The sequence below is a fragment of the Labeo rohita genome, chromosome 20, assembly GCF_022985175.1.
Source record: "Labeo rohita strain BAU-BD-2019 chromosome 20, IGBB_LRoh.1.0, whole genome shotgun sequence".
NCBI classification, from domain to species: domain Eukaryota; kingdom Metazoa; phylum Chordata; class Actinopteri; order Cypriniformes; family Cyprinidae; genus Labeo; species Labeo rohita.
In genome coordinates this window covers 28,771,905-28,916,083 of record NC_066888.1, presented here as the reverse complement: position 1 = coordinate 28,916,083, position 144,179 = coordinate 28,771,905, and the positions used below count along the sequence as shown (strand labels likewise).

At 35.9% G+C, this 144,179-nt stretch overlaps 4 protein-coding genes and 2 long non-coding RNA genes across 9 annotated transcripts in view; 2 read left to right on the top strand and 4 right to left on the bottom strand.

Moving 5' to 3' along the window:
- The window catches only part of LOC127182932 (uncharacterized), a 3,285-nt gene extending 2,228 nt beyond the window's left edge, over nt 1-1,057 (bottom strand). The window contains exon 1 of the long non-coding RNA XR_007829977.1: nt 901-1,057. This is a non-coding gene — a long non-coding RNA (uncharacterized LOC127182932). The remainder of the gene's footprint in view (nt 1-900) is intronic.
- An 8,061-nt stretch (nt 1,058-9,118) lies between these two features.
- Nucleotides 9,119-11,961, bottom strand: LOC127182929 (uncharacterized). Of its 2 annotated transcripts, XR_007829974.1 has the most exons (5): nt 11,925-11,961; nt 10,070-11,608; nt 9,920-9,981; nt 9,400-9,584; nt 9,119-9,283 (listed from the first exon to the last, which is right to left on the bottom strand). It is a non-coding gene; the product is annotated as an uncharacterized LOC127182929 (long non-coding RNA). The 2 variants fall into 2 exon arrangements; XR_007829973.1 differs by lacking the exon at nt 11,925-11,961 and having other exon boundaries at nt 10,070-11,918.
- Nucleotides 11,962-57,557: 45,596 nt separating this feature from the next.
- Nucleotides 57,558-62,567, bottom strand: bmp2b (bone morphogenetic protein 2b). Its single transcript, XM_051137811.1, has 3 exons — nt 62,183-62,567; nt 60,669-61,042; nt 57,558-58,747 (listed from the first exon to the last, which is right to left on the bottom strand). The coding sequence occupies exons 2-3, from the start codon at nt 61,027-61,029 to the stop codon at nt 57,873-57,875; spliced, it is 1,236 nt and encodes a 411-aa protein (XP_050993768.1). The 5' UTR covers nt 61,030-61,042; nt 62,183-62,567; the 3' UTR covers nt 57,558-57,872.
- Nucleotides 62,568-73,410: 10,843 nt separating this feature from the next.
- fermt1 (FERM domain containing kindlin 1) lies at nt 73,411-115,226 on the top strand. 3 transcript variants are annotated; one of them, XM_051092139.1, is made up of 16 exons: nt 73,411-73,531; nt 74,897-75,014; nt 96,934-97,092; nt 99,439-99,672; nt 105,116-105,241; nt 105,587-105,776; nt 106,643-106,745; nt 106,844-106,951; nt 109,582-109,713; nt 110,104-110,153; nt 111,916-112,040; nt 112,120-112,226; nt 112,337-112,561; nt 112,715-112,839; nt 114,352-114,493; nt 114,573-115,226. In XM_051092139.1, exons 2-16 carry the CDS (start codon nt 75,008-75,010, stop codon nt 114,744-114,746), a joined length of 2,007 nt encoding a protein of 668 aa, XP_050948096.1. In that variant the 5' UTR covers nt 73,411-73,531; nt 74,897-75,007; the 3' UTR covers nt 114,747-115,226. The 3 variants fall into 3 exon arrangements, with proteins under 3 accessions (XP_050948096.1, XP_050948097.1, XP_050948098.1); XM_051092140.1 differs by lacking the exons at nt 73,411-73,531; nt 74,897-75,014 and adding an exon at nt 94,363-94,408; XM_051092141.1 differs by lacking the exons at nt 73,411-73,531; nt 74,897-75,014 and adding an exon at nt 94,910-94,967.
- Nucleotides 115,227-118,765: 3,539 nt separating this feature from the next.
- On the top strand, nt 118,766-128,196 carry trmt6 (tRNA methyltransferase 6 non-catalytic subunit). The gene is made up of 11 exons (XM_051139189.1): nt 118,766-119,066; nt 119,514-119,644; nt 119,738-119,847; nt 120,237-120,328; nt 120,410-120,493; nt 121,329-121,453; nt 121,730-122,055; nt 123,632-123,717; nt 125,041-125,143; nt 125,364-125,450; nt 127,462-128,196. The coding sequence occupies exons 1-11, from the start codon at nt 118,957-118,959 to the stop codon at nt 127,639-127,641; spliced, it is 1,434 nt and encodes a 477-aa protein (XP_050995146.1). The 5' UTR covers nt 118,766-118,956; the 3' UTR covers nt 127,642-128,196.
- chgb (chromogranin B) lies at nt 127,934-132,898 on the bottom strand. Its single transcript, XM_051139188.1, has 5 exons — nt 132,714-132,898; nt 132,454-132,500; nt 132,267-132,360; nt 130,264-131,945; nt 127,934-128,470 (listed from the first exon to the last, which is right to left on the bottom strand). Exons 1-5 carry the CDS (start codon nt 132,757-132,759, stop codon nt 128,417-128,419), a joined length of 1,923 nt encoding a protein of 640 aa, XP_050995145.1. The 5' UTR covers nt 132,760-132,898; the 3' UTR covers nt 127,934-128,416.
- Between the last annotated feature and the right edge of the window lie 11,281 nt (nt 132,899-144,179).

The window sequence follows — 144,179 nt, the reverse complement described above, 5'->3', positions numbered from 1 at the left end:
ATATGAACTGACATTGGTGCTTTAGATATTACTGGTCATTCGTGTTTTTATGATAAAAATTAATGATAAGGAGATCCAATGACGAACACACTAAATACTTTTATAAAACTTTACACTGTTTTATGTACTTATCAACATTTACTTGATCCACAATTGTAGTAGTGACGGGAAGTCCGGTTCTTTTCCGTGACCCGGTTCTTCCAGCCAATCTATAAATGAAAAAAAAACAACTAAACAACAACAACAACAACAACAACAAAAAAAACAGTTCACCAGTTCTTTTAATTACTCACGTAATGATGTTTGTTGTCTCAGTGGATGATAATACGCTCAAACACATTCAAATAGAGTAATTTGTAATCATAACTTCAGTTAAATCATCATCATCATCATCGTCATCTTGGAAAAGTTTCTTACATTAGCATTTTGCAAAAGCACATCAGGCTCTGATGTGCAAACAGATGTTTTACAAGTCTAATACATATAAACTGAACTAGTCTTCAGCTTTGTACAGAAACAAGCTCATAAAACTTAACGTGCATACAAAAGTAAATAGCAAATTCCACTTACGTTTTCACTGAACAGTTGTTGCATGTTCATCGTGTTAAAAGTGCTGTTTGATATAACTAATAGCATTTGCATTTTCCAGTAGGTGTACGTTTTATTTGTTATTAACTTACATTTCGCCAAATTCTGTAAGGCGTGCTCAGTATCAGCTGTTCGTGTTCATCAGTTCTCTCAGCACAGCATGTCAGTGAACTTTCGAACTTAATGGCGTAACCTATCAGTAATCAAGCTGTACTAGTTCGCAAGATATGATTGCCTGAAATCAAAACACGGCCGGTGAGCGAAACAAGCCTAAATTAACATTAAAGAAAGCACAAATCAAGGTATACTTACTCAATTCATTATTTGCAGTCCATAAAGTCCATCTGTTTTCGTTCAAATGCAGGCTCCTTCGTCTTTTCTTGTATGATCAGCAACTTTTCGTGCAGAAAATGGCGGATAGCGCGTCTTTCTCAACTTCGTTAAAACAGTACGTCATCATGACGTTGAGATTCTGGCACATGCGCATTACACAGAAAGTTGATAGAACCTATGTTTTGTTGTTATATGAACATGTTATTTAAAGTTTTCAATTTCTCTTTAAGTTGAAGTTGTTCCAACTTGTCCTATTGTGTAGTGAGGCAGGTTGACAGGACATGATTTCACTTGTCCACCCAACTAAAACTCAGAATCATTTTTTATATTGAAAGAAAACTATGCATGGGGGCTTGCTTTGGTGTTGCCACCCCTCATAGACCCCATGCCACCCCTTTGCCACCCTAAAAATTATTTTCTAGATCCGCCCCTGTACTTTAAGTATACTACTATGTCCCTAGGTATTAATTTGTATATAATTATTTACATAATAATCTGAAGTGATAAATATAAATCAATATCAATATATGAAAGATAAGAAATGAAATCACAAGCTTCTTTTCTTGAAAATGAAAAGAGCCACTTTGTTCCTGTTCCTAACTCTTCTTCTCACAGTCATCTTTTGCTATCAGTAAAATGTTATGCTTTGGAAAAGGAAATATCAGACACAGAAGATTTTTGGCCTGCTATACAGTGATAAAAAAAAATAACAAAGATATTTTTTTTTACTATTTAGGACCTGGTTGGCATTTGTTGTGCTGAAATAAGTTAAAACATGTTTTGTTCATTGTCTGTAATTCTCCCTCCTGTTTTGGCACAATGTGTCTCATACTTTGGTGTAAAACTGTTATAGCTTGTCTCACTATTGGATTATGATGTGTAATAAAGTTTCACTGTATGCTAAGGTTTGCGGTTTTCTAGAAATGTTCTCTGTTAGAAGGCAAGTATTAAATAGTGAAAAAAGAACACAAACACATTGCAGTGTTCAAAATTTATTAAATTCAAAAAACAATATTATTCAAGGAAAGATGATCAGTTTGTGACTTGACTTAGAAGTGATGGTCTCATGACACAGAGCGATTCATTGAGCTGCAGAGGCTGTCATGCTCCTGGAAAGAGAGTGAGAAAGACCTTGATATACAGTAGATCTTAGTAGTTATTTATAATTTTGTTTCTGTAATTATGACTGAAAACTGTATTTTATTAGTCTCTGCAATGATTCTCACGATTGTGTGCCAACACTAACAAAGACACTTTAACAAAGGCTCAACAAAAAACATGCAATTACTACACAATTTAAATGATTTTATTAAAAAGTAACATTCGTGTACCTTTCAGGCAATTATAGAATAAATGCCATTTAATTAGTTATATGTAAACACTTACTATTGCATCGGCCAAGACACACTTTCTCTCCTGGCGTTGCTTAAAAGTATAATTGTTGCTTTTCTTGCTTTTCAGCAGGTATAACTTGTAATTTAACGAAGAGAGGTTGTCTGAATGTAACTTGACCCAAAAGTGACGTATGCAGTTTAAATGACATTCTGTTTCCCAGCATGAAAGAGAGAGAAGAAAAGAGAAACAGGAACAGGAATGAGAATGAGAGAAATGGTTATATCTTGAAACTCTTCACACTTATCAAACATTTTTCTGTCAATATAGATTAAAAAAATGTAAAACTTTGAAAAGAACCTCAACAAAAAGTCTTTATCTGTATTTGAAAAGGTATTATCTTGGCTCTGTAGTAATACAAGATTTCCTTAAAATCTGTTTCCACACCAAAATAACACTAACTGAATAATAACTGTTGAAGAGACCATGGTTTCAAGACCATTCCTGCATCAGCTTGATGAAGATTTCCTCAGCTTCAGACCAACATACGACACCTGCAAGTATTTCATATTTAGATAACACTTTTGTGCAGTGATAAGTTAACCAAATTTAGCAGGAAACAATTCTACAAAAAATATGTCACCAATATTTTGTTAAAGGACTTACGAGGGTTTTTTTTTTTTGTGGGAAGACACACAATCTCTCTCCGGGTAGTTGCGAACAATGGACAATATTATTTGCTATATGAGAACTGCTAGTTATGTTACAGTTCCCTCACTACCAACTGATAATAGATGTTTTAATGGGTTTCTCATTCCAACACCTGCCACCTCCACCACCAACTCTACACCTAAACATTCTAGATATTTCCCTTATTTACCACACCAGATTTAGCCCATCAGCTTTAAGGGATGTTGTAAGATGCATGAGCAATCTGAGAAAGACTGTAAATATATCTGTATTTCCAATTAGTTTTGTATAGATATATTTTTATATGTTATTATTTCATTAAAATGTTTTTATTTAACAATAGCATTATAGAAATCTTATTTAAATATTATTATTTAATATTATTTAAATCAATCTTATTATAATAGATTATTTTTTGTTATTTTGCCTATGATTTAAATCTCTAAATAATTTCTTTTTCTAAAACAATGAAGATAAATTATTAATTACATTGGGAAGAATGGAAAGGGTAGGGACAAAAGAAAAAAAATTAATAATACAATTATTTCTAAAAACATTTCTGTCAAATTTTAAAGCTCTCCCAGATTCCACTGGGTTTAATGAGTCTTCAGTGAAAACACCAAAATATAATCCAACACAAATGCCAGATCTTGAAAAAAATAGGCGTTCCACTGTCTCCTTCTTTGCCTGCTTTAGATATAACAAATTCATTTACATACATTTTCTCGCTCATTTTTGAATGTGGGCTTTTTAAAATTGTGCATTCCTCTCTTACAAAACAGCCACTCTCTAGTTTGTAAAAATATAGCTCCTCATTTTCACTTAACTCACCTATTTCTAATTTCATGTATTGTAGTAGATCTGAAGATCCTTGTAATTGAATTAATGCAATATCTTGGTTTTCAAAATGCCTGTTATAAAAGTAAGGTAAGGTATTATAACATTTAAATATTAAACACATATTTAACAATGTACAAGATGGAAAAAAAAGGGCATATATATTAAAATTGTTGTTATCCTCTATAACATGTTTGGCTGTCATTATAAAGTTGGACCCATAATAAAACCCTTGACCAAACTTTAAATCACTTTTCCCATCTTTTGGCCAAAGTAAGATATAGCAGGGAAACCTGCTTGTTAATTTTACATCTTTGTTTGTTATAATTTGATTATCTTTGATAATTAAAGGGCCAGATGTAGATTCTAATCTTTTTAAACTCTCATCTAAAGTTTTATTCGAATGAAAAGTTGAAGAAAAAAATGGTATTTTTAATTTATCCCCATAAGAATAGAGGTTTATATTAGCTAATGGTAAAGTATCAGTAGTTTGATTATTTTCAAAGCAAATAATATCGTCCATTGTTTTAATGTGTTCACTGAGAAAACAAAAAAGATACTTTATGTTGCAACTTATGTAGACGTAATTATAGTGTATAATACATATTTGGTCACAAGATTTTTCCTACAACAAATAATATGAACTGTGAAGAACTGAAGAACAAGAACTGTGTGAGATTACAAAGAGCACTCAATGTACATTATCGTCATTTAGCTTTCTATTTTTGTTCAACTTAAGAAATTAAACAATTAAGTTACCATTGAAATCACTGGACAAATGAATATTTTATATTGTTTTTAAACCATATTTTCAGAAGACATCTTTGTAGTAGCAACTACAAAGAGCACCTGGGGGTCTCTGTGATTTATACAGGATTTGAACCAATCATTACTCGTGGGTTGTACATGGGAGTTTCCTTTAGAGTGAAAGTGAAACTTATCCTACTTTTACTGGTTGAGAACATGAGGAGGTGTGCTTTAGAGAAAAAAACGATTTAGCTTTAGGAGAACAAAGAGTAAAGTGAAACTTAGTAGTAAGTAGTTGAATAGTGTTGTAATGCCAAGATTCCTGATTCCTGATTACTTACTCATTGCAACTGCCGTGCATTTCTCAATCACTCGTCTATCCTTGCATACTGCATTCTCTCTGTAACAAAGAAGGTGTTCATTTTTTAAGACCTGCAAATACTGGTGTTCATTTAGTACAGCATGTGAAATGAAACTTAAACCTGTGATTCACCTGTATGGAAGAAGTCAAATTCAAGGCCATAGTTGGTTATTTGTATTATAATGTATTAGTACTTTGACTATTTATTTATTTAATGTTGTGCTAGTTTAAATGTTTATTGTTAGTTAATTTAGGTTTCATTAGTCCTAAGGGCTATTCCACTGCAGTGCCTGTAGAAAATCATCATACCCTTTGAAATAATTACTTTATTTGTCGTACAGCCTTAAGTCAATGAAAGTACCAATGAACACAACTGTTCTGCAAATTAATAAGAAACAAAAAAAAAACTAAAATAACAGGGTTGGAAAAGTCATCATTCCCTTGATTTAATACTTAGTAGAGCCACCTTTTGCTTTAATTACAGCCATCATTCTTTTCAGATATGTCTGTACTAGCCTTTCACACCTTGATTGGGAAATATTTGCCCATTCTTCCTTGCAGAATTGCTTTATTTATTGTGCATTGTCGGCGTCACAACTTTGCAGATAGTTTATGTTCACATACAGCTACATAACACACTGCATGAAAGGTCATATTTGAAAAGGCATAATAGGAGCACTTTAACTGCTCCCGATCAAGACAAAATGTCCCCGAACACGAATCGTAAATATCAAGCATGTTTTATATTTAGGATTCTTGATCGGGCTGTCTCCGACGTGATACCCGGGTTAGCCAATGAGACCAAGCAAGTGTCACTTACCGGATGCTGCGTGCTTCTATAGCTGAAACTTGGCAGCCGCAAAAATGGCATGAAAACAGAATACATCACCGATTTTCTTTTTTATACTTTGTTTTTCACTGTGAAACAAAACGCGCACCAGGAGAACCAGCTGACAACATCGATTGTCTTCTATTTGTTTTTCTTCTCTAGTCACGTTTGATCTCATGAGCCTCCGTAAGCTCTCGTGTCACTGTGAAATCGTTCCTACAATCAGCAAGTGTGCGCAGTCTGGTCGAATCGTCTAGTGTGTGCGTTCAGAGGATTATAAGGCTAAAAATCGTCTGAAACTGTCATGTCAGTGATTTCGCATGGTTTTAAAATAGGTTAAGATTTGAAAATCATCTAGTGTGCAGCCAGCTTTAATTTATTTTATTTTCCACAGTGAAATGTGACAAATAGAAAAGGTTTTCACAGGGTATGATGATTTTCTATAGGCACTGTACAAAAAGAAACAGACGTAAAACAATATGCGTTTATGCATACATTTTCATTTAAAAAATCCTTCAAATATATTATAAAAATATAGTCGGAACTCAGTCTGAAAGTAAGTATCTATTAAATATCTCCATCTGGCAGACCATTATTTTTGTTCTGATGGATAATCAATAAAACTGAAAACACCTAAATCTTCAACTTTTTTATTGAATACATTTAAACCTGTTTGGGCAAATCAAACGATTAAGTATCAATAATTTAAATGTAACTAATGAGATAAGTTGAAGCTACAAAAGCAGCTGAATGCTCAATAGACTCAATGGAATTAGCAGATGGCAGATGAAACAAATACTTAATGGATAAAATGGATAAAAGCATTTCATATGAATTGCTTGCATATGAATGTGAAATGATATAAGCTTCTTTCCATGGGTGTGATTTACAAGAAATCAAATTTCATGTAGCACACAGGTAGGGATTGCACAGTGCTAGCTTTTCTCACTCCTTGCAAAGACATTCCTGCTGTCACAGTCATCTGCACACTTTTGCAATCAGTTAAATCAAGCTGGGAAAGTCGGTTAAGGTATATTTGTCATCAAAGTTACACCCTACTGTTGGGCATGAAGTTTTCATTGTAGTCTGAGATTTGAGTCCTTTCTAGATGTACTGCCTATTCCGGAAAATATTTCAGTTAGAATGACAGTGTAGTTTCACTGACACGGAGGCCTTAGTATGCTGGAGAACAGTAATTAACCATTAAATGCTGCCCATGTGGGGCAGTCACGGCCTAATGGTTAGAGAGTTGGGCTTGTAACCCAAAGTTTCGATTCCTGCACCAGCAGGAATTGAAGGTGGGGATTTCCACCTTCAGTACCATGACTGAAGTGCCCTTGAGCAAGGCACTGAACCCCCAGCTGCTCCCCGGGAGCCGGAGCAATGGCTGCCCACTGCTCCGGGTGTGTGTTCACAGTCTGTGTGCGTGTGTGTTCACTTCTCACTGCTGTGTGTATGCATTCGTGATGGATTAAATGCAGAGGACCAATTTCGAGTATGGGTCACCATACCTGACAATACATCGTCACTTTCACTTTTTTTTTGCACTAAACACTGTAAGGAAGAGACTGCTGATTTGTGTATGAACATGTTCAATAGCCCTCTCCCAAATCGCACTCTAAACCCTCAAGGCACTTCCTCTGAGTTCACGCTTTTGCTAAATGTACTTGTAATGTATTGCCCACATATTTTTATAGATAAAATTAATTAATTTCAAATGTATTATAATTATGTTAACATTACCTTTATATGATATACTTAACTACATGTTTATGGTGTCTTTAGTACAATTAAGTACACTATTACTTTATGCTAAAAGTATACTTACTGTTAGATTGTGAATTTTGGCACACGTCTGAAAACATAAATGAATTATCCAATCATGTGCTATTAGTGCATTTACAGTAGCCTAAGTAAACCTATAGGGTTTTTCTTAAGTAATACATTTCTACTGTGTTTTTTCATGAAAATCCAAATAGAACTTAGTTCTATTTTATATAAAAATCCACTAAAGTTAATGTAAAACCATTGTAGTACTGACACTTGAAATCAATTGAAGTGTTAGTGCTTATTTGTATTAAGTGTACTTAATATGTATACTTAATCACTGTTGGGGAAAGTTACTTTTAAAAGTAATGCATTACAATTTTGCATTACTCCCTGAAAAAAGTAACTAATTACGTCACTTAGTTACTTTATATGGAAAGTAATGCGTTACGTTAATTTTGCATTTCCTTTTAAATCTGGGCAAGGCTTGCTTCTTTGTTTTTAATATAAAACAATTCTAATGTAAAAGCCCTTTTTCACCAAAAGTGAAATAAATTAACCTCAAAAGTATTTTCAGTAGAGTTCAAAAGTACATTGATGCAGGAGATCACTCTTCAGATATAAAAAAAAAAAATGAAGCATAAATGTTAGTTTATCTAAAGTAGTTTTTTGCTTATTAGTCTGGCTGAATTGCATTATCAAAGGTCAGCAGCAAAGTCACTGGTTAATAAAATGGAATTAAATACATAAAGGATATTTGTTTTATTTAACATATTTAATTATTGCAGGGTTGTGTCTTATTCTGAGTTTGCATTTCACTGTTTTCATTCATTTTGAGGAATACTGAATCTGTTTTTTGTGAGTGAGATGAATTAATGCATGTTCACATTAATCTAGAATACAGTAACATCATGTTTACTCCCAATTTCCCGACAGGAGTCTTGTCAATCCATAAATGGGGAAAAAAGTAACTGGCGTTACTTATTTGAAAAAGTAACTCTATATTTTTTTTAGTAATGCGTTACTTTACTAGTTACTTGAAAAAAGTCATATTAAAAAAGTAATATTATTACGTAACTCGCGTTACTTGTAATGCGTTACCCCCAACACTGCACTTAATGTACTTATAACTATTACTATATAGTATAGTTATAAATATATTTTAAATAAAATCACTTTAATTTAAACTTAGGATAACTATATAAAAGTGTACTAACATTGAACTCATTTTTAAGTCATTCTAAGCACACTTTTAACAAAACCACTAATAAAAGTAAATAGCGGTAGTATACTTTATTTCAATGCACTAAAAATCGATTTAAATATCAGTGGTATTTAGTATACTTTTGCAAGTATAGAAATATACTTTTAATTAGTGTATTTATAGTGTATACATTTTGCAGTTTTATTTAGCACAATATGTAGCTACTACAAATGTACTTGCTCATTTATTATTTTTAATATTTTTTTTAGTACATTTAAGTACACTTTATTTTTACCTGGGTCACCTCAGTGAGGGCTGGGTAGAATGACTCAGGAATGACTATTTATAAACTTTAGTGGACACACCCTCAGTATGCCATTGCTAACACCATGACAACAAATTATCAGCTGGACAGTAGTCAGTAAAATGAAAACAAACCCATTGCAATGCTCACAATTTATTCAAAGGAACAAAAACATTGTTACATATTTATTTGTATATTATTCAAGGAGAGATGGTCAAATGGTTGTAGGTGGTTGTATTTTTCAACATGAGACTGACAGATAGTGTGATGTGCAGAGGGGGTGTCATGTTCCTAAAGAAAGAGAGAGAGTAAATATAAAATACAATAAATGTAAAAATAATTGATCTTTGCAAACTTTCTGATGATTTCATTTATATAGTTCTGCAGTATTTAATTCAAAGTCTTACTGTTGTGTTGGTCAAGGCACAGTTGCTCTCCTGGCTTCTGGCTTTGTTTGTAAATCAAGTTGTTCCTTTGAATTGATATTTGCTGACATTGTTTTTTTTTTTTTTTAGATCAGATGTAATTTACAAAGAGAGATCGTCTGAGTGTAACTTGACCCAAAAGTGACGTATGTGGCCTGGAGGTCATTCTAGTTGTTTTAAAGATGAAATTGAAAGGGAGAAAGAGAGAAAAATATATATCTTGAAACAGATCTTTGCATTTCTTTATATTTTTTGACAATAAAAAACAACTTCATACATCTTTGCACAGATTCTGACACTCTCAAAAATAGTTATTCATCTATACATTTCATGCATTTTGAAAAGGTTCAATCTTGGTCCTGTAGTGGTGCAATACTTTAGTGTAATCTGTTTTCACACCAAATGAACACTATCAGAACAATTAGTGAACAGTTGAAGTGGAATTAAGTAAAAAGTTCTGTCCCAAACAATGAGTAATAATTTAAATAACAATTTTCCTTACCAAAGCAATTATTGTTCCTGCACCACCTTAATGTAGATTCCACATGCTCCAGACCAGCATACCTTTAAATTACATTTAGAATGTTTCATTTTGATCATTTCATCTACTTTGTTTGACCTTTTTAAATGATTGTGCAAACAAACAACTTACAAGGTATTGTTGTGGGCAAGACACAAGATCTCTCTTCGGGTATTTGCCAAACAATGGACAATATTATTAGAAGTGCAAAAATGCCAATTATGTTTGTAAATGTTTTCAAAGTGTTTCTCAATCATGTCCCTGTCTGCCCTGTCCTGTGGTTTTGCCCACCCAACCCTGCCACCTCCACTCCCTCGCCCAAACAGTTTACATTCTAGATCTCTTCGCTGTCCAAAACCTGTGTTATTTTAGTATCATTTATATGCTCTTAAAAATAAAGGTTCCAAAAGCATGTTTTTGCATTGATGCGATTTTGGTTCCCCATTGTTAATATTTTGAATTAGATTTTATCTTTATGTTGTCACATCAGTTAAAGTTTTGTAACTTTTATTCGTTTTTTAAAATTATAGATTCCATTTACAGTAGTTAATCAGTAATTTTTATCTATTCATGTTAGTTTATTTAGTTCAACTAGTTCAAACAAAATAAGATTAATTATATAGGATTATAAGATTGTAAGATGAAGGTAAAACTTTTATTTATTTTTTTTTTTTTTTTATTTTTTGTGGTTTTAGTTTTAGGTCCAAGGAGCAAGATTGAGAAACACTTTTAACATTTATATATTTTCCCTTTTTTATATATATAAATAAAAATTTGTTATTTTGTTTTTCAGTGTTTTTTTTTTTTTTTTCATTAAAAAAATGTTAAAAAAAAATCCATTATGGTAAATATTTATATGTTTACAGTAAAATCAGAGAGGTGTTAAGTGTAAAGCTCTGCCATATTTAACTGGGTTTAATGAGTTTATTGCAGTGAAATCAGCAATATATAATCCAACACAAATGCCGGAGCTTGAAAAAATAGGTGTTCCACTGTCTCCATTTCTGCCTGCTTCAGATATAACAAATTCATTAGCTAAATTCATTTGCATTTTCATATTTGTATTGGGGATTTTGATTTTACAGTCTTTTCTTCTAAAATGCCCTGACTCTAATACATAAAAATATAGCTCCATATTTTCACCTAACTGGCCTATTTCTAGTTTCATGTTTTGTAATGGATCTAAACATCCACATAATTTAATTAAAGCAATATCACGGTTAGGTTCTGGGACGATTTCCTGGACGTTATATATTAAGCAATATTCATGAGTTGAAAAAAGGACATATATATCGTAATTTTCGTAACCTTCTATGACATGTTTGGCTGTTATTACAGTTTTAGACCTGTAATAGAACCCTAGACCTCTGCTGATCCAACCTTTCTTAATATCTGATGACCATACTAAAATGTAACAGGGAAACTGGCCTGATAAACATTTGTCATTACAAGACATAATTTTACCATTTTCGATAACTAGAGGACCAGGTGTAGATTTTAACCTTTTTAAACTGTCAGGTAATATTTCATCAGAACAAAACGATTTTCTATAAAATGGAATACTTAATTCATCCCCATTATGAGTTTTTTTTCTATCAATCATTAATAATCTAATTTCAGACATTTTTGAAAGAACACTTCTAATAATATTGTCCATTGTTTCAAACATTTCTGAGAAAACAAAACACACTTTATGTTATTAGAGCATACTGAAGTGTTGCCAATATTTATACAGACTTATTTATAATGTAAAACAAATATTTGTTTGTTGTCTGGTTAGTAATGTTGTCTTTTCCATAGAAGAACTTCATTTAATATTAAAAACCACAAATGATCAATTGTCATCTATTAGATATATATTTTTATTCCAATTTAAATAAAGTTCTTGCTTAATTCACTAAAACAGAACAAAATTAATATTCTTCAAAAGCTGTGATAGATAAGTATAAGTGTAAGTAAGGAATAAGTAATAGATTCAAAACCATACCTGATAAATCAGAATTGGTAGCAAGTACAAATATCACCTGGGAAGTTTCGGTGATTTATAGAGGACCTAAGCCAATCATTGTTCATGGGAGTTTCTTTGGGAGTGGAAATGAGTAATGTGAAACCTATGATTATGATGACATCAGAAAATGAGGAAGAATGCTGTAGTACAGAGTAAGAAGTGAAAACATTAAGAGCTATTTCTACATGACCTGACCCTTAAAATTGTATTATATGGTCTAGCATAATTAATAAGCCTGATTTAGTCTTATTAAATAACATTTATTTTAATATTTTAAATAATATTTTATAAAAAGGAAGTGGACTAATTTTGAACTTTAATTTAAATAGGGCCCTATGAAATCTGTTTTATTTTTTCCAAGATTACGTTTTATTTTTTTCTAAATTCCGTTTGAATTTTTCTGGATTCAGTTTTTTTTCCGTTTTAATTTGTATCAGCTCCTTTTTAACGGTTAAATTAAATGTTATTAACCAAAGAGCATGTCTAATTAATTAAAATCATGAAACTAATACAATTTCACATCAGTTTAATAAAAGTTTAACAAAAATTACATGTTTAGGGCCCTATGAAAAGTTTTATTTTTTTCTCACCATGTTTTATTGTTATCAAATTCTGTTTTAGCATGTCTAATTATTTGAATGCATACTTAATTTATTCAAAATTATTCTTAAAATAGCCTCATGAAAGGTTTTTTACCCTCAGAAATTCTGTGTTGTGTATTTAAAATGTTCTGGTTATCAAATGAAGGCATAAACATTCATTTAATTTATCTATTAATTATTGAAATTTAAGCAAACTTTTTTTGGCAAAAAAGGGTAATTTACTATTAAAATTAAAACATTGAAGAAATGTTGTGTGATTATATCCTAAAAAAATAATGTTTGTTTCATTTTAGTAGTAGTAGTAATAGTAGTAATATATTTCTGGCACAATGTGTTCAAGTTAAACCGGACTTGTATTTTGACGGGTCTACCATTACATTTCTGTGTGTATATGATATGACGCTAGTTTTCCTAATATGGAACGGTCAAATCCTGAAATCACCATGAGCGTCACGCGTGCTTCAGTGTGTGTAGTAAACAAAACTGCTGGTCTGCTCCATTCATTAAAACAGAGACACACAGGATGCAGGACTCACATTTAAATGGTATTTTTATGGCGTAATTTTTACAGATACTAGTCCATATTGCGGTTTGATTTAAGTGTAATGACCTACTTTTGATTAATTCATTAAAACTTTCACAAATTCCATGACATTCTGCGTTATTCAGTAAATTCCGTCCGCAGAATCATGGAGCCCTATTTAAAACATTTCTTGAAGGTTATTATTATTATTATTGTCATTTTAAGTACAGGTCTAACCTTAGCCACCATACAGGTGCATCATGAAAATCAAGTTCTCTGTTGTTAGTTGAAAACATTCATTCTAGTTCTTTTATTTCAACTGCCTGCGTAAAGAATATCATCCTTGGGGTTCCTGCCCTACACAGTCAGGGGTGGTGTGGTCGAATAGGCCTGTTGGTCTAACAAAGCTCTAATTATTTAGGTCACACAACCATAAATAACATCTAGAACTGTTAAATATTTTTTGCTCTGATTCTGGTTCCCAAAGTGTGTGAACCAGAGCCATCTATTGTTGATAATTTGACCATGCAGGACTTTCTGTCAATCTCTTCTTCGATGACAATCCTTAATACATGTGTTTCCAGCTTGCAACACGTCAAGGAATATTAGGAACACTGATGGATCAAAAGGCTGACGTGACAGCTGCTAGGCGTACGTAAAACTTTATTTATTTATGTAGAAATACTTGGGTTATTTTGTGGCGTTAAGGTACTGTGTGTTAGGAACAGAAGCTTTGTCAGGTGAGGCAAAAAGAGCCGCTAGCTAGTAGTAATGTGAAGTTCGAATCATTTTACCGACTCTGACCTTTGAGTCTCGTTCAGCAAAATGAACGAATCTTTTTTCGAGTCATTTAGTTCATTTTACCAAAATATAATTAAAATGTTACGTGTTACTTCTCTAACACATCTACTGCTTACACAAACATTGATCACCCTACAAACAAGACAAAACTATAAAGCTATAAGAAACAGAAAAGAATAATTATTTGTTTACCTGGGTCTACCTAGGGCTCACCTCACCTCTTATCTGACAAGTTTTCGGGTTTGAGTCGTTCGTTCATCACTTGATAGCCCCATAAGATCAGAATCAGAATCAGAAAGAGTTTTATTGCTAAGTGTGCTTACACACACAAGGAATTTGTCTTGGTGACAGAAGCTTCCAGTGCACAGACAGGATCACAAGTGACAAGACACAGATAACAGAAATAAACAAGTGATTAGAATAAATATATGAAAAGACACAAACAATAGACAAAAAACGAGTGATTAGAATAAATATGTAAAAAACAATACACAAGACAATATAATGTAAGTACAGATGTTCTATATACAAATTATACAAAGGAATTGAGTGTATGGAATCTATAATAAATATAAGTATGTATAGCGGTATTGCACATTTTATTGCACAGTGGGGCGAACATTTAACTGTTCATGAGGTAGATGGCCTGAGGGAAGAAGCTTTTTCTATGTCTGGCTGTTTTGGTAGTCCGTGCTCTGTAGCGCCGACCAGACGGCAACAGTTCAAAGAGGAAGTGGGCTGGGTGTGAGGGGTCCAGAATGATTTTGCTAGCCCTTTTGCTCACTCTGGATGAGTACAGATCTTGGAGGGTAGGGAGGGTTGTACCAATGATTCGCTCAGCAGTCTGGACTGTCCTCTGTAGTCTTCTAAGATCAGTTTTGGTAGCTGAGCTGAACCAGACAGTTATTGAGGTGCAGAGGATGGATTCAGAGGATGGATGAACGAACGACTCAAAAAACCTGAAGACTCAAAACAGGTGAACTAATTCGAAACACATGAAACACACATGGGACCCACATAAATTGCCCATTTTCAGCCCATGCCAACATGGAGCCCATGCTGCCCAGGTATAACCCATATAGGGCCCACAAATCAATGTTGGCTGGGTCCAGTACAGAACCTAATAGGATGTTGCGCATGTGCGACTAAACGAATCACTCTCAGAGACGACTCGTTTTTCCTGAGTCACTTAAAGATTTGTTCAAAATGAACGAATCGTTCAAGAACGACCCATCACTACTAGCTAAGCTAAGGTAAAGCAACACAATTCTACAAGCAGTGTGGTTGATGAACGCCATACATTTTTTAATTCAAAATCAAGGTTAAATTTGAGATCTACATGATCTACAGTTCTTCTACCATGAACAATGAAATTAAAACAAATCGGTAGATCAAATGTTTCTTATCAATGTTCTGTGGTGCTGTATGAGAAATCTAAAATAGCTACGATAACATTTTGTCAGCTTTATTGATAGTTTTGAATGTGAAATGTACATAGCAGGGAATAATTAGGTAAAGTAATAACGTAATATGTATGTTTTGTCTTTCTCTGTTGTGTGACTATCTTAAATTACAGTTTATGAAATTATGTAATTGTGATTTAGTTACAATTGCTGTTGATTGTCCCCTAGGTCCCACTGTTAAAACAGAGAACCCTGTTTTGAAGTGCTGGAGGTGTGCAGTTCGTGAAGTAAGCACAAGGTGGCGGTGTAAACCTGTGGGTGAGTCAGATTCTCCTTTGCAGCTGTTTCATGCACACTCTCGTGACTGTAGCATCTCTGCGTTTACTCTCCATGTGCGTGCAGCTGACGCTTATGAAAGCACCTGTTTTTTATTAGAGCGGTAATCCAACTCCAGTCCCTCTTAAGGAAGCAGAGGAGAGATAGAGGTGAAAGGTTGAGTGATGCTGGAACTGAGGGATGCAAACACTGTGGGCCAGGCGCATATTTGGTACAAGTGTGTTTTTGCTTAAAGACCAGATCGCAATCTAATTGTTTGTTATTCAAGGCAAACAAACCGGTGCACATGCACCTTGATGGCAGTGCAGGTTGAGGTTAGAAAAAAGCTAGGTTTAGAAAAAAAGGACATCATCTGGACGGAGGAATGTGTGCAGAATACAGTCAAGTCCTTGTCGTTTCACATAAGCATCATTCCTGACACGTGGTGCGCAAACCACAGATGATTCCATTGCAAAAGTCACCGTCCTCCGACCGGATTTACAGCTATTTCTGACCGATGTGAGGCGGTAAATCACTCCGACCATCCAAATGGTTGCCGGTGGCTGTTTGCAGGGCCTGTTCGCTCTTTTTGCCATCCACAGAGGGAGCAGTGTGCGTTTGTGGAAAGAGAAACCTTACGCTGACCTGTGGAACACGCTTCACCAATTAGCAGCCTTACTACAGGATCAAATGGAATTGAAAACATTCACTGACGAGACTGCCGTGCATCACAATGGTCCATTCATGAAAGCCCCGGCTGCTGCCTTTTTCCCCTTCGTTCTTTCTTTCATTCTTTCCTTTTTTATGAATGCAACTAGAACCTGACCTTTCTCTCGCACGCAGCTTAGGCCGGCTTTATGAGTCAGGCTTGGGGGTTTGGAGAGGTTTAACGCTTGGCGCTGGTACAGTCCACCCTGGTTTTGCACCTGAGATGCCGCACTCTGCCATTTGGTCAGCGATGATGTACTCTGGCCGCAAAAAACACAACGTGCCGGGTGGGTTTGAGCATATGTTTGAATAATACACAGTAAACGTCAGCCGCTTGACATTTAAAGACCCTGTGAAATCAGAATTAGAGTTTTGTGGCTGTTATTCCATGTCTGTTAGCTTTGAGGCCGTCAGCTTGAGCTTTTTACAGTCTTTGTCTTCTGGAAAAACAAACCCAAAATATTGAAGACTCATCCTGCATTTTAAAAACTGTGTCCCTCCTGCTAATACCACCAGTGCGAATTGCAAAACGTAGTCGTGTTTGTGGCGCATCTTACGTCTAATGGCGTGCTTTGTCCCTGAAGTTTGAGAATCTATAGGACATGTGTTAAGACATGCAAAACTGGGGACTTTAAAGGCGATTGACTGATTTCAGTTTTTAGTTTGTCTCTTTTTCAGAAACCCAGTCGTCAGCAAAAGCTCTTGTTTGACAGTGTTTATGATTTTTATTCTATTATTACAAATTTAGGGTGAATATGCCAAAACATCTAATGTTTGGTTATATTATATATTGGTTATCAATATTAATCATTTTATAGGCATTGTGTCACCAATATTGTATATATATTGGCCTAATTGTTCCTATTTTTATATTTATACTACTATTTAAAAGTTTGTGGTCAGTTAAACATTAAGCATTAAAAGAAATTAAAACTTTTAATCAGAAGTGACAGTAAAGACACTTAATGTTACAAAAATTTCTATTTCGAATAAATGCTGATTTTTTTTAACTTTATATCCATCAAAGAATCTTAAATACATGATTGTTTCCAAAAAAAAAAAGAAGCAGCACAACTGTTTTCAACGTTTATAATAATAATAAGAAGAAATGTTTCTTGAACAGCAAATCAGCATATTAGAGTGATTTCTGAAGGATCATGTGACACTGGAGTAATGATACTGAGAATTCAGAATTTGATCACAGGAATAAATTACATTTTAAAATATATTCAAATAGATAAGTTATTTTAAATTGTAAAAATATTACATAACATTACTGTTTTTGTTGTGTTTATTTCTTAATTTTTTTATAAATGCAGTCTTGGTGAGCATTTGTTGTCCCTAGTTTGCTGTCGGTCTGAATAATGTGATGGCATTTAAGTGCCTTGTTAAAAAATAAAAAAAAATCTAAGATTATTATTTTGTGAATAAAGTTGAACTATTTCCAGAATAAAGTCTAAATTACGAAAATAAAGTCGAAATGTTTCAGGAATAAAAACTAAATATTTTAAGAATAAAGTCAAAATTCCAATAATAAAAGTCGAAATTTTGAGAATAAAGTAGAAATGTTACAAGAATAAAGTCAAAATTGCGGGAATACAGTCTAAATATTTTGAGAATAAAGTCGAAACGTTTAGAGAATAAAATCAAAATATTTAGATAATAAAATCAAATTGTTTCGAGAATAAAGTCGAAATTATGAGAAAAAAGTCGAAATATTTTGAGAATTAAGTAGAATAAAGTAGAAAACTATCGTCATATAATGAAGGGGGGATGAAATGCTTTGCTTTAATAGATAAAAAAAAAAAAAAAAAACTATGATCCCCATTTGGATCATCTATTACTTAATTACTTTGCCTGTTGTTTTATGTTTTTTCGTAGTATCGGTTCAGTAGTAGTGTCGTGATATTTTAGTCTGGTATCTTATCAAAGTCAAAATGTTGGTATCGTGACAACACTAATATAAACTTGAAGGAACATCAGAATGAAAAAAAACAGTATACCCTTATTTAATGAAACGAATGTCTCGTTTTAATTGGAAAGGCGATTTATTCACATGCTGTTAAACTGAGGCAAATACAGCGATCTATCAAGCCACATTAAAGACCGTGAAAAACACATTATTGTAAGACATATTGTTTGTATTTCGCTATAAAACTGACAGATTTTAAAAAGTTGAGACTTTCTTCCGTTGCTCCCAATTCTGGCCGTTTGCATGCGTAATAGGCTAGAATATGCTCTCAAAATATTTAATTTTAATCTTGCAATTGCTACGAATTAATTCTCAAAATTTTGACTTTATTGTAAAAAAAAATTGACTTGATTGTCAAAATATTTCAACTTTATTCTCAAAATATTATGATTTTTTTAACGTGGCACTAAAACGCCATTGTAGAAAAGCCTTTTTTGTTTGCTGGGTTTGTTTGTTTGTTTGTTTGTTTTTAAGGAAAGCTGGGAGATTGCTTATGAAATGGTGATAGAAAATGGCTATAATGTATGTAGATAAATACGACAGTTATTGGACTGGACGGTCTCTGTGTCCGTGTGTTGACCTTCTATAAATGGGCTTTCTGTTTCCATAATTAATTGTTTATTTATGTGGGTGGGACCTTTGTCGGTTCATTAAAGAGGCAAACCCATGTCTCTGCTTGTAGATCTTTCCATCGGAGCTTATGAAACCGTTACTGAGGCCAGGTGTATCTTAAAAAAACAGAAAGTCACACAAACATACACGCATTCACACACGTCACCGTCTCCCTCCCCTACATGCTCTTACACACACAACATAAACACACACATACACACACATGCACAGATTCAGGAAAAAGAAGAAATCCAAGGGCCGCATGCATTTTCAATTAACTCCGTCCGGTCGCAGATCTTAACTTTCCATCAAAATCAGCCAAGTCCCATAGCCTCCGCTCGCATGGAACCATCTGATATAAATATAACTCTGCAGCTTGTCAGGTTAGAAAGCCATAAATACGACTTGTCGTACGCAAAGACCGGCCATACCTTTCTCATCGCCCCCTAAAGATATAGAGCGGCTCTGGAAAGGGGTATCACATGTTGAATTATCACAGCTACTGTTAAGCAGCTTACAGTACAGAATGGAGCCGCTAGTGTTTTATATCTCTGTGGCCCAGAAACGTGAACGATATGGATGAGCAGGCCCATATGTTTTGATGGAGGTAATCTGCCAGATAGATTGCGGTTTCTCCCTCCTGTAGATGTCTCCCCCCCCGTGAGCTACACACGTTTCGAGTGTGCTGAAGATAAATATAAGTAAATGTATTTTGCGATCTGACAGTAGGATCTGGCCACTTGTGAGGCGTAAAAGCCAAGCTCGTAGTTTATCAGCAGATGCGCTGTACCGGATGTCGCCTAACAACAAAAACAGTCCTGGGTGTTAACAGGGAGTGATATTATTTCAGCTGACGCAGTACATCTGTCAGAATTGTCATCAGGGGTTGTGTGATTAATTCAGACTTGGTCTCAGCCCACAGTTTGTTGTTAACTGCACAGAAAAAAAAAAAACCAGAAGTAGTTGCCGAATTTGCTAGATTTTCCCAGGTGGCGTCAAATCTTTGTTTTGAAGTTTTTAAGGCAGTTCGCAAGTAAATTACATATCAAGTAAGACATATTAGGCAGCAAATCAGCATGTTAGAATGATTTCTGAAGGATCATGTGACATTGAAAACTGGAGTAATGATGCTGAAAATTCAGCTTTGCAACACAAAAATAAATTATATCTTCAAATATATCAACATAGAAAGCAGCTATTTTAAATTATAATAATATTTCAATTATTTACTGTTCAAATAAATGCAGCTTTGGTGACTTCCTTCAAAAAAGTCAATAAATATAGCTGCAAGCACTGATTACCGGTGTTCAAGTGCTTAAGGCATTTATGTATATATGGAAAAAGACATTACATATTATTTAGCAAAGCTGTACCCACCGAAATCAATGATTAAAAAAGCATTTTTTCCAGGTAATTTACTATGGAATAGGCAATTGATCATTGTTTAACATCAACTTACCACGAGAGCAGAGCAGACAGGTCCATGATTTAAAATCGCTCTCATGGTACTTTGATGTCATACAATGATTGATTGGAGCAGCGCAAACCGCCAACACTTGGTTATTTTATGCAATTTAGAAATTCTGTGCTGAACATGTCCCCAGAAGGGGTACATCTGGTCACCTATGTTTATGACTGTTGTAGCCCCAGCTATTGTCTGATCTCCTTAAAACATTGCATGCTTGTTTAGGCCACGCTAGTGGCCGATTCCTTTTTAAATTTCTCTCAGACCTTTTGGGGCATGAGTTGAATAGGCCCACCGAGTTTCGTTCCAATCGGCCTTCGTTAACCTTGTCTAACAGATGCACAAAATTTTCAGATGCCAAATGTTATTTGATATATGCAAATGTCCTTGTAGACACTTGTCGGTTGGACCAAGACTGTGCACACCAATTTTCATGTTGATAGGACAAAAGGTTGCACAGTTATTGCCGTTTTTGTTTTTTTCCCTCATATAGTGCCACCAAGTGGCCAAGCTCTGCATTTTTTTTCCTGCACCCACAGATTGAACTCTTACATAAGTGTTTGAGTTTGGCAAAGACATCTCATTCTGTTCAGGAGTTATAGGCATTTTACTAAACGTGTCCTCCCCCTTTTGAACGTTTTTCTGCCCCTTTGCAATGGTAAGTCTAAAGTTTTTTTTTGATAATTATTAATATTCACTCTTCAGAGAATCTTTGCACTGTTTTGGTTCCGATCGAGCGAAAAACCCAGGACTAGTTCGCACAAGTAGGTTTTATAAAAAAATGCGAAATACCCCAACATTTTGCCAGGCACTTGATCAAGTGTGAGGCATGCATTTTGATCCAAGGATTCCATCGACATAAGACACTTGAGTCTGCGACTGATGGTTTAGGAGTCAATTTTGAACTTTTGATCACTGTAGCGCCCCCGTCAGGCCAATTGGGGTGAGCTTTGGTCATGCTGTAAGCAGTGTGAGTACTACCATCCCTCCAAGTTTCAAGTCTCTACAACATGGAAACCGCTGATCCGTGACCATTCTAACAAACGTTAGTTTCATCGCTATGCGCTTCAACCCCTAATAATAAAAAATAAATAAATAATAAATCTTACTGACCCCAAACTGGACTGTAGATCTCTTTTGCCATGAAACACTTGCTTATAAAACACTAAAACACATAAAAGGGAATCCCTTTTATCAAGTACATGTATATTTTGCTCGGTTTTAGAGGAATTTCTGTAAAATAATCAGTACTTTAGGTCAAATAGAACTTTCTGCTAATTTCAGTCTAAATAGATTTCTTTTTTGTTTTATTCTGTGTTTTTGACCTGCTTTAAAGGGGTCATCGGATGCCCATTTTCCACAAGTTGATATGATTCTTTAGGGTCTTAATGAAAAGTCTATAATATACTTTGGTTAAAAATTCTTAATGGTAGTGTAAAACAGCACCCTTTTTACCTTGTCAAAATCAGCTCTGCAAAAATCATCTCATTCTGGTCGAGGCTGCTTTAAATGCAAATGAGCTCTGCTCGCCCCGCCCCTCTCTTCTCTCTGTGGAGTGACGAGCATGTTTACTTTAGCCGCATTTAGCAGCGTTTAGCTGTGAAACTTGCTAACTAGCACATTATTAGGAAGGCAATCGCAAAGATTCATAAAAAACCCTTATACTCACTTCTGCTGTAAGTGAAGCTGGATCACGAATGATTCGCGCAAACATAGACGATATATGTAGATCAGGAGACGCATTCCCTTCACAAACAAACGTAATCCACTGCATCTTCAGCAGCTCAGATGTGGGGAGTAAATAACGACCACTACGTTCATTATTACATCCAGCAACACAACACCTCAATCGCTCAATTCTTGTCTAACATACATCCCTGCTCCGGTATCAAAACATGGAGGTCGGACTGCTACAACTGATCTTAGGTAAGACGCTCATGTCAATCAACTATCGTGGGAGCGGCCTCTGTGACACCACAATGACAGGCATCTGAGAATGGCTCGATTTGAAAAAGGGGATATTATTTTTACAGATTAATTAAAAACCACTGCATGGATTTTTATCATTATAGGGTAGATTTGTACATACACTGCCAACACACTTTAATGTTCAAACAACATGTAAAAGTGAACTTAGCATCCGATGACCCCTTTAAAAATGTCACAAAATGTTATACGAGATGGCAAAATCTGATTTTTGATTCTTGTAGAAAAAAAAAACAAACTTTAAAAGTCATGTTTGTACAATTCAAGTCATACAATATTATACAATGGAGCTGTCATTTTTTTAGGTTTTTGTTTAATATTTCAGTTTAATATTGTGGAATCAACTATTTCAGATCAACTCAATCTTTAAAGGCATTTAAAACAACACAAAACTGTAGTTTGTTGATTTACAGTACATGTCAACTAGACCGCCTCATCATAAGTATGCAGTTCTGGGCCAGACCAGACTTCATCCCGATAGTCTCATTAAATTCACAAACAGTGAAAATAAACAGCATGTCCCTACTCACTAAGTCCCAATGTAAAATAGCCACAATCTTTTAACCAAACAGCCCTGCCATTTACATCTTGTGGCACCTGTAATAATGCCCAGTGCATTTAGGTCCACTAAAAGGCTGCTTGGTTCGGTTTCAGGCCCCGTGCCCGTTGAGGAACCCTGGCAGCGCTGCAAGCTTGGATATTTAGGCTGTAAGAGCACCAGGTGAGTAATAGGGCAGAAAAGGCTTGACGTTTATGCCAGCGACTCGTGAAAGGATGTCATTTTGCCTCATGCAAATGTCCGCGCCGTCCACTAGTATCAGCTGAGGCATATTAGTGTTATCGTTGGCAAGCACGCAAGAGGAGAGACATATTGAAAATTTCGAAAAGGTCTCGCAAAACCCTTACGGGATTACCTTACAGACACTTTCCACGGTTGAGAGCCACTGAATGGGAGCATTGTACGGTGGGACTCAACCCAGGAAAGTAAACTTTGTCAGGACCCAGTTCATTAGCACCTAGTTTTATGTTTGAAGCATGTCGTTTAGACTGGGCTTACGGGGAAACCCCGCTTGAGCATATACGCGTTTATGTTCACGACGGCCCGGACCCTACAGGGGATTTCCAGTGCATATCGTTCCAGAGTGTACAAAACCCTCAATGGGCGTTTTGGACTCTGTATCAGTCAGTGAAACGTCATGTTTAGTGTGTGTTAAGCTCTTCCTACATGACACTGTGCTTTAATGTCTTTTTCTTTCCTTCCCCCATTTTCCCCGTTGCAAACACACATAGTTTCCTCTCTCTCAGTTTTATACAACAGTAAATCAGAAGTGTCCCGAACAAGGGATACCCCTCTGTTAGCCACGACTGGAAAAAAAGAGCGCTCTGTTTGGGACGACGGAGTGAATGAGAGATGGTCAGATTAAAGGGAAGCTTGTTTGCACCTGTTTTCCGACTTCTGAAGAGCAAATGTTTAGAGTTTCCACTTTGACTTTTCCATTCGCTTATTCATTTACATTGCGCGTTTCTAACTTTACTCGATGCTGGATTGGACAGACGTCACCGGCAACCTCGTATTTACGTGTCAATCCTATAATCTGCTTTTAAAACGAGTGTAATTATGTGTATGAGAGCTCCCTCACTGGGTGTAAGTTTCCAAAACCAATAATTCTTGGACATTAAACTGTCGTGTGGGCAGGTAGATGCATCGGGTCTCCTGAATGCTTACGAATGGCGCTGTGGAGGCCAATACTTAATTTTAAGCTTAAATTGTAGGTTTTAAAGATTCTTAGAAATAGCAAATCTGAGAAAGATTGTTTGAAATGGGAATTATGGAACGGGATGGGTAATGATGATTTGCATTAAACATAGGCCAAGATGTTTACCCATCAGATTTAGAAGATGTGTATGTGTATATATATATATATATATATATATATATAAACATATTAATTAATATATATATATATATATATATATATATATACTATATATATAAAATATATATATAAACAATATAGATTATATAATAAATATTTTTAAAAATTATACATTTTAATTTTTTATAAATTATAATTATAAAATATATATAGAAATGGTAATTATATACACTGCTGTTCAAAAGTTTGGGATCAGTTGTTTTTAAATGGAGTCTCTTCAAGGCTGTATTTATTTGATCAAAAATACAGAAAAAACAGTAATATTGTGAAAAATGATTGCAATTTCTAATATTGGCTTCCTATTTTAATATACTTTAAAACTGAATTTACTTCTGTGACACAGCGCTGAATTTTCATCAGCCATTGCTCCAGTCTTGAGTGTCACAAAACCCTTCAGAAATCATTCTAATATGCTGATTTATTGTCAGTGTTGAAACTGCTTAATTTTTTTATTTATTTATTTATTTTTTTTTTGGAACCAGTGATACTTTTTTTTTTGATTGTTTGATGAATAAAAAGCTAAAAAGAACAGCATTTATTCAATATAGAAATCTTTTTTAAAAAACAGAAATACATATATATTCTAAAAAATAATTATACATTTATAAATTATATATATAGAAATGGTAATTATATACACTGCCGTTCAAAAGTCTGGGATCAGTAAATGTTTTTACGTTAAGTCTCATCAAGATCATCTTATTAAGTCTCATCTTATGCTCATCAAGGCTGTATTTATTTGATTAAAAATACAGAAAAAACTGTAATATTGTGAAATATTATTGCAATTTCTAATATGGGTTTCCTATTTTAATATACTTTAAAATTAAAATTATTTCTGTGAAACAGCGCTGAATTTTCATCAGCCATTACTCCAGTCTTCAGTGTCACATGATCCTTCAGAAATCATTCTAATATGCTGATTTATTATCAATGTTGAAACTCTTGTGCTGCTTTTTTTTTGAACCAGTGATACTTTTTTTATTCACATTTTTTGATGTATAAAAAGTTAAAAAGAACAGCATTTATTCAAAATAGAAATCTTAAAAAAAAATCAAATATGTGTATGTGTGTGTGTGTATATATATATATATATATATATATATAATTATTATAAATTTGTGTATTATAATTATAATATATATATATATATATATATATATATATATATATAGAAATGGTAATTATATACACTGCTGTTCAAAAGGACAATTTTCTAATGGAGTCATCAAGGCTGTATTTATTTGCTTAATTTATTTATTTATTTATTTTTGAACCAGTGATACTTTTTTATTACATTTTTTGATTAATAAAATCTTCAGAGAACATTTATTCAAAATAGAAATCTTTTCTGACAAAAGTCTTTACTATCACTTTTTATCCATTTCACACATCCTTGCTGAATTAAAGTATTAATTTCTTTGAAAAGAAAGAAAAAATTTACTGACCCCAAACTTTTGAATAGTAGTGTATATTATAACCCAAAATTTCAATTTCTTTTTATTAAATAATGTAAAAAAAAAGTATGACGGGTCCCACATTTTTTTTTTATTTGTATTTTATTTTTAATTTCAACTGAAGTTGATTTTATTACAAGTAACGATTTCTTTTTATGGTTCTAGTTCGGTTAATGACAGAACCCCCTGTTACAGGGTTAGATACTGCTATCCATAAAGTTTCATAGGCACAGCTCATAGTTGGGGCCAAATCAGATTTGTCTTCTAATCCTTCCCAGGATAAAGAACATAGAACGGCTTTGTTATAAATATCTTTTCCATGACTTGAATCATTCAGCAGGACCTCTGCCTTCCTTCCAAAGATCTGCTGAAATCGAGACGATCCTTTTTGTACGCTTCAAAACATACGAGGTCTCCCAAATCCGGCTATCGTATTTCTTTTTTAACGCTGACGAATTTGGAGCGCGCGACTCGATCGTTCTGGATCGAGTTCTGAGCTGCGAGACTTTTTATATAGCTATACGACGAATCCGATGGGAACCTGCTGTAAAATCGCTCAGAATGACCAGTCCGTCTCTATCGCAGTTGATTTTTTTTTGCTCTTCTGGTCAGACAAAAATGCCATGTTGAGCAAAACCTCCTCTCACTTTTTTTTTTTGGCTCGTGTGGGACGGCCTATTTGTACATGCTTAAACAAATTAGAGGAGCAGCTGTGCAACTCTGGCCTATCCATGCTGGCGTTGTGCGATTAAAAATATGCTCTGGTAAAAGCCAGCCTCTCTTCTCCCAAAATATACGGCCGTTTCTCTGGCTCTGAGGTCCTCGCCGTATTTACAATCAGCCTTCCCTTCACTCGGACCCTAGAGAGAGGAAGAAAAAGCAGGAGTTTGGAGAGCGAAAGAGAGAGAGAGACCACCTATGCAGATGTTTTCCAGACATGCTGGAAAATGCTGGATGCCAAGAGGCACCTGTTGAATTGCAGATGTGTTTTTTCATTTCCTCAGATATAATTGGGCAACACACACTGGCTTTTACAAAACAGGGTGTATAAAGATCACATGCGTAAAGGAAATAACCTCAGACACGGTTTACGAAAATTTCGAAGACGATACGGGTCGACGTGATTTCAGCCGAGCTGTTTTTACGGCTACGAAATGGCATGCACATGTCGAGAGGTGACACGAAGTGGCGTGACGCTTTTCATGCCACGTTTATGACACAGCTGTGTGAATCAAACTCGCAGGGCGTCGACTGAGGTGTTTCCCAAACTTTCCTCAACATTTCCAGATTTACAGCGCTCGCTCGCTCTCTCTTTCTCTCCAGGAGACCCGACAAGTCTCTCAACACAGGAAGCTCTGAGTCCCGTTTTGGGTCGCGGTGAAGATACAGCAGGTCCACATCAACACGGAGACACAGGCGGCCTCTGTGACGGCCAGCTGCGTGTCTGGAATAGAAGTCATCTAATTACGTGGAAAAGATGGCCACCGACCGCCAGCAAACAAACAGAGTCCCTCTCACCTGTCGCATGACCTATTTCATGATGGAAAATACTGCTGGGTTGCTATGAAGCACCTTATTTTATGGGCCGAAGCTGGTTTATTTTAGTTATACAATTAGGGACTTAAAGGACACAGTGTCATAAATCAGCCTTCATCCTAGATATGTAGAAAACTGTCCTATGCGCAGGCCTTTGAGGCCCATCTTCTCTTGGCCTAACATACTTTTTGAAGTTAATGTGGACTTAAGGAAAGAAGGTAATGGAACTATTCAAGCACCTGTGAAAACCAACAAAGACTTTGAGCTCTGAATAAAATCAGGTCTTTGTGGATAAACATGTGGAAAAATATTCCACCCCAAAATTAAAATCTACAGTGCATCTATTGTATAAAGAAATGTGTTTTTAGATTTTGTTTGCTTTGTAACTTTTAGGCATAATGGATCTGGTCATTAAATGTATTTAATTTTTTATGGATTTAATGTTTTCTTTTGTGATTACTTTTATTATTCTCATTAATTCCAAATTCCAAATTCCAAAACCATAAGACCTTATCTCATCTTCGGAACACAAACAGATATTTTTAATAAAATCCGAGAGCTTTTCCCGCATAAACCCTGCATAGACAGCAATGTAACTACCATGTTCAAGGTCCAAAAAGGTAGTAAGGACATCGTTAAAAAGTCCATGTGACATTAGTGGCTCAATGTTAATTTCATGAAGCAACAAGAATACTTTTTGTGGACAAAGAAAAAAAAATAATTACTTTGTAATGTGTGTGTATATATATACAGTTTTGTATTTGTGTGTGCAGTGTGTGTGTGTATATACAGTTGAGGTCAAAAGTTTACATCCCCCTTTCAGAGGCATTAAAAATGTTAATTATATTACCAAAATAAGAGGGATCATACAAAATACATTATTGTTTATTTAGTAGTACTTAAAACACATAAAAGATGTTTAATAATAGTTTTAATAGAATTTTTAAAAATTACCCAGTTCAAAAGTTTACATCCCCTTGATTCTTAATACTGTGTTGTTACCTTTGTTTAGTGATAGTTGTTCATGAGTCCCTTTTTTGTCTTGAACAGTTAAACTGCCTGCTGTTCTTCAGAAAAATCCTTCAGGTCCCACAAATTCTTTGGTTTTCCTGCTTTTTTGTGTATTTCAACCATTTGTAACAATGACTGTATGATTTTGAAATCCGTCTTTTCACACTGAGGACAACTGAGGGACTCATATGCAACTATTGCAGAAGGGCCAAATGTTCACTGATTCTCCAGAAGGAAACAGGATGTGTTAAGAAGGTGAAAACTTTTTGAATTTGAAGATCAGGGTAAATTTACCTTATTTTGTCTGCTGGGAAACATGTAAGTATCTTCTGTAGCATCTGAAGGGCAGTACTAAATGAAAAAAATATATTTAGGCAAAATAAGAAAAATGTACACATCTCCATTGTTCAAAAGTTTTCAACCCCTGGCTCTTAATGTATGGTTTTTCTTTCTGGAGCATCACTGAGCGTTTGAGCCTTCTGTAATAGTTGCGTATGAGTCCCTCAGTTGTCCTCAGTGTGAAAAGATGGATCTCAAAATCATTCAGTCATTGTTGGAAAGGGTTCAAATACACAAAAATGCTGAAAAACCAAAGAATTTGAAAGAACACAGTATTAAAATAAAATTAAGGGGACGTAAACTTTTAATCCACGTCATTTGTATAAATTCAACTATTATTTTCTCTTGTGTGCATTTTTTTTAAAATTCTTTCTCCAGTTGATGTTGTTACAATAGTAGGTGTTAAAAAATGAGTTTTCATTCAAGAGGCAATTCATTCAATAACACTGATTCATTCATTTCTTTATGAGCAAGTCATTCACTTAACCATTATATTTATAGATTTTAAACTTTATATATGTATAATAAAACGGTTTGTTATTCTTTCTCCAGATTACGTTATTACACCAGTAGGTGGTGAGAAGTGACAGTTTTTACGAGTGAGTCATTTAACAACACTGATTCATGAATTGCTTTACGAGTGAGTCACTGAGTCATTCACTTGACCAATTTGTTAAAAAAGCAACTGTTACGAAAGAGTCACTAAGTCATTTCCACAAATGATATCTATCTATCTGTCTATCTATCTATCTATCTATCTATCTATCTATCTATCTATCAAAACAAATCCAGCATTTGAAGCAACATGGGAGAGTAAAATGTATGCTTTTGGGTGGACTATTTCCCTAAAAGCGTTTTTCTGTTAAATTCAGAGAGTGAATCACAAGTCATTCACAAAAACAATAGCAAGGTTTTACAAGAAGGTTACAACAGTGCGTTATCAGAGCAAGGTGTATGGCAAAGCTCAGCTGTCAGTCATCTCTTTAGCCCATAACTCTGTGTGTCAGAGGCATGCATAAGTGCCCATGCCGCCAACCTGCACGCAGCTCAGTGTGGAAATGTAGGCCACACTGCAAATATTTGGCTTGGATTGAGAAATTGAATTATACTGGCACAGAAAGCCAAGAAATAAAAAAGAGCAACCTTGGGAACCATTATGCAAAGTGAATGGAGGCTTCAAACCGAGTGCTACTGGTTTTCATTTGGACAGGAAAAAATCCCTCAGTCGCAAAACCAATCTGCCTAAATAAACGCTTCCCCAAATCTATCTTTGCTTTGGGAGTAAGCTCTTGGGTTCGGAGCGCCTCAGGTAGTTCATTCGGGTTCTTTACTCCAGACGTCTATAGATTTCATCTACATTTTGTTCAGTTTTTTTGCCAGTGGCCCATGTATGGTTACGGTGAGAACTGCAGACTGAACAAGCATGTTGTTATGCTTTTGTGATGGTCTGATACAGGTGACAAAACATAAAAGCTGTTAGAAAGGAAAAGCAATTAAGTTACAGTAGACCAGCTAGGAGCAAATTGGGAGTAAATGTGGAATAAAGTCTCGCGCTAGTCGCTTTAGCATCTCCTTTGGGTCGTTTGGCTCTTGAAACGTTTCCTGCAATGAACATAACAGATAACGTTTCTGCAGAGTTGCTGTAACATATCGCACACCGGATCTGCAAATGCACGTGTGTGGTACTCTGTTCCTGTGTTATATTTTGCCTGCAGCGTTGACGTATTTTTGCAGGCCAACCCAATTAGCTTTTGGATTACTGCAGAAAAGCTCTGTGACTAACACATTTTGTTCATCATTATAATCTTCACAAATGAAGCATACGTACCTTCGACAAAAGTAAAAAGCTAAATTTAGGCTGTAAATGAGCTAACCCAGTTTGCATGAAACATTTTCCTTGAAAGTTTGAGTATCGCATGCAAGAGTGTGGTTTTAAACACAGCGAGGCTGTAAAAGCGACTAGTGAGCAGATGAGTTTACCTGATCGGTGTGATGTTGTTTAATGTCCTCAACAACCTCTGTAGTCCCATTTAGCCACTTGTTAGCAACCGCCTTTTTCAAGACCATTAAAAGCTTTAAAAAATCCTCAAGGGTGTATTACTGATATATTTTATGTTGTAGAATAAAATGTAAAAATATCCTGAGCCTGTGTTAAACATAAATCTTATTTCAGCCATTTAACTATAAACCATTGACTTTGGAACGACTGAAGCAGAAGTGTTTAAAATACATACCTTTTTGCAGTTTTACAGCTTGAATAACACTTCCTTTTGATTTTTTTGCAAACTCATCGCCTTGTCACCCCCATGTCATCCAAGATGTTCATGTCTTTCTTTCTGCAGTCGAAATGAAATTAAGGTTTTTGAGGAAAACATTCCAGGATTTTTCTCCAATAGGGATCAGGAGGAGAAGTTCACTTCCAGAACAAAAATTTACAGATAATTTACTCACCCCTTTATCATCCAAGATGTTCGTGTCTTTCTTTCTTCAGTCGATAAGGAATTATCTCCATATAGTGGACTTCAGTGGTGCCCCCAAGTTTGAACTCTGAAACCCCCGAAATGCAGCTCTGAAAAATGATCCCAGCCAAGGAAGAACGGTCTTGTCTAGCAAAACGATAGGTCATTTTCGACAAATTAACAATTTATACACTTTTTAACCTCAAATGCTTGTCTTGTCTAAGTCTGCGTTAAAATTCTTTTTTTCCGGTTCAGTACGGTCAATACATTTAGGGTATGTTGTAAAACTCCCATCTCATTTTATTTCCTAACTTCAAAATTGTCCTCCATCGCTCCAGAAGTACCAACCCAGTGTTTACAAAAAAAACATGAAAAGAAGATCAAACGCCCTTTACGAAAAAAAGGTAAAACAGCGATGTTGGGCGATTTTGACGTTAAAGCTTTTCGACATACCCTAACTGTATTGACCCGGATTACACAGACTACACATGCGCATCATAGAGACAAGACAAGGCGAGCATTTGAGGTTAAAAAGTATATAAATTGTCAATTTGTTTAGAAAATGACCGTTCGTTTTGCTAGACAAGACCCTTCTTCCTCGACTGGGATCGTTTAGAGCCATTTGAATCTGCATTTAAACTGCATTTTTGGGCACCATTGAAGTCCACTATATGGAGAACATTCCTGAAAGTTTTCCTCAAGAAGCATAATTTCGTATCGACTGAAGAAAGAAAGACACTTTGTAAACACTGGGTCGATACTTCTGCCTACGTCACACGTAACCTTTTTTCAGCTAGACTATGCAATGTGTAAAGTCGAGCTAGTGCAAGACAACCATTTGTGGTTTAAAAGTATATAAATGTAATTTCAAAATAAGAAAATGACCGACTGTTTCAACAGATAAGACCCTTATTCCTTGGCTGGGATTGTGTAAAACCCTTTGAAGCTGCATTGAAATCCACTATATGGAGAAAAATCCTGGAATGTTTTCCTCAAAAACCTTCATTTCTTTCTGATTGAAGAAAGAAAGACATAAACATTGTGGATGACATTGCCAGGGATGCATGAATGATACAAAATCTGTATTGCTGATGTTATACAAGATATCTTGAATTTACGTTCAACACAGACCTTATTTCAGGCATTTAGCCAATTCCAAACCCATTGACTTTGAGATGATTGCACCAAAAGTGCTAAAATCCAAACTCGTTTCTGGGTTTTGGCCTACAAAAATACGTCATTCCTACAGCACTCTATTTGGCCACAAAATAACGACCTCGTCGGAATCCTTAGCAATGCACGACTTGCATTCTCGCTGCCCAAAGCGAAATAAAACCACATTGAGACAAAAATGCCAACACTTCTAGTAATTGACAGGCATTCCAACATGGCCGGCTGCGTAGAAGCGCATGGCCTTGGAGCTTGCTTTGTTTGCTCACAGCTGAGGCACAGAAGAAAGGGAGGACCATCAGGAAAGGGCCAGCTTTGACAATTCCACACAAAGGCAGCACTGTTGTCTAACAGTGTCCAGTCTGTTTCAGTGAGGTTTGCACTGTTCCACAGGCACATTTCATGGAACAGTAAGCAAGCAAGGCCAGAAACAGGCCTATTGAGTAGGGTGATACCACTCCTGACAGGGCCAAACCAGGGCCTGGTTCTCCTCCCTTTGAAAAGGTCAGAGGCCTCTAATTGCCCAACAATCTTACTGTGTTGTGCAGGTGTTCATCCACAAAGTCACATGAGGACTGGGCTGGGAGAGGTTACTGGACTGTGGGAAGAGAGCGATCTGGGCTGCTTTTGAAGGACAACGCTGAGTCTTACAAAAGATCTCAGCTGTTCGTAGTGTCTTTTATTGCTCAGGGGTTGATCTTTAAAAGCTCAGATGTAATAGCTCAGTTTTCATTTATATTCACTTATAACTGTCTCAGATGTTTTCTCTCTAGGTTCCTGTGGAAAAAGGACAATACATGTCATTTTCTATTTTATGTATTTATTTTTTTTTAAGTTGTAAATAAAGATAATTGGAATATGTTTCACAAGAAAGTACTACTTCAGTCTTTCTACCTCAAAATTTGTCTTTTAAATTAATTTGTTGCTTGCCATTTACTTACTAGCAATTCTGAGTGAAAGTTGTTTCAAAGTAAATCGTACACCATTTTTTTCATTTTAGAGATGAGCGTAGAGATGTAAATAAATGTGGATATCATAAATTAAGGTGTGGTCACATTTGCCATTGTTTTGCAGATTTTCACAGATGACATCTAGTTATTTCAATAGGAATTTAGCATGCGCAAAAGATTCCCCGATGCATGTTCATCACAAATTTATATGGAATTTCCTTTGTGCTAATACAAATGAACATAAGTTTTTAAGAAACTTACAAAAATATAAACTGAAACTGAATAAAATGTCTTTGTAATTGAAAAAACATTTTTTAAAATTCATTTTAATACACTGCATGTTTTGCTAGCTGTTTTCTCCTTTCTTTAGCTGATCTGTACTTCGTGTCGGGTGTTTCTTTGCCTCCACGTCTTCGAAATTCTTTAATGCACGGCAAACCATTGATTATCCCTTACTTAGTATGCAGTTATGCCTCAATAGACCTTCGTTTTCTCTCGCGTTTGATCGCGCTCCTAAAAGCTTATGTTCACAGATTAGTAGCAGCAGATAAATTCCCATAACATCACTAAAATGAAATAGGAAGCTGCTCACAGAAGTTCACATCCACAAAGGTGCAACACTGAACATGAAGTGTATTAAAAAAGACGCCAAAGATTTTTAAGGCTTACTTTTATTATAGATTTGAATTTGTGGAAAATCTGACTACATGCTGAGATGTTCTCTTGTAATAGTCAGCTTTTGCATTGCAACACTGCAATGTAATTAACATCTCAAAAATGTCTCTTTTTTTCCCTGTACACGTATACTGCCCCACAAAGGCAAAACGCAGTAACTACACATTCAGTCAAAACTGAGCAAAATCTAGGCTATTACAGGAATTGCACACTGAATGCGGCAGGCAGATGACAAACAGCACGCTAACATTTCAAACCATAGTTTTTCATTAGTTTCAACTTAAAACAAAACCTTCCTAACAGCACAAGCTAGAAGGTACATTTTGTATGTTTTTCACAGCTTGAAAAAAGCCTGTTATATAGAGAAATAGGTTAATTTGCGTTACCCTTTTGATTTGTGCAACTGCACAGTTAACAATTTTTTTATGCACCAGCTTGCAAATTCACAGCCTTTACTTTGTTTATTATTTAAATAGCGCAAAAAAAAATTATGTAACTTTCAGGCATTTTTGTTGCACAAACAGTAAAGCATGGCACTATCAGCTCCAATGTAATGGGTTTTATTCCCAAGGAATGCATGCACTAATTAAAAAGTGTACCTTGAATGCAATGTAAGTTGCATTGGATAAAAGTGTCTGCTTATGTATACATGTAAATGTATAGTGATTACCACTTAGTGTGTGTTAAAAGCAGTAGCTTACGCTTGTGTATTGTTAACATAATGGATGATGAAAAATTGATCAATGAAATATATGCCACACACCACAGAATAATCACTGAGGTTACTCATCATTTAGGAAAACTTCACAATCCCTTAAATAAATAATTTTTTATGTCGGTCTCTTATTTACATACATTTTTTTAACATGTACAACATTTCTGTCTCTGATAGGTCTAGAAAGTGTGATGACGTCGCCACTGGCCACCCATCGCTATAGCTGTGTGTATAGTTTTGGAAATGACTGGCAAAAGGAAACGAGCGGACAGGACCAGCGTTCCCCACATCAGTCACTCTGCCTCTGATAGGTGGTTTCCAGTTTCATAATGACAGACTGGGAGACTTGTATTAAAAGTCTCCCATGCCTCTTCGACTCTTTGGCTGACGTCAGACCTAAAAATACATGCATGACAGCATTTCGTTGGGAGACTCCGTCCTCATAACGTACATTTCCAATGAGTGGCTGAACTGGCGAGAAAAGGCTTCCCAGAGGAAAATATTATTGGTGAGATTTTCATTGCTCAGGAAACTTAATGGAGTTCTCAGTCATGTCTCATTTAAGTCTAAACTTTGTCTCAGATGTTTCTCCCAAGAAATAAAAATAGAAACAAAGAGTAGCATACTATGGAAGCCCAATTTCTGACACATTTCGCCCATTAAGCCTAGTCCCAGACTAAAATATAAGTCTGAATTGTTTCAGATGAAAGAAACTTGCACTAATATAAAAATTACTTTAATGTCCTAATTGAACTATGGCCTAATCCAGGATTAGTCTAAGCGCTGTCTGTGAAACCAGCCCATACTGTCAAAATTATGAGACTGGAATTTCATAATGTCAATTTTGACCTAAGTATGTCATAATTATAACTCAGTATGTCATAATACTGACTATGACTTTGTGACATAAAAAGTAGAAAACATGACATTAAAAACATCAAAATATTTGGAATATTTGACTTTTCATCTCATGATTATGACTGCCAATTATGACTTTTTAGGTCATAATTATGGCTTTTTATCTAATAAAAAGAAAATGGGCTTTCATAATGTAAACTGTAAAAGTAATGCAAATAGCATTAGATCTGATCATTTGGTCTTGGTAATATTTAATAAGAAATACTTAAAATATTAAAATAAATCTGAGCATAGTATGAGATCTCTTCTGAAACTCTAGCATGCAAAATTACTTTTAAATGATTTGAACTTTACTTAATGCATCTAGGAGACATAGTAGACACAATTCATTTTCGTAAGCCTGTGCACTTTTTCTCAGTTTATTATTTAACTATTTGCTATAAATATGTTATAAAATACAACTGGCACAAATTTTCATGAAGTGAAAGTTATACATGTGCCAGAATCACGTAACGATGGATTCTGTGAGATGAGAGTTTTCAATAAAAAATAAGCCTAGAAGGACGTTTTTTAACTGAATGCATCCTGTATCCCGTACTTTCGGAGCCTCAGGGAACAGAGCTCTACCTCAGAATTTAATTTAGCCCAAGCCGCAAAACAAAACCAACACATGCATATATTTAGCTTTATTTGAACAGATCTGCTTCGCTCCTGCCGGTTTCTCAAGAAGTGTCCTGGAGGAAGGTAGCACGACATCAGTTTGGCTCGACACGCCGTCATAACAAATACAACCTTGTTTCTGGAAGTTTGCAAACGGGCTGGGTCGTTGGTTTTCTCCTCACTGGCAGCCTGAGTCACAATGACCTCATGGCAGCACCTGTTGCACAGTGCGCTGCCTTAAAGGAAATGCCACGACCTTTAATGGCCCCTGACCTTTTGTAGCTAACGTAAACTCATTACGCACCCTGAGCCTGAGGGAGGTCGATTCGGAGGCTCGGAGAAAGGGAATGCATCACCTAATCAGCACTCGCCGCTCTCGATTTGGAGCATGTAATTGGGCGCCGTCCTCCAACAAAAACCACCCCTCATTATCTCACACTTTCAAACAGGTCCCGCCGCGAGGTGGGCGTGGAGACGGGCCCGTCGGGGGTCTCGCATCCCATCCGAAGGAAATCCCAACCTGCACAAAGGCAGCTTTTGTCTACCGTCACTTAGCAGCAATTACAGCCCGTCAAAATAGTTTTTTTCTGGGCCGCAGCGACGTGTTAATGGGCCCAGGGTTGGGTGTGAGGAGCAACTGGGTCCGTACACAGGGAATGGGGGTCAGAGGTTAATAGAGGCCCTATGATGAGCTTTCGGCAAGCTTTCCTTGCTGAAGGATGCAGAGAACAATGACGAGATAATGTGATACAATTAGGCGGACAGCTACTCGCTCCGATTTGATCCGAGATCAAAGCCGACACCGAGTCAGGACATGCCTGTCCGATCGGGTGTAGCGAACATCTAACAGCAGGGAGTCATTGGAACAGACCTTATAGTTCACGTCAAACGGATGTCAAGCATTTCGACAGCATTTCATTTGGGGACTTTATCCTCATAATGTATCTTTCCATTGCGTGGCTAAACAGAGGAGAAAAGGGTGTCCAGGGGGATATATTGTTGGTGATGCTTTCTTTTCCAACTTGATTTCAGGTTTTAAATGGAGTTCTCAATTATGTCTCATTTAAGTCTCAACTTTAATGTTTCTCCCAAAAAATAAACAGAGAAAAAAATAATGCTATTGTAAATCATAATCATGACGTAAAAAGTCAAAATTATGGGATATAAAGTCAAATTTTTCTCATGACATAAAATTTTGTAATAATGAATACTTTTTGTAATGATTTTGACTGTCAATTTTGACATTATCTCAGATTCTTTCTTTTTGACTTATTTTATGACTTATGTCATAATTGTGATTTTGTCATATTTGTCTAATTATCTCATAATTTTGACCTTTTATCAGTATTATGATTTAGCATGTAATAATTTAAACATTATTTCACATAGTATATCATAATTATGACTTTTTGTCATGATTATCTTATAATATTGACTTCTGTCTCAACATTATGACTTAGAATGCCAAAATTTTGACTTATTTTATGACTTAGTATGTCGTTATTGTCTCATAATTGTGACTTAGTATGTCATAATGTCGACTTATGTAACAATTAATGTACTAATTTCAACCTATATTATTCAACTTAGCATATTCAACATGTCATAATTATGACTTTTCATGTCATAATTGTCTTCTCATAATATTGACCTTTGTCAAAATTAAGACTCAGTATACCATAATTCTGATTTATTTTATTACTTATCATGTCATAATTGTGACTTTCTATGTCAATTGTCTATAGTATGTCATAATGTTGACTTAACATGACTTATGTCATAATGTGGATTTTTTTGTCATAATTGTCTTTTTATCTCATAATTTTGTCTTTTTATCTCATAATTATAATTGTCTTCTCATAATATTGAATATGTCAAAATTATAACTTAATATAGCAATGACTAAAACTGCAATTTATCGACTGGCCACTAGAGACTGGCTGCGAAAGGGAGTCAATCCCATAGACTCCCTATGTTAAAATGCCCAACTTCACAGCAAAAAAAAAAATGTTTACAGCCTGGTTGAAAAAGTGGTTTTGGTCTATATAGCTAATTTTGCCCTTCATGTCAACTGTGAGGGGGGTGAATTTTTTTTAGAACTCATCTGTTTAATTTATATTACAGCCTTAAAGTTCTGCATAATTTAGGGCGTGGCCACTTGAGTGACAGGTGGATTGCCGCTGCTGTCACCACCGTCGCGTTAGGCGGGCATGGTTTCAGCAACCAGCTCCACCCACGTCCCACCTATTTGCCCATTTTCAATTAACTGGGAGTGACGTGCAGTGACGCGATTCCAAGATGGCGATGGCCAACTCCCGCCCACTAAGAGCTTCAAAAATGCTCTTCAGAAACCTACCGGTGACGTCACGGACACTACGTCCATATTTTTTACAGTCTATGGGCATGATAGACAGTTGTAGCTTCTGTGTACTCATCTGTGTGTAATCAAACGCATAGGAAAACATTTGTGAAAGTTCCCTTTTTGTTCTGGATCCATCGCCCTGTAGCTACATTGGAGCGCACTCACCACCAACTGGACAGGGGTGGGAATTACAGCTGCAATTTTACAATAGATCACTCTCAGTGTAATCCGTCAAAATGACGGACGGCCTTCAGATTTTTCCGTCATTGATTAAAAAAATTCTGTCAATGATGGAAAATTTTCGGTTAACGTGACCTCTGGACGTATGTCACAATGCTGATTTTTTTTTTTTTAATCATATTTGTCTTTTTATCTCAGAATTTTGTCTTTTAATCTCAGAATTATATTATGCCATAATTTTAATTTATATTATTCAACTTAGTATGTCATAATTATGACCCATGTCTCATAACTATTGTTTATTGTCAAAATTTGGACTTTTACAGAATTATGACCTAGTATGTTATACCTATGACTTTTCATGTCATAATTGTCTTTTTGTCTCATAATTTTGACTTTTGGTCAGTTGGCCCAGTTTCACAGACAGGGCTGAGGTCATAGGCCATAGTTTATTTAGGACATTTAAATAGTTTTTATAAATATGCTTTAGATAAAAACTTCAGAAAGATTTCAATTTATCCTATTTAACTTAGTAAGTTATGACCTTTGGTCATAATTTTAACTTAGTGTGCCAAAAATTTTGACTTATGACTAAGTATGTCATAATTATGACTTTTTATGTCAAAATGGCCTTTTTATCCAGAATTGTGACTTATATATCATAATTTCAGTTTACTCTTATTATGACCTGGTATATCGTTATTGTGATCTTTTATCTCATTGTCTTTTTATCTCATAATTTTGATTTTGTATCTCATAATTATGGCTTAATATGTGCTAATTTTACTTTTTTTTTTTTCTTTTTTTTTTCATTTAACAGCAGGGAGTCATTTGAAGAGACCTCAAGGCATTACACGCTCCGGCACAGTTGTGCGAGTTCACATGTGGAGGAAGCGAATTAGGCCAAAGTGAAATAAAAAACATTCATCGAAAGTCTAGAAAATGCGTTTAAGCTGCCCGACTTAGGATGCACCTGAAACACAGCTCACAACAATGTTCCCTTCATGGTTGTGGCTCGTATTTCAAAGCTGTGAAACTCACAGCGTGAAGATTAATGTGGGACTGTATCCTCTATTGATATAAGCTCCACCACATTAAGGAAAAACCTGGAACCTCTCAGAGATGAAAAGATTTCTGGCTGATGTTTACAGCCCAACTGGATGCGGTTTTCACATGCAAAATGAACGCTTTATCTGATTTTTGAATAACGCGGCCCACTAATCACGCTGAGATTAAATCACTTCTGGTCCAAGTGTGGAGGTAGGTCATGGTTCATGGGAAACAACCGTTTTGTTGTTGTTGTTTCTGTTGCACGGGTGGGCGTATTAACCTTTGCGATTCATCATCGAGGCAACGTGTATGTCCTACTCAAAACCCTGAGCAAATAGGAAAACATGGATCATACGGACCATAAATACAGGCTTGGAAGTCATTACTTTCTCTAGCTACATTTACATGCAACCAACTAATCAGGTTGATGACTCCATCGGACTGAAAACCCTTCATGAAAATACCTCAGTTGATCTGAATGGATTGAATGCAACCTAAAAAAAATAAACTAATGCTGATGAATCTGGCTATTTTCTCAATTGGGTTCAAAAATGGTGTAAATGCAATTAAAACATGTATAAAAACACCTTTTACAAAACTGCAAAAGTTTTGAAAGCGTATTAAATGCTTTGAAAGGGAACCCCAGCTAAGGCTTGTGTGCAACTTTTTCACGTCATCGAAATAATAGCGCCCCCACAGTCCAAAATATGTATAAATCAATGTGGATTTTTTAAAAATGATATAGATCTTTCATGGGTTTTCTGCTTAATATCCTGTTGCATAGATGGGCGTATTAACCTTTGCGATTCATTCACGAGGCAACGTGTATGTCCTACTCAGACCCTGAGAAAATAGGAATACATGGATCATACGGACCACAAATACAGTCTTGGAAATCATAAATTGGAGAGAATAAAGTTTTATTCATCCTTTTATTCATTCATCTTCTTCTTATCGCTAGAAAAGCAGTGAAGACTTACACTGCCTTCTTGTTTCCCTTCGACTGAAAATTACAACCAAAAGCCACACAATGTGTGGTCATCGTATCAGTGTTTTATTTTCCGAGTTGTGTTGCAGTAATGTTAGCAACAGGTAGCACCAGTTGCTCAACGAGTGCAGCCATTTCACGAAATAATGGCGCCCCCTCCATAGTCCAAAATGTGTATAAAACGATGTGTATTTTTAAAATAACATAGTTCCTTAATGGGTTTTCTACTACTTCAGTAAGAGACATCATTTACGTTATATTAAGTCATATAAGACTTAATGCCTGGGGTTCCCTTTTCCAAAGCATCTAATAAAATTAAATATGAAGTGTCTGAATTAGGGCTGTAAAAACAATTAATCGTTATTAATCGCATCCAAAATAAAAGTTTCTGTTTACATACTATATGTGTGCATACTGTGTATGTTTACTAGGTATATATAAATACACACTCATATATTTTATTTATATTATAGTATATATTAAGGAAAAATATTTTAGATTTATATATAAAATATTCAGATTTATTTATAATCTAAATTATATATAGGTCTAAATATATATACATAAAAACATATTTTTTTAAATATATACATGTATGTGTGTGTATTTATATATGCATAATAAATATACAGAGTAAACTCTCCTTTTTTATAATACAAATGTGTCATTTAAAATTAAATCAAGTTAAAAATCTAAAAAAAGACCTTAGATCAGGTAAAAACCATATAAACACTAGTTCATGGATTCACGGAGATCCAAGCCACGAGCCACTGAAATTTCCACTGAAATTATGAGCCACTGAAGTTATGATGTAATGAAACTCTACTGAAATTATGTGATTTTGGAAGTTTTGTACAAGCTCCAAATCACTTTTTCGAAGGTTTTGAAGTTTCATGACGTGAAAGAATCACTATGAATTGGTCAGTAGATGAGACTAAAAATTTACTAATCATTTGAGGGTTTTTTTTTTTTTTTTTTTTTTTTTTAATGCATGTAGGGCTGTCAAACAGTTGATCGCATACAAAATAAAAGTTTGAGTTTGCCTAATATATGTGTGTGTGTACTGTGTGTAATTATTAAGTATACATAAATACAAACACATTCATGTATATATTTAAATATTTACAAGTATATGTATTATAATTTTTATATAATTTATATTATATACAAAAAAATATTTTGTACACACACTCTTTGTGTGTGTTTATATATACATAATAATTACACACAGTACACACATATATATTAGGCAAACTTTTATTTTGTATGCGATTAATCGTGATTAATCATTTGACAGCCCTAAAAATAATATAAAAATACATTTATGAATATAAAACAGAATATTTTTTAGAATTTTAGTGCATGTAAACATATCAGTTTATGCCTCCAGGATAAATTGACGGTGCAACGACCAGATCAGATTTGTTTAATCTGCGAGCGGAGATCAAGGCAAGCGACGATTCCCCTTAAAAGCAAACCTTCATTAGGCCGAAAACAAGGAGCTGCGGAAGTTACAGGCGGGGTCGCTGAGGTTAATGGCGATCCGAGTGTCCTGACAGCACATCTCCTGTGATCGAACAAGGTCATGCGTTTGCTTTCACTGGACCTAATGAGCTCGAACAGATTTTGACTTTCTCTTCCCCTCTCTGCCAATCACAGGTCGCCCCTTTTCCCGGGAGATGACATCCGTGCTTGTTTTTCGCGGTGCATCACAGTGGGTGGGTTCAGCTCTCCAGCTCTGAAGTCATGCGAGGAAGAGGTGGAGGAGATGGGCGTGGATGCGACACGGGGACGCTTTTATGACATCTTGCATCTGCGTTCTTGTTTCCCTATTTAGTTTTATACTAAACAATGTTGTTACAGGATGTTCTTACTTTGAAAGGAAGACAAATGCAGGGCAGACGGGGAAAAAGAGGGAGTTTGTTCTCCTTAAGCCGTGCCAACACACCTGCTACTATTCACTTCAGAGGAAATGGACACTCGGTGGATGAGAGGCTGCTGGCCAGGGGACAAAAACCACCGCAGCTCCAAATTAGAAACAGGAAGAAATGTGGGTAACGCTCCGATTAAAACCGTCTTCCCCACATGGACTCAATATACTCGAGCCCAGCTCCCTCTCTGGAAACCCAAAACCCCACAGCACTATTTTATATCGCAGTCAACAAACACGCTGTGTTCGAACGGCGATGGCACTGGCTTTCGCTGAGACGCTCGGCGATGTTTACAAACTCTGCAAATACGCTGCACTCTTATAGAGTGCTTCAGTCCGGCCATATGATTAATGCTCTCCTGTGCCATGCGCAGCCTCTTCACTTCTATATAAATATTTGGGGAGATGTTAGTAAAACTGTCTCGGAGAATGTTGCACAACTGTTTTACTGAAAGAATTATGGGATGTCCTGGTACGTTCCATTATGCTGGGCTAGAAAAAGGTACTGAAGTTTCCTGCCTAGAAATGATGACTAAAAGGAAGTATTTTCAGCTTTTTGTTTACTTAGTTCTTATCTCATGCCATCTATGAAGAGGCCTCTAAGGGGTGGGTAGGGTAAGATGGGCTAAGATGTTCTCCGCTTTTAAAAAGTTTTTTAAAAGTTGAAAATGAGCCAGATCTCATCTTAGAGCATCTAGCGAATGATTATGCTGTCATTAATCTTGAATTTTCAAATGAAGATGAAATTTTGTGACAGTTTATCTGAACACATTTGTGACGTTTGACCAAAAAAAGGTCATAAGGGTCATTTAAAAAATCAAAGTGTTCAGAAAATCGTCTTTAAGTTGTCCAAATGAAGTTCTTAGCAATGCATATTACTAATTAAAAATTAAGCTTTAATATTTTTATGGTAGGAAATTTACAAAATATCTTCATGGAACATGATCTTTACTTAATATCCTAATGATTTTTGGCATAAAAGAAAAATCGATAATTTTGACCCATACAACTATTATATTCATTTATTCGTTCGTTCGTTTGTTCGTCTGTCTATTCTCTAAAGTCTAACCCACTATCTATTTATTTGGTTAGTTATTTCATTTCATTTCTAAGTGAAAATGTAACTTTTTTTTTTTAATTATAATTGAATTTAATTATTTTTAATTATAATGTGTTTTATTATATATATTTTTAATATATATATTAAAAAATGAAATAAAAGAAATGAAAAAATAAATGTTAACTGAATTGAAATAAAATAAAATATATTTTTTTAAAAATCAAACAAAAAAAAATAGAAAAACATCTAAAACTTTAAAATTACAATCGAAATGACAAATATAAAATTTTAATCTGATTCAAAATATTTTTTAAAAAGTGGAAAAAAAATACTGTATTTACTGGTTCGGGAAATTCTCATGTAATTAATTATTCAATTTTTGTCAGTTTTTGTCATTTTTCAATCTTTCAATAAAATGTCAAAATGCATACATTTACTTCATTGCTTTAGTAAGCAAAATATGTTATTGATCAATTAAATATATAAAACAAATAAATAATGTATGTTTTAGCCATTATGCAGAAAATAAGTTTGGATGGATTGTTTCTACCCCATTTCATGATTTTTATGACATAACTAAATTAGCAAATGTTCCTAAATAATGCATTTTTCCCCATAAATAATCCTATTTTTCCACTTGAATAATGTTTTGGATGAAATCAAAATTCATTATCATTTATTAGCATGGATGAAATCATTAAGCATTATCATATTGTGCTAATCATCAACTTTGTGACAGTTTGGCAGTAAATACACATGACATCTTCCCTCATCTTGCTCTACCTGTGGTGTGCATTTACAGAATTCACTGCCCCTTTGTTCCTTAAAAAACCTGCTTTTGACAAACCAGCCAAACACAAAATGGCTCAAGAAGAGCTTGAGAATGTGTTCTGAGCCAGAGAGGGACTGAGAGAAAAAACCGAGAGCCAACGCTTGGCCCTAACCAAACATTCCCGTCCCGTTCTCTCACACATCTGTACGGATATGTGATCTTTCAACCATTCTGTCGAATAGATTCTGGTGTTCGTAATGCCCCGCACTAACTTTCCCACAGCAGACTATTAGTGCTGCGCTGCTGTCAACAGGCGGCCGGCGGGGACAAATGGGGCGGAACCGAATGAAAGAGGAGACATGAAAAAAGCGATGCACCGAAAGGATGAATTAGGGGGGAAATGAATGCTGAAATATGCCCATTGCCCTTTTGCTTTCACCTCCGACCTTTGACCTGCTGATACTTTCCTCCTCTTCGCCTGACGACCGCTCTTCGGCATTTCCTGCCCTCCTTGCGAACGTAGAGGTGTCGACTTGGAGACGTCGAGCCTGAGCGCAATGTGTTGGAACGAATTATGCCGTCTTTATCAAGAAGGTATGCCAAGAAGATTAATGAAAGATCCAAGTGCTAGAACGAAGCTTAAAAATGAATGTTCCAAAATGGAGTTTTCTATATAGAATGTTTTTGGTTCCATGGATGTTAAAGGTTCTTTTTGGAATCATCAATGCCAAATAAAGAACCTTTAGTTTTAAGAGTAATGAAAAGAGTGCAAGCATGAAATGTTGTACATGAAACAAGCTTTACTCTTGGTAATAAATCAGTTTTTGACTATAATGTGTTAGGATGCAGTCACTGATGGGGTGGGCTGAAGCAGAGCGCTGGCACTCGTCTCCGCTTTATGATCTTATGGCCAGATGTTTATGTTCCATAGGCTGGAGTGGAAAACTGCCATGACATCAGCCAGAGGACAGCGGGATTCTGGGCCTGGGACAGGAAGTGACTCACAGGAAGTGAGCTGAGGTGAGGCAGGCAGAAGGCAATCCATCTCTTCTAGACACACACATACACACACAAACGGTTAAGTCTACCTCATCGCAGCCACATGTAATGTAGGCGGTTGGATACAAGAACTTAAGCTGAGGAAGGAGATGGCATGCATTAAAAACAAATATTTAGGCCTAAAGTTAAGATTTATGTGCTTGAATTGCATAGTGCACTTGGATTACAGAGTTTCAACAAACACACTGATAGATATAATGTGATGCATATTTGTCAGTCATGCATAAACAGGTAAGATTTCTGTAAGCGTACTAATGAACTGACGTTTTCAATATACAATAACCAGGTCTGTATATTTATCATCAATAAATTCTAAAATTTCTTAGATTTTAACTATTTGAATATTGCTTTTTTACACATCTTACCATATTTAGCATATTCATACCGTGGAACTGAATGAATTTAACTGTTTTTAAGCTCATATTGAGCCGTTTCAGTACAATTTGGAAAATATTATTATATAAATAAAATCAAATAGATTTAAATAGTTATGCCATGCAGAAATCCTCTTGGTTCTTACTCACTTCATTTATATGTCTGACAAATGTGCATCACATTAAGTTTATTATCAGGTTGTTGATGTTAAAACAGTTTCAAATCAAAATTGACAGAAATTGTATGCAATTCAAAGGTCATAAAGGTCAAAATGGCTGTGAAGGACTGTAATCTTTAATTGAAAATTCAGCTTTTTATCACAGAAATATATTCTTTTTTAAAGTATATTAAAATAGAAAACCACTATTTTAAATTGCAATAATATTTCACAATATAACTGTATTTTTCTGTATTTTTGATCAAAAATACACAGCCTTAAAGAGCAGAAAAGCCTTCTTTAAAAAACATTACAAATCTTACTTTCAATTACATAAGTCATTTAGGCCTAAATATTTAGTGGAGAATTGAGTGGTGAACACAAATGCAAGTCGGAATCAGCGCAATTAAACTTTACAGTCACCCATTTCTCAAAGACTGGCAGTAAAGATACCTCTATTTACCCTATTTACCCTATTTACCTCTCATGTTACTCATTTCCATCCAGTCAACTTTCAGATGACGTCCGAACTAGAAGCGTCATGCTAATTGGTTGGTATGGCATGACATTACTCATTCTCTGAAGCTCATGGTAGAGCTGGGCTCAAACTGATCGACACTGACTGGTGCCATGAATCAGGCTGGGCTGGGATGCCGTGTGTCCCTGACCAGCGATGCCTGGTGCTTCATATGTAGCCTGTTACACTAATGGGAAACGTGTGAGGAGGGAATTAACGCCATACCACCCAGGGTAGCGAACCCTGCCCGCCCTCCAAGGCCCTGCAGCTGGTTGCAACCCCATGTTAATCCATTCTAAGCAGCAGGTTCAAGACTAGGCTTTGCAGTTAGGCCACCAACGGCGAGGTGGGTGCGTCTTTTTCAACACAAACTAGCCTGATTAGTCTGAGTATACACTGGACGCGTTTACTTTTGAGAGGGAATCAACATGACATTGATGCAGTCCTTGACTGTAACTCATTTGCAGAGAAAACCTGCAGCAGATGTATCCAAAAAAATCTTCAAAAACATTTTTTCAGCAGTATAGCGTATTGTATGTCAGCCGTTCCATAAGTACGGCGAAGCCACCGAATCAGCTGGGCTCGGAGCCGGAGGAGAGCTTAATGTGAAAGATCAATGCCATCTGCTGCTGGGATGCTAACATCTGTGATGGAATCGGGATCGCAAGTGTACAGCGAGCTATAGGATTACTGTAGTAATCTTATAATCCGTCAAGCTTTAGCATTTGCAGGTGAACGGTTAATGTTTTTTTCTGATTTGTTCTCAATCATCTGCTGGTTTTTCTCTGGAGCAGGTTACATTCTTATGGTCTGATTCAGATACAAGGTGCCTGTTGTTTGGCGCACTGTGCATTCTTCTCTTTAATAGTGAATCAGATGTATTAGAAATTGCAAGAAATCTGAAAATGAAATGCATGAAGCATAAATTTGCATAAAGAAAATGAGGCCTATTATAATGAAAAATAGTCTTTTACTTATTAAAAAAAAAGAGGAAACAACTGTATTAATGAAACCAATATATTAAAACATATTAATGATAATAATATAATAAATTATTATTATATGTATATAACTGATTGTAGATTTTGATCAGTATTTTTAAAAAGTCCCTTATACTCACCAAGGCCACATTTGATAAAAAATAAAGTAAAAACAGTAATCATGTGAAATATTATTACAATTTAAAATATTTTTTTTTATTTGATTATATTTTAAGATGTAATTTATTTCTGTGGTGCAAAGCTGAATTTTTAGCATCATTACTCCAGTCTTTAATGTCACATGATCCTTCAGAAATCATTCTAATATGCTGATTTGCTGTTCAGAAACAATTATTATTATTGTTAAAAACTGCTGTTTAATATAATTTTGTGGAAACCATGATGTGGAAACCAAAGTGCCTCAGAGGTACTCTTTAATAGAGGTAGAATTTTAAGAAATTCAAGAAACGCCCTTTATATTTCACCCTAAAATCAAATTAAATTTGCAGAAAGAACATGAGGTCTAATTTTAGGTGCACTAACATTATAATGGTAATGTAATGCAAAATAATCTTGTTCTCATTTATTAAAAAAGGGGGAAACAACTGAATTAATGAAAGCAATATAATAAAAAATGATGATAATAATAAAAAAATTTAAAAAGCTACATATATATATATAACTGATTGTAGATTTTGATGATTTTTTAGTGATTGTTTTAAAGTCTCTTATACTCACAAATGTGACATTTATTTGATAAAAAAATGTAGTAAAAACAGTAATAATGTGAAACATTATTACAATTTAAAATAATTGATTTCTATTTGATTATATATTAAGATTTAATTTATTCCTGTGATTCAAAGCTGAATTTTCAGCATCATTACTCCAGTCTTCAGTGTCACATGATCCTTTCAGAAATCATTCTAATATGCTAATTTGATGTTCAAAAACATTTCTTATTATTGTTTAAAACAGTTGTGCTGCTTAATGTTTTTGTGGAAACAATGATACATTTTTAGGAATCTTTGATGAATAGAACCAGCGTTAATTTGAAATGGAATTTTTTGTAACAATGCCAACTGTTACTCTTTTTAATCAACTTTATCAAAAGTATCCATTTTTTTTTAAGTGTTACTAACCCCAATTTTCGATTGGTTGTGTATATCTAATGGAAATAAATAGATTTAGAGAAAGGAAATATAACCTAAATATCTTATTCCTCTTAGTTTTGGGCTGAAATGTGACCTAGTTGTGTCTTCGTGCGATCCACTTAAACTTGTCCATTAGATGAGCCATCCAAACAGGGCCCTACCTAAGTGCATGCATCACCAAAATTCTTGTAAAGATAGAGAACAGATAGACCACCAACCGCGTTTAGCGCTGCGCTACAGCTGCCCTTCAGAAACAAACACCCCAAATATCTCCCTTGACCATCTGTTTACATGCTTGCTCACTAGAGTGTTCCAAACTGAAACATCCTCCACGCAAAGCTTTTATGAGAAACATCAAAATGCTTTCATACACCAAGTCACTGTACTGCCATGGTTACCATCAGCCAATAAATGTCAAGAAAAATGACCAAAGTTTACTACAGCGAGTCTCCGGGGAACATGAGCGATGTGGTTTACTGTGAGGGGAAAGAGGCCTGTGTCCCAACAACAAATAGTTCAAGGTATGAGTCGTAGTGTGCTGGCGCTGAATCAGAGCAAACAGTGGATCTGACATGAGGCCACGAGAGGGTTCTGACTCACTCGGTCTGAGGCACCTGTTCTGTGGGTGTATGTGTGTGTGTGTGCGCGCTTGCGTGTTTGCTTGTGGGTTTGTGTGTTGGTGCAAAGCAAAATGACTTGACTCTATTCTGAGTGGATGCCATGGTCATTAGTGTGCACAACAAATGGTGCATGAGTTTGGGACATATAAAAACTATTTTAGTAGCAATTTATTTATGCATTCTAAAGACAAACACATGTTTGTGCATTGCATCGTACTGCCAGACAGAAAACCCACTCATAAAGGGATTTTGGTTGCTTGTTCAATTTAACTCATTCAAATTTGTTCATGCAACAAATCTTGAACATTTCTTTGGGTTTAATTTGTGTCAAGCAGGGTTTCTGCAGGGCTTAAAAAGTCTTAATTCACCCCTCTGCAGTTTAAAGCTTTTAAAAAGTCATGCCGTTAAATGTCGCATGCACTGCAAAAAATTAATACCAGTGTTTTTGTTTTCCACTATAAATGTGTAAACATCCTTAAATCAGTATTTACTTGAAGTGCAGAATTAAGTGAGTTCATGATTAAAACAAGAACAAATATCTTTCAATGGGGTATGAAAACCTGTTTTCCTTTTGAATTAAGGTATTTATTTTCCTTGGTTTACTCATAAACCATAAACTCCCTTCATTTTAACAAATAAACAAATTAGAAAACAAATGTTCTAGTTGGAGGCAGCATTATTCATGCATTATTTCTTTCTCTCTCTCTCTCTTCTTTTTTTCCAAAAAAAAAAAGAAAAAAAAATCCCCCAAATATTTTATTTATTTATTTATTCTTTAAATGAATTAAAAAACACTGGAGATTGCTTGGAAGCTGTATTTGCAAACTTAGATGTTTTTCTATTACAGTGTTCCCTTCAATACTGATGTATTGTTGCTTTCAATTTGGGAACCCCTTGCAGAATCTGTGAAAATGTGAATAATTTTAACAAAATAAGAAGGATCATACAAGATACATGTTATATTTTAGTCCTGTCCCGAGTAAGATATTCTACATAAAAGATGCTTATATATAGTCCACAAGACAAAAAATAGCTGAAATTATTAAAAATAACCCCCTTCAAAAGTTACTGTGTGTACCTGGATGATCTATGACTGTTTTTTTGTTTTGTGATGGTTGTTCCTGAGTCCATTTTTTGTCCTAAACAGTTAAACTGTTCTTCTTAAACCGCTGTTCTTCAGAAAAAATCCTCAAGGTCTTGCAGATTCTTCAGTTTTCCAGCATCTTTTGCATATTTGAACCCTTTCCAACAATGACTGTATGATTTTGAGATCCGTCTTTTCACACTGAGGACAACTGAAGGGCTCATATGCAACTATTACAGAAGGTCCAAACACTCACTGATGCTCCAGAAGGAAAAAGCATGCATTAAGATGAGAGGTGAAAACTTTTCAAATTTGAAGATCAAGGTAAACTGTACTTAATTTGTCTTCCGGGAAACATGCAATTATCTTCTGTTGCTTCTGAAAGGGCAGTACTAAATGGGGGAAAAATGATATTTCAACAAAATAAGAACACTGGACATTTTCATAGTGTTCAAAAGTTTTCAACCCCTGGATCTTAATGCATGGTGTTTCCTTCTGGAGCATCAGTGAGCGTTTGAACCATCTGTAATAGTTATGTTTGAGTCCCTCAGTTGTCCTTATTGTGAAAAGATGGATCTCAAAATCATACAGTCACTGCTGGAAAGGGTTCAAATATGCAAAAGATGCTGGAAAACTGAAGAATCTGCAGGACCTGAATGATTTTTTGTGACACAGTATTAAAAACCAAGGGTTCCCAAACTTTTGAAAGGGGTTATTTTAATAATTACTTGTCTTGTGGACTATATGTAAACATCTTTTATGTAAAATATCTTACTCAAGACAGTACTAAATAAAAAATAACATGCATTTTGTATGATCTTGCTTATTTTGTTAAAATTATTAACATTTTATTAACATTTGCATGCCACTGTGTGTGTGACCCTTATAAGGGTCAGCTTTTAAATACGCTTTCCGTCGATGTGTGGTTTGTTAGGATAAGACAATATTTCGTCAAGATACAACTATTTGAAAATCTGTAATCTGAGGGTGCAGAAAAATCAAAATATTGAGAAAATCGCCTTTAAATTTGTCCAAATGAAATTCTTAGCGATGCACTATACAGTAGGAAATGTACAAAATATCTTCATGAAACATGATCTTTACTTAATATCCTAATAATTTTTGGCATAAAACAAAAATCGATAATTTTGACCCATATAATGTATCGTTGGCTATTGCTACAAATACACCCGTGCAACTTATGACTGGTTTTGTGGTCCAAGGTCACAAATGATTTATTATGTATATATTATATGACTTAAGTTCATCCTGGATTTTTACACTTTTGTGAGAAAATGTGAGTAGTTGTGGGTGCCAGATTCTTTCAATGCAAGTCTAAAAGATCTTTTTTAATACTCATTTTATCATATTCCAGGTCAATATCGTACATCAGATTGAAAGTTTGTCAATAAGCCGCACAATTTGAGGAATCATAAATGTCTGTCTTTAATCCTCAGGGTTAGGGGTTTGTTCATTTCTGACCGTAAGTATGAGCAACAGAAGTGACGCTGGCCTTAGCAAACACCACTAACTATAAAAAAATGATTTTCAAGGGTTTCTGAGGGAAAATACAGGTGGCAACAAGATTTTCCAGTGACACTTCTGGTCAGCTTAACTGAAGCAAGAAAAGCTTTGGCTCTGTTCACCCTCGGCCTGTAGCAATGAATCCATCTCAAAGATTTTGTGCCGGGTTCACCGGTTGATGTGCAAATAATCTGCTTTTCCAGGAGCCGAAGTGGAAAAAGCACAAACAAACAGAAGACTTCATAAATACAACTGAGTCATTTCCTAACATTTAGCTGGCCTGGCCTTCATATACACACATAGGGCCTCTATTCCGTGCCGTTTTCCAAAAAACCAACCCCTTCCCCGCTCTCTCTCTCACACACACACACACACACACAATAAAATCTAATAATGTAATAGAATAATGTATTCTTTAAAGGGACTTAAGAATTAGACCCATCATTTCTGGGTTTGTCGGTCATTCTGGAAAAGTCATTTCTGTGTGTTTCTTTCCTCTTTCAGCAACATGTGGATGCGTGGCTTTTTGATGTGTTTTGAGCTGCTCCGCAGACGCTCCGTTTCCAAGTTTGCTGGACGTCATCGTACGGATGCTTCACAGAAAGGCGTAGTGAACCTTCTCTCAAATTAGCCTGCCGCTGTGGGATAACAAAGGCCTTCCGATCCGCCGCAGACCCTGTCCGAACTTCAGCGTCCCTCTGGCACGCGGCCAGCACTCGTATTCCAGCTCGGTCGGGTTCCCCTCATCAAAGGTACACGCTGCATAGTTTCCAAACGCCGACCGCCAGAAATCTGGAAATCGGATTCTGATGCTGCATGAATCTGGTCAGAGGAACTACAGATACTTTCGGTGTGGTTTGCACTCAGTGAGACAAATCAAATTACTGTTCCTTGCCAAACTGAATCCCTCCCAACCGATGCCCAGACTGATGCTCACAAAGCCATATGGTTGTATTTCCCAACCTTTTTTGATGCTTTATAAAGAAAATTGGCCGAACGGACTGTTCTATTCACTAAGGTGCATCTTTACTCAATATGTCATTGTAAAGTTGAACTCGAACACTCTGACTGCAATTTTTAAAGGCAGATTTTCATTTTAGACAAATGAGTAATTAAAAACAGTGGAGCATAACTAGTAGTTTCAGCGTCGTCTGTAAAACAACTGACGAATGACAGCTTCATCTGCTGTACAGTAACTTCTGAACAATGCAATTTAAAATTCAAAGTTTACATTTAAATTTTTACATTTAAATAGTAAAAAAGGGGGGAAAAAATCATGAAATCACTAATAAAAATAATATATTAATTGTTGCATGCACATTATTTTTAATAAAATATATTATTATTTTAAATGTACAGTAATGTTTGGACTTTGTAACTTTTAAATTATTATATTATTATTATTATGCATTAACAGTTATTAAAAGTAACATAAATTGTTCCATATATATATATATATATATATATATATACATTTTTGAAATATAATATATAATATTAAAAAGGAATATTACATTTAAAATTGCTTACATATTGAATATGTATATATATAAACTTTTTAAAATATATAATTTTAAAAAGGCTGTGGAAATGAAAAGTTTCTATTTGTGAAATATTAAATTTAAAATTGTTTACATATTGAAATAGAATTTGTGGAAAATAGATAATTTAAAATGTATATATCAAGTCTTTGAAATATATACAATTTTTAAAAGGTTGTGGAAATGAAAAGTTTGTACTTGTGAAATATTAATTACAATTATACATTTTTATCATACATATATAATTTGTGAAAAAGTGATATTTTATAATATTATTTTAGTAATGTCTTTTTTAATGTATTAATTTATATATATTTAAAAGTTAAAAAAAATACATGTATATTTCTTCTGTCATTTTTTTTTTAAAGTGAAAATGTTATTTTTAACATAATTTTAGTAAATTTAGTCAGATTGAAATATATATAATTTTAAAAAGTCTGTGGAAATGAAAAGTTAATATTTGTGAAATATTAATTTTAAAATGGTTTAAATATTAAACTTAACTTAATTTGTGAATAAAATATATATTTAAATATTATTTTAGTAATGTTTTTCAGGTAAAATGCATATAAAATATATATATATATATATATATAACATTTTACATTTTATGTGCATTTTACATTAAAAACATTACTAAAATAATATTTAAAAAAAAAAAAATATATATATATATATATATATATATATATATATATATAATGTTAGTATTTAATTTATTTTAATATTAGATTTTATCTCATCTACTGGACAAATAATGGGGGCATAAAAAAAAATAATTCATAGTAGGACTGACCCGGCTGAGGTACATCCATGTGAAACCATAGCATAGTATGCCACTGATGTAGTTGTTTGGCAAATGTAAGGAATGACATGTTTTATGGCTCTCAGGAGTGACCCTGACCCTGCTCTAGTATTCCCCTGATCTCTTGGGTAGTAAGAAGTCAAAGGGTCGGAGCTCGCAGGCTGACAGAACAGGAGGGACGAGGGGAAATGCATGTTAAATGTGAAACATGGCAGGGGAGTTGTATTGCCATACAACTCAATTAAAGCTTTATGGACTCTTTAAAGACAAACCATTAAATCTAACACTCCCTGAGAATGTTTCCCTACTCTATGAGCACTCGGGATGGAGGAAGTCAGCTTTTACCGTTGCATGAAATGTAATTTTCATTAAAAGCATTCATTCTGGGGTTTTTAAAGGAAAACAGTTCCTTCTGGGGCTGAGCGAATATCTAGTGAATAGAAACCACAAAGGCTGTTGAGTTTTTCCATACCAGCGCTGCGGTTTGGTCTATACAATGACAAAGTAACGTAGCAAGAAATAGAAAACTTTTGGGTAAACTTCAGATTGGAAAGAAATAGCCAAACACACATCATTATGCTTCAAATCAAAGCGGCTCGGCCCTCAGTGAGCTCCGGGGTCATTGTGATTTATTATTTTGAAAAGACGTCTCAATGTTTCTGTATGAATATTTCAATTTAGATGAGATGTGAATCATGTCTAGAGTACCACTGCAGTAGTTTCCTACAACTGCATTACAGAATGACACTTGATCGCACGTAATTACATCTGCGCTTCTGATGTGTTCCAGATTGATCCGTCGTTGGACAAACCATCCAGTGGATGTCAATGGTAAATCTATTTAAAACTAAAATAACAACTTTGTGGAAATGTTTTGGGGTTTACTTCACCAAAGCTGACAGCGCCAAAAAATCCACTAATATGACCGTGCGTGCTTATTAAACAAAACGTAAAAAAAAAAAATTCTTGTATGTTTCTCTTGAGATTAAACAGTGCCTTCCCAGAGCTTAGAAAGACTATAAACAAAGTAGTTTTGGACAAAATCAGAATGCATTTTTTGGCATAACTTGCAATTATAGCTGAAAACCAGCAATAAGGATTTCCTATTCGATTACATCATAATGCTAATTCATACACATCACAACAGCTGCCTGTTGAATCTCATTACTGGATTCAACTCTGCCTAGGTTTCTTTTTTTGAAGATTATCAGGTCAACACATCTTCATAGCTAGCTGATTGATAGCTGATTTAAGTTTAGTACACAACAAACCAATTAAAAGCCATTTAGAGATGCAGATGCAGCATTTTCTATGCTTCTAATTCATTTTTGGTTACACTTTATTTCAGTAGTCCACTTTTGACATTCTACCACCAACCCTTATTCATTTATAACTACATGTCAACTAACTAAAGAGTTAGTAGAATATGTTGACATGTACTTGCAAAGTTACTAGTCTACTAATACTCTAATGACTGGTAGTTGACAAGTAGTTGCAAAGTTACTTATAGTCGGTAGTATGTCTAAAGTAGACTATCAAAATAAAGTGTTACCCATTATTATTTAATATTAAATATTTAATCATAGTTTGTATGGTCCATTATAAATAGAAAGTCATGCTGATATTGCCTTCAGACTTTGGAGGACATTTTATATGGCTTGCTGGTTTTCTGACATGTCTCTGATTTGTACCTACTCAGTTCTTAAAGGGATAGTTTATCCAAACATGTCCATTTTTGTCAATAATTACAAAATTTTGTCAATAATTAGTCACCCTCATGTCATTCCAAACATGTAAGACCTTCGTTCATCTTCGGAACACAAATTAAGATGTTTTTTGATGAAATCCGAGAGCTTTCTGACCCTGCATAGACAGCAACGCAACTACCACGTTCAAGACCCAGAAAGGTAGATAGGACATTGATAAAATAGTCCATGTGACATCAGTAGTTCAACCATAATTTTACAGGGAAACAAAAATAACAACTTATTCAACAATTTCTTCTCTTTCATGTAGGTCTTCACTGTGCGTTCACGAGAGTACCATGATGCTTGTTACTCACAAAATGTATTCTTGTAGCTTTATAACATTACAGTTCAACAACTGATGTCACATCGACTATTTGAAACAATGTCCTTACTACCCTTCTAGGCCTTGAACGTGGTAGTTGCGTTGCTGTCAATGCAGGGTCAGAAAGCTCTCGGCTTTCATCAGACATATCTTAATTTGAGTTCTGAGGATGAACGAAGGTCTTACTGGTTTGGAACAACATGAGGGTGAGTAATTAATGACAGAATTTTCATTTTTGGGTAAACTATCCTTTTAAGGCTACAATGATTTTTAAAACTTTATAGTCATAGTCTTTGATGTGAACGGGCCTTAAATGAATAGTTCACTTCCAGAACAAAAATGTACAGATAATGTACTCACACCGTTGAAATTGTTTTTTGAGGAAAACATTTTAGGAGTTATCTCCATATACTGGACTTCTATGGTGCCCACGAGTTTGAACTTCCAAAATGCTCTTTCAGCACAGCTTGAAAAGGCTCTAAACAATCCCAAATGATCTCCCAAATAAGGGTCTTATCTAGCGAAACGATCTGTCATTTTCTAAAAGAAATAAAAATGTATATACTTTTTAACCTCAAATGCTCGTCTTATCTAGCTCTGCCATGCGCATGCATACACTCTCATTTTCTCCTCCAATTTCAAAATCGCCATACCCCCCTTTTTTTTTTAGCAAAGGGCGTTGGACCTTCTTTGCATGTTCACTTTGTAAACACTCTGTACTTCTACAGCAATGTAGGATGATTTTAAAGCTGAAGGAAAAAATGAGATGGGATTTTTTCGACACACCCTGAATGTATTGAACCGGAATGCACAGAGTACATGCAGAGCTAGACAAGACGAGCATTTGAGGTTAAAAAGTATATACATTTTTATTCTTTTAGAAAATGACCAATCGTTTTGCTAGATAAGACACTTATTCCTCGGCTGGGATCATTTAGAGCCCTTTGAAGCTGCATTTAAACTGCATTTTGGAAGTGTACCATAGAAGTCCACTATATGGAGATAATTCCTGAAATGTTTTCCTCAAAAAACAATTTCTTTCGATTGAAGAAAGAAAGACACAAACATCTTGGACGACAACGGGGTGAGTACATCATAAATTTTTTGTTCTGGACTCTGACTATGTATCGCATAAGTAACAGTGTGTTTGTTATATCACGACTTTTAAAGAGAACTTCATCATCCATGGTTTATTTTTTGGTTTCAAATAATGTAGTCCCAGATGCACACTGAATGAAGATCATATATTTTTTCATGATAAATACACATCATTTACAAATAAAGTGGTTATGCAATAAATACATCATAAAAATCTGAGCATTATACTTCATGTGCAATTGCACTCATTTTGAAATGTACATGGGACAGAAACATCTTCAAAGCCACTGGAAAAAGCAAGCACTCTCATTAAAATATTTATTTTCCCGTTTGTTTGTTTTTTCAGTCAACATAAATATATTCATATATATTTTTTTTCTTCCTCCAAAATAGCTCTTTGAACGTTCTTTTGTATAAATAAAAGTCTTCATTGAGGAGATGTAGCTCTCATCGGCACCCGCAGCCCTCCACCACCATGTCCTGGTAGTTTTTAAGAATGACTTTCTCGTACTCGTCCAGGTACAGCAGCGAAATTGGACTGAGCTCCGTCGGGACGCAGCAAGCTTTAGGAATATTGGAATTGACAGAGTTCACCAGCGTCTGGACGATGGCATGGTTGGTGGAGTTCAGGTGGTCCGACAGCGGGAAGGGACACTCGCCGTGGCAGTAGAAAGCGTGGTAGCCGGGCGGCGCCACGATCCACTCGTTCCAGCCCACGTCGCTGAAGTCCACGTAGAGAGCGTGCCGCCTGCAGTTCGTGCGTGGGTGCTGCTTCCTGCGCTGCTTCGGCCTTTGCCGCGCCTGCCGCTTCTCTCGGTTCGAATGCAGGACGGCGGAGCCCTGTCCGTCGTGGCTGTAGGTCACCAGCAGGGGTCGGGCTTGCGCCCACGAGTCCTCGTCCGCATGAAGGGAGCGGCTGACCCTGACGTGCCTCCTACGGTTCGTCTCGACCTCCTCGGATCCTTCCGACTCCTCGGGATGGAGCACCTCCACCAGGAGCCCGTGGTTGTGCTGGGATTCGCGGGCCCAGCGAGCCACGGCCGAACCCACGTCGAAGCTCTCCCAGCGCGTGTGAGAGTCCTGCACCAAACGGGTGTCGAGAAGTCTGGTTAGAGGCTCTTTGGAGGGGGCCAATGCTGGCCTGAACACCTCGTAAATGTTAATTCGGTGGAAACCACCTGCACCGGCTTCGCCGAGAACCTGGTCCCTGAAAATGCGCAGCTCTGCGGCCGTGATGAGCTCCTCGGCGGGAACGGAGGTAAGGTTGAAGAAAAACTGCTGCGCTGTTTTTCCTTTCAGGCTGGACAGTGCCTCGAAAGCCTCTGGAAGGACAGAAGAAAGAGTGCGTTAGAATCGTGTCAACAAATTGGGCTACAACAAAAGAATACTGTTGGATTGTGAAGCACTTCAGGCTGAAACCTGACATTTTTGCTTTGACTCTGAATAGGATTTTCCACTCAGCATTTCTTGTCTGGCCTGAGTGAGAGATTATATGGTAGAACCAGGTGTTAAAATGAAAGGCTGGCTGCGAGCGCAAGGCTGTTTGTGTGGCTGTAGAGTGACAACGTTCTCTTGTTTCCAAGTCTTTATTGAATAAAGGTTGCAATCAGCGAAGGAACAGCTACTCCTACGACTCAATGCCCTAAAATAAAACGCTCTCAGACCAAAGAGCTTGCTTAATCTCTTTTGAAAAGAGACGTTTTGGAAATTCCATTCCCAATAATCCAACCTATCTGCTTCATAATCACAAAGAGCCTACAGAAGATAAGCACGCTTTATTTGATGTGGGAAAGCCCGGCTCTTTCTTTCCCTCGTTCTGTCTGTCTTTCTTCACCTTTTCCTTTTTCTCCCAGTCAATCCGTCTTGAGGGGGAGTGACTGCGAACATGTCGGGGCTTGCCGAAAGCAGTCAGCCACAGTTATGAGTGTATTGACATTCCTAATTTCTGTTTGTACGTTATGCCAAAACAGCAAATCGTACAAGTCGTACATTCGCCTTGAAAACTGACTGCGTATCTCGGCTGAGGATCTTGACGTCAAATCGGAGTTATTACGGTGGTGCCTTATTGGAGGGAACTTCAGAAACGATTACATAATATTACGTCAAAAACTCTTTGAGGGATGTAATAAAAATCCAGTCAGGTCTTCAACCACCAAGTTCACCTAATTAAAACAACAAGAGACGCCTGAGGCAGAGGAGTTGCTCAATTTACTATAGAGGGCACGAGAAAAGTCTCATTTGGAGTAAACAAGGAAGGCATTGAATGCAAATGCTTAAATTGTTTGTTTCAACACGAGCACACAAAAAGCATCCCTTGTTTGCAGTGTGTCGGCTCGACCACTGGATGTCATCCATCCGAATCTGTGCCATTTTACAGGGCCGCCTAAACAGCCTGTAATGACTCTCGTATGGATCCCTCCCCCTCTCTTTACCACAGTACAGCGAGTTAGCGTGATTTTTCCTGTGTTGCCATGAGACTAAAGTGAAATGTTTCTAAATTGTATGCTATAGTTTATGTTGACCTCTAAACAGACTCCAGCATGAAGACTTCTATGAACAAGGCCAGTGACTTTCACAGGCTCAAATCTTCCAGAGCAAGAGAGGGCATGTTTCACGATTGTTTAAATCAGATAACACGCCTAAAAGAGACTTAATTGACATGCCACCTGATCACACTCGGCTTGATTTCATTACAAGAAAAAAACAGATTCTGTTTCTAGTGAATTCAAATCTGACCATTCAACAAGGCCACCCACAATCCCCCAACTGGCTCAAACAGTTAGGCTAGAATTACTTGGGCATGTGATAAAGAGTTCAGAAAAAAGATAAACACACACGCACAATTTCTGTACGAAAGAAACAAGCCCCCCCATTGATGCCTCGAAAACATCATGGACAGAACTTGATGGAGAACAGCTAAACTACCATTCTGGATTTCCTCATAAGGCTTGTTACTGTAATCTGTGGATTCTTGGAAAATAACTAGTGCATGAACTAAACACCTTGTCTAGAAAACTACTGTAAGTGCACTCAGACACTATCAATTATTTGCAGTAAAGTCAGCGTTAGGATGCATTTTTTTGCTTCTTTAATAATAGTGAGAGCTGTTTGTGGAATGTCCATAGTTTCCAAAAGGTTGCGTCACATCATTCCTTAGAATTTTAGAATGTACTAAGAAATGCTCTTTTGAAAATTTGAATTTTCAATTTTGAACAACTCTTCACAACCAACATCTGGCCTCACCTTCGTGATGAAAACTTCGTATTGTGTTTGCTCTGCTGGCCGCCCTCTCCACGTGCTTTCCCATAGTGCTCCTCGGGCGCCGGATGTTCGGTTCATCGTTTTCAGAGTGCATATAATACAAGTCCAGCATGTACTGAGGGACCACCGCCGATTTGCTCGGCGTGGGTCTTCGCTTCAGTCCAAACATGTTGAGCAGCCGTAGCTCGAACTCTTTCAGGAAGTTAATATCGGATCTCTCCGGCGTGTGTCTCCCCGAATCACTGTATTTCCGTCGGTCGATCTCGGGAATGAGTCCAGCGGCACCTCCCAGCAACACCTGACCGAGCAACAGCACCGTGAGAGCGCGGACCACGGCGACCATGATCAGTCAGTTCCTGCGAAGAGGACATGCGAATTAGTCAAATTTGCAATTTGTTTTAAAAAATCTTAGGTTTTCATGGTTTAAAAGACAGTTTTACAGCATTATGTCAAAGGAGAACCTCTTCAGGTTCCACAATTAACTTTTTTATACTAAACCATCTGCTTTAAAGAATCTGAAGAACGTGTAATGTAGCATCACAAGAATCTTGAACAGTAAAAAAAAATATTCTATATAAGAAGAAGATTGTTTGCTGCACCTCAGGTCCTTCAAAGAACCATTAAAGAACATTGTTTTTAAAAAAATATACATTACATTTCTTGTAGCTACAGTCCCCTGGAGCAATCTGGTGTTAAGTGCTTGCTCAGTGCCACAATGGTTCATAGATCACCCGTAGATAGGTTCCAACCTCTAATCACTCGTAGAAGTTTAAGGTTTGTTTGGTTATTATGGAATACCTGTTCCTTTAAGTCCTAAAACACTTTTGAATAGCAGCCCAGAGCCCCAACCACTTATATGCATGGAAAAGATCCCTAGCCGCATTCAACCTGCGGCGGCCTCAAACCACAGACATATCTAGATCTTCTGGAGATGTCTTTGAGGCGATGAACGCACACGCATGCGAAAAGATTAAGAATAATATCCCCGCCGCAGGCTATAATAAGAGATTGATCTACAGTGAAAGCGCAAGACTCCAAAGAGGATGTCAGACAAATGGGATGAAACAGGAAAGAGTGAATCAAAAGAAATCGAAAGAAGGGAGACATGAAGACAGCAGACATGGAGTCTGCAATTAAAGAGAGATAAGAGAGCAGTGTCTGGGTGGGGGTCTGCCTTTAGATCATGAAAGGAAAGTCTTCAAAAGGACTGAATGTCTAGCAAAAGACGCTTCGCTGAGGGAGAGGCAGAGTTGTGAGGCTACAGGTGGTAGATCTTACGCAAAAACAACTCAAGCAACAAAGACGACAAAGAGATCTGATGATAAGGAAGCAGAGAAGTGTTTTCTTTTCATTTGCGCATACCTTCAGACCTCACGGACTACATGTATGCACTTTTGTGAGGTCATATACAACACCCTGAGATATAGAAATGTCAACGCTGGTTTTAAAACACCGTTTGCAAAACGTAATACTTAGGAAAGAAGTTGTAGCGTTACCGAAGGAGGAAGCGCTGTGGCCGGTCTGCGTTCCCGTCGTCTCTTAAATTCCTCATGAATTCGTGTTTTAATCCACAAGCGATTTCTTTATCCCACGACAGAGAGTCGCCGCAACGCAGGTCGCCTCTTCTTGTTCATACTTGAGCAACACTTCAAACTAGACTGTACTAAACTCTAATGAAGTGCGCAAACGCTTAGGTCAAAGAAAGCAGCAATTCCAAAAATGACAGCGCGAGTTCGCCAAGTCCTGGATTTGTCATTTTTCGCTTAGAAAAGTCTGTTCAGCAGAAGTTTTTGGAGGCTGCTTGGAGACTCATCTCTGCGTGCAGCATGCGCCGCGTCTGTGCCATTGATTGGAGCGCTTCGCTCCGCGAGTGCGAGTCTTTTTGTTGTCTGGTGATGTCACAATGACTGTCATCATTCAAGTCCATTGAAACGCGCCGCGTTCTCTCCATTCAAACGTTTGAACATGCCCACAGTTGCGTGCTGATTGATCGAATTTGTCCTTGCGCATATTTTATGTGTTCTACACTGTAAACATGTTAGTAATTTTAACGGGAAAGGAATGTAAATATGATTCAGTTCAAACGTGTAAACACAAAGTTACCTTACTAAAATATGGTGCATTACATTTTGAAATGGGGATTTTCAAACTTTATGATGCTCACAAACATGATGGTCCCGTTACTATAACATGGTATATTGTCATGTATAAAGAGCCATTTATAATGTACAGATAGGCTATAAAAATAGATAAATAAATAAATTTCTCCTTTGTCATTGCAATATATTATCTGTAAAACATTTATTTTGTTTCAAATTGACAGTGAATATTCTTTTAGATTTATAAAGCTGAAGAAAAATATCTGTTCAATTTTTATAGAATTTAATATTTATTTCATACTTCACTTCTCTCTTTTTTCCACTAAAGCCTTACAGAAAATGTTGCCTGGGGGAGATAGTGGTCACCAGTTAGAAAATGCAAGATAGCACCCCTTTATGGCCCCCTGGGAGTCCCCGGTCCCCAGATTTAAAACCCCTTTGTTATGAGAAAATGGTTTAAAAGCATACATTACTTTATCATTTACAGACATTTTGATCTATTAAACTGTATGATGCCTGTAGTTTATTCTCATCTTATTTTTCTAAGTTTTGTCTATTTATATTTACATATGTGTATTTTTTTTCTCATCTTATGTTTATTGTCTGTATGTTGTTCTCTCTGTTTACTGGAAGCTAATGACACTAAAACAAATTCCTAGTATGTGCAAGCATACTTGGCAATAAAAGATCTTCTGATTCTGATTCTGATTCAAAACATTCCCAAATACGATGATTCCTCTTGATAAAGGCATGTATATGTGTAAGCCATTTATAATATATATGCAAATATAGTAAATGTGATGAAAAAAAGTACTTTTATTTTGTTAAAAATCATAAGAATTTCTTAAAATATTGTCTGGAAAATATTATTTTCCTTTCACATTGACAAATATATTTTACTCACTAAGTACAGTTAGATATATAAACCGAAAGAGATTCTTCTTTAAAAGAAATTGCTTAAGACGACAGAAAAATACAAGATAGCACACCTTAATAAACCCCCTGGAAGTTCCTGGCCCCTCATGTTAATATAAAATGTGTAATTGTACTGTAAAATAGTGTAAAACCTTATATTTTAGTACTACGTTTTACGATATATTATTATAAATACATCTATCTGTCCAAAACAAAACTTACATCACAAACAGTTCACACCATCAAGGTGTGAATCACAGTTAGATCTTGAGCAGACGAGGCTCTGTTGAAGCGTTCTTCGCTATTTGAATAACAATGATCTGTGTGTATCGATTGGTGAGGTGTCTATTACGCAACAGTGTGTTTGTTTTGCATAAGTAAGTTTTACTTTTTCTTAAATCCACAGGTAACATGCTATATATAACATGCTAATGCCTTTTGAAGCATGACATCATATTAACCCGTACTGTGATGATGCACCATGCCATTTGCGAAGAACCCAAATCTCTGGTTATCATTGATCAAGATGTGTTAATGGCTGGATTAAATCTTGTTTTACGACTGGATTATGCTCATTAACAAGAGTTTGCAAATGCAGTGCCCTTTGCTCTCTCAGAGCAGGGGGTTTAAAAGTGACCTCCTCTCCTGAATCCAGACTCAGAACAAGAAAACACAGAGAGAAGCAGTCTTTAAAATCCTTTTAATAAGTGGATGTTTATATATTTAATCTAAGAGTTTATTTATATGCTATAAAAACAGTTTTGTGCTCCACAGAGGCAAACAAGTGGGGAATAAACATGCTGCGGATGTCAGATGTCACGACCGAGGACCGCCAGACTGAAACCGTTACTATTAGACAAATCCACGGACGTCTGCTTACTCAACAGCACGTATGTAGAAGGAATCCGCATATGAAAACCCCTCATTGGTTACAGGTATTCATTTCAATTATGTGTTGATGGCAAGTTTGTTTTGACAAAAGCAACTGGGCCATTGAGATGGGAGAGACAGCAGTAGATTAAACCCCATTGAGATCAAAAGATATCTTTGTGTGCTTCCAAGACAATAACATCTTATGAGGGATAATCCCTGGATCATCCACTTAGCAATTAAAATACACTGATGCATTCCATTCCTCAGGTGATACTGGTCTCTACCAGTCCCGGCCAGTAAAAGTGAGCTCGGTGCACAAATCAGATGATCACTTAAACGATTACAGATAGCTTTCGGGAGCGCTAGTTTAATAAGGAATATGTGGCCTGTTAAAGTTGCAGTAAAAAACCTTTACGTGCTTTTATTTCCATTTGCCGCTCCCCTAACGTTCACCTTGTTGCCTAAACAGTAGGTCATGAACATAGTGCTCTAAGCTCTCCGTTGGCCAAAGGTGCTTTAGATTCAGGGATAACACTTCACAATGCATGTTAAGTAGCCTTAATTACTCAAAACAAGAGGACCGCGGAGAGTGAAAAGAATGTTTATCTTTGCCTTATTGTCTACCGGTGTGGGCTGAACCCAGGCGAGGAGATTGTGTCCACGAGGTCTGCTGGTGTGGAGGGAGGTGTTTGTGTGCTTCAATTTTGCCCCAGTGCCCCATTAAAAAACCTAAAGTCATTATCTAATGAATTGACGGTTGATCTAATTATTCTCTGATTGGATGAAATGTTATCTTTTAAATTCCATCTCATTATTTGTTCAAAGTTATCTGCTTGGTTCCCCAAATGGCTGCAGCCCGTGGGCGAACATTCCGCTCTGATGCTTGTTTACTGGGAATAACGTCACTCATTTAAATGGCAAATGAAGAATTGACCTGTATGAAATATTGTGTTTATGCTTTCAGGGGCTTTGCAGAATCTTTGATCCGTGGCTGGGAGGAGCAACGACCTCTGACTTTTCCTGCATCAAACTTTAAAGATCATTTCTATGTTTGGAGTCATCCGCTGGATGTTGTTGCATTTGTCTGGTAAGTCAAAGATGACGTTTATTGATGCAACCCTGAAAGTTTTTTGATTAATGGGAGATTGGCAGCCAGATTATGGCTGCATTTAGTTGTTTTAAAAAACAGTAAAACACTGAAATATTATTAAAATTTAAAACAACTGTTTTCCATTGTAATATATTTTAAAATGTAATTTATTCCTGTGATGCAACGTTTAATTTTCAGCATCATTACGCCAGTCTTCAGTGTCACATGATCCTTCAGAAATCATTTTAATATGCTGATTTGCTACTCAAGAAGCATTTTATATCATTATCAATGTCAAAAACAGTTGTGCTGCTTCATATTTTTGAAAAAAATATTTGTTTTAATAATATAAAACCAGCCTTGGTGAGCGTAAGAGACATAAATCATAAAAATCCACCAGTTTATGGGTATAAATTAGGGCTGTCAAACGATTAAGTGCAATTAATCACATACAAAATAAAAGTTTGAGTTTGCCTAGCATACGTGTATATACAGTGTGTAATTATTATGTATATATAAATACACACAAACTAATGTATATATTTAAGATAAATATATTGTTTATGTACAAAATATTTTTATTTATATATAATGTAAATTATATGAAAATTATAATAAATACATATACTTGTAAATATTTCTTAAATATATGCATGAATGTGTTAATCGTTTGATAGCCCTAGCATAAATATATTTAATTAGATATATTTTATTGAACAGATGTATTTAATTAATTGATTGTTACTTTTTAAGCCACTTGGGATCACCAAATGGAATTGGAATAATTATTTTTATTCTAAAAACTTTCTTTAACACTCTTTGTCCTCTATTGGTCGGAAAACCGATAGCCCCGCCTCAAACTCACACGATTGGTTAAACCATTGTCTGGCAGCTTAGTCAAAACAAAACAATATTTTAAAAGTGCTAAAAAGCCATGGTTTTTAGACTTTTTGAGGAAATCAGACTATAAACGTCTCTCTTTGTACGCTAAAAATATTTTACCATAAAAATATGGTTTATTTGGGTTTATTTAGCAATACAAACACACTGAAAAACTAATCTGAAGCAGTTTTCACTAACAGATTACTAGTAAATTTCACAAATAATTACAAAAAATGGCAAGTAACTCGTTGAATCAAATGTAAAAGTTAGAAGTAGAAAGACTGAAATAGTATTTTCCTGTAAAGCGTACTCCAGTAATCTTTAAAAAATCACTTTTGAACAGTGTGTGCATAGGGAACATTCAGCTCTTAGACTTTTTATTTACTGCTGGTTGGTCACTTTCTTTTTGACCTTAAATAAATCCCGGGCAATTTAAGCCTGGCAACCCCAAACTCAGAACAACAGTCAAAGAATTTCGGTTTCCTAACCATCACAGCTATTTCAATATGCACAAAGCTGCATGCAGAACGAAATCTGAGAATTCCGCCCACAAATCCTCTTGACTCCATCCCAAACCTCCGTGAGTGTAGAACATGGGGTTTTGTCAGTCATCTGTCTGCATGGATGAATCAAGCAGCATGTTATTGAGCGCTCCGGCTAACCGATGAAGAGCAGCCATCATTAAGGAGCATCAAAGTGCCAGAGCGTCTCTCCTCTGTCCTCCATCGGAGCTGAGTGGAGCTTCTGTCATCACCTACATTCCATGGGTCTGTCTGGGAAAAGGCATGGAGATGACTCTGCAGATTGAGCCCCTTACATTGTGCTAACAGTTGTTTGGCAGAATGCTACGCTACACATTCCACTGGTCATCGGTCGAGCTTGTCTTTGGTTCCCTAAAAATCTGACCTGGATCACCACCATGAGCCTTAATGATGGTTAGGACCCCACTGGTCATTTCAAGCAAAGACGACAATGTGCTGTTGTGGTTTTCATCTTGTATCCCTTCAAGCTGAAAGTCTTTTTGTGAATAATTCATACATGCATGAAAGTAGTGAAAGAAAGTAAATGCTTGCATCACCTATGTTAACAATATAGTAAAATCAGCAATATTGCGAAATATTATTAGAATTTAAAATAACTATTTTCTAATTAACTATATATTAAAATGTAATTTATTCTTGTGTTGCAAAGCTGATTTTTCAGCATCATTACTCCAGTCATCAGTGTCACATGATCCTTCAGAAATCATTTTGATATGCTGGTTTGCTGCTCAAGAAACATTATTATTATTATTAATGTTGAAAACAGTTGTGCTGCTTCATTTTTTTGCTTTTTCAAGATTCTTTGACAAACTGAAAGTTCAGAAAAACAGCATTTGAAATATAAATCTTTTGTAACAAATGTCTTTACCTTTACCTTTAACTTAATGTCCCTTTGCTGAATAAAAGTATTTATTTCTTTCCAAAAAGATCCTACTGATATACATAAACAAAGCAGTGATTGTTTATTGTTCTGGGATATAAATATATATACTTTGCTTTTCAGGCTGAAGTTCTCTGAGTTATAGATACACTCTCTGTACTTATATTGATGGGTTTACTGGACTATATAGTGCTATATTTAGCACTTGAAATCCTTCTAGGACAAGACAGCAATTATAGAAATATTAAAATAGATAGTAACGGTTTATCTAAGAACAGAAGACAGGTTGTAGCAAAGTTCAAGCAAATTATTAAACAGGTGCACTCAGTTTTACTCACTTCCAAGAAAATGTATCAGGTTTAAATGTTTTATAGAGAAGGCCATTTTATAATGTTGGAGTAGCTCTCTTCACACTTAAACAGCATGAGGCGGCGCTCTTTGAAACCTTTAATGGAATTCTGTCATTATTTCATCATCATGTATTTCTAAACCTAAATGTTATTTCTTTTCATTGAAGCGCAAAACTAGAATTTTCTTGACAAATCATTATGCAGCCATTTCCATGCGTCACTTCATAGTGACCACATCTGTCAAGGCCAAAAAAGCACCATAAAAGTAATAAAAGTGGTCCATATGACTCACGTGATGCATTTGAAGTCTTTTGAAGTCATGTGGTAGTTTTGTGTGAGCAGTAGACCAGAAGCCAAGTCATTTTTTTAATGAAAAGCTTCCTTTCTGTCATTGCTTTCCAATATACTGGTAATATGATTCAGGTTGGGCAATAATGATAAATTCAGTCATCTGTGTGTTGTAACCAAACATCACTATGGAAGCCAGTTTCTGCCATTGAATAAAACAATAAAACAAGATATATTATCTCACAACTTTTTTCTCAGAATTCTGAGAATTCTAAAACTAATTTTGTGTTATAAAGTCAGAACTGACCCTTCGCAAAACCGGCCCTCCTTAGTTACTGTTGCTATGTCCGACAAACAAAAATACATTGCAGAGCAAAGAGGAAACTGACAACACGCCGACGGACAAGACAAAGCAGGTTACTTCTGGTATGAAACAAAGTCTCAGCTTCAAAATGTTGCCATTTTTTAGGAAATTCAAATACTAAATGCTGTTTTGTGGCTCTTTAATGTGTAGTGACAGATTGTATTGTCTATTTAAATCAATAAACACATGAACCAATCGTCTTTTCTTCTTTACTTAAAGGACGAAAAAAACACAAATGAACATCAGAACGTATTTTATTTCAACCGCGGAAAGACAATACACACAATTTTTGAAGTTTAAGTCCACCGAAGTTAATCTACTCCCCTGTCTTAATTATTTGTCGGACATAATGGCAGATTCAGCGTTATGATTGGTCAGTTCACCTGTCAATCAAGCTGTTTGCGAAGGGTCAATTGCAAGATGTAAACATATGACATGCAATTGCAAGTTTATATCACACAACTCTGACTTGTATCTCGCACTTTTGACTATTTTTCAGAACTGCAAGTTTATGTTCTGATGTCAGAGAAAAAACATCAGAACTGTAAGATATAAACAAGATAAATACAATTCTAGCAAAAAAGAATTGAGATTATATTTCGCAATTCTTTATTTATCAAAATTGCGTTTATATCTCGTAAATCTGACTTTATAACACGCAATTGCATGTTATATCACGCAATTCTGACTTAACTCGCAATTTTGACTTTATTTTTCAGAACTGCACATTTATATTCTGAAGTCAGAGAAAAAACATCAGAATTGTGAGATGTAAACAAGATAAACTCTGACTTTATTTCTCAGAATTGTGTTTATATTGCATAAATCGGACTTCATAATTGCAAGTTTATATCATGCAATTCTGACTTCATATCTCGCAATTTTGACTTTTTTCACAGAATTGCAAGTTTATATCACGTTTGTATTATAAAGTCATAATTGTGAGATGTAAACAAGATACAAACTTGCAATTCTAGAAAAAAAATCAGAATTGAGTTTATATCTCGCAATTCTTACTTTATCAGAACTGCATGTTTATATCTCACAAATCTGACTTTATAACACAATTGCGAGTTTATATCACACAATTCTGACTTTATTTCTCAGAATTGCAAGGTATATATATATTTACAATTCTAACTATTTCTCAGAATTGCATGTTTATGTCTCGTAAATCTGACTTTATAACTGACCTTATTTCTCATAATTGAAAGTTTGTGAAGTTATATTTCACAGCTCTGACTTTTTTCTTGTAATTCTGAGAAAAAAGTCAGAATTGAGAGATGTAAACTTGCAATAGTGAGAAAAAAGTCAGAATTGTGAGATAAAAAGTCACAATTACCTTGTTTTATTTTTCATTCATTGGCAGAAATGGGCTTCTATATTTCCTTAATGTCAAACCTGACAAAATGGCATTTTCAGTGAATAATGCAAGTTTCAGACTTGCAATATAGCGCACAAGCTGTATGGAGTTTTTAGCGTGGTCCCCCCTTCCCCTTTTTTAGAGGCTCATCCCTGGTGAAAAAACCAGCATATGCTGGTAGCTATGTTTTGATGCTGGAATGCTGGTTAGGTAGGTTTTGATGCTGGTTTAAGCTGGTCCATTGCTGGTTCATGCTGGTCCTTCACCAGCAACATGACCAGCAAAAACCAGCAAAGGACCAGCTTAAACCAGCATCAAAACCTACCTAACCAGCATTCCAGCATCAAAACATACCTACCAGCATATGCTGGTTTTTTCACCAGGGATCAACTTGGTCACATTGGAATTGACATTTAATGCAAACAACTGTGAGGTTGGAACAACATGCCGGTGAGTAAATAATGTTTTTTAATGAACAAAGTGAACATTTTTTGGCAGTCTGTTCCAAGATCTTTAGAGAGTTTCCTACCACTACAGAAAACTTAAGTAGATCTGAAGAGTTGAGATGAGAGATATAACGCGCTCGGGGTTCAGAGAGAGACTGGTAAATACAGGGATCTGCCCTTTGAATCAAACTGGTCTCGTAAAGACACCACATGTCACTGAATTATACGTTCGCATGATTAGAAGCTTGGGCTGCATAAACATCCCGTGTCAAGATTTACATTTCTCCGCTTAAGCACATGCAGCTGTTTATAGACTCCTCTGCAGACATAAGAAGCTCCGGCTATACATAGCAGCAGAAACCTTTAAAAACCCCCCATCCTGAGGGGGCTCATTTAGATTAATGGATGCAGTGGCAAATTAAATGTCAATTACGGAAAACGCGGCTACCGATCAGCCAGGCTGCGACGGAAACAACCGCCGCGTTCGGCGTTCGTCAAAGTGGCGGATGAAAGCAAACGCAACTGCATCTGCGCAGTAGCGGACGTGGCTGATGCGGGGCCCGCGCCGTTCCACAACACGTCCATTGGAGTTTCTCAGGAAAAGCCAAGTGTTCTGTTTTTTTCCTCAACAAATATAATTTGCTGCTTACAGTTTGACGTGACCTCGAAATGGGCAGCCTACTTCGTACCTATTCCACATATATCATCTGACAAGTAGAGAAAACAAGACATTAATCTTTCCTCTCGACTCTGACAAAGTCTTCAACAGACACTTGAGCTCGGCTGACTGACACCACGTCTGCACAGAGGGATATTTGGAGGCATCTGATGGTGGGTTGTGTCTCCTGGCCTGCAGGTTTACACTTGAGAGGCAACCTTAAGTGCACATACCAAAGATAGACAAACCTAAACACTGCATTTGGGTACACGTCAAACAAAATGGGGAGAGTTCATGTGAGAGGCTTGTGTTATTTCACGGAAAGATACACAATTTACATCGAATCTTTACAAGTAGGTCCCATACCTCAGATGGACTTGTTAAAGGCATGATTGTCAAGTATTTCCGAGTTTAGAACGCTCCGTTTTGTCCAAATCTATTTCTGCCCTTCCGCTCACCCCTCATGGTACAAAAACATGTCAACACTTTTGGGCTAGAGGGCTTAAATACAAAAATCAGGCTAGTGGCACTCAAAGCTGAGATCTTAAAGGGATAGTTCACCCAAAAATACACTTATGTTGTTATTTACTCACCAATTTTGTTTCTTTCTTTCCTCAGGATGTCCAAGCTGCTCTTTTCAATGAAAGGGAATGGTGACTACAGCTGTCAAGCACTTTTCAAGGCAAGTTTTTGCACTAAATAATATTATAAATAATGAAACGGTAACCCGTTTCTGCAACAAGATACAAATAACAATACTGCATTTCACAATTAAAACTTTTTTCACACATTTTTCTCACAAATCTCACAGTTTTTTTTGCTATTCTTTTTTTACATTTCACAATTCTGTTTTTGTTTGTTTCTACCCCTAAATAAAAAATAAAAAAAGTAATTTATGTCACAACTTTTTTCTCAGAATTCTGAGAATTCTAAAACTGTGTGGTTAAGTCAGAATTGTGAGTTGTAAACAGGATATAGACTCGCAATTCTAAAAAAAGTCAGAATTGATAGTTTATATCTCACAATTCTGACTTTATTTATCGGAATTGTGGTTTATATCTGGCAAATCTGACTATATAATATGCAACTGCAAGTTTATATCATGCAATTCTGACTTTATTTCAAAGAACTGCAAGTTTATATCTCGCAATTCTAACTTTATCGGAATTGCGTTTATATTTGGCAAATCTGGCTTTATTACATGCAATTGCAAGTAAGTTTATGTCATGCAATTTTGACTTTATAACTCATCATTTTTAAAGAAAGGTAATTGCAACAATCTCAGTTCTCTTTTCTTGCAATTGCAATTTTATATCTCACAATTCAGACATTTCTTCTAGAGTTGTGAGTTTATGTAATTTGTGTTTATATCTTGCAGTTCTGAGTTTATATCTTGCAATTCTTTTTTTCTCAGAATTGCAAATATATATATATATATATGTTCTGAGATAAAAAGTTGTGATTACCTTTTTTTTATACATATACATATACATACATATATATATAATATAATTTAGCGGGATACAAACTTCATGTTAGTCATATTAAGTCAAGTTTTTACACAAATGTACGTTGTTTCAAAGTAGCTTTACAGAAGATATTGCAACTAGTATTCAGTCAATCCCGTTATTCATATTGAAAATTATGCCTTATAATTATGCCATTTTATCAAATAAACTACATTTAAGATGTATTTTATGCTGCTTTTTTGTCTGTTGTAGGGCTTGACAGTCTCTAGTACCCAACCACTTTAATTTTGTGAAAGAATACAACCCAGAAAAACAACTTCTTTGGGGTTAAACAGGGCTTTTTTTAACCAGATTTCTTCATGAACTATCCCTTTAAAACCAGTGTCTCTGTACAGTTGGAGCATGCCAAGTATTTGTAGAAAGGTTAAAAAACAGAGGGCCCAGTAAGGTGCAGACGGCAGACGTTTTTCTTTCGTAAAATCAGCAACAACTTCTTTATTTATCTTTCTAAAACACGGCCGGAGACATGTGCAATATAATGGCCGAACGTTCACAGAATCTCCTATGAATCTGTCACTTTGGGCTCTACGCAGTATGGAGAGGAGTTGGAAGTGCTCAGAAGGGAGGTAAAGAGCAGACACGTCTTGGCATCCACACAGCAACATTAAAAGTGTGTGGTTTCACAATAATAATAATCTTGAGAGCAGCTGTGTAAACATTTAACTGAGCACGCCTCTTGTGGCACGGTACGGGATCCTCATGTTCGACTGTGTATTTTGCTAGATGCGATTGTGCACTTATCAACACTTATCTAAATGCCTGCGCTTGTCTTTTTCTGCATCGTAGCTGATATTGACATAACCCTGAATTGTGATGTTTTCATAACGACTGGCTGTAGGAATTTAACAGTTTCATTTAATCTGCCTTATGAAAGTGTGTCTATACTTTCAAATATTATGTAGTTGCATTCCCAGTAAAGCATGGGACTTGAAAACTTTGGCTTTTAATAATAGACCAAAATCCAGCCGTCACAATGGTCTGCCATTAAAAATAGATTACTCAAAAGAAAAAAAATACGTTTATTGAGCAAAGATGCAGGATGGATCAAAAGTGACAGTAAAGACATTTATAATGTTACAAAAGGTTTAAATGTCTAATCAAAACTTCCTGAAAAAAGTATGATGGTTTTACAAAAATATTAAAAACCACAACAGTATTTTCAGCATTGATAATAATTAGAAATGTTTCTTGAGCATCAGCATATTAGAATGATTTCTGAAGAATCATGTGACACCGAGGAGTGAATTAATGATGCTGAAAATTCAGCTTTGCATCACAGGAATAAATTATATTTTAAAATATATTAGACTAGAAAACAGTTATTTTCAAATTTTAAAAATATTTCACAGTTTTAACAGTATTTTCTTCAAATAGATACAGTCTTGATGCGCATTGGTGATTGAAAATGAAAAATAGCCAGTATTTCTAATATTATATAGTATATACTATAATAGTATAGAAACATATATAATTACATATTTATCAAATATGTATCAAATAGACATACTGGCTATTTTTGTGCATTTTTTAAAAACGTTTTTTTTTTCATGAAAAAAAAGTCCAACTCATTATTCAGAATTTCACAGAATAAATGAAGAGTTCTCATTAAGTGAGTAAGAATCAGTATGCAGCAACTTTCCAGCCCTCTCGGGTCATGTGACTTAATTGCCTGTTTGCTCTATTTATCTCTGTGAAAAACTGCTCTGGGTTCACAAAGTGTAGAGAATAATCAGCTGGATCAAACACTGCCTTAAATTACAGCAGAGAATCAAATAGCGGCTGATGTCTATTCATCCGCATGGGTAAACAGTGTGTCTGTAATTCGCTTTTTCTCTTTCCCTAACTCACTCTCTTTCTTTTTCTCTCTCTCTCTCTCGTCACACACTCCATTACCATGATGTGCCACTAACATTGTCGTAAACAAACCCCAGATGCTCAAAAACACACCTCTTTGATCCGGGTTCGAAGACCTCCCTGAATCTGCTGGTACCCCTTCCACCTGATGTTCAGAGACCACCTTACAGAGGAAACAGGAAGAGGCCATGTTCAGTAAGTAACTTGCTTTGTACTGAATTCTGAGTAGAATAATATGTACGCTATTAAAAAATAGTCAGTGAAACTGTAGGCGTGCAGCAACGTTTCAAACAGTTGTGCAACGTTGTTGTCACGACCATGTCACTTTGAAATAAATATGGTCGTTTTGCATTTTTATTAACATTTTTCATGTCTAAAAATGCAGTCAAAAACTAAGTAGTATAATAGTAAAATATAAATGTAAATATTAATCACACTGGACATAGAAAGTCAATATGAGTGCATTGCATTGTGAAGTATGTTTGTTTTTTTGCATACTTAGAGTATTCCATGTATACAGTAAATGTGCATCAACGTCTGTCTTGAAAATACAGAAAAAAGTATATTCTAGATTATTTTCAATTTAATATTTATGGATAGCATTTGTGGCATGCAAACAATGACGCTGCATTTTTAATACAATTTTAACTACTCAAATAAGTCGGTAAACTAATGTTCAGCATGACTAGAAAAGTCAATTTAAGTGCATTGTACAATATAGTATTTCAGAAGTGTGCTTTATTGTACACTTCATATTTTGGTAAATGAATATAGTCGGTCAGCTAAGAATTGCATGCGTACAGAAAATATGCATATTATGTATGCATACTGTATACTGCAAAAGTAGTATGAGTAGTATGCTATTCTGAACATAGCCACACACTCCTGCTCACCTCTGTGGAAATGTTTTGGCATCTGTCTTAAAAATATAGCAATAAAATCTTCAAAGGAATATTAAAAGCTACTTACAGCTTAATGTCTATGGATAGCAATTTTCGGTATGCAATAGATTACAATAGATGAAAATAATTGTCACTGTCCCTCAGTGGACTTGTCCTGTATTTACAGTCATACAGTTTCTTTCTTTGTTAAAGCATGCATAATATGTATGATTGAATGATATAATATGGATGATTGTCAGTTACGCAAACAAAAACTATAAATACTAGTAAACTGCTTACTGCATACTATGCAGTGACAATTTGTATTGGATATAGATTGGATATATATTGCATACTATGAGTAGTATACTAATATGCTATTCCAAACATACCCAGATTGCTACATCATGTCTTTTGTATCCTTGACCAGATATCAATTGTAAGTAACCAGGTTTATTGTTTTTAGCTGGTCATGACGTGGGTCGAAAGATTGTTTAAAACTTTGGACAGACAAGGTTGGGAAGTGATTCTGTTACACTGGTCTCAAGCAAACACATGTTATGGTTATACTGTAAAAACACTGTGATAGTCACATACTTGAAATGTTTATTCACCGTGCTGCCCTCTTGCCTGCTGTTTTACAGTTTTAATCGTCAGCTTGCCTCTAATGCTCATTTATTTGATCAAAAACACTGTAAAATCAGTAATATTGTGAAATATTATTACAATGTAAAATAACTGTTTTCTATTTTCATGCATTTTAAATTATAATGTATTCCTGTGATGCAAAGCTGTATTTTCAGTATCATTACTCCAGTCTTTAGTGTCACATGATCCTACAGAAATCATTCTAATGTGCTCAAAACAGTTGTTCTGCTTAATATTTATATGGAAAAGTGATTATTTTTTAAATTATTTAATGAATAAAAAATTATTTATGATAACGTTATGAAACACACTTGTTCGCAGTTAAGCAAGAGTCCAGTCTAGGAGAAACAATTGAGATTATTGAGTTGAGTGGACGCATAATTTTAAAAGATGGAGTGCACAATTTGCGCCTCATTTCTCTGCATTGTGCCAACCCTATTAATCAACCAGAAATCCCATGAAGCATTACAGAGCGAACTCTAGCAGCCCTTCATTCATGAAAATCTAAGTCTGGCTCAAAGTCAGCGTTCCCAACCTTAATTCAATATTCTGCACTGCAGGACTGCCTGTAGATCAGCTAACGTGGATGTGAGCCATGCAGCGTTTTCTAAAGACAGAAGAGAAACTCAATGAGAGGAGACAGAAGTCCTATTTAAAAGTAAATAAGACGGGTAATTAATTCTCAGATCGCACAGTTATCTCATATAAAGGCTGTAATTCATCTTTGATTCATTTGGCCCCTGTTCCCGCCGTCACTGAGAACCAAGGCCCTCTCGCTTGGTTTGTGTATGGATCATTGAGAAAGACTGGGCCCCCTTGTCATTATGTCAAATTCTACCTAAGAACGAAACATTCTATTTTCCTAACCTGGTTAAGTAATCATATTACCTCAGGCTCCATAAAGTGGAACAAACAGTAGCATAGAAGTTCAGCTCCTTTTTTACGTGCCTTGAGTGACAGATTGGCTTTCATCAAAGGGGCCAGAATCGAACTTATGGAGTCATTTCGCTTTGCTAAGAATACTAAATTGATCCTCACATGCGGAACATCTGGTGAAAAGCAATTTCCACCCAAGTGTTTTAGTATTTCCTCGTAATTAATTTCACATGTACATGACAAGAGCTACTGGCCTCCCAGAACAGGCTCACAAAAGCCAGCTTTGTTCCCCTCTGTCAAAAAGAACGCTGTGGTTCCTTGTTAAAACGCGCTTGTTCTTTTGACGCTCGAATTGATGAGGAAAGGTCCGCTCAGGAGACGCAAGTCACATCTTCTGCTTCAGAAGCTCCAGAAAGCTTGCTGTGTTAGCCACCAATCTTGAGCCCTGTTTACACCTGGTATTCAGATGTTTTTTGTCAATCTGATCACAAGTGGACGATCCTAGATACAGGTGTGAACGGGGTCTGAAATGTGTTGAGGTTGTCCACTTTGGAGACCTTATTGCTTTGTTTTTTTTTTTTTTTTTGAACAGCCACTAAAGATCACCTCTTCTCTGCTTTCGGACCAAATTCTTAAACATTAAACTTTGCAGACTAAAACCGTAAGTTTAGTTTTAAAGGCGATAAATGTAAAAAGCACAATGTTCTCTGACCAGTCCTGATTCTAACACAAACCCACAGTGTTCGGCGTAGTTTTGCGACTGTCAGAGCACAACTGAAAGCTGCTGCTCTCTGAATAGTTTTCTGATGTCTTCTTCTGCATTCATATGTAATTTCACATGCTTATTTAAAATGATTAGATCGAAAGATCAGAAAAAGACCATACAGTACATAAACCTGCCCATACCCAGCAAGCACACAACATCATAAGATGCTGATATTCGGTGAAATTGCCACGTTGAGTGACAAAAATTCAATGTCAGTTCAACATCTATTGTCAACGTTAATTTGAAATGTTAATCATTCAAATCGAGTTCCAGATATCAAAATTAGACTTTATTGGTGGAAGCAATAAAAAAAAGAGATGTATGCAGAATATCTGACCATCTTACTCGTAGTCTCTGGGAACATTGACCACTTTGAATGACCAAGGACCGCTAAAAGACCACATGACTGAAAGGTAAAACAACCAGTCAGTTGCCAAAAATCATTAGGATATTAAGTGAAGATCATGTTCCATGAAGATATTTTGTACATTTCCTACTATAAATATATCAAAACTTTTTTTTGATTAGTAATATGCATTGCTAAGACCTTCATTTGGACAACTTTAAAGGCGGTTTTCTCAATATTTAGATTTTTTTGCACCCTCAGATTTCAGATTTTCAAATAGTTGTATCTCAACCAAATTTTGTCCTGTTGTATGAATCTCAATTTCAAAAAAATGTACCCTTATGACTGGTTTTGTGGTCCAAGGTCACATATGCATCAGACATTCAGCCAACGGTTCGTGCGATCTCACTTGTAACTCACACTTTTATACAGTTTTGGTTAATAACTGGAAACTCCCCAATATTCCCACTGGTGGTGGTATCCTTTTAATCAGTTAAACTTATAACAAAATGTGCTGTAATTGGATTAAGGAATATACCCTCATGCAATTAGAGAAACTGGTACGCATATAAACATTGAGTGAATGGTGAACTTGCAATGTCTTGGTTTGGCCTGGTTCTTCACACCAAGAAAAAAATGGTTCTTTGAAGAACTATTGACTGAAAGGTTCCTTGAGGAACCAAAAATACTTCTCCTAAGGCGTTGCTGCGAAAACCCCCTTTTGAAACCTTTGTTTTTAAGAGTGTGAAGAAATTGCATTGAAGTGATTAGTACGCTCAAGCGCACAAGTATGATAAATTGTGTGACTGTTTTTATTTTTCAAAACATCTTCTTTGACCCCTACGATCCTCCACAGTGCTCTTGAACTGAGGAGAATAGAGGCCTACGACATGAGACATAACAGCACCTGCTCTTACTTGTCTCCAAACAGTGAAGTGTCTCTAGATAAAAGTCAGTCACCATCAGATTAATCACTAAAGCCACCAGGGAAGATGCTGTCCGATCAAACGCGTCTGTTTGTGTAGCGTGTCTGGGACCACCTGCATGTGCGTATGTACTGTAATGCTTTCTTGGCAAAACCATTTGTAAGCATATTGTTTTTTCTCCCCAAGCGGACTTCCCCCTCTTTTGAGGTCGATGTTTCATGCGCAGTCGTTTTTGTCAGACGTCTCATGTTGCCAAAGTGAGACTTGAATGGGTTGAAGTTGCCATACACAAGTGAACAAGAATGGAAAATATGTTCTTGTTCCGATACCGAGCCCAGATAAAAGCAGGTGTTTCAGGTGTTTTGGATAACTGCTGTATTTAAAGCGATGGAACATCCTGTTTGCCAAGCATACTCAAGCGTTCTTCTGGTGTTCCTCTCAAAAATCAAAGTGTCCCATTCCTCTTTATCTTCATCTTTTATGACAGCCATCTGTTTTTCTACCTTTTCAACTTCATTCTTAAGGATTAGTGCACTCAAAAATTAACATTTACTTTGTTCTTCTGTGAAACATAAAAAGGAGTATGTTTTAATAATATGCTGGCCATATCTCGGTGCAATTATAATGAATGCAGATTAGGATTTTTCAAATTCAAAAATCCAAAAGCACTATAGAAGAATCATAAGTAGTCCATAAGACTTGTGCACAATATTCCAATTTTTCTAAAGTCATACAATGCCTTTGCGTTATAAAGAGACCAGAATTTAGTCATTACTCATTATCAGTCTTGACCGTAGGTGGGTTGTTATGACCGGACTGAATCACTGAGTTGAACTTGAGAACTGAATCAGTTTGATTCATGCATCATTCAGATGGCTTTTGTGAAGAATTCATTGAGAAAATCTCATTTGAATGATTAATGATTCACTGATTCACTGATTCAGTCTTTCTTTTTGAGTGAGTAATGACAAAATTTTTAACTAAATCATGAACTTTCCAAGAACATAAAGGGGAGGAATTGATAAATAACAAATTGATAAAAAAAATGAAGCTTTCCGTTGATGTATGGTTTGTTAGGATAGAACAATATTTGGCTGAGATACAACTATTTGAAAATCTGGAATCTGAGGGTGCAACAAATCTAAATATTGAGAAAATCACTTATAAAGTTGTCCAAATGAAGTACATACATATATTATGTAAATGCAAACTATTTTTTTTTGAATGCAGTAAATTTTTGAGTGAACTATCCCTTTAAGCAGAAAGCATGACGTATTCCTATTCCTAACATGCCTGTTTGGAAGAACCATAACAAGAACTTGAAATGTTGCTTCACCATTATAATCCTCTTTAGTTCTTTTCTTGGGCAGCCAACTTTTCCCTTTGTTGCCAGACTAATCTAGTGCTAATAGTCTAGTTAGTCTGTTTCACTTCCACATTTTTAATCCCCGAACGGCAAGTCTGCTTCCATTGTTAAGGGCAGCAGAAATCGCATTGATCCTTTAACCCCGCTAACCCTGCCGATGACCCCCGGAAGGGATAGCATGACTCGCAGGTGATGAGTGGAGCGGTAGGAAGAAAAGAAGCCTTACAGTCATGGGGGAATCTCGTCCCAGAGAGGTCAAAGTCATGAGGGACCACTATTATCCAGATGAACTCTGTTGTTTGTGACTTCAAAAGCATTTAAATACAACAGTAGACTCTCTCAGAGAACCTTTTGTGACCCGGACCCTTTGTGCCGAGGTCTGGAGGGTGACTGGTTTCACTCAGAGCCGTGACAGGTCTGGTGCTCAGAGACGTTTAAGCGTCTAATGTTACCCGAGCAGCTCCGGTATTAGAGCCTGATGACGAGCGAGAAAAACAGCGAGGCCGCTTCATTTACCCCTAACAAAAACACAAATAAGAATGAGCGGAGGGACACAACGGTTAAACAGTCTTCAATCTGGACTCCTGTTATTGGAAAATAATAGCTTTGTGAAAAGGAAGTAATCTAGAGGGCCTTTAATCAATTTCTACTAGATGAGCGATCGGGATGAAAGCTCTGCGACGGGGTCGCCAGCTCCAGACATTGTGGGCTGGTTGGTGTATAGGAAGGATGGGCTTTAATTTGTCTTTTTTTAGGGTGTCCAGGCATCTTTAAAGGCTTAATTGTTACCATAGACAGCCTTGATGCCATGTGTTTGCGGAAATGGTTTCAAGGCCTGCTGTGGTAAAATCACAGTCCGAGTGACCACTGACTAAATGGCGAGCGCTGTATAGGTTAAAAGCCCATTCCAGTGCCATTACGCAAATCTTTCGCCAGTTCCGGTTTCTGTGTAACATTACCCAGGCCGAAAGCAGCAGAAGAATAAATAGTCGTGGATCGATGTGTTTAATCGCTAACTTTAAAGTTCATGTCAGCTTTAAACATTAACTCTGGTGGCTGGTGATGCAGCGAAAGCTCGCTTCGCTTTCTTTATTCAACAAAAAATGATCTGGCACGTCATACCCTGAGGACAATCATCTAATCGTTCAGTCCTCTCTCGTTGCATCCACAACTAACGAAAGTCTAAGAAGTCACTTTGTGCGCGATCCCGCAAGGTCCAGGGTCAGATAAACATGCATTGTTTGGTGAGACATCGTTTCTTTCTTGTGGTTATGATGTAAACTCCCATTGTGGGATTTGGTGCTGAGAGGGGAAACTCGGCCTGGGTTTTGTTCCGCACACAGAAGAGCGGTAATCCCTGCACCTGAGGCCATTTTCAGGGAGGTTCCTGTAAGCCGAGAGCTATCCCAGAACATCTCAGATGAGCTGCTACAATACAGACCTGCCATCTTGAGATCCATTACCAGAGCCGGCTCTGACAGGAATGTCAAGAATTCCGATGCTCTTTCACTTGAAGAAAAAAAGGAAAAGCTGATAAGTCCATTGTTGCTTAAGTTTTTATTTGCGATTCCAGTGGCGGAAACTGCATCACGTCTGCAGGCATTTCTGATGACCGGCATTTTGTGATGTGATATGTTAGCTCAAATGTTGTCAAATGCTTTGTGGTGAAGTCTCTTATGCTCATTAAGGCTGCATTTATTTGATCAAAAATAGAATAAAGCAGTAATGTTGCAAAATGTTTGCATATGTTGCAATGGTTTTTATTTTAATGTACTTTCAAATATAATTAATGCAAAGCTGAATTTTCATCAGCTGTTACTTCAGTCTTAAGTGTCACATGATCCTTCAGAAATCACGCTGATATGCTGATTTATTATCAATGTTGAAAACAGTTGTGCTGCTTAATATTTGTTTGGAACCTGTGATACTTTTTTCAGGATTCTTTGATTAATAAATGTATTTATTTAAAATAGAAAGGTTTTCTAACAATATACACTACTGTTCAAAAGTTTGGGGTCGGTACATTTTTATTCTTTCTTTTTTGAAAGAAATTAATACTTTTATTCACCAAGGATGTGTTAAATTATTAAAAAGTGGTAGCATAGATTTACACTGTTAGAAAAGATTTGTATTTTGAATAAATGCTGTTCTTTTTAACTAAAACAGCACAGCTATTTCCAACATTGATAGCTCTAATAATAAATCAGCATATTAGAATGATTTCTGAATGATCATGTGATTCAAAAAAAGCTTGTAATTCTATTATAATGCACATTTTTTTGTTCATGCAGCAGTATAAAAATATTGTAACTGCAATATTTTCATAGGTTTCTGATTAAATGCATAATGCAAAGCCACAACTTAGGGTTACTGATTTTAGAAAAGGCTTTCCAATGAGGAATTCAGCATTTATTTTAATGAAAAAGTCAACAATTCCTTATTCCAGTTGCCAAAAGTGCAAATTCCATGCAACTTTGAACATGCAACATAATAATTCAGTGTAATTGCAAAAAAAATCATTAGCAAATGATTTGTAGCAATTATTTCAACATATTTAAAGTGCAAAGCAGATAATTTTCATCTTCTGACAAAATGATTAATGCAAAGCCACAACTTAGGGTTCTTTAGAAGCCATTGTTAGAAAATTAGGAATTCAGCATGTAATTTAATTAAAAAGATAATAATTACTTATTGTCTCATTTCCAAAAGTGCGAACTCCATGCAACATATGCAACATAATAATTCAGTGCAATTGAGAACCTGGTCCACAAAACCAGTCATAAGGGTCCATATTTTTAAATTGAGATTTATACATCATCTGAAACCTGAATAAATAAGCTTACCATTGATGTATGGATTGTTAGGTTAGGGCAATATTTGGCAGAGATACAACTATTTGAATATATGGAATGTGAGGGTGCAAAAAAAAAAATCAAAATACTGAGAAAATCGTCTTTAAAGTTGTCCAAATTAAGTTCTTAATAATGCATATTACTAATCAGATGTTAAGTTTTGATATATTTACGGTAGGAATTTTACAAAATATCTTAATGGAACATGATCTTTACTAATATCCTAATGATTTTTGGCATAAAAGAAAAATCAATAATTTTGACCCATACAATGTATTTTTGGCTACTGCTACAAATATAACAAATATAACTGGTTTTGTGGTCCAGGGGCACATATTTTCTTAGGTTTCTGATGAAATGCATAATGCAAAGCCACAACTTAGGGTTACTGATTTTAGAAAAGGCTTTCCAATGAGGAATTCTAATGAAAAAGTCGACAATGACTTCCAGTTGCCAAAACTGCAAATTCCATTCAACTCTGAACATGCAACATAATAATTCAGTGTAATTGCGATAGCATCATTAGCAAATGATTTGTAGCAATCACTTCAACATATTTGAAGTGCAAAGCAGATAATTTCATATTCTGACAAAATGATTACTGCAAAGCCACAACTTCATAAACAACTATAAAGACACAACTTCATATTCAGCATATAATTTAATGAAAGTTGATAATTACTTATGTCTGCACTTCTGCACAACGTATATAAAGTGCAAAGCAGATAAATCCTGCATTGCATACGTCTTATTTGGGACTCCAGTGGCAGCAACCTTAAGCGTCCATGAGCGTTTCCGTGAAACTGGTGTAACGTCATGCGATAATTCAAAGTAATTGAGAAGCAATCATTAGCCAAAGCTTTGTAGTGAATATTTCAGCATGTAACGAAAGGGGGAAGATAAAATCATTTCCTCTCCGCCAGCCAAAGATAACATCCCATCGACGGAATATAGCGTAGCCATATTTCTTCTTAAAAGGATAGTGGAAGGGTACGTGAATAATGAAGTGAAATTGCGCCAAGAGGTGCTAAATCGTTTGCGATAGGTTCAACTAGAGGACACCTGTGAGTTTTGTTCCTCACGAGCGCACTTCAAAGTTCTCCAGGCAGGCTTTAGGCAGGCTAAATGTGTCTACCTGATGGACGTGCATTCAAGGAACAGATGAAAACAGTAGCTTCTCTGTGTATTTGAGCAGCATGTCATGATGATCCCTAATGCGACAGTAATTGCTCCTTGATGCCTGGCCTGCCAGCACAGAGAGCAAGACCTTTCTCCCATGAGTCAGAGAGAAAAGACTCCGAAATTGGAATGTCAACGGGATAATCCTCATGTTGCTGCTGATGGATCCTCTTGACCTTTGACTGCCAAATATAAGGCAGAGTGAATATTTTACAAACAACTTACGCTAACGATGCTTGCCCTAAATGAGAAATGAAACCTTTTAACATGTTTCAGGCGGTGCGTAAACACAAAGGAGGTGTTGCCGGAGGCGTTTGGCTCTTTTGAAGATGACCGCAGATGAGTTTGGCATGCCATCCGCCTGAAAAATGTGGGGAGTCTTGCTATAGGGCGGCCCGAAGCATGTGGAGAACACTTGAATATATATATCTGAGTATTTAATCTCAAAACAGTGTGGGACGGGGATCTTTCAATGGTCTGAATTCCTTCTCCATGTGTGAGAAATCTGCCCTCCGCAACCTGCAGTTCAAAACGTGCAACTGTAACAAATGTCTGTGGATTAGTTGGCTGTAACCATGGCTATAGAAACAGGAAGCAGCCGACTCCAAAAGCACTAGAAATGTCTAAACTTGCAGGGCATGGCAGAAATTCAACTGACACTCGATAAAGTGTGCGAGACATTCAAATATTTACTTTTATTCCTAGCTTGGAAACAAATTTACCATAGAAGAGTAAATTACAATCCATCAATCTCAGTTCCTGTCACTTCTTGCCTCAAGCATTGCAGCTAACTTAAACAGTTTACTGTTGACTGTTACTTCTTGTTCTATTTTTAAATATTTGTTCTTTATTTTTCTGTCCTTAAGTGCCCTTTATCATGTTTCTGGAGAATTTATGGCTCATTTCATTCCAAAAACTTCCATTGGTGTTCATTGGTTTGCTTGAATGTCTTCCCATTCAGCCATTGCATTCATTCCCCCAGTCATTGAGAGGGACATTTTGATTGGCTCTTGTAGTTTTTTTTTTTTTTTTACTTATTTTATAAATGTTTTTCAGCATCCTTCCTTATCGTTTGCTGTTCATCATAATAAATATTCTGAAGTCAAAACATCAAGCAAAAAAAAGAAACAAACTTCAAAATTGCAACACTGTAAAAAGTCATTTTAACTCATTATATTGTAGTGAGTTGAAATGACTTGTAGTTTTAAGCTGATTTAACTTAAAATTTCAAGGCAGCTGCTGAGTTTTTAAGTGGTTAAAACGTTTTACAGTGAACTGAAAATTTTTACTTTAAATATAAACATGGCATTAGTGACAGGACATTTTGTAAGCAAAATTTATTAACACGTTTAACTTTTTCAGCAAACTGAATAGATGCACTAAGCAGTATGAACAAAAATGATTTGGGGCAGGATGTGTCTCAAAGCTATAATAAATTGATTAGATTTTTATTTTTGATTAATCAGAAAAAAAATACAATTAAAAATATACAAAAAAAAAAAAAAATATTTTTATATTTATTCTTTTTTAACACCTGTTGTTGCAGGCCTACTGAATATTTTACCAAAAAAAAAAAAAAACTATTTACCACATTTCTTGAGTATCTCTGTGCTGAGAGGAGCCTTCCAAAGTGATCTACATTTCAGCATGCATGGAGGGCTCTGGAAAGCCATGCCAAAAAATGTCAGGAGCTTGTCAGTAATTCTTCTGATTTGTCATCAGCCTTATCAGATTTTGCAGTGCATCTCCTTCCTGAGTGTGAATGGAAAAATGGAATTCATTCATTCAGCATTGGAAACTGTATGGCCGCCTCACGTATGTGTGTCTTTGCCTCTGGATAAACAAAAATGGATTTTGAAAAATGCCAGATCTCTTCCAGATGGTTTCACACAACACCTCGCTTTGCCGTTTCAGCATTGGGTCTAAGATCACGACTCGGTGTGGCACTCTGTGCGTGGCGTCCCTTGAGACGTGTACAATAACAAATCATTTTTCACTGCGATCTTTTGTTTAGCGCTAACTTGCCGTTGAGATATATGCGAACTACTACAACAAACAATCACAAACCATCTGAACATTAACTCATTTGTCAAAATGTTTAAACAAATCCGGTGGCTTATTTACTGAGCTACTATAATGAGTAGTTAACCAAGAAATTTGCATTTTGTCATTTTTGGGTTGTTTGTTTGTGTTTGTCATTCCAAAGCCTTTCCTTCTTGAGTGGAATGTACTGTTTGCTTTTTTATGAAATTAATGGAGCTTGCAAACTTCAAAAGGGACATAAAAGCCATAAAATGGTGCTAAAAGTAGTTTTTATGCCTTTCATCATGAACAAATCTAGTTTTTGAGTCCAGTGTTTTTAACTGAATGATTCATTCATGAATGAAGTCCATTTCATGAACTAATGATCCATGGTTCTCAAATTAGTGAACAATGACTTTAAATTCAGTCCCTACTTGAGAATAGTTGCCATATTTACATTCATGCATTTGGCAGATGCTTATGTCCTAAGCAACATGTAATGCATTCAAAGTGTATATTTTATCAGTTCATGCATACTGGACCAATGACCTTGGCATTGCTAGCACAATGCCTGCATGCAAGCTGAATGGACCATTTTTTGTGGTGCATTTTACATCCAAGATGTAGATGAGTTTCTTCATCCATGATTTGGAGAACTTTAGCATTACATTACAAGCTCACCAATGGGTGCCATCAGATTGAGAGTCCAAACGGCTGATAAAAACATCACAGTAATCCACAAGTAATCCACACCACTCCAGTCCATCAATTAACATCTAATGGAATGAAAAGGTGCATGTTTGTAAGACAGAAATCCATCATTAAGACATTTTAAACTCCAAAACTTCTGGTCAAAATGTGTGTCCTTTGACCATAATATTGCTTTCTCCTGTGAAAAAGTCAACTTGTTTGAATCAGGAGAGAAATATGCACAGATTACAAGTAAAAACAGTCTCAAACAGTGTAGTCGTTGGATTTCGATGTGACAACAGAAGATGGATTTTTTCACTGAAGGAAGCATTATTATGGATCATGAATTAATACTTTGGCCAGAAGCAATGGTTTAAAGTTGAAAAGCCTTAATGACGGATTTATTTCTTACAAACATGCAGCTTTTCACTTCACAAGATGTTAATTGAAGGACTGGAGCGGTGTGGATCTCTTGAGGATTATTGTGATGTTTTTATCAGCTGTTTGGACTCTTATTCTGACGGCACCCATTCACTGCAAAGGATCCATTGGTGAGCAAGTGATGTAATGCTAAAGTTCTCCAAACCTTCTCCAAATCTTCGATGGTCTGAGAGGGAATACATTTTCAGCAAACTTTCATTTTGGGGTGAACCACTTCTTTAAGTCCTTTCTTTAAGGCCTCATTCATTTAGATTGCATTGTAATTGACCAAATTATCTGCTTTTGTGCTCCACAGAACATTATCGGGTTTGGAAAGACATGAGGGTGAGTAAACAATGACAGAATTCACATAAAACTGAACCGCATTTCGCATTTCAAATTTTCTCATTAGAAAAGTTTGATGCCCTGAAAGAATCCTTGCAAGTGGCTCTTGTACTGTTTGTCTCTGTATAATGTCAGAAATGTTTGCCGCAGAGCTTTGCTAAAGCTGCGGTTTGAGCCAGACTGCTGTGGGACAGGAAATGTCTGAGCATCACTGGATGAGGGCTCGAACCTGCTGGTCTAAGCAGTCCAGAAGTATGGACTGTCTTCACTGCCTTTCCTCACTATAAGAACAAGTTAAAAAGGAAAAAGGCTGTGGATATATGATTTAGCACCGTAAGAATGTGCACATGTGTAAAAACAGGATTATTTATGTTCGAGCAAAGGCGTAAAGTGATGTATGACTGCTATATAAAGGCTTTGTTCGTTCACATCTGTAGCCATGTCAAGATAACGTCACTAGTCTATGCTGTTTTTTTTTTTTTTCACTGCTGCACCACCAGTTTGTTGGACAAGCATGCAGTTGCCTCCAAAAATTGAATTTAAAGTTGAATTATGGAACTTTTAAATCAATGCAAGCAGCAGTGTTTAAAGCAAAGTATGTGTGGGACATGGGAATCGTGTGCCACCAGAGCTGCGCTCACGTGCACAGACGGCATTACACGAATTCTTTCCTAATTGTACATTTGACATCTTTCAAAGCCGAAGAAGTGGCAGTCCAGCAACAAGGAATCTGGGGATAAGGCGATATACGGACCACATCCGTCCCGCTTCTCCCGTGGGCTATTTAAAAGTACAGTAGGCTGTATTTTCCGCTGCAAAGCCAAGCACCCACCCTTCCGTCCTTGCACCATATTGGAAACAGATGCCGTTGGATGCAAGGCCCGGCTAATTTAAGTGGACAGGCCAGATGGAGGAGAATGATTGCACACTACCCCCTGTTGGCTTTCATTTCGTAAGGTTTCAGAAACATGGCAGAGGTCTGCAGAGAGGCAGTGAAGAATTGTTTTACTGTTGAACGTTTCAGCCCCGTACAGGACTGGATCCAGCGTGGGTAGCCGTTTCCTAAATTAGACTGTCACACGTACAGGCTTTTATTGCTTGAAGCACTAACATGCAGATATGCAGGAGGGAACTTTTTTTATAAGTATAACCCAGTGGTTAGTGCGTATGCCATCACAGTTGTATCCACCAAACTTAATTAAAAAAATGCACTGGTAACTAAAACATTTACAATGTGTAACATGACAAAATGCATATGAAACCATATTGCAGTAATTTGTCATCTAACTGTTCTTTTTCTTTCAGATGTGGCGTTGTTAATTTTATTCGGCAAATCAATTTATTTCAAGCAACAGGTAAAATGATGCACATATTTTTAGCCTTTTAGCCATTGATTTATCTATTCATCACAGAAATAAAAAAAAAGTATCACCTTTTAGAATTTAGAATATTAGAATGATTTCTGAAGGATCATGTGACACTGAAGGTTGGAGTCGTTATGCTGAAAAATCTGCTTTGCATCACAGAAATAAATTACATTTTAAAATATATTAAAATAGAAAATCATTATTTTGAATTGTAAATATACTTCACATTATTACTGTTTTTACTATATTTTTGCTTAAATTTAATGCAGCCTAGCTGAGCATGTAATTTAAAAATCTATATTTTGAACCCCAAACATTTGAACGGCAGTTTTATATACACACACACATGTGTGAATGTATAGAAATATAATGTACAAGTATTACTGACTACTTTTGTACTTGAAAGGCCTTCCCACTTGCTTTTATGGTATAAAAAAGAACAGCTTCTGCAAAATATCTTTGTTTATATTCCACAGATGAAAGAAAGTTTTCCATTTGGGTTGAACTGTTGCTTTAAGGGCTTTGTAATCTAAATATTAAGCTTGTCTAGCTGAAATTCAGTCCAGTAACCGAGCATGTATCATCATACGCGTGGTTGTACTATGTAATTTGCGCTTGTGTGTGCGAGATAGAGTCAGTTAGCTCACTCGGTGAGGTCTGTGGAATAATTGTACGGTGTATGCACATGCCAACGTCACTACAGCAAACATTTGCTCGTTTAATTGTATCGTAACCTGAGCCGGGCTTTATTTTCACTACAGGCCAGTAATATTTACTTAGCCAAGCCTGATCCGTGCACACAAGTGATCTCAACTGTTTCCTAAGCCATGTTGACATGTTTGACTTGAATTAAATCTGTGGCTGTAAATAAGAAATCTAGAGGGTGTTCATCGCTAATCGAGAGCAGAGGCACATTGTAAAACTGAAGTTGTACACAAATAATGAGTGTGGGAACGTCGGGACGGCATAAATCAGTTTTAACTAGAAAGTACTGCACTGCTTAGAGTCTGTAAACCGTAGTTCTCAACATCAGCCCTCTGTGCACTACATTTGCACAATGCTGTCTTTACCACAGTAAATCTGTTTTAGCTTGGAGAGATTCATCTAAAGAGTTTGGTCGCTAACACAAACAGCTAACACAAACATGTTCTAAGAACATTTTGCTAACGTTCACATTAAGTTTTAAAAACGTTATTTCTCTGAATGTTTCAGTTTTTTTTTTTCTTGGATATGCAAACGTTAAGGAAACATTTAATTTTATCTTTTTGGAAACATTTTACATTACATTTACATTTAGTCATTTAGCGGATGCTTTTATCCAAAGCGACTTGCAAATGAGAAAACATTTTGGGAACGTAAATTTTCAATTTTCTCGGAACATTCTGAAACAAGTAGCAACATTTAAAAAATGTTAGACAAACGTCCAAATAAAATATTAAATAACCAGAATTTTAAATGTTTTAGAAACGTTTTTTCTTGCATATGCAAATGTTAATGGAACATTCCAGTTGATCATTTTGCAAACATTTGTAGATTGTTACTTTTAAATGTTCTTTGAACAATCTGAAACAAGAAGTAACGTTTAAAAACTGTTAGACAAACATCCAAATAAAATTTTAAATAACCAGAATTTTAAATGTTTTATAAACGTTTTTACTGGCATATGCGAACATTAATGGAACATTCCATTTTATCATTTTGCAAACATTTTTAGAATGTTACTTTTAAACGTTCTCTGAACATTCTGAAACAAGTAGTAACATTTAAACAATTTTAGACAAATGTCCAACTAACATGTTTTAAGAAAGAACAGTTCCATGAACGATGTAAAAATAATGTTTTGGTTGAGGAAATTTTTTAAAGACCAGATAACTTTGTACAAACATTACATTAGTGCTGTGAACAAATCACAACTTGATTTGAACCAGCCTAATTTTTTGTTGTTTTTATGATTTTTTTAGAAGTTTTAGTAGTTTTTTATGTCTACATGGTTTCTTGTGTTTATATATATCTATGTCTATGTATCTAAATAGTTTTTATTTCATTTAAATTTAAAATTTTGGTTAAATTTTTGTCTATTTTATTTTAAGTATCAAATTTTATTTTAATGATCTTAGTTTTAGTTAACTATCCACCTTGTTGGGCCCAGCCATTTGTAAATTTTATGGGTCTGGCTTTCGGCCTCATCCAAGTCCAGCTATTTTTTGCTGTACAAAACAGCTGGTTTTGCTGCTTACCATATTATTTTAATGTATTATTTTAATGTATTAAACTGGTTTGTATTGCAAACATTTTTACCGTTAACTGCACATTGTTTTTCTTCTCGTTATTTCCCTATTGTGGCTAATGAACCAAAAAAGTTTTGAGAACGAAACCAAAGTTTTGAGAATGTTCCCTGTTAGCTGGTAAGGTACTAAATAAGACTTCAAACAGGTTCAGAGCTTTTCTTGTCCTCTCTCGGTTTCCTGTGGCTCTGCGCTCGTGCTTCATCCCGCTGTGGAAACTTATTTAAGCGTCAAAACTCAAGTTCATACGAAAGCACCTCACCGAGAGGCCCTCCTGGCGTTCATAATTATTAAAAAAACATTTTCAAAGAATCATCCGGCGGGTTCGCAGGAAGAGGGAGCGTCTTTAAAAGGCAAGAGGAGAAAATTAAAAGGCTGATGTGCAGATGGAGTGGCATCCATCACCTCCCTGAACTCTCAGGTTAAGAAGTTGTTTTGTTATCTCCCGCTCGCCCTTCGGGTGTGATTAAGCCTTGTTTTCCCTGTCCGCCTCGTGTACTTGCGCTTAAATGTCAAAACTATGGCAGGAATGCTGGAGCGGAGAGGTCAAATGAGGTCATACGGAGGATGTAAACAACAATGTTTTCTTTTCTTTTTTCTTAATGGACTGATCCACTTAAGGAAAGAGCGCACCGCGAGCGTAGCTTGATCCCACCGGCCTCCGTCTGTGGATTCCGAGCAGGGATTTAGGTTTTAGATCGCAATCGGACCCGACCTGAGTTTTAACACTGGCAGGATCTAATCGTCCACACAATAGACTCTCTATTTGACACGCAGATACTGCTGACTGCCTGATCAAACTATAATAAAGCGTGCAATTGGTTAAGTTCAGAGAAAGGGTCACCTGTCCTCTTCTTTGTGATGAAATATTCCCGCTGGTGTTCCTTTAGAAATCTGAACATTGAAGTCTCAACGTTTTGAAATGGAAAACAAAAGATCATAAGCATTGGACATGGTTTGAATTAGCATAAATGTAAGAGGACACTTCTCCCACGGGAGTCTGCTCTAACGGCGCATATTCAGGGTCTTTAGCCTGAGCCTTGACATTTGATATTTTGGTCAAGTCCACATTCCGTGTTAGGTTTACCAAACCATAAAATAATGTCCATAGGGAGACAGAAACTATGTGAGTCTTTAGCTGAAATTGTGGCTAAACTTCTGGCAGAACACCAGCTGTACAGCGCCACCTAGTGTTGCGCTGCAGAAACGCAGCATAGAAACATTTCAGGGCATTTTTTCAAATGTCATGCCTAAGTTGTTATTGTTTAGGAATAAATAATAAGCTTTCATTTGGAAATTTTGTTAGCATCCTGTCTGTTTCTCATAAACTAATAGTTTCCTCCCACTGACAAAAGATGTGCCAATGTCTGTCTCATCAATGAGTAATGTTTACTTTAGTGCATGTTTACCGTATTCACATACCGTGGTATGTGCATGCTACTTCAAGGTACATCAAAGAATGCATTCTACAAAAACAAACAAACAAAGCATACCAGTTATTTTTAATAGTTAAATTATACTTTTCCTGTAATCCTGAAGTGTTTTATTATTTCCAGTATAGTAAGCCTGACCTCTGCTGGACAGATGAACTAACACACACAATTTCTAACAAAACACTAAGGCCTGGTTTCACAGACAAGGCTTAGACTAAACCAGGATTACTTACGTAATTTTCATAAATGCCCCTTAGAAAAAACATCACTGGTGTGCATCTTGAGACAAAACAAGGCACTGATATATTTTAAGATCAGTCAGTGCAAGTTTCTTTCAGTTGGAACAGCTCAGACTTACATTTTAGTCTGGGACTAGGCTTAAGCCTTGTCTTTAAAACCGGGGGTAAATGTTTTCATTTAAATAATTGAAAATTATTAATTTAAATTAGTTTATTGTTCATCAGCATCAAATATCTTCTTTATCATCACTGTTACATTTACCTACAAAGAAAATATGTGTACTGAAAGTACAAAAAATACCTAAATTTGAACCTCAATGTTTCATAATATGAATTCAGGCTAATTAATTCAAATAACATGTGGCTTGTGCTAAACTTAATGTACTTTTGAAGTTTGTGTATTAAACCATATAGGCACTAATCATAACGGTAAGCTAGTCTTTATTCACAGCTGTATAAACCGGTTTAAATCTTTACAGTTGGCTAGAACTGGTGTAAAAATCTCACAGTCACAACACAACGCACAAGTTAGTCATTATGTGGTCATAATAGCTTGAGCAACAATTACAACCTAGTTAGTGTTCAGGTATGTACGTTCAGGCTTGTTTAGTCACTTCCGTTACGTGCCTTTCCTGCCTTTCCTACACCGTGCGCAAATTTACAGATGGTACTATGGTGAAGACTATGTTCTTAATCTTTATAACCCAGTATCAATATTCATAAAACAAACCTTGAGTGCTGAAATCTAAGAGCGCACCGTCACTCACGTAATTAACATACGCCTTCGTCATTGGAGAGTTCACAAGGTCCGCTGCAGTACCTAATTAATTATTCATGAGCACAGCCGTAGCCGTAGTAGGATTCTGGGCGGGGTTTCCTCCAGCACGCACACCTGGACAGGAGATCTGTTTCACTTTCCAAAGGGAAAATCCTTGGGGACGCATTCAGGTGAGTGGAATAATTTAACTTTAGCTTATAGCTTTACTCAAATGAGATTATTATAGCGGTTTCCTGTTTCGGTAGCTCTACGGTATTTTTTTTTAGTTGGACAAACTTGGTTAAAATAAGTTTAAAATATGCTAAAGTTTGATAGGCTATACCTATTGAAGAAATGTTTCATACCATTGGATTATATACATTTCTGTATATACATTCTGAAATTCAGCAAAATTAAGAGATTTAAGTCTTTTCTGAGCTAAATAAGGTTTGTTATTGCTGCATTATTTATATGTACTACTATTTTTTTTTCTGCATGTTTGCAATAGTATACTCTTTCACATATGATCTTAATTGATTTAAAAGTTATTTTCTTAGGTTATTTTCTTGGCCCTTTTAAGTGTAGTGCACATAAGGAAAAAACTTAGTGCTTATTTAATTTTTGCATGTGATCTTCAAATGCAATCATGAGCTGATTTATTTCATGAATTGTTCCTCTTGTTTATATCAGAATGCAAGTATCTGGCTGGTACACTAGGGAGGTGTAAATTCTTTTTTTCTACGCCTGCGGGTATGTTAACCTACTCACGTACCAGGTTTACTCTGGGGCTGCATAAATACTTTGTCTTGTTAGTTCAGAGCATGTGTGTTATCTCTGATCTAGCCAAAAATCTCGCCCTCCCCCGCACTTCTCGGTCAGCGTGGACAGATCTGATTTTTAAATAATAATATTGAGAACTCAAATGCAGCTTAGAAATAACACTCATACTGTCCAATCTTAAGTCACACAGAAAGACCCTTAAAGTCTCAGACTGTGTAGTTTACACAGCAGAGCTCAACTGTGTTTTTGTGTTTTAAAAACCTGGGCTTTGTTGTTTATTGATGTACAACCCAGCAGACAGCAGGATGACGGGTCTGTGTGAGTCTTTCTGTTGTTTCTGCTCGTTCTGCCTCTGGTCTTGTCTCTGCTTGTCAGGAATTTTAAGCTGAAGTCTCTCTCTTGTTCTGTAATCACATCCCTCCTCCACCCTGTACCTTTAGTTCTCTGTCTGTCACTCCCTCTGCTTTAAGGAGATGTTGTCATTAGAGATATTTAAGGAATAGTTTATACAAAAAATAAACTTCTGTCATCAAGTGTGTATAGTGACCAGAGGTTCTCAACAAGCTCCAAAAAGCACAAAGCAGTCCGTACTTCACATGCGTACTTCACATATTCCAAATCTTATGAAGCCTTTCAACAAAATTCTATTGTGATTTTAAAAAGCTTAACACTCTTTTTGTTCTCCTGGATCATACTGTACACTCTTAAGAAATTGTATTTTTTTGTGACTTTGGAGTCCCCTACATTTAAGTACAGTTTAAGTCAAAAGTTTTCGTACACCTTGCAGAATCTGCAAAATGTTAACTATTTTACCAAAATAAGAGGGATCATACAAAATGCATGTTATTTTTTTGTTTAGTACTGACCTGAATAAGGTGTTTCACATAAAAGATGTGTACTTATAGTCCACAAAAGAAAATAGTAGCTGAATGTATAAAAATGACCACATTCAAAAGTTTACATAAACTTGATTCTTAATACTGTGTTGTTACCTGAATGATCAACAGCTGTGTTTTTTTGTTTAGTGATAGTTATTCGTGAGTCGCTTGTTAGTCCTAAACAGTTAAACTGCCTGCTGTTCATCAGAAAAATCCTTCAGGTCCCACAAATTCTTTGGTTTTTCAGCATTTTTGTGTATTTGAACCCTTTCCAACAATGACTGAAGATTGGAATGAATTTGTGGGACCTGAATGATTTTCAAAGTGGGCAGTTTAACTGTTCAGGACAAACAATGGACTCATGAACAACTATCACTAAACAAAAACAAAAAACAGCTGTGGATTATTCAGGTAACAACACAGTATTGAGAATCAAGTGGATGTAAACTTTTGAATGTGGTCATTTTAGTAAATTCAACTATTATTTTCTCAAGTGGACTATATGTAAGCATCTTTTATGTGAAATGTCTTATTCAGGTCAGTACTAAATAAAAAAAAAACATTTTGTATGATCCCTCTTATTTTGGTAAAATAATTAACATTTTGCAAGATGTATGTACACTTTTGACTCCAACTGTAAGTGGAATTTGCTGTCATAAAACAGTGTACAGCTGTACACGTGCATTTGTTTCTGCCGTAAATCCGCTCTTTTCACAGGATTTCGTAGACAGTTTTGCCAAATTCACGTTTTTTCCACTGACTTGGCTAATTTTATACTTTTGCCTTAAGTTTTCGATTAATGAAGTATCTTATGCGCATGGAAAAGGTTCCATGGATGTTAAATGTTCTTTATTAAACCATAGATACTGGTAAAGAACTTTTAGTAAGAGTGTGTAATGCAAGTGCAGCCTGGGCCTGTTGTATAAAATGCTTAGACTTGTCTTACAAGCAATCATCTGTTTTGTTTGGACATATTTTTTTTCTTCAAGTCAGTTACATAAAATCATAAAATGGACTAACCTTATGTAACTAAAGTAACTGTTTGAATTTGATTTCAGGGAGAATCATGGCCACTGCTACTGAGTTGGCACACAATTCCTGGGAGCTCAGCATCCAGGTGGACCAGCGTGAGGGAGATGAGGGCATGAAGTTCAAATTGCGGGTCAAGGGAGATCTTCACGTCGGGGGTCTCATGCTCAAACTTGTGGAGAAGATCAGTGAGTAATTTACAGAGTTCTGTGTTGAAGAACCAGTACTGATCATGAATTTAAAAGGATAGTTCACCCAAAAAGGAAAATTCTGTCATTAATTTCTCACCCTTATGTCGTCCTAAATCCGTAAGACCTTTGTTTGTCTTTGAAACACAAATTAAGATTAACACAAATTAAGAATTGTTAAATAAAATTATTTAAGTTTTTTTTCTGCAACAAAAATGCTCATAGCTTCATAAAACTGCAGTTGAACCAATGTCACATGGACTCGGATTTTATCAAAAAGATCTTAATCTGCGTTCTGAAGACAAACAAAGGTCTTACGGATTTGGAACGACATGAGAGAGAATAATTAATGACAGTTTTTTCATTTTTTGGTGAACCCTTTAAAGATCAGCACCCTTTCATTTTTATGAGTATGAATTTTATTGGCACGAAGGTTGTTGAATTGTGAACTGGAATGACAGGAAGAAGAAATTTGCTAAATTGCAGTAAATTGACGTGTAGCATGTCAGAGGACTTTTATTTACAGGTTTATGATCACAGAAGCATTTGTTTTTATTTTTTATTTTATTATTTTTTATACCTTGGTAAAGTATGTACAGTACATTTTCTCAGCTAATGAAGACATTTATTTAAACTGATTTCAGTAGTATAAAAACAGTTAAAAAATTTTGACACATTCAATTTTGCCATATACCGTATAAAACAAATATTTCTCAAAGTTGTAAAAAAAACCCCAGATGATTCAACTTCAAAATTTAAAGTTTCAGAATTAAATTCAAAATTGAAAATTAAATTGAATTCAAAAACTCTTCAGAGTGAATCCCACACCAAATATTATTTTTCTTGTATTATATTTTTAGTCTATAAATGAAAGTTAATTTATGAAATATATAAATTACATACATTTTGAACATTTATTATTTATATTTAAAGTTTCTGGAAATACTTAATATGTTATAAAATAACTTATTGGCAATTCATACTAAAATGATGTATTATTATTACTGTACTTACAGCATTCAATTCATTTACATTTCATTCCATTTTATATGCAGTTCTGTAGCAGATTCCTTTGCAGATTCTCTAGTACAGTTCTGAAAAATGCACTAAACAAATCCACAGCTCTTCAAAGTAAGGTTTTGTAAGAATTAAATGGGTTAAAAAAGAAAAACAGCAGTCAGAGTTTATGGAAACCCCTGTTTAAAAAGAACAACAACAACAAAATCTACCCAAGTAACAGAAAACATTCAACTTTGGTAACATTATAGCATGGTTGCGTGTTTCAAAGCACTTCAGTGGACCTTTAAATGTTAATACTTATTTAGAATGTTCAGAGAACAATGTTTGCAAACTGATACAATGGAACATTTAAAAAATATATATATTTAGAATCTTTAGAGACATGACATTTTCAGAACTTAATGGAAACATTCGAAAAACATTCTTAGAACATATTTAGGATAAAAGCTAAAACCCAGTGCGGTTGTAGAGTGTAAACACTGGTTGAAATGCCCAGGTACACCCATGTTTGCCTTACGAATCTTTATATAGCCTTGTGCTCAGAGCTATTGTTCTTTGACTCAGGTGTTGTTTGCAGACGTAGGGTCTGAAGTTCACTGTGTGACTGTGTCAGCCCGACAGAGACGTTAGCAAAACATTCTGCTTCCCTCTACACACTCATCTGATGACCCACTTGCTAAATATTATGGTTCGCCATGAAGGTCTTTTATAGGCTGTGGCCGTTCATTAATTTGGTTAAACACAATGTGTTTATAGTCAACTTAATAGGTGTATTTCAGTACAGACAGCCTAGGATTTCTTTAGTAGGTAATTACAGGTGTGAGTCAGATGATGATCACAGCGGAAGGATGAAGGAAATGTGAGTAAAAGAGGAATCATCAAGGTTTATACGGAATTGTGATGTCATCAGACATGTTTGTATTACTCAAGGACAACTGGTTTAAACTGATTTATTCAGATGTAACGTCATGGTTGTAGTTTAACTACACATTAAACCACTCCACAAATATATGTTCCTGTTCACTTTTTTAATATAATAATAAACTTCATCTATAAAGCAGTGGCTCAAAGTTCTATAGTGCCATGGGCAAAGTAAAATTGAAGAGTGCAGTTAACAGTGTTCTTTTAGTATATTTTAATAATTTTTGAAATTATTCTTTTTTATATTTTCAGTTTTAGTTTTTTTTTTTTTTTTTTTTTTTGGTAAATTTTTAAAAATGTTTTTGCCTTTTTTTTCAGAACTTTACACTTAATTTCTGTGTTCATGTAGGCCTAGATGAATTGTCCCAGTTCTCACAGTACTATATGTGGTTGTCTGTGTGTCAGAGGCTCCTCAGGACTGGTCCGATCATGCCATCTGGTGGGAGAAGAAGAGCTGCTGGCTGCTAAAGACACACTGGACTCTGGATAAGTATGGAGTCCAGGCAGACGCTGACCTGCGCTACACTCCACAGCACAAACCCCTCTGCATCCAGCTGCCCAACATGAAGACCATCCGGCTCCCAGTTAGCTTCTCTGGTGTGGTCTTCAGAGCCGTGGCTGAGATTTGCAAAGCACTCAGTAAGAACAAGAGCAAAGGAACATATTTGTTATACTATACATTTGTATTAATATAATATTTTTGTAGCAAATGAAACACAAATGCTAACATGAAAATATTATAAATATTATACACTACCAGTCAAAAGATTTTTAATGTTTTTTAAAGAAGTCTCTTCTGCTCACCAAGCCTACACAAGCCAAGCAGTAATACTGTGAAATATTTTTACTGTTTAAAATAGCTGTTTTCTATTTGCATATATTTTAAAATGCAATTTATTCTTGTGATCAAAGCTAAATTTTCAGCATCATTACTCCAGACTTTAGTGTCACATGATCCCTCAGAAATCATTCTAATATGTTGATTTGCTGCTTAATAAACATTTTTTTATTATTATTATCAATATTTAAAACAGTTGGGTACATTTTTTTGTTTTGTTTTGTTGTTTGATAACTATAGAAAGATCTAAAGATCAACTGAATTATCAACTGATTTATCTGAAATAAAAAGCTTTTGTAATATTATACACTCTACCATTCAAAAGCTTAGAGTCAGTATATACTTTTTGTATATATATTTTTTTGTATATTTTATTTAATAATAATAATAAGAAATATAGCTGCAAGCAGCAATTGCGGGGCCAAGCACAACAGAGGCAGAATGAGGACTTAAGCACGGCAAGGAGCAGCAGACCGACTACAACAGTGAGTAACTTAAGCCATTTTAGGATAATATCAGTTGAAATGGCTGAAAAATCATAAATACAACCAATCGTAATAAAATTTAATGGCTTATCACTTTTGACCAACAGGTGGTGCTGTTTTCAAATTGATGTGACGTGTTCTGTGTGAAATGACAATGACACACACAAAGTTTGCCGTCATTATGTCAAAGCTTTGCAGAGATACAGCCTCAGATGTAGTTTGGCATCTTTCCAGCAAATTTGTTGATGCGCTAAACGAAAACGGTTTCGTATATCGACACGAAATTCATAACTTTTTGCCAGCATAGTCTGAAGATGATCTGAGTCAAATTTGGTGAAGATCGGACTAACAGTCTGGGAGGAGTTCGAAAAAGTAGGTTTTGTACATTCATCAAAATGGCGGACAGGAAGTTTGGCCAATTTCGGCATAATGGGTATCAATGTTCTCGACTTGACCCAAGGAATCTATTGGCATCAGTTTCATTCCAATAGGCTAATGTAAACAGAAGTTATTAGCATTTTTGTAAATTTCATTATTAATGTTTAGTGAATGGCGTATTACTTCTGACCCATAGGTGGCACTGTTACCAAATTGATGTGGCTTGGTCAGAGTGTGGTGACAATAGCACATATAAAATTTGGTGTCAATATGTCAAAGCTTTGCAGAGATACAGACTCGGATGCAATTTGGCATCTTTCCAGTAAATTCGTTGATGCGCTAAACGAAAACGGTTTCGTGTATCGACACAAAATCCATAACTTTTTGTCAGCATGGTCTGAAGATGATCTGAGTCAAATTTGGTGAAAATTGGGCTAACGGTCTAGGAGGAGTTTGAAAAAGTAGGTTTTTAACATGAATCAAAATGGCGGACAGGAAGTTCAGCCAAAATGGGCAAAATTGGTATCGGTGTTCTCAGCATGACCGAAGGAATCTATCAAAATCAGTTTCATTTCAATAGGCTAATGTACGCAAAAGTTATTAGCATTTTTTGAAATTTCGTCATAACTTTTGACCACAAGGTGGCGCTGGCCCCAAAATTTTTATGTACATTCAGGGCATGGTGCCGAACATTTTTGTAATTAATGTCGAAACGATACGCTAATCCGTTCTCAAGATACAGCATTTTAAAGCTAAATTCAAAATGGCCGACACCCAAAATGGCTGACATGGGAAAATTGGATATGGTTCGACTCGGTATGACACACTGAATCTAAAGAGACCAGTTTTGTGATTTTTGGACAAATCATTCAGATGTTATAAAGAAAAATAGCCATTTTTCGTATCTCCTGACCACTAGGGGGCACTGCACCGAAACACTGCAGGTAGGTTCAGGTCATGCTTGTTATAACACACACCAAGTTTGGTGTCAATATGACAAATTGTTACGGAGATATAGCCTCACATTGATTTTTACTAGCTTTTCGTAGAATTCTTTTGCGTGTTATTCGTGAACGGCTGGACGAATCGACTTGAATTCCATAACTTTTTGCCAGCATGGTCTGAAGATGATCTGGATCAATTTTTGTGACAATCGGTGCAACGGCCTAGGACGAGTTCGAAAAAGTAGGTTTTACGAACAATTGAGAATAGCGAAAAAAACTAAACCTTACGATTTTTGAATTTTGGTGTCCATTCAACTCGGCATAAGCCAAGGAATCAGAGGAAAAAAGAATTTTTGTTGTGTGGCTTACGGTTCAAAAGTTATTAGCATAAATTTTTTGAAAGTTTGGACAAGTGGTGGCGCTAGAGAGTTTGAGTTAGAGACTCCAAACTTGCTATGGTTAATGTTGAGACTGTCCTCTATCAGTGTGCAAAATTATACAACTTTCCCGCAAGCGGTTCTATGGGCTGCCATAGACTTGCGGCGGAAGAGGAAGAAGAAGAAGAAGAAGAAGAAGAAGAAGAAGAAGCGGAATAATAATAACGCCAACGGATACAATAGGTGCCACCGCACCTCCGGTGCTTGGCCCCTAATAACATTAGAATGATCACAGAAGGATCATGTGACTGGAGTAATGATGTTAAAAATTCAGCTTTAAAACCACAGGAATAAATTACATTTGAAAATAAACTAAAATAGAAAACAGTTGTTTTAAATAGTAAAAATATTTCAAAATGTTAATGTTTTTGCTGTGCATTGGATCAAATAAATGCAGGCTTGGTGAGCAGATGGGACTCCTTTAAAAAAAAATGTAAAAAATCTTTTGACTGGTAGTGTATATATTTATAAATATTTAATGGTATTTCTTTACAATTTCAATTCAGCAAAACAGTCGGGTGTTTTCATTAAAAAATACAATTTAAATACTTTTTAATCTCAAACACTCGTCTTCAATTAATTAGTCTTTTGGGGGGTTTTTTTTCGTTTTTGTTCATTAAATGCAATTTTTCATGTTTCTTTTCGCACATCACACAGTCGATTCTTTGCTAAACTATGTATCTTTTCTGTCTCTGTTAACAGACATCAGAAGATCAGAAGAACTTTCTCTTCTGAAACCACCAGATGATCAAAAGAAGAAAAAGAAAAAAAAGACAAGGGCACAGAATCAGCCTTCGATGAGATATTAAACGTGGATATGGCAGGAGGAGGTATGAAACATGCGTTTTTACCGTTCATTATTTTCTTTGCACAAATAAACTAATTTATAAATACCAAGTAAATAAAAAAAGCTACATAAGTAAATAAAGGTCATTTTAGACTCATTCAGACTAAAGGCACATAAGCATTATGCATTAGGCAAAACTTATAATAAAATTAAAAAAAAATGCATGAATAAGTATTGCATGTTTTAAACACTTCATTTAATATAATTCATATAAAATATTTTTTTAAGACAATATTGTTGATTGTTTCTGGATAACAGAAGCAGCTGTGTTTAGATAAACATTTAAGTCTTAAACAATAAATTACAAGTACATTCATGCTTTGTACAGGAGCCTTGGGTCTGTACAGTAAAACTATGACTCCGACCTATGACCCGGACAGCGGGTCGCCTGCATCTTCCACCAGTCTGTGGTTCGGCGAGAATCCTCTGATGGCCTGCCAACCCAACCTTCCACCGGAGGAACTGGCCAAACTCTTCAAGCCTCTTACAATGGAGGATAAAGCAGTCATTAATGCTGGGTAAGAATGTACAGAGCTTTTCAAAAGAATTCTCTTAGGCTCACCAAATTTTCATTTAATTGACCACAAAAATACAGTAAAAACAGCAAAAATGTGAAATATTATTACAATTTTAAAAAAACTGTGTTTTATTCAAATATATTTTGAAATGTAGTTTATTTCTATGATCCAAGGCTGAATTTTCAGCATTATTATTCCAGTCTCGAGTGTCACATGATCCTTCACAAAGGATTATAATATGCTGATTTTCTGCTCAAAAAATCATTCTTTCATGATTAGATTCAAAGAACAGCAATTATTTGAAATGGAAATATTTTGTAACATTATAAATGTCACTTTAATACATCTTTGCTGAATTAAAGTATTAATTTCTTTGAACTTTTGAATTGTAGTATATGATCGTTTTAATAGATCTTATATTCATATCATATCATATCATTTTATATGGTAGTTGTGGTTGTAAAATCTGATTGGACATTCATTCGAAACCATTTAAAGCCATTACAATAGCTACACACCTGTGACCAGGTGCACGATTTGTATTGTTACACCTTTGATTGTTACATTATTGACGTAGTTAGGCCAACAGACTGTTACTATTTTTAAATGTACACAGAGAAAACAAAACAAAACAGTAACTGGGGTGGTGTTTTTTGAAAAGGTACTTTCCTTTTTTTCCTCCTTTTTATGTACACTTTAGTTAATAATACATAGTTTTAAGTACTAATATGTACCTTTATAGAGGTAAATAAGGTACAATTTTTATACCTCCCCAGCGACAGCTTTGTACCTTTTTTGAGAGTACATACAATATTTAATTTATTAAAGATGTGTTTTGGTATTTTAACTGCGACGTTGCTCTGCAGGTGGCTGGATTCCTCTCGCTCACTGATGGAGCAAGGAATTCAGGAAAACGACAGACTCCTGCTGCGATTCAAGTACCACTGCTTCTTTGACCTCAACCCAAAGGTGAGAAATCAGCTATTCCTACATACAACATTATATGTTTGTAAACATTAGATGGCTCGATGTCTAAATTACTGTGCGTGTGTTTTTTCTTCTCATAGTATGATGCTGTGAGAATCACGCAGTTGTATGAACAGGCCAGATGGGCGATACTGCTGGAGGAGATCGACTGCACTGAAGAAGAGATGCTCATGTTTGCTTCCCTGCAGGTACAGGATGCTTGTTCACAAAATAAACTGAATTTATTCCATGCTTTTTTGTTCGGTAGTATAATCCAAAGCTTAGAGCAAGAAAAGTTTTTCAGATTTATTTTATGTCAAATGATGTTTTTTGAGGAAAACATTTCAGCATTTTTCTCCATATAATGGACTGATATGATGCGCCGATTACCAAAATGTATTTTAAATGCGGCTTCAAATGATCCCAAATGCAGTTGTAAATGATCCCAGCTGAGGAAGAAGGGTCTTATCTAGCGAAACAATCGGGTGTTTTCATTAAAAAATACAATTTAAATACTTTTTAATCTCAAACACTCGTCTTCAATTAATTAGTCTTTTGGGGGGTTTTTTTTCGTTTTTGTTCATTAAATGCAATTTTTCATGTTTCTTTTCGCACATCACACAGTCGATTCTTTGCTAAACTATGTATCTTTTCTGTCTCTGTTAACAGACATCAGAAGATCAGAAGAACTTTCTCTTCTGAAACCACCAGATGATCAAAAGAAGAAAAAGAAAAAAGACAAGGGCACAGAATCAGCCTTCGATGAGATATTAAACGTGGATATGGCAGGAGGAGGTATGAAACATGCGTTTTTACCGTTCATTATTTTCTTTGCACAAATAAACTAATTTATAAATACCAAGTAAATAAAAAAAGCTACATAAGTAAATAAAGGTCATTTTAGACTCATTCAGACTAAAGGCACATAAGCATTATGCATTAGGCAAAACTTATAATAAAATAAAAAAAAAATGCATGAATAAGTATTGCATGTTTTAAACACTTCATTTAATATAATTCATATAAAATATTTTTTTAAGACAATATTGTTGATTGTTTCTGGATAACAGAAGCAGCTGTGTTTAGATAAACATTTAAGTCTTAAACAATAAATTACAAGTACATTCATGCTTTGTACAGGAGCCTTGGGTCTGTACAGTAAAACTATGACTCCGACCTATGACCCGGACAGCGGGTCGCCTGCATCTTCCACCAGTCTGTGGTTCGGCGAGAATCCTCTGATGGCCTGCCAACCCAACCTTCCACCGGAGGAACTGGCCAAACTCTTCAAGCCTCTTACAATGGAGGATAAAGCAGTCATTAATGCTGGGTAAGAATGTACAGAGCTTTTCAAAAGAATTCTCTTAGGCTCACCAAATTTTCATTTAATTGACCACAAAAATACAGTAAAAACAGCAAAAATGTGAAATATTATTACAATTTTAAAAAAACTGTGTTTTATTCAAATATATTTTGAAATGTAGTTTATTTCTATGATCCAAGGCTGAATTTTCAGCATTATTATTCCAGTCTCGAGTGTCACATGATCCTTCACAAAGGATTATAATATGCTGATTTTCTGCTCAAAAAATCATTCTTTCATGATTAGATTCAAAGAACAGCAATTATTTGAAATGGAAATATTTTGTAACATTATAAATGTCACTTTAATACATCTTTGCTGAATTAAAGTATTAATTTCTTTGAACTTTTGAATTGTAGTATATGATCGTTTTAATAGATCTTATATTCATATCATATCATATCATTTTATATGGTAGTTGTGGTTGTAAAATCTGATTGGACATTCATTCGAAACCATTTAAAGCCATTACAATAGCTACACACCTGTGACCAGGTGCACGATTTGTATTGTTACACCTTTGATTGTTACATTATTGACGTAGTTAGGCCAACAGACTGTTACTATTTTTAAATGTACACAGAGAAAACAAAACAAAACAGTAACTGGGGTGGTGTTTTTTGAAAAGGTACTTTCCTTTTTTTCCTCCTTTTTATGTACACTTTAGTTAATAATACATAGTTTTAAGTACTAATATGTACCTTTATAGAGGTAAATAAGGTACAATTTTTATACCTCCCCAGCGACAGCTTTGTACCTTTTTTGAGAGTACATACAATATTTAATTTATTAAAGATGTGTTTTGGTATTTTAACTGCGACGTTGCTCTGCAGGTGGCTGGATTCCTCTCGCTCACTGATGGAGCAAGGAATTCAGGAAAACGACAGACTCCTGCTGCGATTCAAGTACCACTGCTTCTTTGACCTCAACCCAAAGGTGAGAAATCAGCTATTCCTACATACAACATTATATGTTTGTAAACATTAGATGGCTCGATGTCTAAATTACTGTGCGTGTGTTTTTTCTTCTCATAGTATGATGCTGTGAGAATCACGCAGTTGTATGAACAGGCCAGATGGGCGATACTGCTGGAGGAGATCGACTGCACTGAAGAAGAGATGCTCATGTTTGCTTCCCTGCAGGTACAGGATGCTTGTTCACAAAATAAACTGAATTTATTCCATGCTTTTTTGTTCGGTAGTATAATCCAAAGCTTAGAGCAAGAAAAGTTTTTCAGATTTATTTTATGTCAAATGATGTTTTTTGAGGAAAACATTTCAGCATTTTTCTCCATATAATGGACTGATATGATGCGCCGATTACCAAAATGTATTTTAAATGCGGCTTCAAATGATCCCAAATGCAGTTGTAAATGATCCCAGCTGAGGAAGAAGGGTCTTATCTAGCGAAACAATCGGGTGTTTTCATTAAAAAATACAATTTAAATACTTTTTAATCTCAAACGCTTGTCTTGCCTTTCTCTCCCTGAACTCTGTGTATTCTGGCTCAAGACAGCTAGGGTGTATCGAAAAACCCTGTATTTTCTCCCTCAACTTCAAAAATCATTTCAAAATCATCCTACATCACTGCAGAAGTACCAACACAGTCTTTGCAAAGTGAACATGCAAAGAAGATCAAACGCCCTTAACAAAAAAGGTAAAACAGCGATATAGGGTGATTTTGAAGTTGAGGGAGAACATGAGATGGGAGTTTTTCGACATACCCTAACTGTCATGAACCAGAAGTAAGACAAGAGGAGTGTTTGACATTAAAAAGTACATGAATTGTATTACTTTTATGAAAATAACCGATCGTTATGCTAGATAAGACCCTTCTTTCTCGACTGTAATCGTTTACAACCGCATTTGGGATCGTTTGAAGCCGCATTTAAACTGCATTTTGGAAGTTCAAAATCAGGGTACCATATCAGTCCGTTATATGGAGAAAAATGCTGAAATGTTTTCCTCAAAAAATATTCTTTCTTCAGTCGTAAAGAAATTAAGACATGAACATCTTGGATGACAAGGGGGTGAGTAAATCATATGTGAATCCTTGTTTTGGAAGTGGACTTCTCCTTTAAAGTTTTAGTAATTTTGTTGGGTGTTTTTGTCAGTAATAGTTTTTGTTGTCTGTATAGTTTTTCTTTTTTTTTTTTCTCAGTTGTAGTGAAAAATGAAAACGAGAAATGTTGCCTTGGCAGGTAGCTTAAAATAACATCTTTTTAAAAAATATTTAATTTAATTTATAGATGGTTGCATTTTCAGTTCACTGTAACCCTGATTAGCTCATCTGACAGGTATGCTTTAATGTGTCGTAGTATTTAGTGTCATGACATAGCGTAGATGGTGTTGAATTATGGTCAATTCTTTAGTGCTGAACTTTTACACCTGAAGCTATGAGATAAATTACTTTGAGGACAAAGGACGTGACATTCCATAGCTAACACAAGATAGAGTTCAATTACACAGTGAGGTAATGTGTAGGTGAAATGGTGCTAATAAACCAAACCTACAGAGAACTTCATGTGAGTGTGTGTCTGTAAATCTGTTACAAAAAACCCAGACTGAGTATTTCACAAACTGTCTCTCAGATGGGAGAGTTATGCATTGCATGGATATTTTAGTGATTTCTGACACCTGTTTTCCACATTCTTTGTGGCTCGGATCATTAATTTAAACTCCTGCCTCAAGCAGTATTAATGTAACTGCATTGAAAACCACAATGGGTGTTTGTGAGGTTAGCATATAATAAAGTTTGTAATCTAAACCTCATTATTTACTTAAAGGAGAAGTTCACTTCCAGAACAATATTTTACAGATTATGTACTCACCCCCTTGTCATCCAAGATGTTCATGTCTTTCTTTCTTCAGTCTTAAAGAAATTATGTTTTTTGAGGAAAACATTTCAGGATTTTTCTCCATAATGTGGACTTCAGTGGTGCCCCCGAGTTTGAACTTCCAAAATGCAGTTTCAGTTCAGTGTCAAAGGGGTCTAAACAATCCTAGCTGAGAAAGAAGGGTCTTATATCTAGAGAAACAATTGGTTATTTTCTGAACTCCGGTTCAAGACAGTTAGGGTATGTCGAAAAACTCCCATCTTATTTTCTCCTCCAACTTCAAAATCATCCTTCATCGCTGTTTTACCTTATTTTGTAAGGGTGTTTGATCTTTGCATGTTCACTTTGCAAACACTGGGTCAGTACTTCTCCCTCAACTTCAAAGTGATTTTTCGACAGTTTTTCGACATACCCTAACTGTCTTGAACCAGAAAAAACAGAGTTCAGAAAATAACCGATTGTTTCGCTAGATAAGACACTTATGCCTTGGCTGGGATCGTTCAGAGCCCTTTGAAACTGCATTTAAACTGTATTTTGAAAGTTCAGACTCGCGGACACCATAGAAGTCCACTATATGGAGAAAATTCCTGAAAAGTTTTCCTCAAAAAACATAATTTCTTTACGACTAAAGAAAGACATGAACATCTTGGATGACAAGGGGGTGAGTACATTATCCGTAAATTTTTGTTCTACTTTGTTCTGAAGTGAACTCCTGTAATGAGCATCATGATAATTCTTCACTAAAACTCAATTTGTTTTTACCCATATATTTAAATTCAAAAGCAAAATGTTTAATATGTCAGTATCTTTTGAGTCTTAATCACAGTTATTGACTAAACAAACGAGTTATGGGTGCTGTTTTTATGCTTTTATGCTTTTCTGTTGTTATGCATCTAAATTGACTTTTGATATGTAAAATACTTGAATCTTTTCTAGTATCACATCTGTAAATTGACCTTATCAGCGGAGCCACTGAATAATTCCAATGAACCAGAGATTGATGAAGTCGAAGCTGCGCTCTCAAACTTAGAATCCACCTTGGAAGGACGGAACGCTGATAAGATACTGGTATAAGTGACTTTATGACATTATGAATTTCTGGCTAATTTAAGCTAGTTTAGACATTATCGTTCAAAGCTTTGGGGTCAGTACTTTTTTTTTTGAAGAAATTATTACTTTATTACTAAGAATGCATTAAATTGGTCAAAAGTGACACTAGAGACATGTATAATGTTAAACAAATTTTAATTTCTAATAATGCTTTTTAATTTTACTTTTTACTTTTACTTTATTTCATGATATTACTGCTTGCACTGTATTTTTGATTAAATAAATGCAGCTGTGGTGAGCATGACAGACTTCTTTCAAAAATATTTAAAAATCTTGCTGACCCCAAATTTTGATTGGTAATGAGTATCATATCGGTGTAAGTATTAACTTTTTATTTAACTTTTTCAGGAAGACATCACTGACATTCCAAAGCTGGAGGATACACTTAAATTGTTTAGGTGAGTTTAAGATTATTAAACTTGTTAACTTGGTATAGACGATAATACCATGTTAATTTGATGCATACAATGGTACTGAATTATAGCATATTCATAAACTACACTGACCAAAAATATAAATGCAACACTTTTGTTTTTGCCCTTATTTTTCATGAGCTGAAGATCTAAGACTTTTTCCATGTACACAAAAGGCTTCTTTCTCTCAAATATTGTTCACAAATCTGTCTAAATCTGTGTTAGAGAGCACTTCTCCTTCGCCGATCCATTCACCTCACAGGTGTAGCATATCAAGATGCTGATTAGACAGCATGATTACTGCACAGGTGCTCCTTAGGCTGGCCACAATAAAAGGCCACTCTAAAATGTGCAGTTTTATCACACAGCACAATGCCACAGATGTCGCAAGTTTAGCATGCTGACTGCAGAAATGTCCACCAGAGCTGTTGCCTGTGAATTGAATGTTCATTTCTCTACCATAAGCTGTCTCCAAAGGCATTTCAGAGAATTTTGTAGTACATCCAACCGGCTGCACAACCGCAGACCACGTGTAACCACACTAGCCCAGGACCTCCACATCCAGCATCTTCACCTCCAAGATTGTCTGAGACCAGCCACCTGGACAGTTGCTGCAACAGTCGGTTTGCATAACCAAAGAATTTCTTCATTTTCTCAATATGCGACGTGCGGGACAAGGGGTGAAAATGCTGTGCGGTACAACGCAAAGCGGGACAGGTGGTCACCCTACATCCTCATCGGGCTCTCGACCTGACTGCAGTTCGTTGTCGTAACCGACTTGAGTGGGCAAATGCTCACATTCAATGGCATCTGGCACTTTGGAGAGGTGTTCTCTTCACAGATGAATCATGGTTTTCACTGTACAGGGCAGATGGCAGACAGCGTGTATGGCATCGTGTGGGTGAGCGGTTTGCTGATGTCAACGTTGTGGATCGAGTGGCCTATGGTGGCGGTGGGGTTATGGTATAGGCAGGCGTATGTTATGGACAACGAACACAGGTGCATTTTATTGATGGTATTTTGAATGCAGAGATACCGTGACGAGATCCTGAGGCCCATTGTTGTGCCATTCATCCACGACCATCACCTCATGTTTCAGCATGATAATGCACAGCCCCATGTTGTAAGGATCTGTACACAATTCCTGGAAGCTGAAAACATCCCAGTTCTTGCATGGCCAGTGTACTCACCGGACATGTCACCCATTGAGCATGTTTGGGATGCTCTGGATCGGCGTATTCGACAGCATGTTCCAGTTCCTGCCAATATCCAGCAACTTTGCACAGCCATTGAAGAAAACCTGATCAACTCTATGCAAAGGAGATGTGCTGCACTGCGTGAGGCAAATGGTGGTCACGCCAGATACTGACTGGTTTTCGGACCCCCCCAATACAGTAAAACTGCACATTTGAGAGTGGCCTTTTATTGTAGCCAGCCTAAGACACATCTGTGCAATAATCATGCTGTCTAATCAGCATCTTGATATGCCACATCTGTGAGGTGAATGGATTATCTCGGCAAAGGAGAAGTGCTCACTAACACAGATTTAGACAGATTTGTGAACAATATTTGAGAGAAATAGGCCTTTTGTGTACATAGAAAAGTCTTAGATCTTTGAGTTCAGCTCATGAAAAAAGGGGGCAAAAAAAGTGTTGCGTTTATAATTTTGGTCAGTGTATGTTTCCATGTTCAAAACAGAACTCTATAGTTTACTGTTTACTTATCTGTTAATTTCTTTGCTTTACAGGCCCAAGCGATTGACATTAAAGCCGTATAAGGAGTACTGGTTTGTTTTTAGGGACACCACCATTTCTTACTACAAAAACAAAGAGTCTGCAAATAAAGAACCCATCGAGCAACTCCATCTACGAGGTGAACGGCCAATCAGAGAGAAGATTGTTCATTTTAATAAAGCCAATGCATCAGTAATAATGCATCATTAATTGTACAGGATGTGAGGTCATTCCTGATGTCAACGTCACTGAGAAGAAGTTCGGCCTGAAGCTGTTACTGCCAGCCGCTGATGGAATGAACGAGGTTTACATCCGCTGTGAGAATGTGAGTTTTATATTTGTGTTTTATATGCAGGTTGTGGTGCACTGAATAAAAGTTGTTATTTCATGAATGTTAAAATTGAGGTGAATGCATTTTGTTTCTTTTGAAAACAGGAAACACAGTACGCCAAGTGGAAAGCTGCCTGTCTTTTGGCCTCCAAAGGAAAGACGATGGCCTACAGCTCGTACCGCACCGAGGTGAAGAACATCCAGTCCTTCCTGCAGATGAAGAGTCTAGCGCCTCCTCCTGGCCAGGCAACGCCAGACGTAGAGTCCATGGAGATGAATGCCGAGTGCTTCGTTTCTCCCCGCTATGCAAAGAAGTACAAGACCAAACAGGTGAAAATACAATCTTGCCACCCACAGAAAGGACAAGATATGGCTTGAACTGTTTTTTTTTTATTATGCTGTGTCTTCATTGGATATCTGAGATCTGTATTGGCGTTACTTTGCAACAAGGGGGAAAAATCCTATTTATTCTTCTCATTTCAGCTGACCACACGAATCTTGGAGGCCCATCACAATATTTCCCAGCTTTCCCTCATGGAGGCCAAAATGCGTTTTATCCAAGCATGGCAGTCCTTGCCTGAATTTGGCATCAAGTACTATATTGTCAGGTAATTTCACTGAACAATTTTACTTGATTCTGTGCCTAGACCAAATTTCTAAGCCTGAATGTGGTTTTTGAGCCCAATCATGAAATATAAGTTTCGTTGTGAACTAACAAAATGCTTTTCATAGTTCAGTTTTTTCAACATTACAAAAGTTTATATTAAACACATCTAGCTGCATTTGGCTTATTTTATGAGCTTTTCAGCCATGAAATATAATAACATTTTTTTTTGATTAAACACATCATCAAAATATCTAGGTGTATTTGGCCTGTTATGAAAAATTCCATTTAAAGATTCTTTTTTTTCTGTTTACTGTAATTTAGTTTTCATTGGGTATTTTGACTGAAAAATCTGAAAATAGCCTGGATAAATAGTTATTATAAGTCCATTTTTGGCTTTTTGCCAATTTCATAATCAACTGCTGACAGTTTATGATGCTTAAAATGGAATATATGGAAAATTCTCAGATGTTTCTACAAAATCAGAATACGGAATCATTCAAACACATGTTAAATATGAGTTTTCATTAATTATTTTGTCAGACTTTTTTCTTTTTTCAACCATGAAATATGATTAAAATCAAAAGATGATGATTCTGAATCAGAAGATTCACAAACCTGCTCTGATGTCCCGATCTGAATCAAATGATTCCAGAACCTGCTCCGAAGTTCCAGTCTAAATCAAATGACTCGTGATCTGTACTTCAAAATTCTAAAATGAATAGTGATTAAAGAACCCACTCAGAAGTTCCGATCCAGCCTAAAATGATTTGCAACACGTGTTCCAAAGTCTCGATCTGAATCAAATGATTTGCGAAGACGCAAACCCTCTCGGAAGTCCCGATTGAAATCAAATGATTCATGATCCATGCTCCAAAGTCCCGATCCAAATTCAAATGATTCACGATCACTGCTTCGAAGTTCTAAAATGAATAATGAATCACGAACCCACTCCGAAGTTCCGATCTAACCTAAAATAATTTGCAATACACACTTCGAAGTCTTGATCTGAATCAAATGATTTGCTATATGCACTCCGAAGTCCCAATCTGAAAAAAATGATTTGCAAAGACACAAACCCTCTCTGAAGTTCTGATCTAAATCAAATGATTTGTGATCCACACTCAGTCCCGATATGATTCAAATAATTCGTGATTTGCGATCCGCGCTCCGAAGTCCAGATCTGAATGAAAGGATTCATGAACCCACTTCAAAGTTACGATTATCACGTGATGTCATTTCTGTACTTCCACTGTACTTCATTTATAAGGGTAAAAAATGATGTGCTATTATGATTATCGTTACTAAAATATGAATATGTCCAACATAAAATTGGATGTACTGCACGTTCTTTATGTATGCATAATTCAGTTAGATAATTAATTATCATAATGTCATTTTGTCAGACAATTTTGCTGAACAACAGACTGACAGTAACATCCTTCAAAGTCAGAATGTGGTTTTTGAGCTCTTTAACTATGAAATATGATTAAAATCTTTTGACTTTGTGCCACAGATTCAGAGGAAGCAAGAAGGATGAGCTCCTGGGAATTTCTTACAACAAGCTGATCCGCATCGACATGTCAACTGGATTGCCGGTGACCACCTGGAGGTTCTCCAACATGAAACAATGGAATGTCAACTGGGAGATTAAACAGGTGAATAAAGTGCTTCAAACAACTTTAACTTGTTTGGCTGGTGTGAATTTGATTTATGAGTGTGTTATTGCTGTTACAGGTGGCCATCGAATTTGACCAGAGCGTGTCGATTGCGTTCTCCTGCCAGAGCTGCGACTGCAAAGTGGTTCACGAGTATATCGGAGGCTACATTTTCCTTTCCACGCGCTCAAAAGACCAAAATGAAACTTTAGATGAAGAACTCTTCCACAAGCTCACGGGAGGACAAGACTGACCTCAAATCAACTCCTGCCTTTAGAAAAGCAAGAATAAATTCATAGTGTTTTTTAAATTTGCCAAAGTCATTTTATAGGAGCCTCGTGCACAAGAGAGTAAACAAGTCAAATGATTCAATCCGTATTTGGGAAATGACTCTTGAGATCTGTATGGGTTGTTTTTGCATCTGAACATTGTGCATAATTTACAGCATACATTTCCATACATGAATTTGTGTAATAGATGTGGTGGAGTTTGGACTTAAATGAGTTGGTAGTTTCCCACTGCAGGGTTTTTGAAGTTTTGTACTAACAAAATGCTTTTTATAGTTCAGTTTTTCAAATGTAAATGTTTACATTAAATGCTTCACAAAAAATATAGAAGCTTTTGGCTTGTTGTCTGAAAAGATATATTTGCAGTTTAATTGTTTCTTTTAAAGTCTAAATTTTATTTAGTTTCATGTGATTTTGTTTTCGTTATGTTGACTGGAAAATCTGAAAATAGTCTAAATAAATCCAATCACTTTCGTTATGAGGTCCAATTTTGTCTGAAATTCATAATCAAGCACTGACAATTTCTGATACTTGAAATATACTTAACAGCTGTTTTCTAGGATGAAGGTTTGATTTTGACATAACAGCAGAGAACACTACCCTTCCTATCCAACTACTAACATTTCTGCATTAATAATAGACTATGATCATAGTTTCATTTCGTCTGAAGTCTTTATTTATAGCTATGGTAGCTAACATACTCATAATTCATACAGAAAGCTTTTTTTGTATTGGCATTTTCATCAGAAAATAATTACACAATTTTGACTATGTAAAACCAACAACATTACAGCAGCAGTTTTAAAGATGTTTTCTTTGGAGTGTTTGACTGCTCAAAAGAGAATATAGCTAAATCACTTCATTAACATAGATAAACAAAAATCTAGACAATATGGAAACTATCCAAAGCTCTGTTAATCCTAAAGCAGTGAGAACTGCATCTCTATATTCATCCTATGTGTCCTCTTAAGATGTAAATTTATTACCGTTTTATTTGTTAACCTGGCAACACATCCCTTATGAAAATTTAACATGGTTTTACTAAAAAAATAAAAATAAAAAAAACATGGTAACCCCAAATTAACCATGGTTTTGTTACACTAACTATAGTTTAAGCATGGTATTTGTAGTAAAACTGTGGTTATACCAATGGTAATCAAATACGCCAAAAAAAAAAAAAAAAAAAACATACTACACTTTTATACATAACCATGGTTCATTTTCTTAAGGAATTTGTATCCGTGTACACTTTCTTTCTTTATTTAATTTTTATAATTGTCTTAATGGTTTGATGTTTTGTAATGTTTAATAAAAAAATAATAAAATAAGAATAAAAGATTCGGTACGCACACGGAAGTCCGGATCTGAATCAAATGATTCACAATATTCGCTCCGAAGTCCCAATCTGAATCAAATCATTCGCGAACCCGCTCCGAGATTCCGATCTAAATCAAATGATTCGCAAACCCGCTCAGAAGTCCTGATCTGAATCAAATTGTTCTCGAACCCACTCAGAATTTCCAATCTGAATCAAATGATTCGCAAATCTAATCCACGCTCCTGATGATTCGCGAATCCGCCCCGAATTTCCAATCTAAATCAAATGATTCGCGATCCACGCTCAGAAGCCCCTATTTGAATTAAATAATTTGCGATATGCGCCCGAAGTTCTAATGTGAATCAAATGACTCTCGAATCTGCTCCGAAGTTCTGATCTAAATCAAATAATTCACAAACCTGCTCCGAAGTCCTGATCTGAATCAAATGATTCACGAACCCACTCAGAATTTCCAATCTAAATCAAATGATTCGCGAAACGAATCCACGCTCCTGATGCTTCGCGAACCCGCCCCGAATTTCCGATCTAAATCAAATGATTCACGATCCACGCTCAGAAGCCCCTATCTGAATTAAATAATTTGCGATATGCGCCCGAAGTTCTAATGTGAATCAAATGACTCTCGAATCTGCTCCGAAGTTCTGATCTAAATCAAATGATTCACAAACCTGCTCCGAAGTCCTGATCTGAATCAAATGATTCGCGAACCTGCTCAGATTTTCCAATCTGAATCAAATGATTCGCGAATCTAATCCACGCTACTGATGATTCGCGAACCCGCCCCGAATTTCCGATCTAAATCAAATGATTCGCGATACACGCTCAGAAGCCCCTATCTGAATTAAATAATTTGCAATATGCGCCCGAATTTCTAATGTGAATCAAATGACTCTCGAATCTGCTCCGAAGTTCTGATCTAAATCAAATGATTCACAAACCTGCTCCGAAGTCCTGATCTGAATCAAATGATTTGCGAACCCACTCAGAATTTCCAATCTGAATCAAATGATTCACGAACCTAATCCACGCGAACCCGCCCCGAATTTCCGATCTAAATTAAATGATTTGCGATCCACGCTCAGAAGCCCCATCTGAATTAAATGATTTGCGATATGCGCCGGAAGTTCTAATGTGAATCAAATGACTCTCGAATCTGCTCCGAAGTTCTGATCTAAATCAAATGATTCGCAAACCTGCTCCGAAGTCCTGATCTGAATCAAATGATTCACGAACCCGCTCAGAATTTCCAATCTGAATCAAATGATTCGCGAACCTAATCCACGCTGGTGATTCACAAACCCGCCCCGAATTTCCGATCTAAATTAAATGATTCGCAATCCACGCTCAGAAGCCCCTTTCTGAATTAAATGATTTGCAATATGCGCACAAAGTTCTAATGTGAATCAAATGACTCTCGAATCTGCTCCGAAGTTCTGCTCTAAATCAAATGATTCACAAACCTGCTCCGAAGTCCTGATCTGAATCAAATGATTCGTGAACCCGCTCAGAATTTCCAATCTGAATCAAATGATTCGCGAACCTAATCCACGCTCCTGATGATTCCTGAACCCGCCCCGAATTTCCAATCTAAATCAAATGATTCGCGATCCACGCTCAGAAGCCCCTATCTGAATTAAATGATTTGCGATATGCGCACGAAGTTCTAATGTGAATCAAATGACTCTCGAATCTGCTCCGAAGTTCTGATCTAAATCAAATGATTCACAAACCTGCTCAGAAGTCCTGATCTGAATCAAATGATTCGCGAACCCGCTCAGAATATCCCATTTGAATCAAATGATTCGCGAACCCAACACGCTCCTGATGATTCCTGAACCCCCCGAATTTCCAATCTAAATCAAATGATTCGCGATCCACGCTCAGAAGCCCCTATCTGAATTAAATGATTTGCGATATGCGCACGAAGTTCTAATGTGAATCAAATGACTCTCGAATCTGCTCCGAAGTTCTGATCTAAATCAAATGATTCACAAACCTGCTCAGAAGTCCTGATCTGAATCAAATGATTCGCGAACCCGCTCAGAATATCCCATTTGAATCAAATGATTCGCGAACCCAATCCACGCTCCTGATGATTCCTGAACCCGCCCCGAATTTCCAATCTAAATCAAATGATTCTCAATCCGCGCTCAGAAGCCCCATCTGAATTAAATGCGATATGAGCCCGAAGTTCCAGTGTGAATCAAATGACTCTTAAATCTGCTCCGAAGTTCTGATCTAAAGCAAATAATTCACGAACCTGCTCCGAAGTTCCGATCTAAATAATATGATTCGCGATCCAAAGTCGCGATTAATCAAATGACTCGCGATCCGCGAACCGAATATATATTAAAAAAGCGTATAAAAGTGGCAAAAACACAAGAAATGACTAAAAATGTAAAGGACACAGATAATATAAAAATAAAATATAACTATAAAAGTACATCAAAGATACTTAAATTCAAGTGCTATATAGTTTGTAGAAACGCTAATACCATGGTAGTAGTTTTTGTTAGTATAAATCTAATGTAAAGTTCACTTCAGTAAACGTGAGTACAGATTAAATACACACGTTCAGTTTTAACTGACTAAAATCGCTTTGATCTGTGACTTACTAGTCTTCCTGGCTGCCTGTGGCTCTGGAAATCAGCGCTCGATTAACTGGCCTTTCGCAACAGGAAGTGACAGAACACACGTGGGGAAGGAAGCATCGCTTGTGTGAAATTACTGTTTTGTTTGCAGTCATAGACATTACAGTTTTTGCTTTGGGTTAGATAAAGTGTAAACTAGGTTCTAAATATTCTCCGGTCCGTCTTTATCCGCGTTGATCGCAGTAAATGGCGGAGTGTGTGAATGACAGTGATGCTGAGAGCAGAATCAGTTATGGAGACTATGTTGTGCTAAAGAGAGGAGATGTCTTCAAATCAGTGCAGATCGAAAATAAAAAGTGAGTTAACCAAAAATATGTCTTATTAGTTTAGTCTAGAGAGTTTGATGTGTTGTATACAGTTGGATCTAAAATGTGAGACCACATTAAAAGTCGGGGTTTCAAAAATTAAATTAAACTTGAACCTAAAAGATTTTATGGCTTTGAAACATATAATTTAAAGAATCAGAAGACATGTATTGCATTCTGCAGTGTATCTGCAAAAGGAGAACATGGCAAATATTAAGACTTCATGTCAATTTTTAACCTCAAATTGTTCTGACTGAAAAAAAAAACTACCAAAACGTTTTACTGCATTTCAAGGTCTATGATTTTAAGGCCCACTGTAATAATATGAAGAATAATCATTAATGTAAAGGTTAATCATTAATAACCTTGTCTGTTAAATGTGGCAAAACATTCACACTTTGCTCCTGTTAAGTGCTTTTTGTGTATTTGGTGTCTCAGGAAAGTGATCTTTGAGAAGCAGTGGTTCTTCTTGGACAAAGCAGTCGGGCAGCTGTATGGGACCATGTTTGAAATCGAAGCCGGCGGTTCACTCAAACTCAAGGCAGCAAAACGCACAGGAGACTCTTTGGGTACTGATGCTGTAGATTTGTGCTGTTATCTGTAGATTTATTTAATTTCTCGGTGACATGATGAGATGATGTTTCTCATTTCTCCTGATACAGATTCTAAGGAAGCAGGCCAGGATAACAGACATATAGTGGATGATGGCAGATCTCAGAAACTGACCAGAGATGATATTGAAACACTGAAAGAGCAAGGGTTAAAGGGCCAGGTATGTACTTGAGTACATTTTTCTAGGGATGCATGTTAGCCAAAACATTTCTGAAGAACATTTTGTACTTTCCGGTCTCCAAATTTGTCTCGAGTCACTTTTAATTGATCACTGGTCAAATATTGTAAGCTCATATCTGTTCACTCTGGGCTTCTCCTATTAAAAATAAAAAGAAAGGGGAAGAAAAATGGAAGAAATACTAGAAAAAAAAAATGTCCCTATAAAAGTATGTTTATTGTATTGAATGGAAAGACATAATAACGTATAGAAAAAGCAACAGCACTCAATAGCAGGTTGAACAGTTTTTGCTGTTATTTATAAAGGTTTTTATGTGTTTATATGTGGTTGCAAATAAATTTTGCTCACATGTCCTTTTATGTGTGTTTAAGGAGATTGTTCAGCAGCTCATAGACAATAGTACAACATTCAAGGACAAAACTGAATTTGCTCAAGAGAAATACATCAAGAAGAAAAAGAAGAAGTGAGTTCAAACCGTTTTTATTTCATTTTTTATCAATCACTTGGAAAACATAACGTAGGTGGTTTGCTTTTGTGTATACAGATACGAGAGTGACATAACAATCCTGAAACCCTCCACTCGACTCCTTGCCATGATGTACCACGGCAGAGAACCAGGGAAAATATGGTAAGTGATCTTTTACCCATGAGTTAACTGACAATCAACTGACAACTGCACAATTTATTGTTTAGTTAAATATTTTTTTAATTATACTTTCATTGCTTTTAAGTATACTATGTATATATGTGTGTGTATATATATATATATATGTGTATATATACATATACATATACATATACATACACACACACACACACTAGTACTGGGATTTCCAAACTTTTTTGTCATCTGATCTTCTTTGACCTAATAATTTAGATTTTGGATTAATAAACTTAAAAACATTTGTATTGTCCCTGTTCTGCATTTATTTTTATTATTTATATATTATTATTTATTTAGTTTTTCAGTTTTCATTCTGCTTATTTCATTTTTGTTAGTTTTCATAAATGTATGCGCTTTGTCATTTTTATTAATTTTTGTTTTTTAAAATATATTTATTTGTAGCTTAAATTTATTTTTAATTCCATTTCAGTCATTTTAACACTTTAAATTAGTTATTTTATTTCTGTTTTATGTCTATTAATATATTTTTTTATTTATATATTATATTATTTCAGCTTTATTTCTATTAATTGAAAGTTTAGTTAGCATTAACAACACTGCAGAAAATCACATGCAAATAAACAAAATATATATATCTTTTTAAAGTATGTCATCATTTATGTAAAATTTTCAAAATATTTTATGTTTTTAAACGTTTTAAAAGAAAAGAGTTTTAATTTGTATAATTATGCTTTAATTATTTGTATATTTTTATGATTTACCAGTTTGGGAACCTCTGTTCTTGTACATTTGAAAATATAAATATATACTATATTGTAAATATTTTGCTCTCTTTTAGTCACCTGCGGTATGACACATTGGCCCAGATATTGACTCTGGGTAACATCCACGCTGGCAGTAAAATCATTGTTTTTGAGACTTGTGCTGGACTTGTGTTGGGTTCAGTGATGGAGAGAATGGGAGGTAATCACACTTTCCTTTAAGCATTAGTTCATGCAAAAATCATTTGCTCACTCTAAAGCTGCTCCAAACCTGTAAGAGTTTCTTTCTTCTGTTTAACATGAAAAGCTATTTTGAAGAATGTGGATAACTAAACGATTTCCATAGTGTGACATGCTATACTATGGAAGACACTAGTAACTATTAACTGATTGTTAATGGTTACCCACATTTAGAAAAACTTGTATTAGTCAACCTTTATTACACTGTACTGATGATCTAGATGTTTGTGCTTCTCAGGGTATGGCTCAGTGATTCAGATGTATCCCAGTGGAGGCCCAACGAGAGCCGGCATGGAGAGCTTCGGCTTTCCATCACACTTCCATGAGACGCTGCATGAGTTCCCTTTATGTAAAGTTAACGCTCTGCTAGCAGGAACCCTGGATCTGTCAGAGAAAGATGCAGACTCTCAGGCCAATGGCAGCGGGAATGGACGTACCGAGTCCTCTCAGGAAACCTCAGGTGTGTCTGAGGAGAAGAACTCAGAACCTCAGAGCATGGAGGTCAGCGTCGACCCACAAGAAGAAATGAGGAGAGCGGAGAGAGAAAGACTGCGAGAACAGAGGGTAAGATTTTTCCAGTGACTTGTACATGCATATATCACATCATGGTTGGGTGTTTCTGGAACCACTTTTTGTCCCAGATTTTTTTTTTTTTATTATTTTATTTATTTTATTTATTTTGTTTATGGTTAATATTAAAAATGGAGAAAAAAAAAGAGAAGAAAACATAACATACATCATAAGCTTTACGCTTACTTTTCTCTTTAGGAGCACTTGTGCTCCTAACTTAAAATTAGGAGCAGTCAAAATTTTAGGAACAATAATCAAAATAATCAAAAGCAATAATCAAAAAGTCTGATAAAAAAATTTTGCCATCCAGTTACGAGGTTATATTTGACTCCCTAAAGTGATTTACAGGGGAATGTTTTACTTTTGTAATGCCATTTTTCTAACTTTATTAAAAGTATGTCATCTTTTATGTCGAATTTTCAAAAAATTATAATTTTTTAAACATTTTAAAATTTAATATTAAAACAACAGAATAAGAACAAGTAGAACAAGAATAAGTTACCAATCAAATTAAATCAGTGTTAACAAAATTAATTTGTACTACAGAGGTGGCATAGAAGAACACAAAAGTGGCTTGTAGGTTTATTTTCATATGTGTGAGTGCGATCAAATTCATTAACTCATGTTGAGATGAATGTTTTGAATATAAAATTTTGAATGCAGAAATATCAAATTATTTAAATAACTGAAAAGACACTTTAAAAATGACACTAAATCTGAATTTCATTACTGAATCATTCATTTGATTCATTCGAATGGCTGATTTATTCAGGAATAAGGCAAGTGACTACTAGATCGTTTAAAAATGCATGTTCGTCCATAAACGAAACACTGCTGTGTTTGAATGGAGATGCACAGCAGCTCAGTTGTGACTTATTTCAAACTATTTTTAATATTAACTTGTTTATTTAACTGTTGTATTAAATCAGTATCTCATTTACAAACGCCCTTAAAAATCATTAAAAGTGGTCACTCATCTTAGTTCATTGCGATCTCACAAAGTTCCATTATAATCAACGAAGCTCTCTACACTGCACAATGAATCTCTTATTTACACTCTCCCTACACTTTGCTTAAGAAAGGATTTGTGATTAATACATTTATTATATATGAATATACTATATAAATATATTTAATATTAAAAATATATTTTTAAAGATAATTTAAATGGCTTAATAAACAATATTTATTCATTTAAATAAGATTTTATTATTTTTATTGTTTTATTTTATGTTTTCTCTCTTCTCAAATTATGACTATTCCTCATTTCTCATTCCTCATTCTTACAATGATCAAATATTTTCCCCTTTTGAGTGTTTTCAAAAGTCATCTTGGTTTCCAAGGAGACAAAAAGTTTAAAAGAAGAGCAGCTTGAGGTGAAATGTGTGGAAGGAGATGTGTGAAGAAAACAGAACAAGCAAAAACAGAATTCTTGTTTGATCCCTGTGCATACACTGAACATTGTTAGTGGGATAATTTAACCAGTCAGGGTGGAAAAAGTGTTTTTTTAACAAAGAGTTTTTAAACATTTTACACGTATGTAATATATTTGGTCTTTCTAACCTTACAGGCTCAGGAGAAAAAGGTGAAGATGGAGGAGAAGAGGAAGAAGTTAGCTTCAGCTGCTGCTCTGTTAGAGGGCAGAAATGCAGATGGGTATGTTTTGTGTTATGTTATATAGCTAAATTATTATTTTTAACTCTATTGCCTAGCCCTAAACGCATTTAAAACTCATAAACATTCCAAATCTCTTGGTAGTCTGTAATATGATTAAAGGAGAACTCCACTTCCAAAACAACAATTTACAAATAATTTACTCACCCCCTTGTCATCCAAGATGTTCATGTCTTTCTGTCTTCAGTCATAAAGAAATTATGGTTTTTGAGGAAGGCATTTCAGGATTTTTCTGCATATAATGGACTGATATGGTGCCCTGATTTTGAACTTCCAAAATGTAGTTTAAATGCAGCTTCAAAAGGCTCTAAACGATCCCAGCCAAGGAAGAAGGGTCTTATCTAGCGAAACAATCGGTCATTGTTTTCGAAAAATAAAAATGTGTATACTTTTTAAGCAAAAAAGCTTGTGTAGCACAGGCTCTGGGATGCATGTATACAGGCCATTCTTGAACGATTTGTTCATTTTGAACAAATCTTTAATGTGACTCAGGAAGAACAAGTCGCAACATCATCGTCTGTGTACGCCGGCTCAAAAAGATACAGTATGTCAAAAAACTTCATCTTATTTTCTCCTACAACTTCAGAATCGTCCAACATCGATGTACCTTTTCAGCGTTTGACTTACTTGCACTTTCTTAGTCTTTGCACATTCGCTTTGTAAACACTGGGTCTGTGGTTCTGCGTGACGTTTCGACTTGATTCAAAAGTACATGAACGCGCATCCCAGAGCCTGTGCTACACAAGCTTTTGTGCTTAAAAAGTATACACATTTTTATTTAAAAAAAAAAAAGACCGATCGTTTCGCTAGATAAGACCCTTCTTCCTCGTCTGGGATCGTTTAGAGCCTTTTGAAGCTGCATTTAAACTACATTTTGGAAGTTCAAAATTGGGGCACCAGTGAAGTCTATTATATGGAGAAAAATCCTGAAATGCTTTCCTCAAAAGCCATAATTTTCCTCATGACTGAAGACAGAAAGACATGAACATCTGTGAGTGAGTAAGGTGAGGGGGTGAGTAAATTATTTGTGAATTGTTGTTCTGGAAGTGGTGTTCTCCTTTAGCTCTATTGTCCAGCCCTAAACGCATTTAAAACTCATAGACATTCCAAATCTCTTGGTAGTCCGTAATATGATTAAGTGTGCATTTTGTATATGATTTCAAAAGAGGAAAACATTCGATTGACCGTTAATGAAAGTAATGTATGGTGATATTGATGAGTCTTGTCATGTCATATTTTGTATTGGTTTTTAAGCTGTTTTGTATATAGTCTTCCAGTGAATGCTGATTGAAGTGTTTGTTTCAGATTGGTGATTGCTAGTCGTTTCCACCCCTGTCCTGTGTTATTGGGTCTGCTGAAGTTCGTAGCACCATCACGACCGTTTGTAGTCTACTGCCAGTACAGAGAGGTAAAATAGCTCTGTTTGACAAGTGTTGTTAAAGAGGCAGTTCATCCAAACATGTTATTTAGCAATATCTCAAAATGTCTGGTGAAGTAGAATTTATGCCTAAAAAGTACCATACATCATGGAGTACCATCACTTTAAAAAAAGATTTGTATATTCAATTTAAGTCCAGTGTTTTAATAACTGCTTGTGCAATATTTACTGTCTGATCTCTTTTGGACAGCCGCTGATTGAGTGCTACACAAAACTCAGGGAACAAGGAGGAGCAATCAGTCTCAGGTTAACAGATTCCTGGCTCAGGCATTACCAGGTAATTCTTTATTTTATCCCGTACACAGAGAGTTGTCTGTATTTAATAATATTTGTTTTTGGGTTTTTTTTGGTGCGCTATATTTACATGAGGTGTTTCATAAGTTGTTTTTGCCTTAATGCCAGTCTTGAATTTGATATTAATCTTTTTATTTATGTTACTGTTCAAAGGTTTGGGGTCAGTCCTTTTTTAAGAAAGGAAAAAAATACCTTTATTCATCAATGATGCATTTCCACAAAAATATTATGTTATAATGAAAATAATAATGTTTTTTTTTACACATTGAAACAGGGTTTGTACAAGGTGCTTAAAATGCTTGAAGTACTTGAATTTGACTTTTTGAAATATAAGGCCTGGAAAACCCTAAAAAATAGAAATATTCCTGAAGAGATACTTGAAAAGTGCTTGAATTATTAAAAGGCAGTATATTTATGAAATAAGTGTTAAATTTTTTTTTTCAATAAGCACATGTTTTTTCATGCACAAATTACACGTTGTTTTTTTTTTTGTTTTTTTTAAGCTTTTTGGTTAATGTCATAAAACTAGCAAGCTAAGCCAGTAGTAGTACTTACAGTGTTGTGTAAAACTGAAGGTGCTAAAAGAGAAAAAGATGAACCAAATCAATTGAGTCATTTATGCTGGAATCTGATTGATTCAAACTCGTTACTTAGATCATTCATTTTAGGCGATTCACTAGCAAAAGCCAGATCAAATTAAAAGAGCCGTTCATTTTAGAATTTTGACATTGCTTGTAATGATTTTAAAAAGTACATAGTAGTGGGTGAAATGGAGCTTTTCAAAACATTGAATGAGTTAAACCATTGCATCGTGAAATGATTCACTGTTTCAAAGCTGTCCAGTTGGATCGCGTATCACAAATCATTTGATTTTGATCGGGACTTCGGAGCGGGTTCGCGAATCATTTGATTTAGATCGTAACTTTGCTTATTGCGATTAATCATTTGATTCAGATCAGGACTTCATAGCACGTATCTATATAATTTGATTTAGATCGGAATGCGTTCGTGAATCATTTTGCAAATTGAATAATCCAATTAAAATGATTTGCGAAACATGATTTGAAGTCCTGATCAAAAATCAAATGATTTGCGTCAAACAAAATTCTGATGATTCGTGCTCCGAGTCATGATCTGAAATGATGGTTTGCGAATAATTATTCAGATTGGGACTTTGGAGCGTGAATCGCATATCATTTGATTTAGATCAGAACTTTGGAGCCGGTTGGTGAATCTTTTGCTTTAGAGCAGAACTTTGGAGCACGTATGGCGAATCATTTGTTTCAGATCAGGATTTCGGAGCTTTTTCTTTTTTTTTTTTTTTTTTTTCCCCTAAACAATAGAAAACTTCAAGCAATTAAGGCAGTACAGTTATAAAAATAAAACAAAGAAAATCCCTTTTTTTTCTTGGAAAATCACAAAAGTAGTGCTTGAAACGTCCTTTCAAGTTCAAGGAATTCATTTTACGCTATTCCTTGCGAACCATGTTGATATTAATAATAAATGTTTCTTGAGCAGCAAATCAGCATATTAGAATGATTTCTGAGCGATCATGTGACACTGAAGACTAGAGTAATAGTGCTGAAAATTCAGCTTTGCAACACAGGAATAAGTTGCATTCTAAAATGTATTAAAATAGAAAACAGTTATTTTAAATTGTAATAATATTTCACAATATTACTGTTTTTACTGTATTTTTTCAAATAAATGCAGGCTTCGTGAGCATAAAAACATTTGAATGGTAGTGTGTGTCAAGTTTAAAATATCAAAAAATAAAAATGTATTCTTTATGTAATATCCTTTTTAGGCTAAAATTTGCTTTGTCATGGTTATTGTGTCTTGAATTTTCTTTTTTGTTGCATTTCCAGCAAAAACAGACACATTTCAATATAATTACTATTACATAAGATGACTCATGCTGTGAAATAAGACTTTGGTCACACCACCCACCCCTAGAAGGCTTTGACTTATTCACTTCTCTATAATTGTTCCAGGTGTTGCCCAACCGGACTCATCCAGTGCTGCTCATGAGTGGAGGTGGAGGGTATCTCCTGTCCGGAACCACAGTCGCTTCAGACGCTGCCAAAGCTAGGCATCAGCACAAATCGGAGGAGCCTGTTGCCAAGAGGCTGAAACTAGATGAGATTAGTTCATCGTGTGACAGCTCTGCCTAGGCGATTAGTTTAGTTTAACTTATTTAAGTGAAAAGAAACCAAATCAATGTTGGACTCACACATTCAGGCAGTGCTTTATTCTCTGTACGAGTTGCACGACTTTATTATTCATAGTCCGTTAACTACTGCTTTTGCATTTAAGATTTGCATTTAAGAGCTAAATGTTCTCATCCTTATTTATTTGTGTTTTTAGCAAGATGTGGAGGAAGGAAAACTTGCGGTGCTTTTTTGGCATCCTCTGCAGTTGGCAAATATCCAAGTTTTGCTCACAAAATGCATCATTGCACAACCATATGTTTATCTGTTTTAATCATTTTCAAACAACTTCCACCATCAAAACATAAATGATAACCACATTCATCGGCTTTGGTCCCATAATTACACATTTTATTAAATGCAAACCAGAATGGAGAGGTTCTGTTGAAGGCCATAAAGAACAACAGCAATTTTTAAGTAGCATGCTCTTAAATGCAGTCAAATTTGCAGTCAATAGTACATGGGCATTTTGGTTTTTTTATGTTATTTTAGAATGTAATAAAGAGAAATAATTCACATGACATTATCAAGCATGTTTTGCCTTTTATAGACTCTCTTGTTTCTCAGACTCTCACGTTAAACACTGACTTACACTAATAACAAAAGTCTAATGCAGTTGTAATCAGGTACGACATATAATGCATTCATCTAAAGCAGCCCAAGTAAGCACACATAAAGCTGATGGAAAATCAAATCAGGCAGTGCACGAAGATGATGTCTCAGCTCATTCTAGGAATGGTTAAGTTTCTTTCATCTGCTGATCCACAGAGGCCAGTTTCTCAAGTTCTTTTAACTGAAAGAAAAGAACAAGAAGTAAACGCATTGCTTATGTTTCATAACTTTTAAGTGATGCTTAAAAACGAATGCCTTAATCAGTCCCCAGAGATGTTTTCTGTGTGTATGCAATCATTGCAGTTAGCTATAAATGGTTGTTTGTTTATGCATGAAGGAAACTGTGTTGCTCTAGTCAGTGAAATATCCCATTTCCACATTCCCAGTAGGAAAGTTATAGGAAGTACCTTTAGTTATTCAATATCCCTGTCATGATGAGGAATGAAGCTCTTAGCATGCTGAGTCTATCCCTCTACACCATTAAGTAAATGCATTATTACTTCATAGTTTGCGGGCATATCGGATAACTCAGATGTCCTTGTAATAGGACAACATTTGGCTTAAGTAGTCACCGGAGAGACAATCATGATGGAGTTATTGCTACTTTTTGGTGCAGCTAGAGTTGTATGTATTAAAGAACTGAAAGGAGAGTTAAAATCTACCCACGTCCTCTCTTAGTCACTCAGCCTATCCATGTTGAAGTCTAGCAAGCCGAGATGTAAAAAAGCTACTTCAAGCGGAAAATCTGGCCTTAACTTCAAGAGCTCCATGAAGCAAGTCTTGATTGTGTTGATGTCATTTTTTCCTGTCTAATCCTACATGACTTGGGTCGGTGAATGCTTTTTTTTCCATTCCCATTTGTACTAAAACATGTAGACCTTAAAGCTCAGTGAGGCTATCTGTTAAATTGAGGTTGTGAAACCTAGTCCAGAGGTCTTCGAACCTGCTTCTGGAGTCCTGCTGTCCTGCAGAGATTAAATCCAGCCCTAATCAAACACCTGAGAATTGGTTGAAAATCACAGGTGTGTTGTAGCAGGTTGGAAATAAGCTGGACAGTCTCCAGAAGCAGGTTTGAAGACCTAGTGCAGGGGTGCCTGCAGGACTCCAACTTGCCTCAACACACCTGCCGGGAAGATTCTAGTATTCTAGTAAGAGCTTGATTAGCTGGTTCAGGTGTGTCTGTCTGAGGTTGGAGCTAAACTATGCAGGACACCGGCCCTCCAGGACCGAGTTTGGGCACTCCTGACCTAGTGCATTGGTCCCCAAACCATTCCCAAAGTTTCCCCAAAAGTGGACATATTGGTTATCTCTTCTCTGACACACTCATTCCAGGACTTGGCGTCCTTGGTGTGTAAGGTGCAACAGCTTGTCACTGGGGCAGTAACCTTAAAGGGACAACTTGGTGCCTTTTCTACCCTATGAACCTTTAGGGGTACAGAGAGGCAGGAGTGCCTAAACTCAGTCCTAGAAGGCAGGTGTCCTATAGAGTTTAGCTCCAACCCAAATCAAACACCTAAACCAGGTAATCAAGGTCTCACTAGGTATATCTGAAACTTCCAGAAAGGTGTATTGAGGCAAGTTGGAGCCAAACTCTACAGGACACCGGCCGTCCAGGACCAAGTTTGGTGACCCCTGCTTTAAGGGTACTGCCCCACTGAAATAGTGTTGTACCCCTTAGGATAAAAATTTTGCACATTTCTTTTTCTGAGACTCTACTGTTAAGGGACCTCCAGGAATAGGGTTGGGAACCATCGGCCTTGCCCTGGGATAGGCAATGTTGGTCCTGGAGTGCTGCTGTCCTTCAGAGTTTAGCTCCAAACTCTGCAGGACATTGGCACTCCAGGACCAACGTTGCCTATCCCTGGCTTAGTGGTTGGAGGTCTTGTGATTTTAGACCTAACAAGTGTTAAGAGAAAGACTCGTAACCACTGGTAATAAATGTACTGTCGTTTGGATTACACAATCAGACTGTACCTCCTCTGGTGTGATAAGCTTCTGTTGGGGGACACCCTTGTCCTTCTCAGTTGACTCCTCCTGAGAACGCAGTCCCCTTTTGTACCGAAGGGTCTCGGCAAGGTCCTCTAGGTTGCGGTAGGGGTGCTGATCAGTACTTTCACCCACCTTGTTGCTTCTTTTGTACCAGGCTGGATGGTAGTATCCTCTGTAAATCCATGGGGAGCGTTTCTCATAGACGTCGCCTTTGTTAAGTAGACGTTCCTCTAACTCATTCTTCTTCTTTGTTAGGTACCTCAACGCAGCCTCCCTGTCCTGCTTCTCTTCTGCTGAACTCTGGTGCCTATTCTTTAGCTCATCTTCCTCCTCTTGGCTGGTTAAGGGATGCCTCTTTTCATTAATCTCATGGACAATTTCCTCTTCTTCTTCCTCTTCAGGTGAATGGTGCTTGAGGGCATTGAGACTGTGAGTCTTCTCTGAGATGGGTTCATCTTCATCCTCAAGCTCTATGGAGTCACCACGCTTGTGGTGATGCTTTTTGTGGTGATATCTGTGTGTGGGCTTCCAGATTCTTTTTTCCATTTCATCACTTTCTTCGGAGTCCTCATACCTTTTTTCCAGTGGCCTTTCTTCGTAATCCTCATCAGATGAGTCCCGTTTGTGGTGCTTCTTATGGTGGTACCTATGGGTTGGCTTCCAATATCGTTTTGCAATATCCTCATCTACCTCTTCTGATTCTTCAGACCTCTTTAAGTCCTCATTAAGTTGCTCATTCAGCAACTCTTCATTTGGTTTGTAGTGCCCAACATCCCCATAGCTCCTTTTGTGGCTGTAGCTTGGGAAGTCTTCTTGACTTCTGTCATAGTCTGGTTCTTCAAAACCCTCATTCTCACTACGTTTGTGGTGCTTTTTCTTGTGGTGGTATCTATGTGATGGCTTCCAGATCCGCTTCTCCCTTTCCTCACTCTCTTCATTCTCTTCTTCTCCATTGACATAGTTTCTTTTGTGGGTGTAACTTGGAAAATCTTCCTGGCTTCTATCAAAGTCCGGTTCTTCACGTTTTTCTCTGCTGGTCAGAAGACGACTCCTTTTGTATTCATATAAAGGGAATTCCTCTTGGCTGCGCTCCTCATCGGGATTATCACGCTTGTAAAGGACGGAAAAATGTCTTTTCTGGGGAAATTCCTCTTGGCTTCTCTCATCATCAGGATCTTCTCGTTTATGCTTGTTGCCTCTTTTATAGAAGCTTGGGAACTCCTCCTGACTTCGTTCATCATCCACTTCATCACGTTTTTCCTTGATTCTTCTTTTCATGAAACTTGGAAACTCTTCCTGGCTCCGTTCGTCATCAAATTCATCCCGCTTTTCTTTAATTCTTCTTTTCATAAAACTTGGGAACTCCTCCTGGCTACGTTCGTCATCAAATTCATCCCGCTTTTCTTTAATTCTTCTTTTCATAAAACTTGGGAACTCTTCCTGGCTACGTTCATCGTCCATTTCCTCACGCCGGTCTTTGATTCTTCTTTTAACAAAACTTGGGAACTCTTCCTGGCTACGTTCATCATCCACCTCCTCTCGTTTGTTAGCTTTAAGAAGATCTTCAATGAGTTCCTCCTCCTTGACTTTAGGCTCTCCTCTTGGCTTTTTAAGCTCCTCTTGATCCACCTGTTCCTCGTTTTTCATAACCGAGGAATGACCTGATCCTAAATTCATGGAGAGATAAAAATGGGCATAGAACACACATGCAAATGACTCACAACTCATTTTCACTCCATTGCTTATACACTGCATGAATACATCCTATTATTATACCACAGTCTTAGAGTGAAACCACTGACCCGTAACTGTCTCATCCACCAAGCACGATGTACTGAGTTTATAAACTGTGATGATAATGTAGTCTGACTGTTCTCACGTTATGTGTCTAAATGATATTTTTAATGGATTTAGATGTAGGATCAAACAGAGTTATGCTAGAAAAATTCAATGAAGCAACACAGTGTTAACAATGCAAAGTAGCGTACCTGGTGTAAGGATGTTTTTGCATTCTGGATGCAGTGGAGTATCATCACTTTTATACAGCGTCTTCGAAAGGATGTGAACTAAACACTGGGTAAGCTGAAATCAAAGTATGTGCTTTAACCAAAAGGAGTACAACAATAAGTGCATTGTTTTTTTCCCCATCTTACAGACATAGAAGATACAACATACCAGATCCTCTTTTCGGCTGTCCTGCTCAACTGGTATAGACTCTCCATCTGAGATAGTAAAAGCCTTGAATTATATTTGTGCAAAATGCAATGCAAAAGCTCATTCATCTCAATATCACCAATTATCCATACGTTTTACTCATGCAAAAACCGCTCAAAGAAAATTTCCATCATGATCTATTTGTTCAGCAGCAAATTGCCTTGTCGCTGACCATGGTGCTGAAATATTATTCTTTGTGGACATGATAGTATTTCACTTACCAGCAGCGAAAAAAACAACCAAGCAGACCAAAGCCGCAAACTTCATGATGCACACAGATGTTTTCTGCTCCTAATGCTATCCGGAACGGCTTTTGTCTTCTTTGCAGTCTGAAGAAGCTGAGAGAGGAGCTCCGTTCCGCGTGCTGCAGCTCGGAGCGCGCGCTGCGTCTGTTTTGAGCTCGAGGTGGGACACGCAGGGTCGTGCTCGTGAGTTCGTGGGTTGCTTACGTCACGACTAATGTGAAACCTTAATTAAACCCCACCACCCCCACTTTAAAGATTTTTTTCTAATCTTTCACTCTAAACTGTGCATGATATAAAAGAGTTGGCTGTTATGTCGATGCACTTATTTATGTTTTCTATTCTTATTCAGCTATCGCCTTCTAGTTAGGAGTTTTATTTTTTGAGTTACATAAAACAGTATAGAAGAGACCGGGGCAAGTTGTCACATGGTCTTCTGTATAGGGTATGTGTGACTTTCCAGTATATGTAATACATTTCAGTTCAGTGATTGTGTATTTACTTACAATAAAAATATACTAACTACTCAATAAAAAGTCATTAATCCCTGCAAACACCTGCCGTGCAATATTATTATCAATGAATTGTTCATCCTATCTGAATACTGATTATTGTAAATAATCTCCTTTGAAATCCGACAGACTGTTGTGCAACTTTAGAACGCCCACTTCATTCATGGATCGTATGTGTCATGAGGGAATTGTGAAACTGTAAACTAATGTTTGGTACAGGTGCTCAGAGTTTAAGCAGAAGGATTGCACCTGGGATGCTGTAGTTGCTGTGGTAACGGGACCGTCACGGGGCAGTCGGAGTTTATCAAGGATGCAGAATGTTAAAAGAAAGGCTTTGATTTATCATCCATTCAAGCAGAACAAGGAAAGGGCCACATTTTAGCCTTTCAAAACCAGAAATGGCGATGTTTTCTGGTTCACGTGTGGGAAGGGTTAGTAATTTGCATTTTTCATGTGAATTAAGTGTAATTGTAATGCTCGAAGATGCACATTTCAGGGTAAAATGTCTTATTGGTCTTATTATTTTTTTTAACCTATCCACCTTTTTCTTTAACGCGAAAGTAATGGGAGAGACTTCCGGTTCATTATCCGCTATAGGGAAATAACAAGAAGAATAACAACATGCAGTAAATGGTAAAACTGTTTGCACTACCAAGCAGTGTGTTCATAATTAAGAAAATACATTAAAATTACATAGTAAGACACCAATTTGCAATTTCAAGTAGTAAAATGAGCTGTTTTGTACAGCTAAAAATAGCTTGAGGCGGATGAGACCGGAAGCCACACCCATTCAACTAACAATTGGTCACGCCCACTCTTACGGAAAAAAAGATGGATAATAATTTCTATCGTACATCATTTTAAACATTTATCTGTTCTTTTAAAGTTACATGTGTTTCATGTTTTATGGTCTTGTTTAGTAGTCATAACCAAACGTCTGGTTATATCAATGTAACTGCATATTTTAAGTTTCAAGACAAGTCATTTTTCTCGGCGGGCATCTTTGAAACGCCTCTCGGGCATGCAAGTGCACCTTCTATCTCTCTGAATGGGGAATTCTGCAAAACCGTTCACCAAGCTTACGATTAAGTTTCATATCTGAAATCACCAATGAAATCTGACAACAACTGCCTCATAAATGTCGTTCCTTATGCTCCAGTAGCAATAAAAACAGCTTGTTTTTGATGCTAGACCATCCAATGTGCATGCGCAGTCATGAGCGTGATTTTGCGAAGAGCCGATTGGCTCTTTCATTTAGAAGGCGGGGCTTATTCACCATATTTCTCCCATTTTCTTTCTCCCATTCATAAATAATAGGAGTGCAGTCTTCCTATATATAAAGTCTCTGATTAAGATACATATTTTCCATATTTCTTAGTGTGTTTACATAGTCACTAATATTAGAAAATATAATTATTTACATCATAGTTTAGTGTAATTTTTATGTAACATTTACTGTTACATTTATCACATACAGTACATTTGTAATTATAAAGTGTGGCTGTATGTTACAAAGGTAACATCATCCTTTGTATTTCTAGGTTTATCTAAATTGAAGATTTACGTCGGTGGATTTGAACTTGAAAAATGGCGTGTGTTGATGTCTTTCCATGGTTGAAGCAACATTTACTTATTTACTTAATTTTGCGAACATTTACTTACTTACTTAGGCCCATAGCCCCCAAGGGAGCATAGGCCATCGACAACACTTCGCCATCTATCGCGGCTCTGGGCTGTCCTTTCTGCCTCCATCCAGTTGGTCCCAATCTGCTTCAACTCCGAGTCTGCGTCTCGCCTCCAACTGTTCCTGGGCCGGCCCCTCTTCTGCTTTCCCTGTGGATTCCAGGGCCTGGCGGGTGATGCTGGAGGCTGGTTTCCTCAGTGTGTGTCCTATGCAGCCCCACTTTCTTCTTAGAATCTGGCGAATCTTTGCAAACATTACCATTTAACATTTAATTGACTGAGATAATAACTGCTAATACCTTAAAGACGTTTGAGGCAAAAAAAAAAAAAAAAAAAAAAAAAAAAAGTTAAGCTAAACATTTTTTAAATAAATAAGCGAAAATTAAAATGAGTAGTAAACTTGTTGTTTGGCATTGCACCTGACATCTGCCTGAGCTATGATACTATCAAACTGCTGCTGAGAAGCATTGATAGATGTCTTTTAATTAAAGACAGCATAATGAGTCTCATGAATAAATAAGTGATAATTACATAGCCCTGTCTGACTATTCTCACCATACTGATGGATTTCAGCATTGCTATTGTTTTATGTTATAAACCGGAGCACGCAGCAAGTAATATTTGTAGCGTCCCGGTATTTATCATATTTATTGTCATCTCTCTCCCTCCCCGGGGAAATCCGGACCTCTGGCACGCTTAGGAAAAGATAACACAACGTATCCATCATGCTTGTGAAGCTCGAATGCAATGAATTATACAGACATCTTGCCTCTAAAGCCGAAATCCCTGTTCATTATTTATTCATTCAAAAAAAGAGCGAAGAGTCATCGCTGCGCATATGTAGACACGATAAACAGGAAGAATAAGATGCAGGGTGCAAAGTGTACCTAGTTCATACTAGCTGATTTACTAATTGAGTTGAGCTCAGGTGGGTCCCCAGAATATTGTCAGGTTTGTTTGGCTTTAATCAAAGTCATTTGCATGCAGAAACAAAAGGCAGTGGCCAGCAGAAGATTCTGCTTTTTGAGAGGTTTAGTGGCTTTGATCTCCTTTTTTGGATCCTCAGCATCATAAAACGAGCTATACTGCTGAATTTATATTTAATATTGCTTGTGGTCGGAGAGTAGGTGGTTGTATTGTGAATATATTGTGTGACAGCTTTCTCATGAAACTCCAAAGCGCTTTCTCAGCATACACACATCATATGTGTCAGATATTATATGTCACAGTCTATAAAACAGTATGGCACAGAAATAGCTTCTGTTCTCTTATATAAATGTGAAGTGTGAATGCATATTGTAGCACAATTGCTATTCACCTTATTCTTCAATGCAGATGTTCGTCTATGGACGAGACTTCCGGTTCATTAGCTGTTATAGGTAGCCTAAATAAGGAGAAGAATAACAACATGCAGTAAACAGTAAAACTGTTCACTACAAGCTAGTGTGTTCATATAGATAATACATTAATGCAAAATGACACATGCGGAAGATATACAGTTGAGGTCAAAAGTTTACATACACTTTGCAGAATCTGCAAAATGTTATTTTACCAAAACAAAAGGGATCATACAAAACACATGTTATTTTTTATTTAGTACTGACCTAAATAAGATATTTCACATGAAAGACGTTTACATATAGTCCACAAGAGAAAATAATAGTTGAATTTATAAAAATGACCCCATTTAATAGTTTACATACACTTGATTCTTAATACTGTGTTGTTACCCGAATTATCCACAGCTGTGTTTTTTTGTTTAGTGTTTAGTTTGTCCTGAACAGTTAAACTGCCTGCTGTTCTTCAGAAAGATCCTTTAGGTCCCACAAATTTCTTGTTTTTTCAGCATTTTTGTGTATTTGAACACTTTCCAATGACTGTATGATTTTGAGATCCATCTTTTCACACTGAGGACAAATGAGGGACTCATATGCAACTATTACAGAAGGTTCAAACGCTCACTGATGCTCCAGAAGGAAACACGATGCATTAAGAGGCGGGGGGTGAAAACTTTTAGAATTTGAAGATCAGGGTAAGTTTAACTTATTTTGTCTTCTGGGAAACATGTAAGTATCTTCTGTAGCTTCTGAAGGGCATTACTAAACAAAAAAATATGATATTTAAGCAAAAAATGCACATACCTTCATTCTGTTCAAAAGTTTTCATCCCCCGGTGAAGCATCAGTGAGCATTTGAACTTTCTGTAATAGTTGCATATGAGTCCCGCAGTGTGAGAAGATGGATCTCAAAATCATATGGTCATTGTTGGAAAGCGTTCAAAATACACAAAAATGCTGAAAAAACCAACAATACAGTATTAAGAATCAAGTGTGTGTAAACTTTTGAACAGGGTAATTTTTATAATTTCAACCAATATTTTCTCTTGTGGACTATATGCAAACGTATTTTATGTGAATTATCTTATTCAGGTCAGTACTAAATAAAAGATAACATGCATTTTGTATGATTCCTCTTATTTTGGTAAAATAACTAACATTTTGTGGATTCTCCCAGGTGTATATAAACTTCCGACCTCAACTGTAATACTGTATTCATTGGTTTTAACTCCTTTAAGATTTAAGAACAACAAACTGCTACAAGTAAGAGTTATTCATGGATTGACATTATCAAATGGTATATTTCATATGCGAACATGACACCCTCAGGCTTCATTTATATTAGGCACACAGATCATTTTCTTCTTGTGGGTCTTGGTTCTACATCAACAAAGATGTAGGAAGATATTGGCTGAAGGAAACTCATCATATCAACAACAGTTCTTTTGAAATGGTGTATAGTACAAAAAAGACCAGCGTGCAATCTGTTATAGTACAAGCACTGCTGCAGGTGTGCAGTGAAAGCGCTGCTCTTTTATGCATTCACTGATGAGAAGCTACTGCAACCTGCTCTTTGTGTTGGTCTGGGACTGCATCATCTCTCTTGTCCTGTAACACACAAATATAGCATCCTTTTTAACATAGATCAGGACCTCTTCAGGTATCCCTGCCAGACCTCCCTGACATATTTTATTAAATGCATCTAAATATAGATGTGAACAGCAATCAGTTGCTACACCTAAAATACCTGTTTTCTCCTTTAAATGTATTCTAGAATGTAACTTATTCCTGTGATTCCAAATCAGCATCATTACTCAAGTCTTCAGTGTCACATGATCCTTTAGAAATCATTCTAATATTCTGATTTGATCATCAAGAAACATTCCTTGAGTATTATCAGTAGTGAAAACAATTGTGCTGCTGAATAGGAAGATTAGAAACTAATTCATTTATCTTGCAGATGAAAAACTCTCTATGTTTAATGATATGCCGCAGCATCTGAGAAATACATACAGTAAGCAGATACACAATGGCAAAAAGAAACAGACAGGTGCCGAGAAAGACTGCAAACATCTGCTCTTTTACAGCCTTGAGTCTTGTTCTCATTATAAAAGCCCCTGAGAGGAATATGTGTGAGAGTTGAAGCATTCACACAGACTAGATAATGTCGACAATAGAGAAACTGAAGGAGGCAGTAGAAGTGCTCAGTAGAGAAGTTATTCTCCTTTTACCCACTGAAATCGCTTTATAATTCATCCAAAATGCAGGCAGTAGTTTCAGGCCAACACAGCAAACTTATTTTGGTGCAGTACATGAGCATCCGGAGAGAAACACATGAGCTGACTGTAATAGTGTGTGCGGAGTGTTTGTTAAATAGAAGTTTTGACACTTTACACTTGGGAACAAAACGTTCATGTAGTAAGAACATTACAGTATAGAGAGTTTTTCAATAGGAAACTTATCTCAGAAAAAGATCCAGTTATGGATCCAGACAGTTATGCTGCTGCTGCTGCAAAAAAAAAAAAAAAAAACTTTAAAATGTATATATGTATGTATATATGCAGAAGTTGTATATATACAGAAGTCAAAAGTTTACAGCCTTGCAGAATCTGTAAAATACCAAAATAAGAGGGATCATACAAAATGCATGTTATTTTTTATTTAGTACTGATCTGAATAAGGTATTTCACATAAAAGACATTTACAGTCCACAAGAGAAAATAATAGTTGAACTTATAAAAATGACCCCATTCAAAAGTCTACATATGCACGATTCTTAATACTGAGTTGTTACTTGAATGATCCACAGCTGTATTATTTTTTTTTTATGATAATGATAATTGTTCATGAGTCCCTTGTCCTGATCCTGAGCTCTGAGCAGTTAAACTGCTTGCTGCACTTTAGAAAAACATTTTTTGTGTATTTTGAACCCTTTCCAGCAATGACTGTATGATTTTGAGATCCATCTTTTCACACTGAGGACAACTAAGGGACTCGTATGCAAGTATTATAGAAAGTTCAAACGCTCACTGATGCTCCAAAATGAACAACAATCCATTAAGAGCCGGGGGGTGTAAACTTTTGAACAGAGTGAAGATGTGTACATTTTTCTTATTTTGCTTAAATATCATATTATTTTTATTTAGTAATGCTGAAAAACCAAAGAATTTGTGGGACCTGAAGGGTTTTCTGAAGAACAGTGGGCAGTTTAACTGTTCAGGACAAACAAGGGACTCATGAACAACTATGACTAAACAAAAACAAAAAAACAGCTGTGGATCATTCAGGTAACAAAACATCAAGAATCAAGCATATGTAAACCTTTGAATGGGATAGTTCAACTACTAAATAAAAAACAACATGCATTTTGTATTATGCCTCTTATTTTGGTAAAATAATGAACATTTTGCAGATTCTGCAAGATGTATGTAAACTTTTGACTTCAACTGTATATGTACATAGTTTGAATCTGTTTATCTGCCACATTTTATATATATATATATATATATATACAAAGATCTTAAAAAACGTTTTAATATTGGCTAAATTGTACAGTTAGAATATCCAGAAATCTTTCAAAAGTCTGGATAAGTCAGTATCTTCTAGTTTTACTTTTTCAGCAGAGGTGACTAAGTGCAAATCCATCATTAAAAATTTAATCCTTGACATTTTTATTCAGGTACTTATATTATTATGTACAGCAGACTTGCAGGATGCTATCAGCACACTGACAAGGCAATTTATCACCATAATAAGTGCAATAAACTATATGCAATAAAATGCTAAATATCTTTGCTCCACTTCTTCTTTCATGTGATTTTCTATATTTTGAGTCAGTGCTCAAATATATAATCAACACATCAATATGAGATTAGGAAAAATTCTAATATTTAATATTTTGTTTTTTTTTTTTTTTTTTTTTTTTTTCTGTGTTCATTGTAATTTTAGTAATAGTAATTTTGTTGTGTGCTTTTGTCATTTTATACATTTTTATAATTTGTATTTTTAAATGTCTGTACAGTGTTTTACTTCAGTTAGTTATTTTAGTACATCAAGTTTAACTAAAGGAAAATGTGAAATGTTGCCTGGACAATTGGCTAAAGTACAAGTTTTTTCATACTATATTTTATTTTAGTTAATGTTTATACTATTTTAATTAACAAAAATGTTTTAATGGTTTTAGTTTTATTACAATAATCCTGATGTAAACACTGGAAACTGCTCAACATGCAGCATAGCAATGCATTCTGCAGAACCATGTGAGAATAACTCTGTATTTTAGAGACAGTTCATAATCTCAGCCTCCAGTCTTTCAGATAATCTGATGAACTCGAGGGCACAAGGGAGAGGGTGATGAAATGAGAGATGCTGATAAGCACTGTCTGCCTTACAAGACAATATCAGCCAATTAAGTGACTTAATCCAATCCTTCCAAAAGTTTCCACATCAAAGGTGACCTGCTGATCTCCTTTAATTCATCAATTACCCTCCGAGGTCACGCTTGTCAGCTGATCAGAGCCCCGGTGCCCTATCTGAAATCGATCAGACATCACCGATTACCTCTGCAGTCCTGATCCAAATGAGAACTCGCAGTGGCAGAGGTGTTTAACTGAGATCTGACATTTGAACACTGTGCACCAGACTGATCCCTCATGTCTCAAGGCTATGGACATGAGCTCCCATTTGGATAATATGATCTGAGGAGATATAAACATCGGTCTGGTGTTCCAGCATGACCTGAAGCATTCACAGTTCTGGGCTTATGGGCAAAGATCTTCCAAAGATGAATGTTAATGAAGTTGACTGGATGCTGCCCTGTAGCTCTTTATACATTATCTCTGGTAGAAAACAAAGGACAAGAATTCAGACTGACAGCATTGATGTGATTGACCACTTTCATCAGGTAAACATCATTCCTTTGTAAGTTTACAAAAACAACTAATACAGCTGTTTCTGACACTGACATTAGTAAAAAAAAATATTCAAAAGAATGGATTTTTTAAAAAATAAATTAATACTCAGCAGGGATGCATTAAATTGAAAGACATTATTATTATTATTATTATTAAGACAATTATTGTTACAAAATTGTAAAAAGTGTCAGTTCTCACAAATATTTTAAGCAGCGTAACTGTTTTCTTGTATTAGTGATCTGTTTTAATATAGAGCTTTGATATAGAACTTGGTCTGTTTTAGTTATTTTTTTGGTTAAAGTCTGTTTGTCAGATGGTGAAAAGGTAACTTTTATATTTTATATATATATATATATATATATATACTTTAATTTTTAAGAAATATTTAGATGTATATAAATTCATAATTATGTTATGTTTGATTTATATTATATATAAATATTTATTACATAATATATGTGTGTGTATTTAAATATACATATACACTACCAGTCTAAAGATTTTTAATGTTTTTTAAGAAGTCTCTTCTGCTCACCAAGCCTGCATTTATTTGATCCAAAGTACAGCAAAAACAGTAAAATTCTGAAATATTTTTGCTATTTACAATAACTGTTTTCTGTTTAAATATATTTTAAAATGTAATTTATTCCTGTGATTTCAAAACTGAATTTTTAACATTATTACTCCAGTCACATGATCCTTCTGAAATCATTCTAATATGCTGATTTGCTGTTCAAGAAACATCATAATTATCATCATCATTATTATTATTATTATTGTTATTACTATTATTATCAATATTTAAAACAGCTGAGTACATTTTTTTCAGGATTGTTTGATAAATAGGAAGATCCAAAGATCAGCATTTATCTGAAAAATAAATAAATAAAATAAAAACAAACTTTTGTAACATTATACAATATACCATTCAAAGCTTGAAGTCAGTATTATATATTTTTATTTTTATTTATTTATTCATGTGACTGAAGTAATGATGGAAAAAAATTGGCAAAAACAGTTACAGAAATAATATTAAGCTGCTGTTAAGGTCTTCTGAGGCTATTTTAATTGCAGTCGATAACTCAGATGCTAGAAGGTGCCAAATGCTTTTGTATGAAACGAGAGTCAGGAAATATTGAGAAATATCTGTCTGATGAAACCAGTGCATGACCAGTCAGAATCAAGTATTCAGAAAGCCCTGTGATATATAGAAATTGAATGCTATTGGATGAAAAACAACATTTGAAGGTATGTATGTATACAATATACAAATTTATATATTTATTATTTTTCCAAAAATCTATTATAGGGCAAATCCAGCGTTATGGATGTGACATATAAATGCTTAGAGAATGTTTGTGTTATCAATATACCAAACCATCTGTATATATTTTAATAAACCCTTGATGATGGAGTCTAAACATCAGAAAATTATCAGTCTATGCACAAGTTTTCTATTTAAAAAAAGGGAATTAATCATGCGTTATGGATGTGACAAAAAAAGGACACCATTTTTGAGAGACTACATACTTTGTTAAACCAGACACAATAATACCCAAGTAATAGAGAAGTGATGGCTCTTCACAGAACATATAATTGTTACTTTATTTTACTTTTGATGTGTCTATTTATGAGGAATTTGTACCGTTATGGATGTGACAAGTCTGAAAATAGCACTTACCAGACTATGGAAAATCATGCACTAAAAATAAAACAAACACTTTTAAAATTTTGAACCACCAAATGTTGACATCTGTGCTATTAGTATAGTAAAAACCTTTGGTAAAAACTTTATTTTTTCATGGTAAAGTTGACATTTGCATGGAATTACCCTATAGCCTTTCAATAAATGCGTATTATTATTATTAGTAGTATTATTATTATTATCATTATTAGTATAATGTTACAAAGGTGCTGTATAAACTCAATGACCCGGGAAAGAAATAGAAATAACTTTGATAAAGTTGGCCGTTCAACTTGAGTCTTTTAAAACAGAGCAAAATTAAGACTGAAACGAGCCCTCTGGCTTGTTCTTGTTATTTAATTACATGAATACCAGTCTAATTCTAATTCAGTGAACAGTCTGCATCAGTTAGTCTTAAAAATGCCAATGGGAACATTCAGAGTGAATCACACCACTTGCTCATGTAAATGAATGTGAACTGTATTTAATCAGATCTCTCATCAGTACCTTTTTGCTTATCATTACTTTTTGGTTATTTGTGTGCGTGACCTACGACAAAAAGTGCATGGGACAAAACAAAGTAAACATGCTTTTGTTTCTGTTATTCTGCGTATGTTTGGACCTCCGGTTGCATTTGTTTGTTTGCATGCATATAGTTTGAAGCCTCCTCTGCTTGCCCCACTCAAAATAATTGAAATGTGAAGGTCACATATAAAGGCTTGTCATCAGCATCTAGTGTCTGATGTGCAAATGAAGCAAACCGCATTCAGCCCTGAAGTGCAAATGGCCTCTGAATGATGTCAGATCCATTATAATGGCATCTGATTTCCATTAAAACACTTTTGCTGTTGTTCACACTGACAGCATCACTGTCTTTGACTGACGATGGCATTATGCATGGCAGCCCATCTGCAGGATCTGTACAAATTAAGAGTTTGATTAAGGGTTATAAAGTAATTACTTTTACTTTTTTTTACATAAAGGGCAAGAAAAACATCATGACATACTACAAAAAAGTATGAGAGAAACAGTCAAACTCTTCGACCCAGTGGAGATGCGTATGCATTAAGTAAATAAATAAAATAAATAAAAAATACTGGAAATATTATATATAAAAAATAAATTGAAAAATATATGCACATTTATATTTTTAGCATATCATACATTCTGTATATCATACATTATTATTATTATTATTATTATTATCCAATAACTCAAAGTTTGTCATAGTTGGAGGTTGGAAAGTTTATAAAACTTGGAGAATGCTTTAATATAGCCAGATCATTTATGGGTTATAAAATATCATAAGATCCAAAA

Bases quoted from the DNA above. Each gene is read 5' to 3' on its own strand.
- bmp2b (XM_051137811.1), bottom strand. From the start codon at position 61,029: ATGGTCGCCGTGGTCCGCGCTCTCACGGTGCTGTTGCTCGGTCAGGTG. The intron at 58,748-60,668 runs GTGAGGCCAGAT...CTGTCCTTCCAG, and splicing joins ACGAAGTTTTCATCACGAAG to AGGCTTTCGAGGCACTGTCC.
- fermt1 (XM_051092139.1), top strand. The intron at 112,041-112,119 runs GTGAACGGCCAA...TTAATTGTACAG, and splicing joins CGAGCAACTCCATCTACGAG to GATGTGAGGTCATTCCTGAT. The intron at 112,227-112,336 runs GTGAGTTTTATA...TTTTGAAAACAG, and splicing joins TTTACATCCGCTGTGAGAAT to GAAACACAGTACGCCAAGTG.
- trmt6 (XM_051139189.1), top strand. From the start codon at position 118,957: ATGGCGGAGTGTGTGAATGACAGTGATGCTGAGAGCAGAATCAGTTAT. The intron at 119,067-119,513 runs GTGAGTTAACCA...TTGGTGTCTCAG, and splicing joins GTGCAGATCGAAAATAAAAA to GAAAGTGATCTTTGAGAAGC. The intron at 119,848-120,236 runs GTATGTACTTGA...TGTGTGTTTAAG, and splicing joins AGCAAGGGTTAAAGGGCCAG to GAGATTGTTCAGCAGCTCAT.
- chgb (XM_051139188.1), bottom strand. From the start codon at position 132,759: ATGAAGTTTGCGGCTTTGGTCTGCTTGGTTGTTTTTTTCGCTGCTG. The intron at 132,501-132,713 runs GTAAGTGAAATA...TTACTATCTCAG, and splicing joins GGTTGTTTTTTTCGCTGCTG to ATGGAGAGTCTATACCAGTT. The intron at 128,471-130,263 runs GTACAGTCTGAT...CTTTTCTTTCAG, and splicing joins AGCTTATCACACCAGAGGAG to TTAAAAGAACTTGAGAAACT.